The sequence below is a fragment of the Taurulus bubalis genome, assembly GCF_910589615.1.
Source record: "Taurulus bubalis genome assembly, chromosome: 18".
Taxonomy (NCBI): domain Eukaryota; kingdom Metazoa; phylum Chordata; class Actinopteri; order Perciformes; family Cottidae; genus Taurulus; species Taurulus bubalis.
The window spans coordinates 15063423-15207601 of record NC_136606.1 but is presented as its reverse complement, the minus strand read 5'-3'; the positions used below and the strand labels follow the sequence as shown (position 1 = coordinate 15207601).

The 144179-nt window shown below is 43.7% G+C and overlaps 2 protein-coding genes across 2 annotated transcripts; both read left to right on the top strand.

Annotated features, from left to right (window-relative positions):
* Positions 1-38386: 38386 nt before the first annotated feature.
* prmt6 (protein arginine methyltransferase 6) lies at positions 38387-39613 on the top strand (the record flags this gene model as incomplete). Its single annotated transcript, XM_079234653.1, has 1 exon — positions 38387-39613. Exon 1 carries the CDS (start codon positions 38405-38407, stop codon positions 39611-39613), a length of 1209 nt encoding a protein of 402 aa, XP_079090779.1. The 5' UTR covers positions 38387-38404.
* A 19968-nt stretch (positions 39614-59581) lies between these two features.
* On the top strand, positions 59582-142264 carry ntng1a (netrin g1a; the record flags this gene model as incomplete). The annotated part of the gene is made up of 6 exons (XM_079234414.1): positions 59582-59830; positions 94101-94744; positions 114481-114653; positions 132324-132518; positions 134892-135026; positions 142008-142264. 6 exons carry the CDS (start codon positions 59582-59584, stop codon positions 142262-142264), a joined length of 1653 nt encoding a protein of 550 aa, XP_079090540.1.
* Positions 142265-144179: the final 1915 nt, after the last annotated feature.

The following is a 144179-nucleotide window of genomic DNA, read 5'->3' as shown; positions in this document are numbered from 1 at the left end:
ATATTGTCCACAGAAGCCCCTGTGCATTAGGACAGCAGGCCGACATGAATACCAATCAAGCCCAATGATCTGAGAGTGCGGGCATAAACAAAAAACAGCACAGGGAGTGGAAATATCAAACCACAAGCTGGAATAACCTCAGAATCCACAGATCAGAGATAACTAAAGCTAAAAGCAGACATATGCAGGACATCTTGATCTACATGCATGCACAGAACACTTCCCTACCGCACCAGCCGGCTATTAGGAACCGTGAAACATGATGACATGATGGTGCATGTAAAACATATGCCATCTCCCTGCATTTTCTATTATGAAGAGGAACATGTATCACAAGTCTGCTATAAGATAAGAGCATCAACTAAAGGCCTCTAACAGTTCATCAGCCTGTCATAAGCCTTTTTTTTCTCTTTCTTTTAATGGATGAAAAAGGCTCATCATGTAAGTCCATCCTTTCCGATGGTGGCTGACACTAATGAGCAGTCATCCATCACTGTAATACAACCAGCAGGAAGATTATTCCTGCAAGTTTCTGTGCTGCCGGTGAATGTCCGGTCATCAGCGTGAGGTATGGATGACTCTCTGGTGGCATTATGGGCCGCAATTGCGTTCTCATGACTATTTATCAATCTCTATGCTCATTGATTTGGTGTTTCATTTCAGGATGGTAGATTGTTGATTCTATTTGACTGTAGGTTAACGTATGTATGTTTTTTTGTATTGTAAATTAAGTTATTAGGGGTGTAATGCAAAGCTCCTGTTTATATCTCTCAATTTGGCAGCATAGATGGCCGGCTCTGACCAGGTTATGTCTGGTTCTCTACTTTATGAACTCTGGTGCAATCGTTTCAGGTTGTCTCTATTTTCAGGCTAGTTTAGTGGTTTTTGAGCTGGTCCAGGTTAAATGCTGTGTAATGGCGATACTTGTTGCTCGGCGAGGTTGGAAGGAGTGCAGGCACATCTTCCTGGAGATCTGTACTCTACCGAGTGCATTTTTCTAGTTCTGCTTAATTTTTTTCCTGGTATCCTATACGTGTCACTGCAGCGTATCTCAACACAAAAGGCAAACCTGTGATGTAAAAGGAGATATTTTGTATATATATATATATCAGCCTTTTTGCCCACTGCCACGCAAACATCAGAAAATACTGATAAACAGATGGTTATAACTCATGTTGACCAATGTTTTCAAAGACAGCTTTTTTTTGTGTGCCTCCTCACGCTCGGGTTGTGTACGGTGCACACAAACATTCTGTCGAGTTTCAGGTGCCTCTGAACGGTCGCACAGAGGGGGGGGGAGACATTTCCTCATCAAAGTCCCTCCTCTCTCTACATCTGTCAAGGAAACCCAGTGGGATCCTGGGAAAGAGCAATGGCGGCGCTCTGGAGTGAAGGCCCATGCTGAGAAGAGAAGCCTTCATATAGTTTCTGGACGGCGCTTTTCTCACTGTCTTATGGAAATGCCATTTTGTTTCAAGTCCTTTTTATTTTGGATGAACAAAAACACTACATTTGAAATGGAGTTTAGATAAATGGTGGAGCCATAGTCGCAAAACCTCAGGGAACGTTTTCAAAAGTGAACTCATTGAAATATATGTCCTTTTCAATGATTTTATTGTAGAACAAACCACTCCCTGATGAGCCCATTAATGTATGTATTTTTTAAACTAAATACTTTTATGGTCCTCTTTCCAACGTGTTGGCGTTGATGAATATAAAGGCTCATTGTTTTCAGTGCCTGTTTTTCTGTTGTCTCTGTTGTCTTCCTTTTGAAGTTCAAAAACTCTATGAAGTGGGAACTATTTTTTAAAAAATGTTTTTCCGTAATAAATCCAGAGGGGGTAAGAAAGACTTATTTTTCTTTTATCAATCTGCTTGCTGATCTTTTTGTGCGTGGGCCAGTGAATCCAATCAGAAGGCAACCCTCTAAGCCCTTTGATTCCACCAACAAAAGTTGATGGTCTCCCAGCATGTAAGCTGCCTATCAGATAATAAGGGGGACTTGAATACCAGCGGGTAGTGCTGCACTGAGGGCGGTCCTGGTGTTTCCACCTGACGTCCAACATGTCTTTGCCGGCCTTGTCTCACCGCTCTCTCCTGGGAAATCTCCCGAGAGCAGCTGTCCTTATCAATGTGCCGGCTCCCCGCTCACTGCTTGCCTGGGCCGTGTTCTCCATGACAGCGGCACTGAGGTAGCGGTAATCTGCCAACACTTCGACAAAATTAAACCGGCAACCAGGCTGCCGGGGGAGAGGCAATGGGGAAAGATTCCTTGCTGCCCATGATATGGCAACAGAGGCCACAGACATTAACATGGCTTTGCATCGGCAAGAAATAGGCATGGCTAAGCGTACAAATCTGAAGCCCTTGGGGCTCCAACTGCTACTGTCCAGCTAAACGGGTCAGTTCACCCCAAAGAAAACTGTTTTATTTTTCCTTGACTGCTGTCTGCTGATCCATATATCAATACTGGGATTTTGATTGGCTGTGTTTGCTCATTTTTGCTCAAATTCAATTTGGTTTGTTGTGCTTGCTGAACGGGTCAAACTCAAGAAAATGCAACGTCTTTGCTGCAGCGCCTTGAAGTGAACCGTTTGGCTGAGGATTCTGTAGAAAGAGACTTTATCTTGGGGTTCGTCAAACACCATGTGTTGACACTTTTACAGCAGACAAATCACACTGTAGCGAACTGGATAGACAAACGGATAGTAGTATTTCTAAAAGTCATTATAAATGTTGTCATATTTTGCATAAAAATGTGAACAATTACCATATTTTTATACCAGAGACGTTACGTTTTGGGGATTTTCCGTCTGGTCCATTCTCGTGAATGCCTTATCACAGGAATGCCTGGACACCGAGACTCAAATGACCTTATTAAACTATGGTGAAAGGTTAAGGTCAAGGTCACTGTGACCTCACGTCCGTCCCATTCTCGGGGACGCCTTATTAAGGGAATTTCTTCAAATATGGCGCACACACACAAGGTCCACTCAAACTCAAGGCCATAACTCCAGAATGCATAATGCTAATCATGACAATTTCTCACAAATGTTTAATCGGATAATATGATGAAGCGATGACATTTTGGACAGACACAAAGTGCAACATGACTGGTTGGTGCAGGGGTACGAGCATGAGGCGGTAACTCTATTTGTTTGCATGTTTTACGTTTACTTTAACATACATGCTATCCCTTACATTTTGTGTTCTACACAATTCAAGTCAGAATAAGTCCTCTGGTTCTCCCTCGTTCATTTGTTTGGAATAAACAGAAAAGCGCCGTAGTCGGCAGCAGTAGCTCCCGCTGACAGAAAACAATCATTATTGTTAACCTGGAAATTCAAAATAATGAAATGCTTCCCAAACAAGTAGTAATTATTCATCATAATATTATTCAAAGTACTATTTAGACCTAGAGGTGTAAATAGCGCCCAGTCTTTTACAGCACTATTGTACCATTTTTGTAGTAATTTGATAATAGTGCAGGATAACATATAAAGTGCAATAGAAAATTGATTCAATTAGTCAAGAAAGCTGCTAAGAAATGTAGCTGGCAGTATGCAGAGATGATTGAATAGGGTTTTATTTAACGGCCCCATATTCTTAAAGATATTGTAATGGAAAATAATCACAAGAAGAAGCCAACGGCTATGAAAACCACTGGGAAGAGTTGGAGAGGAACTGTGAATTTGAAGAAAGAAATTCCTCCACAACACACACAATGCAAAGAGGTGCTAACACAGAGCGGTGCTATTGAATGATACCATGTTAAACCCCACTACGTAGTGTGTAATTGCTGAAGCCATTTTTCAAGCTTTTTCTGAAGCCTTTTTGTTCCGCTCCTCCACCCTGCTGTGAAACCTCCGCAGCGTGTCGTCAACATTACGAGTGGTTCAGGGTGAAATATACTCAGTTATTGCATATGAGACAAAATTCTCCTTTTCCTTATTTCAAGTATCCTGGGAAAGCAGCGCAGCTCATTGAGGGCTGAAACAAGGAGGGAAGAGAAGCACGAGGATTAGATAAAGTCTGGCTCATACAGAGGCGATAATAAGCGAGGCAGGAAAGTGAGGGGAAGAGAGAGAGAGAGAGAGAGAGAGAGAGAGAGAGAGAGAGAGAGAGAGAGAGAGAGAGAGAGAGAAAGGAGGGAGAGACACAAACAGATGAAAACAGAGAGGGGGTGGTTATAAAATGATTAAGGGGCATGCAATATAGAATTTCATGATTTGAAAAACACAAACCGGTCTGTCAGATGGCTCTGCCTCGCCATCTGTTCTCCGCTGCCAAAATGTACAGCGGGGAAAGATTTGTGACGCTTCACCGTTTTAAACTCTGACCGTAAATAGCGCTCCGATCCAGCAATACTGAAATAATAGTTTGGCCTCCGAAAGTTAGGTCAATCTTTGTACTCATGCAAACACACACATTTAAGCATGTAGAATATAGATACGATGTACGATAATGTATAGCCTATATATATATATATATATATATATATATATATATATATATATATATATATATATATATATATATATATATATATAGAAAAAAAGTTGAAAAAATGTAACTGATTATTTGTTGTGATTAACTGCGATTAATCGCATTATGTGCCAAATTCAATAATGAATGAAAAACAAGTGTATTGCACGCTTTTATTTTAAAGTAATGTTATCAGAACGATATAACGGGCACTCTGGGAACAGCAAGTTAACAACAGTATATAAATCTGTTTTCTTTTCTTTTTCTGAACAGGTACCAGAAGAAACATTGTATTCGATCAGGGAACAACATAAACAGTCTGTTCAGTAGTAAGGGTCCCTGTGAGGGACAAGCAACTCCTTCTTTTGTCCATGTTCAAACAGTAACGTTAAAAAAAAAATCTGAAACAGTCAAAGCATGTGAAGCAGCACCCACAGTTCATCAATATAATGAACTGTGTAAGAAACTCAATATGTGTTCGTTAGAAACGGGTTTTCAATAAAGGTTGTTGTTTTTGTTGCATGTTTTTTTGTCTGCCGTAAGCAAAATGTATCTGGTTTCCTGTTTTGAGATAAGGCGCAAATTGTCGGCATTAATGGATTGCTGCGTTAACGCAATTATAACGCGTGCCCAGCCCTAATATATATATATATATATATATATATATATATATAGATATATATATATATAGATATATCTATATATATATCGATATATCTATATATATATATATATATCTATATATATATATATATATATATATATATATATATATATATATATATAGATAGAGGCTGTAAATTATCATACACCATTGAATTAAGGGTTAACAGTGAACATGCTGTAAATACTCATCTGGTATTTTTGCTTCATGGAGGCTCTGGCCCCTTCCTGTCCGGAGCCTGTGAGTCTGGACACACAGACTAAGGGCCAAAGTGCTCTTGGCTCGCCAACGCTTCATGAACACACACGCGCACACACACACATGCACACGCATACACACTATAAGAGCGACCTTTATTTTGTGGCATGTAAAGTACACTTGGTTTGATCACACTACTGTACACAGTACAAGGAGAGAAGGCAATATTGACTCACAGTATTATTTAAAAACAATTGATTTTTGATTTTTTTTTTTACTCTTCATAAGAGGAAGGTGCATTATAGTAATATGACGCCTCCTCATCTCTGCAGTATGATGAATGGCTGCGGATAACTCCCCAAGCATTTGAGCTTCTGCTTACTCTTTAATGTGCACCACTTCAAAAGGTAATGATCCGAAAACGTGTTTATTTAAGGCTCTGCGTGTAGCATTTGAACGTAGAAGAATTATTATCATAGTCAGCGTGATTCATCAGTTTTCTAAACAAGGGGCCGTGAATGAGAGTCATCGCTCATCGTGTGACACTAGATTCAGATTTGGAGGAAAAACAGCTTTAACACACTAAACAGGAAGAGGGCATCGGGTACCGGGTGTGCTGGCGAAGGCACAAACACCAGCTGACGTATTGCAGTAATAAAGTAGGAGAGAGCCTGACTGATGCTACACAGCGGTGATTATTTAACTCTACATACAAACCTAGTCGGATTTTTGCTCATAGCTTTCTCTCTTTCTTTTTAAAGAACAGTTGCACAGCTTTTATTTGGACTACTTTGTTTAGGGTTTCTCAAGACACATCATGCTTGAATATATGATTAATTTAGGTGCATTGTTGTAATAGTATGTTGTGAATTTAATTTGATAATTTGTGGGAAGCTATACTTCTGGAACGAGCCCCGTCCACCTCCAGTGTACACTCCGATAAAGATATTTTCCTGACAAACAGATGCTGTCACAGATATAGAGTTGCTTTACAGTTGCTTAAAGTATTTGAATAATTCACTTTAGAAATGTTTTTGTCACATGGAGGCTTCAGAGTGAGGACCCAAACGACGACAACGGTGTAAAGTAAATGTATTTATCAAAAAAAAGACAAGGTTTCCAAAAAGACCAGATAAAAAGCAGAGATACCGTAAAAGTCGGGTTACAAGCCACTCCTACCTCCGGTCAGTGTCCCCGCTGTAGCAAGCTAGGAGCAGCGCTAGCTAGCTCGCTGCTGCTACTGCCTGCGTCCCTTCTGCCCGCGTTGGGTGTCGAGCCGGGGCTGGTCCCGCTACCTTCGGTGATTGTCTGGGAGCTAGCTGGAGCGCTAGCTGGAGCGCTAGCTGGCTACAGCGGGGAGCTAACGGGGACACTGACCGAAGGTAGTAGTGGCTTGTAACCCGACTTTTACGGTACACAGCGGTACAAACAGGAATCTAAACAGGCATACTCACACGCCGATACTGGGGCAGGAGACAAACAGGGTTCAAATACACGGTGAAGGTGCAGGTGATTGGACACAGGAGGAAACAATCAGGGACAGGGCAGACAATCACAGGGGCGGGGAAGTGCAGGGAAACAAAGGACACGAGAGATGAGGGCTACAAAATAAAACAGGAATCTAGAAACAACCCAAAACCGTGACAGTTTTACTGGGAAGGAAATCCACTCAACACATTTGTGACCTCAATGATGCAAAGTATACTATGCAAGATGCATTCTGGTGAGAAACATTGGTTGTAGACATAACTTTTTGATTGTTTACAAGAACTGAAAAGCGCCATTAAAAGCAGGCATGACATCTGTGTGTATGGGTTGTCTCTGCTCTGTCTTTACTCAGTATTGATACTTTAAATGCATGAGTGTCCCATCAGTGACTTGATGTTCCATATATTTTAAGCACTACAACAACAAAAAAGATATAACCAACATGTAATTAAATATATGCTTTCTCAGTGAAACTTCAGTGAAAATAACAAAGATGATAGTAAGAAATTGCATTCCAAGCAGCACTGCAGATCAACAAGAAAAGGGATCTACATAATGAGGCTATGACTGTTTAAGAAAAGGCTCTCACTCAACAGTATTAGTTTATAAGAAGTTATAATGGCCGACATTAAAAAAGAAGGGGAATGACTGTGCCCATCATATTACAAGAGCTATTCCGATGCGTGTTTTACCTTCATAGTCCTCCTGGATGATTACAGCGGCAGCACAGTGGGAGGTGAAATAAAGCTGCCCGGCTGGCTCGGTCGCTAGCATCGGATGACTTAATCAGGCCATAAAGAAGGCCTCACTTACAGATGCTGTGTTGCCCCTGTGCTCCGCATTTCATCAGCCCCAGGGAAGGGTGAAATATGCTTCCTCTGAAGGTAATGTGCCCTATCTCTGTCCAAGCGGTGACAAATTTATCGCCGCCTCGACTATTTACAATCCATCCGAGCCGTGATGATCTGGCTTGTGTTATTTAAGCTGCAGAGGTACAGCCATGTTGATAATGCTGCCGTTGTGAGGCGCCAACAAAGGGGCACAGCGAAAAAAAAGTACAAATATATAGTTTTTCTATTTCCCACATGAGCCGTCTTAGCTGGCTTACCATGACGTGATTAAGTAAACCAAAAATGTCATGAGCCGCATTTAAAGAGGTATTGCACCGTGAGTCATACAGGCAGACGTATTCCAGTCAGTATAGCTTGCATGTCAAGGAAAGGGTGGGATAATCTCATGTTTCTACCACATTGCCGTGGTCTTCTAGATTAATGAGAATATTTCAAGTAACTGGCCGACTACCTTGGTGAAAGGGATCAAGTTTCCAGAAAGCAATTACGACGAAACCAGAGGCAGCTGATTTTTCTTTCAACCCACGACACGTTTTTTTCTCCTTGGGAGCTAATTAGCTCCTCACTTTTAATGAACCTAATTAGCCACATTCCAAACTACAATTCACAACAGTATAAAAATATTGATTTACTAACGCGCCCGTGATGTATACAACCACAATCAATAAAAGCTAATTTGCACTCGCTAAATTATGAATGATCTGCGTTTGCTGCAATGGATTGCCAACGATATTCTCAGATAATGAAACGCACAAGATCAAACTACTACTTAGATTTTTAAGTAGTGTACTTAAGCACTTAAGTGCTCAATCTGCCCAGTTATAAAAAAGGTCCCAAAAACATCATGTACTTATTGAGTAATTTATACATTAGAAGAATCAAGAATAGCATTCGCATTAAATTAACTTCGCAATAGGAACGGCATCACATCCTTTGTGAGCCATCAAACAAGTTATCCACCTCAGCGATGTGCAGACTCATCAGCTCCACTTTGCATGTAAGCACAACCTGCCGGACGGACCATAAAAAGGAAATCCAGGTCGCTGAAAGTTTATGAGCAGCTATTTGAGCAATCCTCCTGTACATTTAACATTAAACAGAGCGCCGGGAGACGGTATAATCACAACATCCACTGCAGAACGAGTCTGTTCACCAAATACCAGCTCTCTACGTTCTAATCTGTTCCCCTCTGGCTGATCAAACCCCTCATGAGATCATCTAATCAAGGAATATCTGGTATTTTACATCAATGACTGAGGCGAAAGTCTTCATTCAAGACACCAGACACCAAAGCGTTATCAAGTATAAGACCCAGCAGAGACTACAGAGACTGTTTACACTTCCCCTGGATGGCTCTTTGTGTCTGTTACTCTGGAAACTGTCATCAGATCAGTGTTTCCCGTATCTTCAACGCTGTCTTATCACAAATCCCTTATTCTATCAATGTAACAGGACGCCAGCTGGATGTCTGCCACGGGGTCATGTTGTTGTGCTCGAATGTGAGAACATTGCAGTGTTAGCACAACTCAAAGCAATAATATTCCTCATCTAAAGGGCAATGTGGCTCCGAGGGAGAACTTGTGTCTTTACGGTGAAAGACCGTTAAGTCATCAGGAGTAAACAAGGATATCTCACTGCTGATGCTGGCAGCTAGACACGCAGATGGTGATGAGGATGGTTGTGTATCAGCAGAACATGTCACGTTACCCGCACATTCAACTTATTTTAACTTATTCCACTTAGGCGGCGACCTCCGTGTCTGGAAAGTAAAGCCACTGCCTGAAACCTGCATTCTGTGTAATTGCCAGCAGGGGGTGACTCTTCTGATTGTACAGAAGTGTAAGTTAAAATGGCTCTACTTCTCACTTGATTTATTAACTCAGTAAACATTGGAAGCATGAGTGTATGGTCTCAATCTCTAGTTGCAAGTCTTGCACAATACAGCATGGTGTTCATTTAGTAAATGATGGTGTTAAATAGACGGTAAAAATGCTTTTGTTTGGTCTTGGAGTCATCTGTGTCTGAACCTTTTTACACTTAAGTTCTTGAAAGTTAACTGCAACCGCGTTTAGTTGCTTAAAAATATCTTATTCAGCATTCGGTTGCAATGCCGAACTCAAGGCTTCAAAATGTATGTCCACAAACCAATGAGTGACAAGTCCATGATTGGAGTACACAGATTTTGTGATGAAGGCTTTTCCGTTAGTTTTTCACCAGATCCAGGAAATCACTGACTTTGAGCTAGTTGCATCACCTGTGGGTTGTATAGGGTATGTACTATAAGTGGAAGAGGAAAGGAGTCATGCAAAATCGTAAAATAAAATGTCGTCACATTCCCTGTCTAACCAAAGAAAGGCTGCCTTAAATAATACTTAATCAGCAAAAAGGAGAGACGACAGGTGGCACTTTGTGTCACTGTTTAGGACAATGTAAGATATAATCTACATCTGCCTTTTTGTACTTTTAGTTGATTGTAAAGATGCCAGATGGAGAAATTGTATAGGAATTGTGTTGAGATCCCATTGGCAGTAATATATCAATTTGATATCTGAAGTTTGATCACGACAAGCTTTGACTGCAAAGTTGTGACATCATGCAGTCAGAAACCGACTCATTCTCGAAAGCATTTCATAGTAACATCGATAAACCATCTGAAATAATGGATGCCCAGCGTACATTAGATTTTTAGAATAACGTATCTGGCCCTTTGTGGTCAGATGCAGCTGGTTAGTGGCATGTTGATGCACAATACTGCATGATGTTGATTTGATGATTGAAATCAAAATCCTTAACAACAACTTACTTCTTGGCCTCACAGTAAAAGTTTAATTTAGCAACGTGGTGGTATGGTGTCACATTTCTGCACAGATCCCAGCAATATCAGCCCTGCATGACGATAGATGTAATCAACGTCATGTGATGCTGTTTGTCAGTCCTCTACTTGAGCCCTCTTTTCTTTTTGAAGTGTCTCTGCATGCATTGATCTGTCAAAGAAAATGGCGGCGTTACGGGTGCACAAGGGGCTGGCGTCCCCTCCAGGGACCCAGAGTTTGACTCGCGATGGCGGTACCTCCAGTTACAACGGACACACTTGGCCATTTCAGTGGGTGTGAAGCCAGTGAGGGTTTGTGTAATTGTCACTGCTCTTTCCAGTCCTTCAGGTTGATTATGGTGTTAAAACTAGCGTCAAAGTGTGAACCTCTCACAGGTCACACTCGCCCAATGACAGTCCACAACTGGCAGGTGAAAAGGAGCCAGGCGACACCTCGCGTGATGGAGGGAGAACGTTGCCGTGCAGTGCAAAGGGAATTGTGCATTCTGGACTGAGGAGAAAGTGGGGTTAAACACATTGACAACATTACCTCCAGTGGGTTGAGTGCCAATCACACTTTGCAGACCAGGCCCAACGTGATTGACGCACGGATAGTCGACATGTTCCACTGTGCACGCGCGGTCGTCAAACTGCCAAAATAATAAAATAAATACATTTAAAAATCAATGGTAGAATGTGCCTGTGTTTTAACATCCGTGTTGGTTTGTCAGCCTCTCTCAACACGTGGCTTCCCAACATCCTCCGCCTCTTCCCTGTGTCAATACGATTCCCTTCCACTTGTCCTGCTTGCCTACTTCCCTCAGCAGTGGCTTAGAAATTATGATTGCTTATTGTACTGTGACTTTCCCAGCCACTGCCTCTCAGTCACCTACACACAGTTTACTTCCTCTATTGTAGCCTCGGGTCCCCAGCCTCCCTTGCTCTCTCCATCTACCCCTCCCAATTCTCTGCTTCCTCTTGCTCCTTCTCTCCATCCTCCACTCACTTCAGTGCCTTTGTGATCGGAGTGACAGGCTTACAATATGTCGCTGCAGATCTACCTCACCTTTAATATTTCAATAAAATGCCAATGCAGGGTGGTGTAGGACCCTGGGGAATGGCTGGCGGAGGCCTGTTCGGCCTTGCTGTCCGTCTCCGGGTCTCATTCTCTCTCATCTACCCTTTCAGTCAAGACAAAAGGCTAAACAAACAGCCACAACCAGTAATTATCCCAGAGAATATGGAGGGGAGATGGATCCGTGTTCATCATAGCTGAGGACAAAAAAAGAATACCGCATAGCCTGAGTTCTTATTGTCAAAGCTAATAAAAAGCTAATGAGAAAATGTAAAATAAAGTTTAAAAAAATAACACCAGAGCACCTTTGGGGACTTTTTTATGAGTTGAATCTGAAGTTAGTAATTGTGTACAGAAGCCTAAAACTGGAGGTGATTAATTTGAAGTGAAAGCTACATTTATCACAAATATTGCAAGTCCCCATATATCTGCAAAGTCATAATTGAAGTCAAAATATATACGACATGTGCAATACGTCATTTGTATTATTAATGAAATGCCAAAACCCATAAAAAAACAACATTCTTCTTTTACCTCTGTTTTATCCACACGGCATGGCTCTATGGCAATGTTGGTCTGCTGGTCCACTTTGGTTCTGACTGAAGCGTCTCAACTATTTGATGCCATGAGATTTAGTGCAGACGTCATGATTCCAAAAGGATGACGCCTATTGACTTCGGCATTACAGAGCCGCTACCGTGGCTTTAGACCGGGGTGGCAAACTAAAGTGACATTTTTTAAATAAACTAGAATACTTGAGCATATCAAATAAATTACACGTTTGGTACATTACACATCCTTTAAACTCTACATCTTCACTACATTTTTCACTACAAATTATCAATATCCTAACCTCTTGGCAAATAAACAAGTATGTTATCATTCCTTCCTGTTCTGTTTGTTACATTAGATTTACAGATGCATGTCTTACATTAACATTTGCATTATAATCTTTTAAGTGGGCTCTTAGGACATAAACAGAAACCATTTTTGGTATTTTCCATCTTATTTACAGATTTACGCACATACCACGAACAACTTGAGTTTAAAAAGTATTGAATTAATCTAAATTTAAGAGCAGCATATGTGGGCACAGCAATAAACTACTGTAATGTAAAACATTAAACTGTTTAGTAGTTATGCAGAATTGTATTGATAGAAAATAAATGGTATGGGGTTAATTCGTCAAGAAACACTTGACACTCTTTTTGATATATTTCTGTATGGCCCACTATCCAAAAGGTTTGGTCAGACTCTTCAGCTTTAGACTCTAGTCTTATTCAACCAGAACTTCCCTTTGACATTGGTGCCAAAAAAAACAGCATGACATCAAACCAAAGTATGATACAGCACACTGAAACAGGATCAAAATACCTCCAAGTGCAAAGTCATAATTTGTAATTAAGGCCCCTAAAGGCAGCAGTTATATAGCAGAGCAACCTATTAGCGGCACCTTCATTGCTACTTCCCACAACTAAAAGCAAGCCGTGGCCACATTTCACATATCCTTGAATTGATGCCAATTTTACAGCAAAATGACTATTTATCAAGGTCTTATCTGAGGCCTCGTTGAGCTAAATGCGGTTCCATCTCTTTGAGTAAACTCCTGATAACAGATGATATCTGTTATCCGTGACTACAGAGCACATTTTCTTTTTTCATCATTATCTTCCATCAGCATGTCTTTTTATTGGGTTATTGTACAAATTCTTGATTTATTTGCATGACATAGATCTTGTTTTTGTTTTTTTCAATCAAGGATGTCCATTTTAGGATTGAAAAAGTGCCTGCAAGACAGAGGGAGGATGCCTGAGGGAGGATGCTGACCAGGTCTTGCAGGTCTGTGAACTGGAGGATTTGTCTCCAGCATAATAACCACAGTGAAAAAGACCTCCTGTGTAAGAATTCAGGATCAATCCACAGACATCATTATGGCGCAATATGCGATCAGAGATCTGGGAAATGTGTGTGTGTGTGTGTGTGTGTGTGTGTGTGTGTGTGTGTGTGTGTGTGTGTGTGTGTGTGTGTGTGTGTGTGTGTGTGTGAGCGAGCGAGCGAGAGAGAGGGAACTAGGATTTGTGAGAGAGACGATGCTCCAGTCTCCAATATTAGATCATAGCCCGGGGATAATGGTTCGCACTGGCGTCTTTGAATTCTTAATCCAGAAGACAAGAGGCATGGATTAATCATGGAGGAAATCTATTTTAGCGACAGGTCAAGTATGTTTGATAGGCATTAGCAGGAGGCGGCGTGTTAATACGCAAGGTCACAGAAGCTACGAGATGTGATCACTTTAGACGGCGAGACATTTTTAACGCGCATCCAATGGGCTTCCATGGTTATGGAGTAAACACAGGCGACTTTAAGTGTGTATTGGGTGCTGGACTGACGGGAAAGTTAGGAAAAAGAAGGTGCAGAAAACATACTGTCTGTGGGTAAATGAAACGCACCTAGTTTCAAGGTCGTACCGCCTTGAAACTAGCAAGGTGTCAATGTCGTATCCCCTTGAAACTAGCGGTTTAACATTTCCAACCAGCTCACATAGCATCTTGAAAGTTAATTTGTTGCTACTTCTGGTCAATGAATATTCTTTAGTGACCTCTCCATGCAGTATATTTTATTGATGGCAGAGGAGGACGCGTGGGCATGGTGAAATGAAAAGCATCCAAATAACAACGGGGCTTTTATTGTGAAATAATCGCAGGAAACAGGATTGTGATGAGTGTGCAATGTATGTGTGAGATTGTGGGAAAAGGACGATTATTGACCGACTTCTTTATTAAAGAGGCATGGGTTTGTTTGGCTGCACTGGAAACAGAAACACCCTTTGGGCGTCTTTCGTTCTTTTTCCGAATAACTATATCTGCTCAACAAGTGTTTGCTGCCTCCAGAATTCTGGGACGTGTAGTATTATTAAACTGCTCTCTCAGTAACCACAGGTATCACCTCATCTTATTTTTTTAAAATATACTTTATTCGAAAATATGCACAATATGACGACAGGGATCAGTGAACAAGTATTTTCTTTTCTTTTTTGTGTGTGTTGATCTGTTTGCAGTAGTAATGCATAAAGTGACAGGAAGGTAGAGCAAACAGACAACGTGAAGTGAACAATGAGAAAAAATACAACTAATTAAAAAAAAGTTAGACATTGAAAATAAGGAAAGATAATTAATCATAATACGCCCACAACAAACCCATCCACACACATGGCCTTTACATTTGTTCACACATTTTTCAAGAAAAATTTACATTTGTAAATCTTGAGTTTACGTAAAGCAAAAGATGAACCACTCCTTCCTCTATTATATTGTGAAGACGCCAAACTCTGTTGGGTAGGTCGAGAGAGAGTTAAGACTAATTTAGTTGTAAAACCTTCTTTGTAATTCTTTTTAGGTGAAGTGTACTTTACCATCAGCGCGCCCAACGGCACGCTGCTGAGACCGTGCAGTGAGTCTGGAGTCTGTGGAGAACTCTGGAGGAGAAAGACGATACCGCTGTCGCCTTTCCTTCAGTTCATTCAGACGTGGGGTTGATCAATGCTTTGGCGCTGTATGGACTGGGACCGCTGTTCTCAGGCGTCACTGCACTCGTTTGTGTAGACTTCCCCCCTAACCCCCCTCCAGTCCAATCACTCTCCCTCTTCTGAGACTTTTAAAAGGAGAGGAGTCATTAAAAGACTCACTGATCCCCTCCCGATAATGATGTGCTGCAACTCTTTTGGTTGTCCCCTTTGCCGGTTGTCTTGCATCCTTCGTCCTGTGTTTCTTCCACAATATTATGTGTGACCTTAATCATAAGATAAGCAGCGGCTATAGCTCGCCAGCTACTGTCAGTCAATTGTTCAGCGATCAAGCATCGAGATGACATCATTATGCGCTGAAATATTAGCCGAGGCCGGCTCTTATCCGTCTAACATTCCTGTCACTTCTCCCCGGCCGCCCTTTTTTTTTGCATATTCATTGACGGTGTGATCTCCTTGACGTGTACCCGGGGGAATCCGGGGGATAACCTGAAGTGTTCATCTGTGCCCGTGTTTATCTGGGGGTAGGCGTGAGGGCGCACAGCGGGCTCAACCGGGTGTGTGCATACATGATTTATGTGGCTTATACACCGAGGTGGGGAGGGGGAGATGACCTTCCTCGCAGTCGAAAAACCAAAAGCTCCCACCCCAACACTCGGTCACCGCAGACATGATGATATGAGAAATGCCACAGTGCAACGTGTAAGGTGGGGAGATGTATTGCTTTAAAGATTCAATCAGGGCTTCTCTTTCACAGCTCCGACATCTCTCGCGTTTCATGTCTGGGCTTGAAAGTGGTTTTACTTTGAGAAAAGGTTCGCAAGTTTGTCTTTTTTGTGTTCAGAAATGTGCATTTTGCTGCCGTTTGTTGCCGATTGGCACGACAGACGTTGAGCTCGTAGTCGGGGCATGAAAGGTTTCACCTCTAATCCTCTGCTGCGAACAATGTGAGGCATTTCACTTTAAAAAAAGGGAGCGACGACGTCCGTTCAAGGATAAATATCAAAGCCAGAAGAAAACATAAAACGCTGCAGTTTCTTTATCGTTAAAGCGTCATCAAAAAAAGGCAGACAAGCGAAAGCGACCTGTTGAGAACCGAACAGAACGGGCCGGCTCGCGCGTTTAAATATCACTCGTAACGCACAAAGTGTTTTATGTGGTTTGGTTTGAGGACGGCTAAAGGAACAGAACAGTAATTAAACGTGTGTAGTCGTCATTAGAACGCCTCATAAACACGTCTGTTAAACGACTTCTGAGCTTGTAATGCCCGCAGCGCTCTCGTGTGTGTGGGTTTCTTACAAAATGAACGTGTTTCCAGTTTCCCTCCCTTTGCCCTTCGCTTCACTTTGACTATTCAATCCCAAAATCAATTGTGCGCTCGACCGCGGCGACTTTTTAACCCGCATCAAAGCAAGGGGACGTGTAGGAAACGCTGCGTTCAATTGTTGTGGTTGAAACCTTGCACATGCGAGTTCACGGTGTCATGACTGCGAACAGGACCTCGCATTGATTTGGGGCTTTCAAGATGACACGCGGGGGCCAGCAAAGCATGTGGAGCTTGTCACCTGACAAGCTTTAGATTACGATGCTGCGTCTGAGCAGGCATATAAAGTAGTCCCGGATGTTCACTTTTCCTGTGTGTGTGTGTGAGAGAGAGATAGAGAGAGAGAGACTGCCCAATTTAGCTGTCTCCTTTTACTGCATCCAAATCAGCCGTTGATTCACTCGTCGTTTTGACATATTAAGCTCCTCTAATTTCCCGGAGCGTTTGCTTGAATCTTATCAAAACACATTAAACCACGGGACGATTTCACTTGGATGTGGATGGCAGCTTGTTAGTGCAACTTCTGGTCTGCATCATGTCATAAACAAGACACAGACTAGTCCGTCACTGGGCATGTTTACATGCACAATCGTGTTACTGTCATAATTTGTACATTTATGATATAGAACAGTGATGAACCCCCTGTAAAATATGGTTTTCAGCCGAGTACCAACTGACCAGTGCAAAGCATTTTTGGTTAAAAAAAAAAAGATGTAATACACAGCGCTGTACCATCAGTGTCTGATTTAATATAGAATATATGAAATTCAGTTTATGGACTTACACTTATATGTTATTGAATATTTATTAAATAACTATGTTTAAAGGTTTTTTTTTAATGGATGCTCATTCCCCCATTTGAGAACCACTGATATAGAACATAAGAAAGAGAAGGAGCTGCCCTAATATGTTTGTTTTTTCATCAGAACACGACTATCAAATGACGAAGAAGCCAACTTTAGATTGTTTTCAGAATATAATGTTTGCATATAACATAAGTAGCCTAATCGGGTTATATTCATGTTGCTGATTCTTTATGCGGCCGTGAGAGCAAATAAACTGCGTGCATCAAAAACATAAACAACAGCTTGCAGTGTCATCCCCTGTAGAACCTCCACATATAGTCTGTCTATACTCCTCTTTAACCAGGTTCAGTGTTACCATTGGGTCTATTTAATAATGCAATGTATTCAAAGGCATGATTAAGACCTTTGAAAATAGATTAAGTGTCTGAAATAATTACAAAGAAAATGCCATTAGAACTGGGACTCGGTTAGCATTTGGGGGTAAGGGAATGAAAATATCCATACATGTATGAAAACGCTCCCCCTGACATGATTATGGACACTTCAAGGTTCTACTGTGTGCATTTTGCATGAATCCTATGCGTTCACATGCCTACACATGCACCAAGGCCTCGCATCCCCTGCTGCTACTATCCATTCTAAGATGTAGATTCCCCAACAAAAGAATCTAATGGGATGCAAAGCCATGTTCCTGGAACCTTTTTTGCCTTTCTAAATGGCTTGTCGTCCTTATTTATGCAGCGCCGCCCCGCTGGCAGCACCTGCACATGTCCACGCGCTACGTCAATCTCAGAAGGCAGGCAGTCCGCTATCAGTCAGCAGCGTGAGACTGACTACATGTAAGCATGTTGCCGATTTATATTCACAGGCACACCCTCGGCCCAAAGGCTTCTTCCAGAGGTTCGGTCAAAAGGGTCGCGGCGTGAACCTTTTGGCTAACCAGCGCCGCCCCGAGGGCCGGCGGGTAGCCGCGATGTTCCGGCTTTGATTTCTGCAACACTGCAGAGTGTGTCTGTCGCAATGTTCAAACACACACACAGCACAACAGAATGCACACGCATAAGTAAAAGCCATTTATATCCTCAATGTTTCCGAGCAAGGACAAACAGATGAGTTAAGTTGTATTTTTAGCAGTTTTGGGTGGCAGAACAGCAGCAGCAGCGCCTTGAGACTCTCGGCGGGTCTGGGTGCAGCGAGCTCTAACGAGGAGTTTCTTACAGCGGCTTGTTTTCTCACATCTATCTCGTCTTCCTTTGCATCCTTACAGCATGAGCAGCAGTAATTACCGGGGCAAGGAGAGGGGAGTGTACCAGACGTTTAGGATTTGTGCACAAAAAACTGCACCCTGCCAGCTCAGGTTGCGTATCAGAAGCCATTTTTTTGGATTGAAGCTGGCGATAGATGTTATCTTGTTGCATTTAAGTGTATAAATACATTCAAGCCAGAGAAAACCAGACGGAACGCAACAGAGAAATAATTCCAAGAATTATCTTTGCGCATCTGTCCTCGTCAGTGTGAAGACGCCTCCGAGACCAAGATGTGGCAGTCAAACCCTCCATTGAAACTAATTAAGGTCGACTTTGGATGCTCTTCAAGGCAAATTCTGTTCATTGTCAGTAACACAATCTATCTTCCCCCGGCCCTTCAGGGAGCACGATGATCACAGGCCAAGAGTTGAACTTCCTTGAGACAGAAACGCTGTCTCCAGCAGGATCACATCACAACAGCAGCTTTGGGTGCCTCGGACACTAATTTGACATCGGAGGCAGTTGGCATCTCGGATATAAATCTGGCAATTTTAAAGTAAAATGAGTACTTTTTTTTGTGACTGTCCCAAAATGAAATCTGAAGTGTGAAGATGTTTTAGTTTTGCAGGTATTTCATTTCAATTCATTGCAACCCTCGATGTAGCAGGTAGAGGAAGAGAAGAGGCGGAGGGAGTTTAGGGTGTCACATTATATTTAAATGCTCTTGTTGAGGCGGTGAAGGGGCGTGGCATTGAAATACTTCAAATTAAAGAGCAGAAAAGCAGATGAGACATAAGTACTTTTTGAAAACTAACACATAGATTATTTGAGTCACGAGGATGGGCACTCGTCTGATCTCGCATCACCTGCTTCACAGAGGAGCAACAGAGTGGCGTCTAGTGATCGACACTCGCCTTATGACCCGACCCAGCCGGGTGCCCCAGTTCACGCCGTTCATGCTGTGGATCACAGCGCCGCCAAGGAGATACACGGGTACCGGGGTATTCAATTAAAATTAAAAGAGATCCAGCTACTAACATTTCCTCCCAGAAAAGGTCCGAACCTCATAATGCTTAAGTTGTGTCCTATAGCCTACACCAATGTCTACCAAGTGAAAACAGCAATATCCATATCATTTCAACAATATTTATTAGCACTTGTTAGAGTAGGGCACTTTTATCATACACACATTGACCTTGTATGACATTATGTCAAACAAATAGCTTTCTTTACCATAAATACAATTAATCCTGGCACAATGAAAAGAATATATAATGACAACATATAATAAATAACAATATTTCTCTTGTTTATATATATATATATATATATATATATATATATATATATATATGTTCTATTATAGACAGGGTAATGGGCCTGTGACTGCCCTGCTAGCAGTTTGAATCTCGGCTTGAATAAAGTTAGTGCCGTTCTCATGCACGTGCTTGACTTTTTGTTTTCCATGAAGACGAAAGCTGACTCCCAGCTGTAAGCCGATCCAACCGTGGTCACGCTGTGTAGTGCTACTTGGGTTAGACCGGAGAAAATAGTCTCAGACACAGGAAGTAGAAGGTCCATGCTGTCATCTCTCCTACATCTCTTTTACGCTGTCAATGCACAGTAAATAATCCATTTGTAGTATCTTGCCTCATTAATTTATCAGAAATAGGTCACGGGTTCGGATAGAACTGTCACTCGGTCCAGGTTCGCCATTTGCTGATGGCCGACAGATAGCATGGTGACTATTGACAACCATGGAGTTATTAAGAAACATCGGGAAGTCACTCCTCGTCATACCTGCTCCAACAAAGAGAAATACTCATACTAAACACACGCTTTGTGTTTTCTCACCGCAGCACCGGTATCAACAGACCCCCGGCCCGTAAAGGCTGAGTGAATAGGGAACAGGAGCATAAAGAATACTGAGAGGTCATGGACGTCTGCGAGCGAGGCAGGATTATCCGTATAGACTCGCTTTCTTCGGGCCATATTAAATCACCTGGCGATTTGGAGCCGATGGTTGGAGCCGCTCACAAGGCCACGGGCAACGGGCAACTCATAATGGCACGAGCTCTGTGACAGCGCTTTATTAAGCTGCAGGCTGACTCTTAGACCGAGGATCTCTCTCTCTCTCTCTCTCTCTCTCTCTCTCAGTCATGAGATGGGCTGCAGGAACAACCTGGCTGAGGAGAAATCAGAGGATTTTCAGTGTTGAAACGATCCAGAGCTCTGTGGAATGAGAGTAATAGATGTGTAATGGAGTAGTTGCACACGCTCGTTGCAGAGTCCTGAGTAACATTTGTGTGACATTGCGAGTGATCGAGCTGTGGGATAAAGCTTAAACTAAAGTAGTGCCTGCCCATTTTACACTGGTGTGTCATGCACAGGGATCATTGCCTCAAGCAAAACTAATCCCATGATGGGGAGATAAATAAAATAGTACATCGACATTCAAGTCACCTGAAAGTATCAGAAAGCCCTTTATTACTTGAGTCGGGGCAGCGAGAATGCAGAACAACTATTAAAGTCGCCACGAGAGACACGAAGAGAAATGCAACAAATCGAGCCGAGGCTTCCCTAATTGCATGCAGAGCGGCTGCACGGACTGTAAATCCAGCGAGGGAATTACCTGGCTGTGTGCATCTCATGAGCCTGGACATATTTAATATCCTCTCCTGAAGGGAGAGTATTTGAATGATCCAAGGGTTTATCAACAACTTTTACAGCCCATTACCATTCTGGATTGTTATTACTGAGGCTCTTGTTAAAGGCCATGCCTCGGAGCGCCGAAAGTGAATCTCCCGTTCATCAAGGAAAAAAAAGCAAGTGCCACCGCATCAACTTTTAAAATATGCCGGTAAGCAGTCTGATATGTTGGGTCTCCAGGCGAGCGGGTTTCCTGAGACTTCCTGTCCTGCCTAAAGGCCTGCGGAGCAGATATTGTTCCCAGCTCGCATTCCCTCACCTCCGTGTCTAAAAAGCTGCCTGTATGCGACACTCTAGTCTAGAATTGAGTCCCTCCAGACGAACAACTGTTGCAGCGGTGGCCAGCGCAGCTCGGAAATAAACGACCCCCGTTTAAAGATTATCATCCTATCCTCGTCCTATCGGCCATCTGTGCATTGACTGAGCTCCTCGCCGCGTAAAAGAATGCCACTGCCTGTCCCCGATTAGAGCCCTATCGCACTGCGTTCCCATCGCTGGTTAATAAAATGTAATATACCGAGCTGTCACTCGCAGGTTATATCCAGCCAAGAGAATATGGAACTGGGGGTTTTAAGGCAGAAAGATAAGCAAGCTGTAATAATGCAGGTGTGGCCCCTTCAGTGGCAGGTGCTGGAGAATGGGTGGCAAGCCGGTCCCTTAGAAAGGAGGCTTGCAGCGTTGCACATGATCTAACTGGACCGTAGAAGTCTTTCTACAGTAGCCCAGAACGGACAAACCAAACACTGGCGCTAGCGAAAAGCCGGTTGCGTTTTAACGTTACCCGAAGGCCACCGTTTAGTTCTCCGACGTGCTTCTGAAGCTGTGGTAACGTGAGCAGTAGAGGGCCAAACCGTGCACAGTTTCTGGAGGGGTATTCGGTCGCTAGATTTAAGTGCGCATGTTCCACTTCCCCCTTTTTGCATTGTACTTTATGCAATAATGCTATCGGCAGTTATTTCACATAAGATGACTGACCTTTAAGTATCATTATTAAATGCTCCTTGTGGATTATGGCCTGTAGATATTGTGAGATATATGTTCAGATCCTGGGAGGTGGTGGGAAATGAGGTCCGGGATTCAAAAGAGTTATAGTAAAAGTATATTTAATAAAAAAATGATAGACAGCTTATGCTCCCGCACGGGCCCTTTAAATCCACGGCGCACCTCAGAACACAGGTCCGAGTGGTTCGCTGGGCGGATGGAAAGAGAGCGAGTGTTTGCGCACCGGTTAGTTTTCAACTACTAACTAACTCATTCGCGGGACTTAGAGTCCTTCCTATTGGTTTAATGTTTTATTACCTTTATAAACATATTATTGGCCCTGCCGTTTCAGGGGAAATAGACTTCTTCTTCCGTCTTCTTCTTCCCCAAAAAGGGTAGTGTCCATTGTCTCAAAAGTCAATATTCGGCTCCGCTCCCTCAGGCGAACAAGAGAACTAAAACTCCTTAAGGCGGTTGTCAATATGTCATGCAGCATGCAGTATTTGTCTAACATTCATTCACACATCAATCATTCTACAGTAATAAAAGTGACCTTCATATGCATACAATTACAAATCCCTCATAATATCTCTTATTAATTATCATATTTCATGCATTGTAATGTACACACAAACAACTTATTTTACATAGATGTGCAAGTCCAAATGTGACAAACTAAGCTTAAAAAACACTACAATATGTACCAATTATAAAATTGACATATTACCCCAATAGTGTTTCTAAAGAAGCCAACTTTTCCTCAAAGTATGATATGCGTAGTTAATTTTGCTCTGATGATCTGATCATTCTCCGGATGTTTAATAGCTAAATATTTTTGGCTGTTTCAATTCACTTTTTTTTTCAGTTTCGTGGTTCAAAGGTTGGCAACATACTGTAGCTCGCATTCTCATTGGAAAAACCCAAAGGCCATGTGTTCCCTATCTTTTTATCAGGCAGAGCTTTTGTCAGGAATGGGAAACAGAATCGTCTCCTGTCAGATGTCGGATGTTAAAGTCCGCTCTTTAACATCAAATACTCACCACTGCAGGCTTATAAAAGGTGGCTGTTGTAGAAAGTTGTCAGCTTCATTCTTCTTCTCAGAGAACAGCGACTGTGGTCAGCTTCAATTCATGTCAGCTGGATCACTGTTACAGCCGCAGTTAAAGCTTATAAGTGGGTGATCCTAAAAACGAGCACCATAAGGCAGTGGAAGGACTAAAAAGTACTTGGGAGAAAGAGGGTTGTAAAAGCCTCAAGCCGAGGAAATGGTACGTTACAATAATGAAGACATCATATGTGTTAAACTAAGACATAAGTGTCTTCTTCCTTGGTTTTAGTTCAAGTTAGATTCCCGACAGTAAACAATGGCGTTCACCCAATTAAATAGCTTGCCAGCTCAGCCATGCTGCTTGTGGATAACTGTAATTAATAAGTGAAGAGATTTAAACACCCCACTGACGCATTTCCCACAAAGAGCACTCTACTCTCCTGTTTTGCACATATCACGCAGAAACATTGGGTCCACATACTCATCCAAATAAGCTTTATACTGTCAAAACAAATGACCAATTATCTATGATACACCACCTAATCACGAAATGGGACATTAGGTTTTGACATGGAGCGAACAAATTATCCCTGCAGAGGATTTTCCGACTGCGTGAGTTAGGTTGACATAAATAATGAAATGCAGAAATAATGCTTCCTATCTTCATTTGAAGCCATTGTCCACTAATACATAGCTGAGGCAACAAGTGACAAGAGCCGATGGGGAAAGGTCAAGGTCACTGTGACCTCACGTCGGTCCCATTCTCTCGAACACAATACCTCTGCCTTCTCAAAGGATCCACTAAACGCGAGGCGAACACATGCCATCTCAAAGTGTTATCGGTTCAATATGAGCTATTATCCGTGAGCTCAACTCTCATGGAAATTGTATCCTTCAAAAAGGTTACCTGCAGTGTTAGAAGAGGCATTTCAAAAGGAAGAACAGAGAAAAAGGAAGCACTTAAGCTAACTGACACCCATGATCACGCAGTGCAACATTCACTTTATCGGCGAACCGAAATCTATCAGCCAAACGGATGAAAATGCATCGGGTGTGGCTCAGTATTAAGAATAAAAAGCTGCCACACATGAAACTCCCGGTGCTTTTCAAATGCAAAGATTTAAAAGAAAGATCTGCTCTCTTTCCATGCAGGTCTTTACCACAGACGGAGCCTTTGTGTCCCGTGGGCCGAACACGACGCGCTGCCCAAAGGAATCTCCCTGAATGCAGAGGAGAGCCGAACAAAAGACTGTAAAATGTCATTTTCGTTTGTTCATATGGTATTTTGGGTGGGGGCAGACTGCAAAAGAAAATGAATTGCTTTGGGAAATTGTACATTACATTTGTGGATCTCCTTGTGCTCACCATTCTAGGGAGAAGCTACAGTTTAAAAACGGTTAATTGAACATCATTCAACATAACATGGCGAATAGAATCAGTTATTAAATCTGCATCCATCAAAGTGAATACCTCTCTTAAAGGTACTCTTTGGAGTTTCTCCACCACTAGTAGCGCTATTGAGCAATGATTTCATGGGTGGGTCCCCATGATGTTGGTTCATGGGACGCAATACAACACTGGAGACACAAGTAAGTAAATATGGACTTAAAACAATCAAGTACTCTTGTGACGGTTCAATGTGTACAACGCGGCATTCGTTATATTTTTTGGAAGTTATTCACTTCTCCATGACCCTCAGTTCAGATTTGACTAACTGCCACCTCGTGTTTGGTCACTTCAGATCAAACAGAGAATGCGGGACATGCCGTCATTTTGAGAGGGCATGTATCGATGAGATTAGACGGAGTCCTACAGCACATGCAGGACTTTATTGTTCACATTTTCATTTGAGCGTGTAATTCTCCGATTTCATGGACACGCGCACACCTTCTTACGGGAACCGCCACACACACTGTAAACGGGACTGACACATTTCTCTTTCACGCCGTGAAGGAATCCGAATTGCCCCGTAATAAAGTGGATCATGTTGTACAAATCTGTTCAGACTTTCGGGGGTGGACGCCCAAACCCATCTGCCCGGGCATTCTCAGAGCACTTCCACATATTGTCTGGCAAACCCCGTTTCCGCACGGCGAGCCTCCGTCACACACAAGGATCTCTTTACAGCTCACTTCACATTTCGTCTGAGAGCCGGGGACAGAAACCAGACGGCTACACTTGCTCTGTTTGCTGCAAACTACGCTGAGGCAAAGGGACAGGAAATCGTTGCCATCAAAACAACTCTGGCAAAGGTCAGTCAAACCAGGGAAATGAAATTAGTCACCTTGAAGAAAAGCAGAGAGCCTGCAACAGATGTGGAGGATTGGAGACGAGGCGGGGACGAGCCGTAAACTCTACGTGACGCGCCGCATTTGTTTGAGTGTGTGTGTGTGTTTACTTGCTAATTAAGGTGTGTAATTGGGCCATCCCAACTTGCTAATTAACATGACAAAATAAAGGGATTAAAATGATTAAATGCGGTTGATAGTCTAAGCTTGCATTTGGAAGTAGATAAAAAGACGAATCAACCCATCCACACTTTTGTTGCATTACCCAGATCGCTATTGAGCATTGCACGAATTCTCTTCAGCCATTAATTATTATTTTTTTCCCAGGACAATGCTCTGACCAAGCCTTTTCATACCGGGGCGATGCCAAATAAGAAGCTCGGCGCCGACGGCTGAGACGATTTAGCGGATGGTGGTCCCTTAGTAGCAGTTTCATTTAATTTACAGACAACAGTGTGCAAGCTCATCTTCCAGAAAAGGTCTCGTTCATGCTCATGAGGAAAAGGTTGAAAAGGTCGCACCTGTCAAAATGTGCCTCTTTCGCAGGAGACTGCTGGGTCCTTTCCGCTCGGGGGATTCGTTAGACGAGTAATTCGTTTGGTTGTTGGCGACGACTCATGGCGCCGGAGACACAGAGGCTGCGGCTGCATTCATGGAGTCATCGGGCATGTTTGTACTTATCGGACGCCACAGGAAGTACGAAATGACTCGCAGCATAGTGAAGCACGGGGGAGAATTTGATCATGCACACAATAGGCTTTACATTTAACTTTTGTGGAAATGTGGTTTCAAATATCGCCTATTTTGATAGCATTAAATAGTCTTTGCTGAATGCAAAGACAAGTTGAAGTTTGGGAAACAACACCTTTAGTTTTTACTGATGAGAGTTTACCGCTCCATAGGTGCATGTTAGTTTATTTGGTTTACAATAATGCAGTTGGTGAACATCTGTCGCAAACGCGACAATATGATGACATCCTTTCCCAGTCCGGTGATCACGATTGAATTCGACCTCATGACTTCACATTGGAGACCCCTTTTACACTTGGATTTCAGCAAGTCTGCTGTTTTGTAGAGAATCCACAAGCTTTTCTTATTTGAAAATAAATGATTCCCAAAAGCTTTAAGTGCTAAATCATCACTATGTATTTAACGAACGGTGGAGGCGCTGGATATGACGGTGTTTCTATGAACGCCGGCGCTGACAGCTGCATACGACTCAGTCAGAGTAGGAAATTGAATTAAATTGGCGAGAGCAGCATTTTGTGTCCCTTAAATAAAAAAGTGCTAAAAGACTAAGACCACACAGTCGTCTCCTGTCAAAAGAAGGCGTTTCTTGTCCAGCTCCTGCTCTCTGTCTGATCTGAAGAGCCAGAGGAAGGGTGAGATACAAGCCAACAAAAATTGCACGTTATCCAAAGTAAATCAGTAACTGTTTGGTGCATTAAGGAATGATATTTGTGAACACTTAATGCTACCACTGTCTTCACAAGCTGCAGCTAGCGGTCTGATTGGGACTCTAGTTAAACAGATCCAGCTTTTCCTTTAATCGACTATTATTGAAGCCGTATTCATTTATTTTTGTTTTGGGGTAGCGCAACACAGCGCTGATTTATTATCACTTCATAAAAATGTCATGCAAATGTGTCCAAGCAAACAATTGTCTGCTTGGACATCCAGCAGACACGGAGCACTTTGGCCATAATTTGGAATTGTGTTTCTGGACACCTCACCTCCCAATGGTCACCCCTCCTTTCTGCATTGGCTCTTCAGCAGCTGCATGCTCCGCTGTGTTCTCCAGCTAGTCGCTAACCTTGTGTGTCGGCTGTTTGGCTGCAGTGTTTCTACGCAAAGAAACCTTAAATCGCTCCATAGTGCTGAGTCTGATGATAATTATCTGCAGGTTCTTGACTACAAGCGACTTTTGTCACATTATACATCTTCATTTGATCTATTATCGGTAGAAACATGTTGATTATTGCAGCTGTTTAACCTATTTACAATTATTTCAATTTAAACTATTTACAAGTAAATTAGAAAAAAAAGCTAGAAAAATTCTTTCATGAAAAACAGCATCCTCAAATCAAAGTGTAAATTAAATTCATACCTAATTAAAAACAAAACACATTTAACACTTCACTTAAGAATATGTCAAAAATGATTTGGCATTTGAACAATATGGAGACAAGAGGTGTTTTAGTGATTGTGAATTTGGTTTGAATGAAACCACCAAGCAATGGTTATGAATGTGATGAGTGAAAAAACTAAAATGTCCAGCGGCTGTCGTTTTTCCCACAGGAAACATGAAGACGAATAACATTCAATGCATTCAAAATATCCCATCACAGATATGGAATTCAGGTTTGTAGTCAGAATTCTGACTTCCCTCGTCCAGTTGTTACAACACTTTTGGAATAGAAAAAGCCAGTATGAGTTCAAACTGATTTATTGCTAAAAAACAAAGGTTCACTGAGAGTGCTGAAGTCCTGTTGTCTGTAATTTACAACCCTGCTATGTTAAGGTAATGATCAAAAAACAAAGGATTCTCCAAGAGGGACTCGTTCCTAAGCCGTAAAAAAAAGAAGAAAAAACGATGTTCCAACCGAATGTTTTCTTATTAAGCGAGAAAGAATCCAGAGAAGAAGAGGGGGTGAAGCTCAGGCGATTATTTACAGCTTATTAGCGAGATGCAGTGGGGCATTACTTAGCTCCACGCTGTGCGGCATGCCATCTCGACCGCATCCAGGGACCTCGCAGCGGAATCCTGTCATCTACAGCACACTCTATGTCTTTGCACTTTCTTCCCGGCAATGTGGCAAACTCTTTACCGGCTCTCCAGGGACGGAGAATGACCAACTTTAACTAAATGTCCTGTGCAGCGGCCCAGAGTAGCCATTTAGGAATGCAGCGTAATGTTCCCTCTGGCACACGCCGCCTCGCCAATTAGAGGTCAGAATGGAGGTACTTGTGCCGAGAGCGCCGCCTCAGATGGACGGTGTCATTGTTTTGGGACGAAAACACCAAGCGAAAAATTACGAGCCGCGGCTCGCTGGATGCCCACGGGCAACTTTTTAGAAAGCGAAATGCTTTTCCAAGTGTTAACTTTTAGAATCCGTTACATCACACCTAAAGTGTTGTTCCTCGGCAGGTACGGACAAGGAGAACTTTGAGGAAGTAAATCAGGCAGTTCCCCTAGTGGGAAACGGCACACGTCACATTCACATGCCACAAAAATAAGAAACATTACATTTAGTACGTGACTTTAAACCGAGCAGACAGTTGCTATTGGCCTTCTTTAGATGTGAAAACAAGTGTTTTTCGGGGCGGACAGTAGCACTGTGTTTACTCTGCCTGGAGGACACTGGCTATTCTTGCCCGAGGCCCACGTAGTCACAATGACAGGTTCAGATAAGGACATGAAAACCACCCAAGGCAAGACTGTACATTTTACTTTGGGTCGGCTTTGGGCGACGACAGGCTCACGCGCTGGGCGAACAACACTCGAGCACACATCACGCAGCAGAAGAAACAGGGAAGGTCTCGGCTCCGCTTTAATGTCTGTGTCACTGATAACAGATCATTACACTGAGTGATGCGCTCCAATTAGAGTTCTTCAAGATATTTCTAAAGGGTCATATTACGGTGCGGATGATTTCAAACGGCTCTTCTATTATTAAACGGGGGGGTCCAGGTGGGTCAGGTAATATTTCAAAGCACAGTGAGTTAATTGCCTGAATTAAGGATTTAAATCACTTTTTGAAGAGTAACCACTTCACAATATTTGTCAAATTGAAGATTTTAAGATTTCATTTGGAAATGTCATTTAAAATAATCTCATCATCTCGTTATGTTTTAAGTGTGTAAGCCTGGATTGACACGTCCTATCAAACTCAGCTAATTGGGTTGACTCTCGTCCGTCTCTCTCCTCAGCTTCTCTCAGGTGTGGAGTAATGTTTAAGATGTGAGCACAAGCTACTCAAACTACACGACAAGACAACATCAAACGAAAACGTCAGAGAACAGCCGTCTCTGCACTCGGCACCAACGCTGATCACGACGCCGCTGACGGAACAGCGGTGCAGCATTACTGGACCACATGTTTGGAAACCCTTTGTACTGAATCTAAAATGAAAATGAGATCAGTGAGGCTGGATTAACAAATTGGTTCCAGAGTATTGTTGGCTGCATGTGGATGGTGGATTTGACTTTTATTTTTTTTCTACAATAAGGTTAGAGAACAGGATGTTTAAACAACACATGTGCAGTGGAGAAGTGATTTGATGGAACATTCCCGTATTTGGACTGGGATTATTCAAGCAGAATTCAACCAGCATGTGTCCCTCTCGGCTAAATCGAACTGAACAAAATCCACAACTGGCCTTTACGGTCATCTTTTATTTCACCGACCATAATTTCTATTCGTCATATCTGAACCGTGTGACTGAGCTCGGCACAGGATCTTCTCTCTGTCCACTTACGGGCTTTAATTTCACAATTCCATTTCAACTGGGGGAGGTTGTGGACAGATCAATGTGTGCAATAAGACACACAGAGCGTCGCAATTAGCAGTTGTGCTAATGTGCTTGAATGGATTTTCTGATTTGGTCGGAGGAAAGCAATACTGGAGCGCTAAATCTTTCACCATCTGTCCTCAGTCAGCGTCTCCATGACAGCACAGTCAGAGAAGTCTGAAGCACCTCCGCCTCCCCACAGTTATATAGTTATATATATATATATATATATATATATATATATATATATATATATATATATATATATATATAGTATATGTACCGCAAGTCCTTCCTTCCCGCTGCTGTCAGGCTGCACAACTAACTGAGCTCGCAGTAGACCAGAAATAACACTTCAACCCGTGCAATATTAATATTAATACACTGTTCATAATACTAGTTATATTTTATTCTGTCTGTATATATATATATATATATATATATATATATTACTGTATATTACTATATTTAACAGTTTTTTACCATTAATTGTTTGACTTTACCCTGTTTGCTGCTTTAATCCTGGAATTTTTCCACTGCGGGACTAATAAAGGAATATATATATGTATGTATGTATGTATGTATGTATGTATGTATGTATGTATGTATATATATGTGTGTGTGTATTGATGTGTATAGATGTGTTCATTATGGGACACCAAAAGTCTCTATTTAAACCTTAAGCTTTGAAGACATTTAAAGCAGCTTTTCTGTGTGATGGATGAAGCTAACTGCCTTCTACCTCCCTTTAGACACAACGTGCCACTATTGGTGAGCTATTCTCCAGCCCCGTCCTTTAGCGTCCGTGCCAGTGTCCCCGTGCCTGCATGTCTGTGTCTATCTGTTCAGATAAACCCTCCGCTGACACACACTAACTAACACCGCAGGTTTTCTCTTCCCCCGCCTTGACTTCTGTGGCAGATGCACGGTACCTAAACAGAAAGTGAATACTGCCTTCTGTCCTCCTGAAAGAGCATTGATTTTTACTTTGCAGCACCCAAGGTCAGCACGGAGAACAAGCCGGGAGGATCTTATCACCTCAGAAGTACAGGCCTCTCTCTCAGTCTATTTATTGAAGGGAAAATAAACACAAATGAAGTTGAGAACACCGCTGTCTGACTTATCGTGACCTTGCATCAAGGCAAAGCCCCAAAGGAAATTGCTAAACTGTTTGGTGTTTTGAATTAAAATGATATTGAACGATGCGTTATGCTATTATATCTTTTAATTTTATAGCTCCTGCTGTAAGCTAAGCGTCTGTTTTTTCTTTATGTTCCTCCGTGCCTGTTTATCTTCTCATTCGAAAATGTACACCCTAACCTCAGACTTAGCGTTTCCTCGGCTGTTTGTGATATCATTCTTAGGCTACAAAAGGAAACACACACTGCCTGGAAGGCAGTAAACAAGTAATGGGCCTAATCATGGCAGGTGACAGCATTTCCAAATTAATTCTTTCCCAGTGACTTTAACTTGGCCTAAAGTACACGAGTAGAATTCAAACTGACAGCAGAACACAGGAGGTAACGTTGCATCAAAGAGGGAATGAAGGCGATGCAAATTTTCTCAAACACAAACATTATTCATTACATGATCGTGTTGTTGTTATGGAAATTCTCCCCGACACATACAGTACCGCTATGTAATGAATCGCAGTTTGAAAAAAACAAACACTTCCTTGACATTTTTGTGGTCAAATGAACACATGATTAATATGCTCATGATGGATTCCACAGATTATTACAATACAAGTTATACTTTTCACTCACAATGAATACAATGTTTTGTATTTTATCGTTTGATGCCTGGGATGTTAAACTATCTGGCCAAAAAGTGTTGAGTGTCCATTGACTTAACTGGTATATAGGTCTTAATAGCGTCACTTTGCCGCACTTTGAAGAGGCTCTTCCAACTCCAAAGAGTGGGGAAGCTGCAAGAATCGTTTTCACAAAATGTCATCCTCTTGGGCCAAATGGATTGATCCTCTCAGGGCAAACAGCCTGCATTTGCATGAAGTTGGCTGAATTTCTTCCTCATCTCTTGCCCTTTGCCTCACGTTGCGTGCTTGCTTTGCACCACAAGTGAATTACTTGCATCTCGTGGAAAAAGGAGTGGAGGCCGAATTGATTTCTTCGCGGTCTGCAGTTGGGGTGGCCCGCTGGTGATCCATAGTCCTCGTCCTGATGTTATTGTAGAAGTAGAAGGGGCAAAGTCTCACGTACAAAACAGGATTATCAGGCCATGCTGAACACAACTGTTCAGAGCGGAACGTCCCAGACGGCGGACTACAAACCTGTGTCTGCATATATTAGTCTTTTACAGACACGTACCAATTGAAATCATTGTGTTATTGATGGAGCAGGTTGTGTACGGTGTCTGGTAAGTGCAGTAGTTCCTGGTGCACTGTCTAGAGCTCTAGACCTTTTTTAGCCATAGGGTGTAACTCTGGGGATGACAATCAGTCACTCAGTCAGACGGTCCACCACTTTGGTTCAGACTGAAATATCTCAACAGCTATTGAATGGATTGTTGTCCGTACAAAGTGATCATTTGTATGGACATTCATGGTTCCCAGAGGATGAAGCCCAGGGACTTTGGTCATCCCCTATGTTTCATCTAGCACCATCATTAGGTCAGGATTCCCAATACTTTGTTTGTCTAATACTTTGGTTTATCTAAAGTTCGTAGACTCTTGGTAACAATCAGCTTAGATTCTTTTATTTAAGCAAATGTACATCATGAAGACACTCCCTCTTGGACTCTTGTTTTTAAAGGAATAGTTCGACATTTTGGGAAATATGTTCATTGCCTTTCTTGCGACGAGCTCAATGAGGAGATTGATGGCTAAATAGGAATTTAGCTAGCAGTTAGTTAGCTTAGCATAAAGGCAAATAGCTAACCTGGCTTTGTCCTTATTTTAAAACAAACTACAGCCTAGCAGCACCTCAACAGATTAATTCTACAGATCTATAGATTCACTCTACAGTTATTTTCCCTTCCCATTCAAGTGAAGTGCTTTGCCACACCATTTGCAAGACATTATACAATTTCTACGACGTTTTACCAGCCATGTACAGTATATTATGAGGCACTATCAGTGTATTATAGTTATTATTATCTACCTCAGAATCTCCTTATGTCGTTTACTCTGTAGCTCCATAACATCACACATGTCATATAGTATGTTTTAGATGGACACAAACATATCTATTGGTCAAATTTAGAGCTGATGCTTAGGAGATTGTTTTTATTGAGCAGAGTTTCCCCGTTTCAACTCTTAATGCTAAGCTGAGCCGATCACCAGCGTGCGATTGATCACATGTCTATCAGAAAGAAAGCAAAAAAGTGTCAAACTAGTCCTCTAAGGACGTGCCTTAAATACTTTTTCCATCTTTGATTGTGAAACAAATCATTGTACGGAATAGTTGGTGATAATAAACCATGTTTTATGTCTGTATGTTATTGTAAAATATGATTTTCAAGCAGCATAACTACCTCATACTTTGGGATTGTTATTTGCAGACTCCTGATGGGACTATTACAGCATCTCCTCATTCCTGTACTTATCAAATAACCCCCCATTAACGAGCAGACAATATTTCCATTTTACAAATTGCGCAGTGGGTTTTCCGTGGAGTCAGCATATTACCCCCTGATGCTGCCATAACGGCTGTCACATGCAGGTTGTTCTAAGTAATTTAATCTAATTGCAGTGTAATGTAACTGATACTGGGGTGGCATGAGGGAAGTGAGTCTGCAGGGAAAGGGATGTAATTAATGAATTGATTACCGGGTCTCCGGATTGACAAGCCAAGATCCTGTAAAGTGATTGGTTGGGGTAATAGGAAGGAGGAAGGCTTGGGGTTGATGTGTGTTTGTGTGTATGTGTGTGTGTCTCTGGTTTGTGGACTGTACAAACAAGGGGAATGAAAACGCCTGGGGCAGGAAATCTTTCTCTGGCCGTTGTTATAACTTTTCCACTGATAAGTACTGGCACACACTGTGTCCGTATAGGGAGATGTCAAAGCATGAAAACAGATAACACGCACTTGGAGAAGGCATCCAGATGGATCCATGCGTGAAACAGTCTTTTGGGTGAGATGAATTATGTTTGCTGGGAGAAGCAGGTGAATAAGGAAGCTAATAAACGATAGGAAGTGTGTTATGACACACCGGCATTCGCAGATGTGGAGAGGCTCTCTCTCTGGGAGTGAGATATCAAAGTAGCCTGGTATTGATCCCCGGGAACGATCAATATGAAACCATTGCACCTTTGTATTTGTTGCTCAGCAGTCTGCCTTCCTCTGAGATGGGTGATCATGACACCAAAACTGGTGGCTGTGTGTGTGTGTGCAGGTATATACAGAATATATTATGTACAGTATGTGTGTGCCATGCTGCTGTGGGTTGAAGTGTCTTGTAGTGGCCCCTGTATGCTGTTTATGGCGGTTGTTATGCATGTGTGTACACATATCTAAGTGGGTTATTGTGTGTGTGTGTGTGTGTGTGTGTGTGTGTGTGTGTGTGTGTGTGTGTGTGTGTGTGTGTGTGTGTATGTTGCAGCAGCTGACAGGTCCAGTAATACTGACAGGACGCAGGCAGTTCCCATGAGGCTGTGCATGCTGACAGCAGCTGGCCGAGAAGAAGAGCAGCTGCTGATGGGCTTCTAGTACAAACAGCCCACACTGCGCTTCCCCTTTATCTCTCTCTCTCTCTCCCCTCTTTAGACATCTATTCACTTGTTTATTTCAGTGTCTTTGTTTTGCTACTCATATATCCTCCCACTTTGTCGCTCTCTCCCTCTTCACAATATCAAAACATGTCTTCTCTCCATTTAAGACAAACACACACACGCGGCGTGAATTCATCACTCAACTTGTATGGCTCGAGGGAGGAGGAAGATGGGGAAAAAAACTAAACGGAAAGCTGGTCATCGATTTTGCCATGACACCCCTCATTGGCCGGTCTCGCCGTGCTTGACCAACCCTTTGCCTGCGGCGCTTTCTCCACCTTCTCTCCCGCCGTCAGCGCTACCTCTGGATTCACGCGACACGTTTCGGGCACAAATAGAGTACCGACACACACATAACCAGGTGGACTCACGCTCAAGCTCTCCTCTGGCCTTCCTTGGCCCCGTCCGTCCAATGTGGGGCTTTAGGATTTATATGCGCAAACAGAAATGGGCCAAGTTTAATTAAAGAGGATGAGCTGTGCAAATATGTGGTTTTTACTCATTTAAAAAGGAGGTATTCAGATTTTAGAGGCAGTGCTTGGGACTGGATGGTAGTCTGCATGCGTGTCCATTTTTGTCTGAGTTCACATGCATAACGGAGGACGCTCTGAACAGCAGCACTGTGTTAAACACCAACCCAGAATACCAGGATCATTCCCTCCGGCCTACCGTATTTGCCATGTCCAGATATTGTAGATAGTCGATTATAGATATTGAGAATTTTAAAAACATTGGCATTGGTTGTAAGCCTGGATCGCTTCGTTTGAACCGGGCTCAACTTTTGCCACAATGCAAAGTAATCCACCAACGCACCGCGCTGGCCAATCAAATGCACGCAAGCACAGACGTCTCCGATTACTTTGTAACATGGATTATTCAATAATACTATTGACAAAATGATCATTGCCGTAATTGTTTTTCAGAAGTTTAAATTAAAATTAGGATTCATGTAATACCTGAATATGTCCCTACCTTCTTTAACTTAGCATGAGGTGTGGTGTCTGATATGAAACAAAGAGGTAATATTCCCATGAGGTCAGTTTATGAATCACTAAAGTGTTCGTAAATACACTTTTCTACATCATGAGGCCTTTTTATGAGCCCTGCATTGTGTTTTTAGTCAAATAGTAATTAGCACGGTAAAATAATACTGCACAGAACAAAACTAAGACAAAATAAAATGTCACAAGTGGATGAAAAAAAGAAAAACACATAGTGGAGTTATGAGTTAAAACAGTGGTATTGAAGTGCACAAAAAAACCTCACTGAATGACCAATTATAACTAACATTTGCATCCTTTACAAACTGAGTTCTAGAAGCTGAAACAAGGCTTTATGTTAAGTATTCAAAAGGGATATAAGTATACAGGCAACACAACAATAACATAGTCTTACAAATGAATGTGTGCCAAAAAGGAACAACCCCCTCAGCTGTGACATAATCACAACATATCACTTCCTGTCTTGAGCTATTGCTTAATTCACGGGTAGCCAGTGTACCTCAGCATCCAAGGCGCTCCGAGGGACGGCAGCCTTTTTTATTTTTTGTGCAGCAGAGGGACGCTTCAGATGTAAGACGTTTAATATTGGAAAGACATCTTAACCCGGTTCTCCGTAATCAGAGTATGATTCCACCGGGTTATTCTAACCCAGCTGTGATGCACATCCTGACCTAAACCCGGGTCAGCTGGAACAACTCGCCGGAGAGCTGACTTTTCTCTGCACGAGTACAGGCGCATTGTCATTTACTTACTTTAAGGATAAAGCTCAGCCGTGCCAGGCGTCTCGGTGGGAGCGGAGTGTTGGCCGTGTCTGGGCCTGGCAGCAGTTCTACCTGAAGCAAGAGAGGAGAGGACGACGTGGCCAACAGCTGCTTCTCTGTCTGCTGTGTCTACCGGCTACGTCGCCTCTTGCCAAGTGACTCACAGTTTGAATTCCACTGTCTGTATTCCACGGTTCAGTAATCTATGCTATTGTAGATTTCCCTTCCTCCTTTGCACTTGATCCAATTGTGCTTTTGACCAGTCGGTCGTGGGCGTTCGGCTTTGATATTTGGCTCACTTTAGGTTTACACTGCATCTTTAGATAATGTTTGCCGTTATTGTGTGTCTGGTTTAGCATAAATCAAAAATATCCAAAAGGGAAAACCGGCGCTTTGAATATCAAGTCGGTGTTTAGTACAAAAGGTATTGCTCATTTCCCCTTGATGGCTGCTGTTTCCATTACTCAACCCGAACACATATCAGTGCATGTGGAATTATTATGTGGCTTTATTCTCCATATCGTTTTTGAAAAGGCTGAATTATTAAATGCACACATTTTCCCAGGAGTGCTTGTGCTTGAAAGGCAACATTGGATCCAAATTTAGAAGAAGCGGGTAAATGTGAATGCACACCCATACACCCACCGAACCAGCAACAAACACACACATTTGGCAGCAATATTCTCTTCTGATTTTCACAAAGCGATTATTTCACATTTCCGCCATTTCTCTGTGCTGTCTTCTTGCTTAAAACGCGTGTCTTGGAAACAATAAAATACAGCATCTTGCTGTACTTCTCATCTCAAACTCCTGCTTCCTTCTCTTCCTCCCCTCATCTTTATAAAATGGGATACAGCTCCTGCTCATTTGTCCGGTATCTTTTGCCAAAGATCTCTGAAACAAAGTTCAAAGGGTCCCATAGGACTGTCTGGAGGAGAGGAGAGCTGAGACACGGGCAGCTGTGTGCTGCCTGCCATAACTTTGGGGAGAGCTCAGAACTGGTAATGGCCATGCTGTATTGTGCAGCTTGATATGAGATGCACACTGTACAGTGTGTACTGGAGAGGATTGGACCATATGTTAATTATATAGAGCGAAATGCTGAATATAATGTATGGCCTCCGTGGATTTCCTTACTCTGAAATATGGTAGAAGAGATATCCACACACTTAAATCAATGCAGAGAACACTTCATTTGTTGGCTTTCGGTCAGAGCGTAAAAATGTAAAAAATTGCTAAATTGCAAATGCAATATGGCAATGACACTGTATTAAGAATCAGATAAAGCGTTGAGCATCACGTGGCGCACAGGGAAAAGTCTTGCCTGGAAAATAATCATAATAATAACAATTGCATTATGTATAATTGACACTAAATAGAAAGTTACAAAGTATATCATCCATTTGAAAAAAACTTGCACAGAAATGGAGATAAATTAAGTTTCAGGTGGGTACCACCTTAACGTCACGCAGGTTATTCTAGCCTTTCCTTACATCTTCTTCAACCGCAGATGACAATATATAGTTATAAGCACTGAAATATTTTGTCCAATAAGGAACTGTAGCCTCATGAAAATAAACACAGAGGGACAATTGTGTAATATTAATTGATAAAGGCATATAATAACGAAAAAACAAACAAACAGTTTCTCAATGTCAAATTTGTGTTAAGGAACATCAAAGCATAGGCCTATTAATTTCAAAGAGAAAGCAACACTTCCGGGGTATTTGTGGTCATCATTGTTATTTTAATAAGAGGGCATTGCTGGTGGCTTTATTCGCACCCAGAAAAGCCTAATTAAGCAATTTGGTAAACCAGAGAAAGAAGTCATCACCCGCCGTTAACTCAGTGAGAAACCCTTTGTCCCATCTCTCCCCTGTCAGTGAACGCAGCAACCCGACCCATGCGTCACTGTCGTGTTGGTTGCGGGAATTGTAGTTTATTTAACATGCGTCTCTCGTATCGCGAGCAGCCGGAAACTACAAGTTCCAGATTCACCAATGCGGAAGTGTCACAAACAAAACACCGTGAAGTTGCAGCCAACAGACCCGAGAAGATGTCTCATGTCGTGAAGAAAAGAAAATTGGACAAAAGCCGGCAGGACAGACTGTACTTTGACAGCTACACCGATGTGACCATCCACGAGGAAATGATAGCGGACCACGTGCGGACCAACACGTACCGGATGGCCATACTGATGAACAGCGAGTCCATTCGGGGTAAAGTAGTCCTGGACGTCGGGGCAGGAACCGGCGTGTTAAGCATGTTCTGCGTCCAAGCCGGCGCGAGGAAAGTCTACGCCGTGGAAGCTTGCTCCATCGCGGAGCAGGCCGTGAAAATAGTCCGGCAGAACAACATGGAGGACCGCATCGAAATCATTCGTGGCACGGTGGAGACGGTAGACCTACCGGAGAAGGTGGAGGTGATAGTGAGCGAGTGGATGGGTTACGCGCTCCTGCACGAGTCCATGCTCAACTCGGTCCTCTACGCGCGCGACAAGTGGCTGAAGCCCGGCGGCGTCATCCTGCCCAGCAAAGCGGAGCTCTACATCTCTCCCATCAGCGACCCGGTGGTGGAGGACCGCCTCCATTTCTGGTACACCGCTAAAGACCAGTACGGCGTCGACATGTCGTGCATGTCGGACTTCGCCAGGCGATGCATCATGAACTCCGACATCACCGTGAACTCCGTGACCGTGGAGGACGTGCTCTCCCACCCGGCGCGCTTCGCCGAGCTCGACCTGCACACGGTCACCGCGGAGGAGCTGCGCGCGGTCAAGGGTGCGTTCAGGTGCGAGTCGTTCGGCTCCGCGGCGGTGAACGCCTTCTGCGTGCACTTCACGGTCACGTTCCCGTGCCCGGACAAGCCGCAGGGGCTCGTGCTCTCCACGTCCCCGTTCAAGCCGCAGACGCACTGGAAGCAGGCGGTGCTGTACCTCGACGCCCCCGTGGACGTGGTGCAGGACACGGTGGTCACCGGGGAGATCAGCATGTTCCCGTCGGAGGAGAGCGCGAGGCACATATGCATCCACGTGGACTACGCCATCGGAGAGCAAAAGAGACAGGCCAAGACTTTTTCCATCCCGGACTGGAGCAGTGAAGCCCAGTCCTAGTGTGGCATCAACATGTAGGGTCAACAGTGTAATCACCAGGCCTCCTGCCGCAAAGATTTCACAATGACTGTTATGACGTCACATTAGGTGTCTCAGCTGGCACCTTCTACACACACATGCTCTCCAAGTTAAGGCTTTGACCTCCCATGCTCTGGGCTAAAGTCTCTAAACGTGTCCTGCGGCACAACAATCAGGGTGTGAGTTGCAATACATGTTCTTCGTCAGAAGCCTGTCAAGTTTATGCTTGTTTTTATACCCAATAAATCCTTCAACACCTAATTTAGTACAGATAAAATCCGTATCACGCTTTTTTTTAACTGTTTTATTAACCTCGCTCAGTTTAAACCTTTAACAGTTGTGTTATTGTTAGGCGGAAGAGCATTTGAAACTATTTTACCATCACAAGGAACGTAAAAGTCTCCTCCCTGACTGATGAATAGTTGTAGGCAGATCTGCACAGCCGGAGTGAGGCAGGCTTCCTTTTGAGGCTTGTTGAACAAATGCAAGGCCGTATTGCAGACGTCTGATATTGTAATACTTTTCATCACACATATTGTGTGGGATCTGAGGAAAATGCTGCTTTCCAACGAGGATCAGACCGATGTATTGACTTGGACTAGACGCAGTCAGGCAGGAGGTGTTGTACAGTAGCTGGTTTTCAGTTTGTTGTTTTAATAAAATTAAATTGGCTCATTATTTTTTGGTTTACAGCTGCGGGACACTCGCTCATCTGTCGCCAGAAACGTCCGACTTCATCCAGGGTCGTCATTCTGATGCGGCGTTCCTCAAAGAGTAGAAGGGTCTCTCTGTCCGAGTTGTGAAAATATGAAGACGTTTTTAACATCAGCAACAATCGGGGATCATTGACTGTTGCTGATGTTAAAAACTTTAATATTTTTATACAATATATATTTTTTTTTAATGAAAGTAAATTGTTTGATGGCCACCTTCACTGATGTGTCACTCATTGAACACAAACATGTTTGGGGACTGATCATGAAATCACTTTTTATATTATTTTAGAGCGTATACAATAAGTACGCTTTGATTTTGCCGGGTTATATTGCAGAGGCTTTGATTAGAGTTTAGGGAGCTGATGTGTTCAAAGAGACCTGTTTACTATAACTGTGTTGATTGTTGAACAAACCACACTCTAATAAACATCGTGTCTGATAACTGCAGCAGGAATCCTGAGCCCGTGTGGACATTACTCTGCTTATTCTGCACAGCTTCCTTCTTTCACCCGTGACTTCCCTCCAGGGATCTGCAGCTTTAAACACTTCTATTAAATCTCTGCACCGAGGGTGGTAAATGGAGATAAATACATTTCAATGGAATATAATTTGTATAAACTTATCAAGATGTCAGAGTCTACATATTTCAAGTCAACCTTTTATTATTGTTAATACAATAACACGTGATTTATCCGCTGTTGATACAATGTCAGTGATTGCGTTGACCTGCTAAACTAGTGTACGGCTCTTTTGCAGTATTTATAACACTAGATTTGATACCAGTAATGAATCCATTCCTCAGTGATCATTTTACACATCCACTTTCTCTTCTCCCGACAATCACTATTACTGTAGATGCATTATTATAATTCTTTGTGGAACATTGTGTTCCTCCCCGTCAAACCAAAGCCGGTGTGTTGATGAAACCTTTCAGTCGACAAAGTAGACGCTGTGGACTGATTAAGTCTTTCTCACCGCGCATTGAATTCCAGCCCATAACACGTATCTGCATTCTCATTACACAGAAGATAATAAACGCACAGAGATTCCAGTAAAACGTTAGACGCTCCTCCATCTTTCACACCTGTCGTTTGGCCCCTCATAGAATGTTCCCGACTTTTCAGGGAACTGCTCTCATGCCTATCCTGATAGTAGGTTTTAAAATGCCAGATCACATGAGGTCACATGTCTTAAAACCAGCTGATGAACTATTAGTTATGGTCGTAATGAATCGGGGGGGAAAAGGTTATTCAACCCCAATACAAACGCCTCTTGGAACAATCTGAAGTCTAAATTTGCCCGTAAACTCTTTTTCTAGGGTGTCTTTGACCCTCCTTTCTTGGCGGTGATGTTTCGTGGAGGACACTGTCGTTCCGTACTAAAACGCGCGTGAAGCAGAGGATTGACTTGACGTTAAAACATATGAGACATGCCAAAAAAACAAACAAAAAAAGATGTAACGTGTAAATCAATCACGACCGCCTGGATCAACACTGATGACTGACTGAGAACACAAACGGCTTCAGACGGGAGATCCTCCGTTGCACAAAGTGTGGAGTGACAGCGAAGGAAAGACGGTACAGCAATCAAACCCACGAGGCCCGTGATCTCAGAGGAGGAGCTCGTCAATAACGCTCCCCGTTCATGTATTTAGCTACACGTTGCTCCCCGTGTAGCTAACAGTTGTCACTGTTTGGCCGAACTAACAAGTACTTCTGATGTGTCTGTGAGATGGTCAGAGTTCAACTCTTGACCTGGTGCCAGACGACAGCTTTTGAGTCTCATAGCTCGCCAAGAGAATTTTTAGGCGGGAACATCCCACTTGTTTGACCATTGGTCACGCGTGAATATTGGCTCCCAGGTCTGTCTCCAACATGTCATCGCTAAACTCAGTGTCATTGCACTAGTGACCACTGGTGCGGCTTGCTGTTTGCTTCGTTTTCATGATATATGGTGTTTCTAAAATGGCGTCCAAGCAGGGTTTGGAATCCGGATCTTTGCCAATCTTTGTGGCAGACAGAGACGTTGCATCTGCTCTATACGGTTGTGTAGGTCAAGCGGTCGGAGCGCCTCAAAGACCAAAGGTCAGGTCCTTGTTGTCGAACATCAAACGGATGGTTTGTATTGGGATGTACAGTATAGATCTGAAAACCTCCTTCTCCAGGTGATGCTAAGTTCAATAATCTTTGGGTGGTAGACTCAAAGAAATAGCTCTGGATTCAGTACGTTATAATAAAACAGATTTAATAGAAAGTTGATGGTACAGTGTACACGAGGGTGCACAAAAACACAGCGTCCACAGACCACCGAATATCTAACGGCAGTTAACTGTCTCGCTTTAAAATTATGCACCACGATCGGTGTAAAACATTTGATATTATAGATCAATATAATGGGCGTTGTCGTCTCTCTATTTACAGCATAGAAAATCATTATAAATCTACAGTGACTATAAAAAATATATATAAAAAAAGGCCCGCAGATGAAGGTGTCCGGAGAATGAAAATGTCAAATGCAGCTGACTGTTAAACCCAGAATCGCGCCCAGGGCCTCTAAATGCTGAAACTAATTGTGGTCCCTTCATTCCTGCCTGGGAAGGTTCTGGAAACCGTTGGAAACAAGCGCTGGAACTCAAAATGATATTATTTGTGTGGTATCGCACCGCAATGTAGGAGCCGATCAATAGACAATGTGCTTAATCTCACTCATTGCTCAGCGCGGGACTGTTGAACCAGACTCGCTGAAGTGGATCCTAGTATACATGCCGTTGTCCTCGGGAACCTGCGTTCCAACTGTCGGACTATGAAAGTCATGATTAGCGGGCATAGAGGTCAAAAGGTCACGTGTTTAGTATCATACATTCCATCACAGGTTCATGTTCCGGTTATATTTGGAGCTTTACTGTTCAGCGCTGCTGGATTTTCTCCCATTCTTACTTTTAGTTGAGTCCAACTCCATTGAAGCCGGACAGAAAGCCTCTGTGAACCACTTGAAGTTATAACACACTTTTCCACTTTTCGTTCAGAGACCTCTGAACACCCTTTCTTTCCGATTTATCCGTTCTGCAGCTGTTCCGCAGCCTTTACGCCCGACGTCTTGTTTCCTCTGTTGCTTTGATGTCCTTTGCATGGTGGAGTTAAGTTCAAACGTATATCCTCACACAATGGTTTGCATGGTGTCTCTTACGAAAAGGGGGACTTGTGTTCTATTCTACTTGTGTAGCTATTCCTTTTCATAGCTACCAATGCTGCCCACAAAATTAGATGACAGAATAGTTTTTCCTTACACATTTCTTAATAGGCTGTTTTCTTACCGTCAAATATAGTAAAGGAAATTAAACTTTTTTTTTTAACCTCCCTCTGTTTACATGGTGTCCATCCTGACTCGGGGCCACTGAAGTCTGCAGAGCACGCTGAGAGCAAAGGCCAGCAGGTTATTGGTTTCATAGTGGTACTTTATGTACACAGGTGAGGAGGAACCGGCCCAAAGGAGAGACCCGTATATAACAGTCAGCCACACACACACACACACAGCCACATCCTACCCAGCACACGCATACACACACTGATGTATACCCCACAACCGCAGCAGTAATAGCATGAAGCACAGTGGTACACAGTTTATGTTTATATTGCTGAGGTGCATTGGTGAGAGCAGAGACAACACTCTCTCTCTGCAGCGCTTGAGAATGGCTGACAGACCACGGTGGTCAACAAATGTTTTTTTTGGAAACATGTGAACCGGTGGCGATGGATTCTCGGGGTTTTTCACCTCCACGATCGATACCTCGCTGGCTTTCACCTTGGAACTAAAATAACCACACAAAAACTAAATCTCCATGGTGAGATGTGGTTTGATTTGAATCAGTGGTGCTGGAAGCACATTTGAATTCCTGCAGTAATTTCCTCCGGTTGATGTTTTCTGTCACCAGATTAAAAGGAAAATGTGCCACTTTTTTATGTAAATGTCCAATCAGGGTTGATGGGGAAAAATCCCAGTCCTCCCAGTCCATGCAGCACACTCTGGGGAATGTATTGCTTCAGTTGACGATACATCCACCATGCACACTGATTGGATATCCGCATAAAAATGAGGGCATTGTTTCCCTTGAACATGTGTATGAAAAGTCTCTACGGGCCGCCCGATATCAATCCTGTGTGTGTGTGTGTGTGTGTGTGTGTGTGTGGGGCAGAGCTCATTTTCGATCGCTGCTGAAACCTGACTGGACTCTGGCAGGGCGCAGTATCTAATCATGACCGCTCATTCATCCTTGTGCATGCTAATGATGCCGCGAATGAGCCAATGGGGTTCAATTCCCACTCTGGTTTACAGTAACCAATACTTCTGTCAGCATATCCTGGGAGGACAATTTGGGGTTGGGAGCGTGGTATTGACAAAAGCTAATTTGGTGACCAACCCCCAGAGAGCGGGACTTTTTTTTTCTTCCCTGTGGCCCCCGAGGCGGGCCAGACCATTCGTCCATTTGTCATCATTATCGTTATAGCAACAGGAGCTGACCCCACGCGCGTCTGCCGCTAAAACCCCCGAAATAACTCGGTCCCACGTGCATGTCCCGTGTATTTCTCCCCGACAGTTATGAAACAGTGCTCTTATTTAAATGAGAAACTGTATTTATTCTGGCCCCGAGCTGCAAATCTCGACCCCGTGTAGCAGAAAAAATGCCACTGCCTATCACAGACGCATCCAGCCGAAAAGCAGCGAGGCGCGACTTCACGGACGGACACACACAACACCGCGCGCCGAGGACGGATCTGGACGGCGCCTGTTAAGAAAGTAAATCCCAAATCACTCGCAGGGGCACGTAAATCTGAACGGGATGGCCCCGATTCACAATCAGCCCGAGGCAGACGGCTCTCAGCCTGTGAGCAAAGTACAAATCCATGAAGCTGTGTGGGGGCCACATCCACCCTCCCACAGCCTCCTACCCACTAATCCCTTTTCAATCATGCACTTTTTGGATTATGCCTCCATGTAATTCTTCTCAGGTATTGTTTTATAACCTAATATGATATTTCAATGTGGGCACGTTGGGTTATGGGTTTAGGACACCGTGCAGGATTGGAAAAGCAGCCGAGGTCTGCATGCAGCAGATTGGGGGGGAGGAGTCAGGGAGTTAGTGTCGGACTGAAATGAAGAGTGATAAACCTTTGACACGAGGTCCAAAACGGAGCTGGGACTGACCCGATTCAGTCCGTCCAAGCTGAGGTATCCCACAATGCAACGTGAACACCCCCCCGCCCCCGGCACATGTGCCGGCTCTCACTCGGGTGTCTCGCCTCCCGAGAGGAGTCGGGGTGCTTTCCGGGCAGTTTTACGTGAGAAGCGGAGGTAGCAGCTCCGAAGCCACCGGCTCGATGGCGCTCACAAAGTCACAGTGAGATAAGGAAACACTTCCCTTTCCTTTGGTCCACATGAAGACTGAAACCACTCTCTGAAATGTGAGATGAGATTCTAACTGTTCAATGCAATGCAACACTTCTGGGACTTAAACAAAGAATTCACAATTCAGCACTTTTTAACCGCCACTATTCTAGATTAGAAATCACCGGTTTACAGTTTAAATGACCAGTTATTAAGATTCAACACACATGTATATGATTGATATTTGTACATTAAGCTAACTAACAATATATGTAACAAACACTTTTTTTACACATGCATCATAGGCTCTTTTCACTAATTCTAAATATCCTGATATTGATACGTATCGTGAGTCTTTTAATGGAGATCAGACACAGTGACCTGGTCGGCCATTTTCACGGTTAATCCAGTCAAATTAAGGGTATAATGCCGATACGGAATAATTTGGTCATCACAGTATAGCGGTCTAACGGTCAGTGTAAACAGTCTGGGGAAAAACACGTGGTTTATATCATCATATTGTCATCAGTTATAAACATTCCATAATACTTGAAGAACATTTCGCTGTTAAGTAAAGTGTTGAATGGGACTTTCCTCCGAGCTCCCAATGCTCACACACACACACACACACACACACACACACACACACACACACACACACACACACACACACACACACACCTCGAGACGAAGGCAACATTACCCTTCATTGAACCGGAGTAAAAAATCAAATCCAATATCTCTGCATGCCTTGGCGTCCGCCAGACAGGGATGTGCAAACACAGCTTTACCCATCAATTTTCTAATAATCATCATGACATATGACAAGAAGGAGACAGAGAAGAAGAAAAAAAGACACTCAACAACACACAGGGTAGAGGCCATGTGATCATCGGCCTCACAAGTGAAGAGCCGTCTATTAAACCCATTGATTTGAAGTGTGTGTGTGTGTGTGTGTGTGTGTGTGTGTGTGTGTCTAATCCTCCACATACAAAATGCATCGTCCTTTCTTTGCGAGCCCTCGCACATCTGATCTGACACATGCATCCTGTAACGCACACACATGGCTTAATGTTTCTAGTCCTTGAGAGGAAGAGACAGGAAACTGCTTTAACAGTCTGCCGGTGAGCTTAAATAAAATAGAGTGAAGTGTATTGTGAGTGAACACTTTACCGTGTCACTGTGTTGAGTCAATGAGAGGGACATACATGTGCTCGCTTTCCACTGTGCACTCCTCTCGAGTGAATTAGGGAGAAAGAAGTAAGAGGTCCCTGAAGGCAAGTGGCCCTTGGGCTCGCAGAAGGAGAGGCAGCTGAGTGGAGAGCTGCCTCCTCAACCTGTCCACTGTTGCACTAAGTGAACCAAGACCACCGGGTTCCTCTACTGCTTTGGTTTGGCTTCTTCTCCATCAACTCAATTTGGCTCGTTCAGATTTCCAGCTTTCAAAACGTAACCCTCTGGCTCACAATCTGACCCAGAGGTTCCTCAAAGACGAGGTCATCGGCCTATTTTTCTCAGGTCTGATATTCTCCCTTTCTCCCTCCATTGTGGTAATGTCTTCTTCCCCTGTACCAAAAACATCTGCAATGTTATATAGATGTTGATAGACCTCGTGAATCCTCATCATGGGACTTTTAAAAGCAACTGTGTGCAGCAGTTTTAAACGTCACCATCCAAACAGTTGTTTGACCTCTGAGTATACTAAAGAGCAAGAGGGTGATGGGGAGAGTGGCCCGTTAACCCTAAACCTCCTCTGCTCTCTGTGACTGCTGTTACATTACGAGGACATTTCTAGTTCGTCGAATACAGACATGTAAATTCATGCCAATAGATTTCCCCACAAATCCCTTCCACTCGGATCCGAGTTGCCTGCAGTGATCTCGGGGACTCGTCCCACCATAGTGTGCTTCAGCTGTAAAATGTGACAGTGAGTATCGGCTACATAACTGCAGCCGTGACAGCTGCACTGAGCAAAGGAATAAACTTGAGGTGAAAGTCAGTCATCAACCACTCCTCGCCTCATTGTGTCGGAGAGCAGTGAGTCACTCTCGTTCTCGGGAGCCACTTGGAATCTTCCGCTTCATTTTAAACAACTTAAAAAAAGAAACAACCGTTACACTTGTCTTGGAAGACCCCCCCTCCCCACCCTTGTCGTCTCCACGTGTGTGCCCCGGCTCTAAGTGACGTTGCGCGGGTACCGGCAGCTCTCGGCTCCATTCCCCGGGAGCGGCGCACAGCAGCTGGTCGCTTCCCACCGGCGAGGCTCCCCTTCCTGCGGCGCGCGGCCATGTCCCGTTTCTCAAAGCGGATGGATTTATTTGGCTGCAACAGGCGACACGGCTGGCTGTTCCTCGTCGGCGGCATGAAGCACTGAAAGACCCAGGTGAGAGGCTCCGGCTGCCGGCTTTTCTTTTCCATTCCCACCCGAATGCCGGAGCGCGTAAACTTTTGGAGCGTCGCCGCGACGCGCACCGAGCGGGTGGCCAAGGCTGTGCGTCGTGATGGGAGAAAAGTAAACCGAGTATTTTGAGAGCAGATGCTATTTTTTTTCTTCTTTATTATTTTGTCTGCTTGCATTAGGCACTTCTCTATGTGCCGGAAGGTATTAAGCAGCGAAAATGAAATCAGGTGTGTAGCTTAAATGTTGTGAGTCTTCAGACTCTGGAAGGGAATTAAAGAGCTCTTTTATTTCTCAGACTGAACGGCTGTGCTCTTACATTTTGTTTTTATGCATAACTCACCTATATGTATATGTGAGGCTATGAAGGACGCGTGGACGCGCGGCGGTCTGGGCACTGCGTGCATCGAAATGAATTAGTCACGCACCGTGCAGATAATAACACACATGATTCTTAGGCATTTGTGGATAACACCGAGGCAGCGCTCATCCAATTGATTTTTTTAGATTATTTGTGTTTCATCACACTGGATAACCATCTTTTATATTTCATCTTTAAAAAACAAAAGAATATGGACACTTTCGACAAAGCCCCCGGCACGCGTGGTGGTGAAGCCGTGTGATAGAGGGGCCTCTCCGGGCCCGCATCGGCACGCAGAGGCGCGTCGACCCGCTGCGGGTTGTGAACATGTGTGTGCGCGCCAAGGGGTCTCGACCTGACCTCTGCGTGCACGCGCGCGCTCCCATCCTCGTGGTACTCAATTAAGGTGCGAGGAGAAGACAGGCGCTCTGCTGATAGACATTCAGCTCGTTGTGTTTGACGGACGAGGGTTAGATCTGTGAGTTTTGATGTGACATTTTAATACATGAACAAAAGTGACTTATTATTTTATACTTACTTGTTTATTGCCAATTATCAGCGGCCACTTTCTTACTTTCTAGACCGCTCGCGCTGGAGTGGGACCTTTTTTCATTCAGAGACTTCCTCCAGTTTGGAGTGAACGAGGCGAGGACAGTAAAACGACACAAACCCAAGGTTTCATTTATACACTAGTTAAATCACTTTCTTTCTTTTTTTTGGGGGGGGGGGGGCAACAATTACGCACCATTCGGAAACATACAAATATGACATTTATTTTACAAGATTCATACAACGATTACTAACACAACGGAATTAAAGGAACTTGGCGCCTGGGCTGTCACAGATACCTCACACACTTTAAATAACATGTGTTTATCCACGCTGTCTGGCTTGTCTCCCTTCCTATGTCACCCGGATGCAATACTTCCTTTAATACTATATTAACGCGCATTTCTTGGATAGAGAAGAGGTTCAACTCCAGGAGATCCTCCTCCCTCCTGACTTCCCACCGGGTCGGGTTGCGTGTGTGTGTGCGTGTGCGTGTGTGTGTGTGAGGGGAGAAGGTTGGGGAGAGGCAGCATAGGTACGCGCGGGTGGGGTGGAGGAGGAGGGAGGGTGGGTGGGTGCAGGCTGAGTGCGCGTCTCCTCCAGAGCCTCGGAGCGCGTTATCATCCCCGTCATCTCGGTCTGGGCGGTCGGTGCTGCGCCGCGCCGGGGAAACGACCACGGGAAGGAAAGGTGCACGCGGAATATTCTAATTCTAAGAGTCTAATTGGAGTGATCCACGCACGTCCCCCTCCCCTGTTGAGTGGCTGAAGACGAGTCGTGGCGCGGGAGAAGGAGAGAGTGGGGACGAGATTCGCGCAGAGATCCGCAAGCAGGACTGTTTGGAAATGAGGGAATTATAAACAGGGGAACGAAACTAAACCCCTCCCCAAAAAACAAGAGGGACGCAAAGTTGCTTTTGCAGAAGTGTGGTTTTTATTTCTGTTTTCTGTGGACATCAAGCCGCCTCCGATTGACTCCGTGATGGAATGACACTTGGAGAGAGAGAGAGAAAGAGAGAGAGAGAGAGAGAGAGAGAGAGAGAGAGAGAGGGAGGATGATGGACACTTTGGCACCGGAGCTCCTGCTCAGAAATCCCCCCGTTTATGCCACGCGCGCTGCTGACCGAGCCCTCTGGACGGCCATCACTCATTTGTTTTGAAGTGGCAGGAAAATCCTCCTCTTGATCGTTTTCCTCCTCCCGCCTCGAGTCGCCGGGCGAGAAGCGAGAGATGGTGCGCGCAGCCATTCCTCAGAGACTGACGTGCGCGCTCATCACATTCCTGTCCAGGAGCGCGTCTTAAAGAGCCTCTTTCTTCCTCCATGCTCACTCACTCTGCTGCTCTGAACTTGTTGAGCGAGAGGACGGGGAGTACACCTCCTACAAGACATGTAAGTTGTTGTTGTTGATTTGAGTTTTCTTCCTTTTGCTTGTAAAGTTTACTTTTGTGTGTGTGTGTGTGTGTGTGTGAGTGTGTGTTGGATGCTCTCCTGGCTGCATTCATCTCCTGTGATGATCTGTGGCTCCTCTCCTTCTAAACAGCAACAAAAAAAAACAACGTCCAAGCCTCCAAACCGGGACAACTATTCACATTTACAACAAGAGGGAACCTTGAAGCATCCAGAACTTGTCTGCACGTCTTCCGGTCATTTTTTCTTGTTTTCAGAGACGCCCCCTTGTGGAATTTATGACCTCACGTTGCCCATATATCCATCTCACGTAATTCCGTTGTCGTCACGCTGCAGCCAGTCGGCCTCCGTGGCTTTAATGCCACCAGCAGCCTGTCAGGCGTGACGACATACACGTCTGGGACTGATGTGCTGGCTCTCCAGTCGTGATTTTAATCTATGATAATTATAATCCGCAAGACTCTCGCGACTCTATACCTCAGCCTCGTATCGGATCTCACCAGTTATTATTTGAAGTTTGTGCTTCTGACTTATCATCGACACGGTGGCACTATGAGTGGATGTGAACACAGTGCATTTGAAGTTCAGCATTAAGAAAAGTGGAGGAGTTATTATTAGATTTCAAGTCACAGTCAATAGTCATCTTTATGGCCTGGATGTTATTCCCCTCATCCTGTGAAATAAAGACAGGCAATAATGACTCATCTTTCCTGTGTTTGTTAGCAGCTGCCACTTTAATCTCTCTCTCTCTCTCTATCTCTCTACCTCTCTCTCTCTATCTCTCTACCTCTCTCTACCTGGGTGAGCCGTTTGTTTGGAGCTAAAGTGGACATTTTGAGTATCCAGACATGTCACCGTGTGGCTGCAGAGTAATGCGCCAGCAGCCTTTTAGGAAGAGCGTCTTCAATAATGCATGAGGTGTTCCCGTGTTGCAGGGAGAGAGAGAGAGAGAGAGAGAGAGAGAGAGAGAGAGAGAGAGAGAGAGAGAGAGAGAGAGAGGCGTGATCCTGGTCTCGCTGTCTCACCCCTCCTCCGTTCATGCACTGGCTGTGTCCGTGGCACTGGAGCAACTGCCGCCCAGGGGAGAGGGGGTGAGAGGCTTGGGTCAGCGTCGGCACAGTCACCCTGTCAGAAGGGCTGCTCTCGCACACGCAGAGTGCATGTGGCAGCCTCTGCAGCTCCGGGAGGAGGAGGAGGAGGAAGGTGGGAGGCTGGATGCAGTTAGAAGGGACAAGAGGGGGTGATAGAGGGCTTTGGCAGCTACAGCTGGTGGAGGCCAGCGTAGCACGTCCTCGGCAGTCAGGGACGTGCCGGCCTCCAGAGGCCTGACCCGTCTGGCTCCGGCAGACGGCGGCGGGCTTTGGAGGAGAAGCTGCAGCCACATCCCGTTTAAAGGAACGATTACCTCAGCAGGGTTCAAGCACGGCTACTTGAAAGCCAGCACTAACGTGGCCCTTTTTCAAAAAGCCTCTCAAACTGTACCAACCCAAAACTCTTATTTAACTCGTGAAATCCTGTAAGGGGTTGATGCCCTCGTCAAAACAAGCCTCAACACGGGCGGTGTTCACGTTTATTTATTTATTAATGGTCGAACCCGCAGAGCCGAGCCCCCAGCTTTGATTCCTTCTGCGGCTGCGCGACCACTTCACAACAGCTGTCAAGCGCTCTGGCCATTTGCTACCTGCCGTCATTATTAAAAGATCATAAGCCTGCCGGTTGAAGGCGGCGACGTTTTAAGGGAGTGGAGACGAGCGCTAAGTGATGGGCCGAGTCGGGAGGCCAGCCCCGGGGAGGCATCACAGGCGGGCCCCGCTGCTCCACGCGGAGGCTGCATGGCTGCCATGTTTGCGGGGCCATGCTCCACTCTCCGTATGGTTATTCATGAGCGCGGCGGGGCCCTATTGGCAGGTTGTTAACAGGCCAGATTAGGGATTCTGGAAAGGCAGGCAGAGGAATCTGGCGAGTGGAGCTCGGATGGTTAGGCAGGAGGATTTTCTTTTAGTTTTTAGTTTTTTCCCGAAGCTGGGCCAGCTTCTATCTTTATCTATCTTTCATCTGTCTGCCCCTCTCTCTCTCTCTCTCTCTCTGGGAATATGAAACAGGTATAGAGGCAGAAAAGATGAAAGTATACGGATAGAGGCAAGACAGAAGCAGGGTCCGAAATTGCCCTTGAAAGTCCATAAAATGCGTGAAATTAAAAATGAAAGGGGAGGAGAGGGGAAGTAGCTGGAATATGAGCGGTAACCTTGTAATTGTTATTCCACCTCAGTCTGTGCTGGTCACATCATTTAAGGGCTAAAGTGGACAGTTTGCTTTCAATTTCGGGACATTTATAATAAGTTAACGTGTTAATAATAGTGTGTTTGAATAGACAGGTGTGTAAGCACTGCCCCCTGTGGGCCACCGTAGATGAATCGCGTGAGATTATGACCTGACAGTTCTTTCCAGTGTGTTCATCCTCAGTGAGGTTTAAAAAAAAAAAGGATCAAAGAAGAAGTTAAAATCTGGAGCGGAGCCGTTCACAACGAGGCGGCAGAAGGAGAAAACGCTGAACCCACACAAACAAGCGGTCAGTAACAGAAATGCAATGATCAATATGGGCAATGATTGAAAAGTGGATGGATGGGAGAAGAAGTGATTGCTGCCAGAAGGAGGAAAACAAAGTGCTGATTTGCCAGTTTTAATGTGAAGTCTGACTGCAGCTTGATCAAAATGTGCCCACAGAAGAAGTTTGAGGGTTAAAGCGAGAAGGAGCTTCAGGGGGGAAAAGGCCACGATGTGAGGGACGTGCTCCTTCACATGCTCATTTGATGATGTGCATGCCTTACAAGTGACTCCCACCAGTAGTAAAGGGCGGCTCTGGGGACGTGCGTGTAACATCCCAACCACACACACACACACACACTGTGATTTTGAGAAACACTCCGTCATGCTCGACTGGCCCCGGGGATGAAATGGAAGCGACACAGAGGGCTGTTCCTCAGACCGGGGAGTGGTCGGGTTCACGGGCGGCAGCTTAGGGTGCGGAAGATTCTTGTCCTCAAATATATAAATATAAAAAAAATGTGCTTACCTTTGGTCCCCTGTGGTGTCGGCTGTGAGAGCACATCCTCACTCGTGTGTGTGTGTGTGTGTGTGTGTGTGTGTGGCCCATCTGAACCAAAGCTGACAACCAATTTGCTAAAATTGGATGTTAAAATTGGTTTGATTTTCAAGCAGACAATTATCCAAATATCCAGTGTTTCCACCATACATATTCATATTTCACTACACTGACATGTGTTTATTTAAACATGTTAAAGGTTTAATATCTGTGCACATAGGAGGATGACATTTTGTCTAACTTCCTTTCATCTTCAGTTTAGTGTAATATCTTTAAAACATTAAAACAGCGTTCACTTCCCTCTTTGTGACACTTTAAAATCGCTGCTTTAAAGTCATATTTTTTATATTTCAAGTTTTTTTATATTTACATTTTTCATATCTTTTTTTCTCCATATTTTATTCATAAGTCCTCCTGCACACCAAAATGTGTTACGCTTATTGTTCCCCCACTTGGATGTTTGAGCCTGTCGGTGCAGAAGACAGTTTTTATGACATCCATCTGCTGGAGGGGGAAAAGTTTCTCCGTGCTCTCCTTGAATCTCAGTTCAACACGTGTGTGCGCACGAGCAGCGACCCAGTGACATCACAGCCAGTCGGAAGCCAATCAGGGTCCAGTATGCCACTTACAGTGAAGGAGCGTGATGTGGAGACTAGTCAGGCAGACATGTTGAATTAGTCATGCGTCCGGTAGTTGAACCTCTTTAATGAGAAAAAGGTTTTGTATATTAATAGCTTCTGCATTATCAATAATGGAGAAGGAGTAGATGCAATTTAAAGATTTTTTACGCAGGTATTTAAACATCAGTGTGGAATAACCACATCATCACATTGTTTTTATTTAAAAGCATATTTTATTTCCTTTTTTTGTCACACAGAAAATGCTTCTTTAATTCATTTATTGTTTTACTTGTTTTTCCCTCAAGTTGTTCCAAACACACCGCAGGTAACGCCGCTGATAAAATGTGTTGTGACCAGGCTTCATGACACGCATTTCATTTCGTGCTACAACACAAATAGTGCCAGCGACCTCCCCGCTGTTACTGTACACGCGTCTGTCGCTGTGTGCCGACGGTGCCGTACACCATCCTGGTTACACGCAAGAATGTCTGACTTCCTGTGGGCGCGCCTCCTCTGATGTCATGGACCTTGAGCGATTGGCTGGCGGAAGCGACCGGCCCTTAAAATAAACCCTTTCCTCCTTTAAAATGCACGTCCACCCTTCTCCCATCTGCTCTCCCCTCCCTCACCTCTTCCCTTTGGGTTGTAAGCAGGGAGTAATGAAAGGGAAGGGGGCCGCTGAGTCCTGGGCGGTGATAATGACCCCGGCGGCTGTGATCTCTATTGCTTGTTATCCAAGCCTCGCCACCGCTTGTTGTCTCATTACCCATGACTTGAACCTCTGCACGTGAAGCGCTCTCACACGCACACACACGTACACACACTCTTACCCAGACACTCTCCGGCCATCTCTTTAGTCTCCCCCCGTAACACGGTAATATTATGTCTCTTAATGGGAACAGGGAGCTCGGTGCCAAGAGTTCCTCTGGATAATTGGCTGCTTCCTCACCTGCTGACATCTCCCCCATTGACATTCTTACATTTTACATTTAAGGTGCTTCATTTCTTTTCCCCCCTTAAAGTGCATCCTCCTTCCTCCTTCCTACGCCCTCTGACTAGCAATAGCTGCTCATGTATTTCTTTTCTACTGATTCTACTTTGCCTGTCTCGATCATCTGGCGCAAAATGGAATCCCGGTTTCCAGCCGAAGCGATGTAACAGATCTCTATTTTACCCTATAATTACTTTTTCTTTTTTTAAAAAATAGCATATAGAGCGGCAATTTGTAGATTCATCTTGTCGTGAAGTGTTGTTGAATTCCTCACCTCTACCAAGTTTTTCTGCCTCCAATATCTTGTTTCCAGTAGAAATATGATGTTTTTTTTCCCTTTGTGTGCACTTGCTGCTTTGTATCGGACATATTTGTATGCCTGAGCCTTTGTCCCTGACCTTGGCTGTTCCTTAAAATGATGACGTACACTCCATCTGATTGAAATGGCTCTGAATGGCACAACATGTCGGACACAGCTCTGGATCTAGTCCACTTTGGTGCAAACTATTTACTGCATACTTTGAAGAGGTGAATGTAAATACTACTATTACCACCTTCCTATACGCACTTGAAACGTGTGTTTTTTCTTCTGTATACGTCAAATCTCTCCGGATCTGTGCATCTTAACGCTGTGTCTCCATGATCAAGAGAAACATCTGCAGGCGTCCAGGCTTCTGGTGTACCGTTGAATGTGAACACAACTGTACTGTACATACAGTCTATTGTTTTCCCCGTATTGTCTTTCTCACATTAATTAGGTCACCTCGTTGTTCTCAACCGATAGTAATGAAATCCAGACTTTTTATACATCTCTCAAAACACCGATCAGTTTGTGGTATGCTAATATTATCCTGCTCCCTTTATTTCTACTTATACATTGCTATTTTTCCATTTATTTAATGCTGCTGTGACCCAGTGCATGATCAAATCTAATGATACATTAAAATGGGATGTGTGTGTTAATAACAAACACTGACACAGTAGCTTCTAACTGATCACTGATCACACCAAGGTTACACGCAGGTTGTAGACGCTTTTAATACAAACCTTTTTTAAGGTTAATTGAAGAACAAAGATAAAGAAACGTTCACTGGAAGGAACAGGAGTAGGACAGCAGGAGAAAGTCTGATCCTCAGCTCCGAGAACTTTAGACAAAAGGAAAAGTGAGGCCACCGTGTTGGCAGATATAAATGGGCACTACGTAGCCCGGGAGGTAAATCACTGTGTGTGATATAGTGCAGCGGCTCCCGCTGCAGACAGCTCCACCACAGAAGAGAAGAAACGCCAAAGCGGCACGAGCCACGAGACATTTATGTTAACGTACGGCTGTTTTTATCAGGAGTGGCAACGTTATCCCGTTTGAGTAAAAAGTCTGGCGTCGCTATTTTCACTTCACTCAAGTGTAAAAGCGGCTGTAATCCAAATTGTTGTATGAACCGTGGATCAGGTTGTTGCTCGTCAGTGAAAACTCAAGAGCAACTGTTCATAAACTGAAATGTAAAATGTAAAGATTTGAGTCATGGCAGTCCACTAATTGATTTCATATATCCATCCACCACTATATAGTCTCTTTTCCAACAACCCCTTTGGTTATAAACAATAGTATTTTAAATGGCAATATACTAAACCGAAAGTAACTCGTAGATTTAAATTCAGATATACTTTTAATTCAACGACACTAAGTGGAGGAGCGCCTCGCAGTTCTGCAGCATCGGATCAGATCTAGACGTCTGTTCTTCGTCATCAAGCTCGTGCAGCGCGGGGTGTGAGCTGGACAGTGTGTATGCGGGGTGTGAGCTGAACAGTGTGTGTGTGGGGTGTGAGTTGAACAGTGTGTGCGGGGTGTGAGCTGAACAGTGTGTATGTGGGGTGTGAGCTGAACCGTGTGTATGTGGGGTGTGAGCTGAACAGTGTGTGTGCGGGGTGTGAGCTGAACAGTGTGTATGTGGGGTGTGAGCTGAACCGTGTGTATGTGGGGTGTGAGCTGAACAGTGTGTGTGTGGGGTGTGAGCTGAACAGTGTGTGTGTGGGGTGTGAACTGAACAGTGTGTATGTGGGGTGTGAGCTGAACAGTGTGTGTGTGAGGTGTGAGTTGAACAGTGTGTGTGTGGGGTGTGAGCTGAACAGTGTGTGTGTGGGGTGTGAGCTGAACAGTGTGTGTGGGGTGTGAGCTGAACAGTGTGTGTGGGGTGTGAGCTGAACAGTGTGTATGTGGGGTGTGAGCTGAACCGTGTGTGTGTGGGGTGTGAGCTGAACAGTGTGTGTGTGGGGTGTGAGCTGAACAGTGTGTGTGTGGGGTGTGAGCTGAACAGTGTGTGTGTGGGGTGTGAGCTGAACAGTGTGTATGTGGGGTGTGAGCTGAACAGTGTGTGTGTGAGGTGTGAGTTGAACAGTGTGTGTGTGGGGTGTGAGCTGAACAGTGTGTGTGTGGGGTGTGAGCTGAACAGTGTGTGTGGGGTGTGAGCTGAACAGTGTGTGTGGGGTGTGAGCTGAACAGTGTGAGTGTGGGGTGTGAGCTGAACAGTGTGTGTGTGGGGTGTGAGCTGAACAGTGTGTGTGTGGGGTGTGAGCTGAACAGTGTGTATGTGGGGTGTGAGCTGAACAGTGTGTGTGGGGTGTGAGCTGAACAGTGTGTATGTGGGGTGTGAGCTGAACAGTGTATGTGGGGTGTGAGCTGAACAGTGTGTGTGGGGTGTGTGAGCTGAACAGTGTGAGTGTGGGGTGTGAGCTGAACAGTGTGTGTGTGGGGTGTGAGCTGAACAGTGTGTATGTGGGGTGTGAGCTGAACAGTGTGTGTGGGGTGTGAGCTGAACAGTGTGTGTGGGGTGTGAGCTGAACAGTGTATGTGGGGTGTGAGTTGAACAGTGTATGTGGGGTGTGAGCTGAACAGTGTGTATGTGGGGTGTGAGCTGAACAGTGTATGTGGGGTGTGAGCTGAACAGTGTATGTGGGGTGTGAGCTGAACAGTGTATGTGGGGTGTGAGCTGAACAGTGTGTGTGGGGTGTGAGCTGAACAGTGTGTGTGGGGTGTGAGCTGAACAGTGTGTGTGTGTGGGGTGTGAGCTGAACAGTGTGTGTGTGGGGTGTGAGCTGAACAGTGTGTGTGTGGGGTGTGAGCTGAACAGTGTGTGTGTGGGGTGTGAGCTGAACAGTGTGTGTGGGGTGTGTGAGCTGAACAGTGTGTGTGGGGGGTGTGAGCTGAACAGTGTGTGTGGGGTGTGAGCTGAACAGTGTGTATGCGGGGTGTGAGCTGAACATTGTGTATGCGGGGTGTGAGCTGAACATTGTGTATGCGGGGTGTGAGCTGAACAGTGTGTGTGTGGGGTGTGAGCTGAACAGTGTGTATGTGGGGTGTGAGCTGAACAGTGTGTGTGTGGGGTGTGAGCTGAACAGTGTGTGTGTGGGGTGTGAGCTGAACAGTGTGTGTGGGGTGTGAGCTGAACAGTGTGTATGTGGGGTGTGAGCTGAACAGTGTGTGTGTGGGGTGTGAGTTGAACAGTGTGTGTGTGGGGTGTGAGCTGAACAGTGTGTATGTGGGGTGTGAGCTGAACAGTGTGTGTTTGGGGTGTGAGCTGAACAGTGTGTGTGTGGGGTGTGAGCTGAACAGTGTGTGTGTGGGGTGTGAGCTGAACAGTGTGTGTGTGGGGTGTGAGCTGAACAGTGTATGTGGGGTGTGAGTTGAACCGTGTGTGTGTGGGGTGTGAGCTGAACTGTGTGTATGCGGGGTGTGAGCTGAACCGTGTGTAACGCTGCACGCTCAACACCGCTGAGTGAGACGAGGGTCTGGTGTGAACGCAGCAGGATCCGATGTAACCCCCGATGGCCTCACTTACTGATTTTCTGTGTTTTGATGGACAACAAACACCAACATGGCACCCCTACCTTGCACCCATCCGACTCTCTACTCGCACGTACGCCTTTCGATGTTGCCGCGGCGCCGGCTAATGTTCTCTTACTGTCAAATTCTACTCCCATAAGAGAGGTATATTCATCACCCCCTTCCTTCTTCTGTTTCTCCGCAGCACCAGAAGGAAGAGGACCATGATTGACAGCCGGGCGAGCTGAGGAGACCTGTCAGTCACCCTCCTATCAGCGTGTCAGAGGGCTATCTCCTTCCTTCCTTCCCCCCCTCCCCTCCTCCTCCTCCTCCTCCCTCCCTCAATCCTCCCCTCTTATCTTCTCAACGGGCCGGTGACCTGGCCATCCCTCGTAGTTACTCACCACTCCGAGAAACTTAAAAAAAGGGGACAGAAATAGTAACGAAACAACAACACGACTCTCTCTCCACCTGAGGGGAGTTTGGCATGCCTCCTCACTCCAGTTGAGTGAGTTGGAATAAGTGGAAGTAGAAGAGGGACCCCTCGTTAGAAACCCCTCAGAAGGAGACACAGGCCCTCGAGAGGGAGCCGAGAGAGGACCAGTCATGCGTTTCCAGTTTGCGCTGACGCTGCAGGCGCTGTGGACCGGGGTTTGCCAGGCGGCCATGCAGCACTACCCGGCGGCATGGGGCCACTACGACGTGTGCAAGTCCCAGGTTTACTCGGACGAAGGCCTGACCTGGGACTACATGGCCTGCCAGCCGGAGGCGGCCGACATGACCCAGTACCTGAAGGTTTCTCTGGATCCCCCCAACATCACCTGTGGAGACCCTCCGGAGACTTACTGTGCCCTGGTGAGTACATGCAAAAGTGAATATCCCCCCCCACCACCATCATATCTTTCATTTTATAAATTACACACACCGGGGTCGGCTTTCTTATCCGAGTCTGCGTATCGCGTGCATTTGCTCGGCTTGTTCGGACCCCGCGGCCGTGACAGACACACTCAAAAGCACCGTGTGACTCAGACACGCTGAGGATAATAGAGGCTCGTGCCCATTGACGTCACGTTCTGCTGTTTAGAAAGCTGCTTCTGGGAGTGCACTGCAAACACCGTCTCATGTGCTGTTCACTCGCAGACGACTCCGTGACTCACCCGATGAACACAACACACATCTCGCTCCCCGCACACATCAGAGTCGCACGGAAAAACACGGTTCCCTCGCTCATTTTGATTTCGGCTTCTCTGTTGCGTCGGCCCCTTTTTAGCAGAGCCGGATGCGTGGGTGGACTAAAAATACCAACTATCTCCGGGGTAAATAGCGCACAGGTGGACTAAAAATACGATAGCATGTACAGTAGGAGACGCTACGTTAACTCACCGGTTCATAAGGCTTTTGTTTTTCATACATTAGCAACGAGAGTTCATTGCTTTCTGGTGGTCAGCTTCGAGATAACTTAGCAGGAGCCTCTCGTGTCTCTCGGGTGATGGCGGTAAACATGATGCGTGTTAGCATGCTAACATGCTAGCGTTTAGCTCAAAGCACCACTGTGCTTTCAGCCTTTACAGAGCCGTCCCCGTGGCTGTCGACTAGCAGTCCCCGTTCCCAAAAGGAGTCGTTGTGCCACCGAACAAATCTGCTGCCATCGACTTGTTTGACGAAGGGGTTCCACGCTGTGCACGCTGGGTTAATCGGGATTACTCAAAAGTGATATTCTGTTGGACGAGAGGGATTTCAAAAGCAAACGGTACTATGAAAAAAGCATCGATCGGTTGATTGCCTTATCCTCTGATTTCACGTGGCGCTGTTGATTCTGCAAATCACATCGCAATCACGAAAATCAACAAATTCCTGGTGGAGCTGAAAATAAATTGTGCAAAAAGATGCATATTAGGTCAAGTATTTTAATTAGCAAACCGCCCTCCTCCTTATTCCGGGTGCTTTTCACTTTGAAACTCACAGCTTGTCGCCTCAGATTAACGCTAAATGATGAATCCATTGTGGGCCGGCGCGTGTTACCAAGTCATCAAAGATTCTCTCAGAACAAATGCACTCCTCAACAGCTTCAAGAGCCCTTTAGATAAATAGCGAGATGTTCCAGGAAAAGTAGTCACTTGAGCAGTATAAATAGACGGCCTCCATCAGCAGAAAGTCAGCTGAGAGGAGGCACAGAGGAGCAGGTAGGGATTAACAAAACACAGATGACAAAGACAGCGAGCGAATGATCAAGAGAGAAGCGACACAGAGCGAACATGGGGGAGACAGACCCAGAGGACTGTGTGTAAGCAAAGGCACACGGCGACTGAAGTCCTAATATCTCCTGCGTGGGGCGCGACGGAGGCTCTGAAATGTGAATAATTCAGCGTGTTTTGTAGCTAATGTGTTTTATTCATAGGACACATTATTCAGCCCGACATCTCTCAGGCACTTTTGCAAAACGCTGACTCCCGTGATCGGACAAGGTTGGTCGAAGGCAAAGGAGGGTTGGGTGGGATGAGGGAGGGGGGGGCACATCGTCAAAATGGGGGTCACCCTCAGTTCTCCCTCCGGATGACTCCGTGACCTACCGATTGATCACCAAGGTGTGTGTGTGTGTGTGTGTGTGTGTGTGTGTGTGTTTGCTGGTAAAGCGACCGAGGATGAACTGGATGAATGCCGGATGAGCGGCGGCCATCCGTGTCCGGCGCTCCAGTGGAGCCCGCTCTATTTGTGGACTCGCAGTCGAAAGAGAGTTTATCATTACTGTATTATTGCCAGCCTTTTAACAGTCTGATGAGCACTTATTGAATTAGTGGGAGATTGCGCCGCGCTGCCGCCCTCATGTCTCCGGCAGTCAATGTGATACGAGCGCTTCAATTAAACAGGCGTGGTTTGCTCCCACATAACCATTTCCTCTCTCTGCTGTACAGTAATCACACACACACGAGTGAAATATGACCCCTGCCGCTTGCCATAGAGCCCAATTCTCCGCAATCGGTTTCTGTTTACCCCAGGCAGTAACGCGGCTCCAAATCAACATCGGGACAATCATCATTGATATTCCAGCTACCGTGGCTGCCAATACGCTGCTGCAGTGCCAATAGTGGTTTGTATCGCGAGTCAGATCATTGCAGATTCGGGGCAATTATCATTAGGTTGTGTTATCGGAGAATTTCATCTCTCTGGTAATTGATTCCGCGCTCGCAGAGGCGGGTGTATATTCTACAGGCCTGCGACTGCTTCCTGGAGAGCTGAAGGTAACAGACACCAAGGCCTGATGAGAGAGAGAGAGAGAGAGAGAGAGAGAGAGAGAGAGAGAGAGAGAGAGGGGTGGTTATATGAGCATGGTTGCCGCAGGTTGCAGCCTTCATCCCCAAAACACACACACACACACCCCACTCTCCCCGGTGAAGGCTTTTTATTCCGCTTCTAGCCCGGTGTGACCTTTTCCGTAGCAATAAGCTGGCATTCACCGAACTCTGGCACACAAATCTGCCATCATATGAGATTTCACCGTCCTCTCCAGTTTGACTCAGGCTGGCCTTTAAAAGCCTGGACAGGTCGCATGAGCCTCGACCAGTTGATGATTGACTTTGTGGTGGATATAGAGGTGGGTGGGGGGGCTTTAACTTGCGACAAAAAATGTGTGCAGTTGCTGAATTAGCTGATTCTCATTATGCGACTTGTCCAAAAAGACTAATTGGAAACTCTGATTATTATAAAAAACGTACTTTAAAAAGTGACAAAGTAGTGAATGCAAATGCTTGTGCTACATGTAGACTAGTCTGTGCAGGTAGAGAAGTATCTGAGCTTTCCTCATTTCATGCCCCTGTTCCATATATAGAAGGACTCTCAAGGGAGCTATCAGTGTTTAATTTTATTTAAACTGAACTAACATCCACTCAGTCGTTCCGATACTCCAACACACACAGTATCAACCGGCAAAACCTTGCGTGTGTTGGTTCTTCTTGAATGCATACAGCATTAAACATACAAGAAGACCCTTTCTAGGTGTGACTGCATCATTTATACATCCATAGAAGTACTGCATGTCTCTATTTGTGCCATCAATTTGCAACCAGGAAATGCTGATGAATGCTGAAACCTGAGTCCCGGCAGGCCGGCGCATTTCATAACCAATCAAATCTAAATTAGGAAAGGAAGAAGATTATTAAAAAAGGTGGTGCAGCAATGTGGCTCTGTTTTTTGAGCCCCGATGAAAGGTCATTAAATCTGTGCCGTGATAAGAGAAGGTAGCGCACAAATACTGTCTTAAGCCCTATTCGCACAGGAGCAAAGTTTTATTATATAGGCTTATTTATGTTGATGTAATACTCACAAGACCTCTTGCTCTGAATGCTAATGGGACTCCATGCCTTGGAACTGAGATTAACCGCATGAATTTGCACTTAATGCTGTCAAAACTTGCCAAGCAGCCTCCATAATTGTTGACCAGGAACGAGGCAGGAAAAAAATGTGCGAAGAAAACTAAAAAAACATTGCAATAAAAATAAATAAATTCAACCCCAAATCACAGAGATGTCGATGTGCACAGGACTAATATTATCATTTGAACTCTTGGGTTTTGCCGGATATATGGAAGGTAACTTGCAGTTAAGTTCTTACTTGACAAATTACGAACATGGCAGATTTGCACAGGATTAAGACGATGTCGGCAATTATTGGAAAGCACCAGAGGTCCCTGGGTAATACTAGCAGTTTGTGTGAATAGATTTTTAGACTGTCGTTTTACTGATGTGTGGAATGTGTGGGGTCATTTTCTGGAGCTGATATAGAAAATGTCTGATAGTATAATGTGAGCTAAATAAAATACATAAAAGTATTGCAGGAAGATATAGCAGCGATAAATCAACAGAGCAATTTATTTGTTTTTTCCTCTGTTTTAGTGCTTTTTGATTGCTACATGTATAATTGTAGCCCTGTGTTTTGTCAGTTGAACACAGGGTTGTTTTAAGGGAAGTGTTATAAAAGGTTTAAAATATTGTGGTGAACATCAGATGTGAGGTGTGTTTTTTTTGGGGGGGGGGTCGAGGGGAGGTTCTGCATGTTGCTGCTGCAAATCATCTGCTCGTTTAGTTCTCGTGAAACCAGGTGTGCGTCGTTATAATCCAGGTGTGCATCGTTATAATCCGGACAAGTAGATGACACTATTACATTAGGTGCACACCTGTCTCCTCTTGTGTGTGCTTATAGCGAACTTTAGATGCCAGACATATTTAAGTATCTCAGGTCTGTATTTCCCCTTTGTTATTTTTGCAGTTTTTACATTCTGCCTGCTGAAAACGTGTCCGTGGAGCATTGCATTTAACCGACGGCAAAGAGCAACGAAAGAAAGGGAGTCAAAGATTGCTGCTCACGGAGTCTCGCATGCATAAAATATGTGTTGCACGTTCAGCGAGTAGACGCAGCCCTCCTGATGGTAATTAAGAGCCACGACATGTTCAATAGGTTGCTGCTGTCTCCCCGACCAGCAGCATTTCCAAAGAGCCCACCCGAGGACAATTCAAGAGGCTTTTCTCGCTGTTTCGGCAAAATAAATGCAAGTGGGCTGCCGTGATTTTCACATTGCGATAAACAAATCGGACCTTTTATTTTTTGGGGAAGCTGATCCTGAATGGAGGTGTCGGACGAACAAACGGGCCACCCCATGTACCTCGCACTCCCACGCTCTCCACAGGCTCGGCGCTGACATTTCCTTGAGAAACGAGTGCGCCGTCTGCAGCAATACGTCTCTTTCCATGTTGTAACCGTCAGTGCAAGGGTTATTAGAGAAAGGAGAGAGTGAGAGGAGAGAGACGGTGGCTTTATTTATTTATTTTTTAGGCGTCTGCAGCGTTGCCTGTGATATCTGGTCTCATAAACCTGGTTGGCTATTGAAGGCGAAACGGCGAAAAAAAGGTGGCATTTTTTTTTTTTAGACCTTCGGATCGAATTTATTTAATGAAGGTCAGCGCCACAAATGTAGTAGCAATTAACCAGCATTGAAAAAGGAATTACTCATTCAATAGAACTGTTTAACATCAGAGGAGGAAGTCGCCTTGATGCGTTTTATGTGTCTTCTTTTGATCTTCACCAGAACAAACCAAATCAAAGGTTCATTGAAACTTGCGACAGAGGCTCACCATATGAACCAAAACGAGCTAAAAGGAAAGACGTGTGGGATTCACTCGATCGTGCAGCGCAAGTCATTGTTCTTTTGTTTGATTTGGAGATGGCTATCTGGAGTGCAAAACAAGAGTTATTATTTCTGCATAACTCACCAACAGGCAGCGTTTGAGACGCGACGGATTTGTTCACAGATCCTAATCTGTGCTCAAGGGAATTATGTCTCTTTATGTGATTTAATTAGTCCAATCAACCCTCAACAAACAATTTCAATTTGAAGTTGAGGTAGCACACACTACGCCGCATTTCATTATTGTCCTTGACGGATAACGCTTTCCTTTATTGGGGAAGCCTCCGAGGAGCCATAAAACAACCCTCCTGTAGCATTTCAACACCAGTAAAGCTGCGGTCACATTACCGTTAACGCAACCACCATTAAAAATGTATATCATGCTACAGGAACAGAGGCTCACAAATAAACATACAAATACGCATACATACTTGTTAGACCATACATGAATAAACATTCGCCACTGAAATCTTTGATAAACAATCTTTATTAAAACATGATATGTGGTAAACCTGTAGTCATTATTCTGGCTTGATTTATAGCTGGTAAAACCAAAATACAACACAAACCAGATACCCTCTTATTAGAATAATATGCTCAAGTAAAATTGAATTTAATATATATATATATAAATGGGCAGACTTGTCTTCAGGGATGAATGTAACACGGACCATCTGTGTTTCCCTCACACATATTTTAATTCCCAAAGTTCACACGCTTGACTTCTGTTTCAAGTGCACATTATGGATACATTTAAGAGAACTGGATCAAACAAAATGGCTGCACAGACCAGGGCTGCGGTCAAAGAGTCGTCCTTGCTTCGGACGTTTCCTCACTAAGTGAAATAACCCGGAAGTATCTTAGTGGCAGCCGTGATAAGAGCCGGTCGAATTCTCTAAAAGCTGAGGAAAGGTGCCTGAAGGCATCCTTTCGTATGTACTTTATCAAAGGGTGGACTGGACCGCCCTTTACGAAAGGATAAAGGATACTTCACCATCTAAAGTGACGCACCGTTCAAATATGTACATCAAAAACAAAACAAGAATAAATTAAATGAATAGTAAATGCTGCCAGCTGTCAATTCTCATAAACAAAATAACCGCAGCCCGGGGCTCCTCTTTGTATTCTTGAACAAGGACAACTTTTACCCAGACAAATCCTCAAATGTATATACAGGTCAGGCAACGGCACGAACATTGATTAGTTCTCTTGTGCTGCTGCAAGTTGATTTTGCAAGGTAGTTAATAGTCAATTGTTTTTTGATGCAATGTTATTTTCTTAATTTATGCATGTGATGTATTTCTAATTTAGCCAATAAGACCACTTCCAGATTTCCATAATGCCCTTGCAATATTGTAACTCATACCTTAACAGCATCATATTACATTTGGTCAGGGAGACAATATGACTGAATGAAACGGCAGAGTTAGGAGGTGTGGGCTGTTGTAGTCCTCACTAGAGCTCCTCTGACCGCACGGAGTCGTCACTCAATACTAAAGTGCTGCTGTTGGTTGAGAGCTGCATTCGAACTACAGTCCGTTCACGCTAGAGCGGCCGGCTGAAACCGGTCCAAACCGACCTGCTACAGCAGCTCAATGTGTCCCCAGACCAAACGCTGCAGGACACTAAACACAATAGTGTTAGGAAGCCATCTGGAAAGCTCACGCTGCTCACAATAATTAGTGCGACATGTCTGCGTGGAACCTCCTCGGGATGCGGCATTCGGTCATCATTGTGATGGCTTTCTGCTTTCTTAAAGATTCATTTTTCGGAAGGTGAAGGGTGCCTAGAGGGAGGTCAAGCACAGTGGGCAGGTGCCCAAGGCCATTCATTGTAGTCCATTGGGAAATATCGGGATGCAGCAATATTAAATAGGGATGAGGCTTTGATACGGTAATGTTTGACTTACTAAACTGCATGCCTCATGATATAAAAGTGACTGGGAGCATTCTTTTATGTGAGGCAGTCAGGCTGAACCTAAACTCATTTTTATGAATACATATATTGGTACCATGAGCATCCGATTATCACCAATAGCCCTCATAACTGAAACGTGAATGACACATGAAACACTCCTAAAATAAATCTGCTCCAGGTCTTAGCTTTAATCATGAGTTCTTGTAATCTACTTCATTAATAGTGTACATGTACAGTGACAAAAAGGGTGAGGTTTACTGTATGCTATCATCATCATCATCATCATCATCATCATCGTCATGTTGAACACAACCGCCACACCACTGCTGTGTGATGTATTATGGTTTTAAGTGGGAATGGAAATGAGGGAGTATTGTTTGAATAAATGCAAACAGTGAGGAAATGTTTATTTCCAGGGAGGAAAGTTTGCAAAAGAAAAGTTTGAATGCAGACAACATCAGGTGTCGCTGTGATGTTGTGAGTGAGTGTGTGACTCGTCTATCTGGGCTCCATCAAGGGGCTCCGTGTTGCCTCACCGTTTACGCTGCCATAACAAGATAACAGGGGGGCCTCCTTGACTCCAGCTTCCCACAGGGTTTTCTGTTGACTTCCTTTTTTTTCTCTCTCAAAGTTTGGAGCAAAAAACATTTCCTCGTTTGCCATAAAGTTTGGAGGAAAACTCGGAGAAGCTGAAGAATTGAAAATCTTAAAAAGTATTGTCAAACCCCGCATTTTATTGTGAAAAGCATACGTTGGACTGTGAAAGTGGGGCTTGAAACAAATATTCTCTCGACACGTATGAGAATGACGTCGACGGGAGAAAGGCTACTGTTTCATTTTGGGAAACAAAAACATTATATCTCACTTTCCTCCGGCTTTGGTTTCCGGATGCTGACGTGATGAATTCCCAGAAAATTAGTATTGAATATAAGTCAAGGGAGGAATGATCTCTCATAGCTCAGATGTAGCCTCTGAATATCTTAAAGGCTCTCGCTATTGACTGCAAGTCACCCCGAAATATCACATTGTCTCATTGTTAAATGCTCACACCCGTGCATAATATGAACCACGCACATGGGCCTTCACAGTCTGAATTCTTGACACAGACATTTGTCTTTCTCTCCCTCATGTATTTTATTTGATAAAGGCTTTTTTTCTTTTTTTTTTACCCCTCTGCTCTTCAATTGCGCTCTGGGACTCAAATCCCTCTTGCAGTAATGGGGGGCTTTTGTTGCATTTCACAGTTCATCACTCATGGAAAATTATGGTCTGGAACCCCCCTCCATCATCCCCCTGTACGCCTTCCCCTCTTCCATTTTTCTATTTCCCCCTATTCTCTGCCCCGTGCACGAGGATGTGAGAATAGGTGGAGAAAGCTTGGCTGCTGGAGAGATCCGTTGACTTTTAATTGCTCTTTGAACCTCTGGGGGGGATTTCCCTTCAGAGCTCACTTGCTAGAACACTGATTTTCACAATACCCCCTTGCTTCTTTGGGAAATGGGCAACAAATGGCAAGCGTGCACACACACACACACACACACACACATGCACGCACACACACAGGCCAATACAGACAAGCTTACAGAGCCCAAAGCACGACATACGGTGGCATTCATATTTAGAAGCACCCGTGTTTTAATTCATTTGTGTTGGGGGGCTTTTAATGGTAATTGCAGCAGATAAGTGGGAGTGTTGTGAATGGAGCAAACCCAGTGATCCCATCTCTCATTTTAATCCATGGTGGGTGGTGGCAGACGCTCTTCCTCCACTACTCAGCATTTCAAAGCAGCAGGGCCTCCCATCCTTTATCAGCACAATAAACCTCTTTTTTTAACAGTGACGTGTGTGTGTGTGTGTGTGTGTGTGTGTGTGTGTATGTGTGTGTGTGTGTGTGTGTGTGTGTGTGTGCCTGTGCCTGTTTCTATTTGTGTCTATATCTACATCCACACCATGGGCTTTCATGAATTCTGAACTGCAGCTCACACGTTATATTTTAGATGAACGTTCACATCTATTTTCAGTTGTAACCTACTGTATGTGCCGCTAACGTGAACTGCTATGATGTGGAACGTTTTTTTTCCTCTCCAGAATAACTCCACGGGCCTTAACATTCTGCCGGGATCTGTGTTATTCTCACCTGTCTTCCACACGTCCACACTGCAGTGCTTTTGTTTAAAACGGCATTCTGAAAACAAAAAAGTTCTCTGTCCCAAATGAGGATGAAATAATCTCCACTCTACCACGCCTGAAAACGCATTTTGCATGACTGTTCATGAACCGTTCAGTCGCTCTAAAACACAGCAGCAGTGTGACGGCCGACAGAAAGGCAAAGGTTATGAGTTTGAAAACGTAGCCGCGTGGATGCAGCCACGGGAACTAACGTGCCTTCTTGTCAAAACCGTGTGTGGAGGAAGAGAATACCTGCTGAGGAAACATCAAATGATCGACTGTTTTTAAAGTCACAATGGGGTGTGACCCGATGCTTATCGCTGCATTTGTTGTTGTTGGCCCAATGCATTAATACACGTCGATTTAACTAAGTTAATGGAAGTTTAGTGTTTGTCCTAGCTTGTTTGGTCTGGCTGTCCTCTCAGACAGCTTTTTAGGCTGATTCTGTCCCCCCCGCCCCCTCTGGTTCCCTTGTTTGAGAGTAAGTGAGGCTGTACGCTTCACCCTGACAGGCTCTGAAGAAGACTCCTGGATTACCTTGACTGACAGCTCCCAAACCCCGGGATCTGTTGTGTCTGCCCCGCGTCGAGCACGGGGCAAACTCTGAATCAATAGCAACGCTATCAGGGATGGAAATTGAACGCTGAGTACCCCCTCGTGAACTGCATAAGAGCATTTTTTTCCGCTGCTCGTCTCAGGTATTTTTCTCTCTCTGTCAGACATGAGCACAGCCGCTGCTAAGAGAAAGTGTAAAGTTTGTTGGGACGTGCACCTTTTTCTTCTTTGGAGCATCAAAAATAGAACTCGGGGAGATGAGAGGCCACAGATGGAATTGTCTTCAAAGTACAGATCCGGCAGTCTTTTAAAGCGACATTACACTCTCGTAGAACATTTCCATTTTGCCTGTGCGCTCAGCTTGATCTGACACTGAGAAGTAATTTGACATCCGCTGCCATGTATCACTGCGGATGACTACTCATTGATAGTTGCGAGCAGGCTTGAATTACTGGCTCAAAAAGACAGCAGACGACAAAACATGTAAAATAAAAGTGGCATTTCCGCTAGAAACCCTCATATCAAACGCACACGGGGAATAAACAGAATTATAAGGACATGCCGCTGAGATTTGTAGCCTTCTGGACTTTTGGGAAGCACTAAAATGGCTCCTCTGTGCACTGTCCTACACATGGCTGAGTTGCTTTGTAAGCTAGCATCTGCTCAGTGGAGGGAACCGGACCGGTCAGCGCACAAGACAAAGGCCTGGAGAACTCGCTTGCTTAATTAAAGGAGGGAAGAGGGAGTGCAGCTATTTACACCTAATTCTGACATAAATCTGTAGTTATCGCACTGGCGAGACGGTCCTCTCCCCCCAATTTAGAAAGTACCTAAGAGCTTCTCCTTAATAAGCATTCCTCCTGATTAGGCCAAAGGCAGTGAGTTGCAGTCTCGTTCTATGGGAGAGAGAGAATAGGAGAAGAGAAGCTGAGTTTAACTAGAGGGGAAGTAGTTAGCAAAGTGTCGCCATGGATATTGAGATTGTTAGCATTTTATTAACCCCGGTCAGGGCAGAGGGAGTAATTGGTAAATTGGGTGTAGACCTGCAGTGTCTGCAGGACTTTGGCCTAAGGGTGCTGGGATGTAGACACTTGGCATTTCAACCTCTCCATCTCCCCAAGCCATCCACTCAGGCGATACTGTCTGCCGGGGCCCATTACTCCTCTAATTAGAGAGTTGTTTTATTTCCTGTGGCTGCTAAACTAGTTTCAGTCATTCTTTTTTTTCCCCCGCGCCTTGGACTGAGACGCCATGCAGTGAAAACATCTCCCACAAGGTGCCAGGCACTTGTCAGAGAAGTATCATGTGACGGCGGCGGGGAGGAGGAGGAGGAACGGTAATCTGTTCATTATGTTCGCAGGGCCAGCGAGCGGTTTGAGAGGCTTGGCGTGGAAATGCATTTTACATCCCCTCTGTCTTCACATCAGAGGCTCTAAATGAAATGATTTAGTTAGAGGTGCCAGGCATTAGCTGTTACTCCGGGACACACAATGTTGTCACGTTGAAGGCTCCCTTTCAACGACGTTCAGATTATTCCCCCACCGTAAACACGAGGGAGATAGGCCAAGCTGCACACACTGTGGCGGGGAGCGTCGGCATTTGATACGAGTCCGCCACCCCTCCTCGCCTGAATTCCCTCGGATCTCATCAAGGGGCTTTCTTCTCCACGTATTATTAGCTGGCTGGCTTTCTTGCCATCACCCTTTCTGCTTTAGAGAATGTGAGGCATCAGTTGTGGTGGTATGACTTCCTGGTTGCATATGGTTGATCTCGCATGTGATCTTTTTAGTATGTGATGTGGTCGTATCTCACCTATTAGAGTTTTTCAAATGTATGTGGCTTTGCGCTAGTGACTGTATGCTAATGCTAACTTTATACTGCGTGTGGGGATGTAGCTGAGTTTATCGACATTGTTTTTAAATATTAATTCATTTCATGCCACTTCAGGGCGTCGCAGCGGGCGCGGGCGCTTGAAAAGATGCTCCTTTGGCGAAGCGAGTCAGGCAGAACCACCCTGTGGAGCGGATGTGCGTGCACAAACAGGCGGTCAGGTGGAGATAACGGGGCCCCTCAGACTGAATGCGTGACGCTCTCTCAGCTAAAGGCTGCACCGATGGAATTATTAACACTACTGCTGGCCACAGTCCATTTCTGTGAGCCAAGAGTATTGTAAAAGCTCATACTGGGACACTGAACGGAACGGAGCCTTTGTTATTGCCGTTACTTTCACCTGCTTTAACAAGCCAACATGTCTGCTGTGAAAGGATCTGTGATTATAGACCTCCGTTTTTGTAATCATGTAAAATTGTTGCATTTCATGTTTAGAGCCGCTGATATGTTTTTCGAATCACGCATGACATCACTGGGATCCCTGGATCCCTCTGAGGTCTGGCATGTAGCAACACACACAGGCTTTGAAGAGGAAAAGGGCTCTTGCACTTTGGCTGTCAGTAATTCTGCACTAATTTCCAGCAATTTGTTTTAGTCCCAGCTGAATAAAACGCGTCCTGTTAATAATCCTAATTGGCTCCACTAATGTACTCCCCCCTCCTCTAAATACTCCCTCTGGTGTGCAATTGAGGCTGGAACCATTCAGCCCTGCCACTACCTCTCTGCTGCCCGTCCCACTCATTGGAAGACTTTTTTTTTTTCTATAGAAGGTGAAACTGATGATACTGTTGGAGGTTTCCATCCATTTTTTTCTCATTTTACTTGTTAGATATTTGGTTCTCAAGCAGGAAGGATGCCCCTTTTAACCAGTTCTCCCACCACTGTGGCTTCTAGCCTTCCAGAAACATTTCCACTGTGGTCAAACAGAAAGGGAGACATGCAGCTGTAGTAACGTCGCGGTCTAGCAGCAATCACACGGCACCATAAATTACTTATTTATGTAACCGCAATAACACTCAATCCTATTTCCCCATCTTTTTAGGTTGATGACGTCAAACAATATGACCACAGACATTTCAATCCTCATTCCTAAACCTCAAGCGAAGATAAGAAATGACAACAATAAAGCTCTAGAAATGTGCATGTCGGTTGATTTAAATTAATTGTATATGGGTGCTGCTGCTTCACTGAACTGTGATGTTGTTCCCCATTTCTCCTTTACATTTATTTTTTTGTCTCTGGTCTTTATCTCCATATTTGGTATTGAGCTAATCCAAAAGTAACAGATGTTACATTTATATTGGGATACTTGGATTAGGTTACTTATTACATTCTTTTGAACAGGTAATTAGTAATTGTATGGGCTTACATTTTTAAAGTAACGGTGAGTTTACAAAGAGGAAGCACAGCCAGATTTAGATCAGATAACAAAACCAACAGAAAACAACCACATTTCCATCTTTTAACCTGATATAACGGAGCAAAACCTGGCTGCAGCCCCTGAATCCTCGCTACTGACTCTTTTGAACCTACGGAAGTGCTTTTGGGGAACAGATCATAAGAGCCAACGTGTCTATGTGTGTGTGTGTGTTGGTGTGTGTGACTGTGTCTCGCTGCGTATCCGGGTGCCATGTGGCACCGAGCGACTCGGCTTTGCTCTGCCAAGAGATAAGAACACAGGGTAAGCCGCTTGCTGCGCCAGCCTACTGGATTTCACCTCCGAGTCGTCTTTGTTGGAAGTTGTAGGGCTGCTCTATTTCTAAAGTGACGACTCTTGCCGAATGTCATATTGACTTTATACGCCGCACATGCTCGATGTGAGAACCTATTTGAAATAGATTATCAATGGCAAAGCACAAAGAAGTTAAATCCTGCAAGGGCTGGAAACTGAAACGCTCATTGAGGATAGTTTCACATGGTGATTAGGAACATGAGCATGTAATCGGCTGGTCTAATTGTTTCGATTATGTAAGTACTCTAATCTTAAGCACTATATTGTCATCGCACCACAACGATTATGTGAGAGATGCTGTTTAATCCACTGTGTTATTGAGGATCGGTGCACATTGAAATAAAGGGAGACTGGCTCCTGAAGTAAAAGGTGTTAGACTGCTGTGCTCACTGGATGCATGTCTTGCAGAGGATTTCTGCCAGGGAATATTGGCAGCAGTCAGCAAACAGGTCCTGCAACAAGAGGGCAGAGCCTGCTGGGAAGTGTAGGCGGAGGCTGGCATATGGCGGCTGGTGCTCACAAGCTTTTGCCTCACCAGCCAGCGCTTACCCTCGTTAGGCGGACTTCTTAGCAACGTCTTATATTGTTGGACGGAGGGGTCTGTGACCACACAGTGTCATGATAGTGTGTGTGTGTGTGTGTGTGTGTGTGTGTGTGAGGGGGGGGGAGAGGGGATTCTTCCTGTCCTGCTGCCATAATCCAGATGAGAGAAGATCCAAGTTGATGCTAACGTGAGTCGCCATCAGTTATCTCCAGAAACACAATGCACCAGCTCTCTGGCTCTGATCTCACCGTCATCAAAGACGAGGACATCCTTGTCCCGAAACCCAAAAGCACACGCGCCATGCACACTCAGCGATATCTTGTCCATCTGTCTCTCATCGCTGTCAGCTTTCCTTTGTGAATGACGATCTTCCCCCACAGGCCTGGTCAACCTCGACAGTTAAACACTGTCCTCCCGCCTCAATCATCTTGCCCCTCTACAAAACCAGATGTGTCTCTTTCAGCCACTCCTTGTTTCACCTCTGAAAGTCCATCTGATGAAATCGCAGATAAACAACAGCTAGGGCAGCTCTCTAAATAAAAGCGGCCTCCCAGTACACAGTACACGCCCTGGCATATAAAGAATACACGTAGCGATACAAAGATGCTCTCAACACCGCATCCTCGTCCACTAAGGATCCGTGAACCCCCTGAGCCTTCACACCCTTTCCTACGAAAAACTAAAGAGCCGTCTTCCCTCACCTTTTCACATTCATCACCTCTTGATTTAAAGACTGCTATAGCATCCTGTACGGCACATTCATCCAAGATTCGGCTCCCCGTCTGCTCGTCCACTCCTGCACCAGAGATCATGTCAGCCCAGTCCCTCTTAACCTCCATTCAGCAAAGAATCTAGTAAAAAAATATATATATTCAGAAATGCCTACAGACGCTACTTACAGAATAAAGTTGCTGATTGGGTTAATATTTTTATTTACAGTTAATATTCTCCTCAGAATTGCAGTTACATTTGATATAAATATCTGGTTCGGGCCATAGCTGCTGTACCTGTGTTGTCTTGGTAACGTGAATATTAAGGGTGAGATGACTAATTGGAAAAAAACAAAACGGCCTGACCTCTGAGTGTCGGCGTCTGTGGTTGACGAAGCACATAGTGGAACCACAAACAAATAGACTCCTCACACTTTGGTTCATTGGCCGCGCTCATTATCCGGCTGTAACATTTCAAATGAATTTCTTCCTCTTCACAATTTACAACAATTGATTTAAAAAGTAATCTGTTGGATATTTTAGGCATCCGATCCCATCAGACTGTAACCTTCTGTTGGAAAGAAGATGTGAATCCACGCTGCCCTTGTCATGTGTGAAGCTGAGAGCATTTGCTCCTCTCCTCCCGCCGTGGCTGCTCCCCTGCAGCAATTACGGCGGATGTGAAACTTTTAGCTTGCCCTGTACTGTACACTGAACCAGTGTTTACCTTTTGTTACATAATTGCTTGTGGCGTAGCTCTTGTTTCCCCCTTTTTTCTCTGATTCGTTTAAGTTCTACTTTATGAATATTCAGCACGGAAACTTTTACATAAAGGCCTGGTAGAAATAAAATATATGTTTGAGTGACAGACACTAAACATCCCCCCTTCCTCCTGAATCTTGTCTTTTCAAATCCCTTCTGGACACCGCCTGGCTGCCTCCAGCATAACAATTTAAATCCCACCTGATAATACCTCTTGTCACACTGACAGCTGTCATCAAGTCAGCCGTGTTCCCTGTTTAGTTTGCTTTTTAAATTAGCAAGTGGATATTCTCACAATGGTCTTTGTTTTTCCTTTTTCTGAAAGAAATGAAAAATACGCCCTCAGGGAATGCAACCAGGCATAGAGCGGGTTTTGTTCATGATGCTAAAAACTGACGAGCGGTTTTGATTTAACTTCTTTTTTTTTTTGCAGTTTGCTTCCGTAATTATTGAAGTTCTCAGTGTTTTCAGTTTTGGATTACTTCTGTTGTACACGGTACAAACAGCCTGCTGCTGTATCTGAATTCATCCATTTCATTATAGAAGCTGTAAAGCTTTCAATGTCATTCTGAAACGCAACCCGCTGACTTTCTGGATTGCTGCTTTCGAAACGGTTCCACCAACATGCTCACAGCTGAGTGGACGCCAGAATAAAATGTGTGAATTTTCACAAGGTCTGATTAGAAGCCTCACTTTGATTTAGGTCAGTAAGACAGGTGTAGTGTCGCATTCCCCAGCATGAAGAAATTCAAATAAAGTATCTGCAACAAAGTCGAGTTGTCATACCGGCATCTGTTCGGCATCAACATCCTCACAGGGAAGGCGAATACCTCAGCTGCATGTAAAATTGCAAAACAATCATTAGGTTGAATTACACCGACATTATGGCAATGATTTAGGCTTACTGGCGGCCATAAAACACAGCGCAAGTAGAGCCTGTGGAGCAATCAGCTAATGTTCTGAAAGCAACACACAATAATATTTAATCGGCTGACAGAGCTGGAGGGCTGAGGCGTGCCAACCCGTAATCACTCAGCATCTTCGATTACTGACGTCTGCAGTATTTGACTTGTAACGGCAGCCATGACCCGTGTCCGTCATGGCTCGTGTGTCCGGCGTAACGGCTAACTGGACGGACACTCCGCCGCCTTACGGTCCACGAGCCGAGGCTGAGCATCATCCAGTGTGCTGAAGTGAGGAGCGGACCGGCCTGAATTATTGAGATCCAGCCTGACTGCTGATCACACCCTTCCTCCTCTGGTTGAGGTATCCTGCTGTGAGGAAAACACACCGGGATTTCTCCGGCGCACTCCTGCCCGTCTCTCTCTCTTTGAGCAACAACAACAAAAAAGAAGCAATGCAGAGCTTCCTAACAAGCTATTGCGCTCTTTTGATTTGTGTACATTTTTATTCAAATGCAGGCTTTTACACAAGGAGGTTAGCTTCTACACATCCAGGCTCACACATCCGTTTCTCAATAAGCGTAGAGGTATATTCATCACTGAGCTCCCGTCTCAGTCCATCCTTGCTCTTTCACACCTTTGTTTATCCCCCTTCACATCTGAATTCCTGCAGAGTACAAACACACACAACCTTTAGTTACATCGCCGAATAACACACCACCTCTCTCTGGAGAACTAAGCCTTCGGAATCCAATCAGGTCGTCGTCTTTGACCCGTTTCAGCCTTGCAAAGCCAACCAAGAGAGGAATGTAGTGAGGAATGCACTAATCACCTTCCGTAATTTGGAAGACATGCCGCTGTATTGTATATATTTGTATGAGCCTTTACTAGGAACCTTACATTTTTCTGGTATTTAACCTTACATTCTTTACAAACTGGGGGTGACTTTTTCGTGCACTTTTGAACTGCCGTTTTTGTCATGAATATTTCGCACATTCAAAGACACGTATTTTCTTAGGATGAATAAAGGCTTCAACCAATCACCTCGTGCGGAAAGGACATATTCTAAACCTGCGTCATTGTGTTCAACAACATGGAGGTTCTGCAGTCAGAACCGAGACGGCGGACTTTATTACTCCTTTCTACCTTGCTGAAGGCAGCGCATACCAGATCCGCTCTGTCTGTTCGCCGGGTGACTCAACTCAGTACCGGCGCCTCGATATGACCTAGATAAGGGAACGGGACCATCTGCAAGAAGACCGTGGCTATTCTACGAAGTCGTTCTTAATTCTTGTCGCCGGTGCCACCGGGTCAGATTCAATGCAAAATGTGATGAAATCCCGCAGGTTCACCTGCAACTCCTCCAGCTCAGACTCCAGCAGGGAGCGGCCCGCCGCGGACAGACAGCGAGCATGTGTTGCTTGTAGCAAGATACCGTTTGATGTGTCTGTGCCCATCTCTGTCTCCTTGATACGACCATGACATTCTGTGTCTGTGTCCATGTGTCACATACCAAGTGCATAACATAGCTGTTTACCATGGACATCAAGGCCTTTACACTAAATGGAAGATGGGTGATACGGCACCTGTACACTGTAGCTTTATTTCCCCCACATGAAAGTGCTTGGCTGCGTTTGAAGCCTTTCAAGTTCTTCTGCGGCGCTCAGGCCCAAGGTCAATACACCACATACTTCCAGCTGTAAGATTCTCATCCTCCTATTCAAGAAAGCGTCAGAAGAAGCTCCACAATGGCAGCTTACCAAATGCCCCCCTCGCCCGAGACTGCAGAGTGCAAATCTCGGCGCGCCTGCTGTTGAGCTCGCAACGGTTCAGCCTCATGGTTTGTTTGTTTGCGCTCGGTTTATTATGCCCAAATGGTTTAGTTGTCAGAGAAAATCTTCGATGAATGGAATGTCGCGTGGCCGACTTGGAAAGCTTGTGACGTGCGACCATTTTGCCAGTATTGAACACAGCGAAAAATAATTACACATTAAGAACATTTTGGTCGGACCTAGAGCTTCACCAAATAGTTAGTTCATCCGAAGACGACGTTAGCATTGACGGCACTACCAGAGCTGAACTGTGCCTCTGGAAGTGGTGCCAGTGGAACTGCCTGACTGCCAGTTAAATTGACACTTACACTTTCCAATGATGTTAAACTTCCACACAGCACCACGGCTTGTTTTCAGGGGTTTATTGATATTTAGGAGGTTTATTAATTCAGGTAGATTGGCTGTCATATCCCCATTAAGAAGTTAAAACTGGGAGGAGGTTTGGCAAGGCTTCTCTGCCTTGCTGCCAACAGACTCTCTCCAAGGGGTTTAAGTGTGTGTGTGTGTGTGTGTGTGTGTGTGTGTGTGTGTGTGTGTGTGTGTGTGTGTGTGTGTGTGTGTGTGTGTGTGTGTGTGTGTGTGTGTGTGCCTGCAGCTCCAGTGTGGAGTCAGTGAAACGAGACTGCTTTCACTGTGTGTCTCTGCACGTAGCCGAGTGGGCTCAGGCTTTGTTTTGTGGATTAATGGAGTAAAATTACAACTCAACATTTTTAGGGAATTGACAATGAATGTCCATATAGCAATTTCTTTAAATGTATTTATTTATTTATTTTGTATCACCTATTACTAAAAGACAAGAATGATTCAATAAGCCACATTTTCTAGTCTTAGCAACTTAGAACCTGAGAAACAGGTGGAAGTCAGAGTGTGCGGGCTTTTGACACTTAATAATTGACACATAATGGCTCATGAAGGTGGTATTTCATACTTTAATACTTCAATATTCCGGGGCTCCCAATTATGTCGACTGAAATCCTTAAGACAGACAAATGTATGCTCATGTTTCTCGTTTGGGTGCAACCTCAAAAACCTGTTATACACTGTCTGGGATCCCGCTGATCAACATTGATTTACTAACCACATCAGAATGTCTATAATGTGACTGCACCTATTTGTTAGGCCTAGTATGTGGAGACAACTGTCCGGGTCCAAGATCATCTTTATTTGTTTGTTTGTTCATCAGTGCATCAAACTGAAGCTAAAACATTGTGCAAACCAAAAATTGAATTACAAGTGGTCTACACACACACACACACACACACACACACACACACACACACACACACACACACACACACAGAGAGAGAGATATTTTACAACTCCAGGCGGTGGTCTGATAATGCCATAGAGATTAGATCTATAAGGAAGGCTGAATTACAGCCGGCCCTCATTTCTGCCGGTTCTGTCGAGTCGGAGGAAAGATTGAAGTTTGATACTCGGCAGTGATATGCATTAGGCTAACTTAATTTTTTTCCGCCGCCGCTTCAGTGATTCCTTATTTACGTTGCAATGAAACGCCGGTTTGAACGGTATTGACGTGGTGGATCCGGGTCATAAAAAAAAGCGGCTGCTATTTGCTTCCTGCTCTGATAAATGCGTCTTGTTTCGTCGATGGTGTTTTAGTGTTTTTACTCTAAAGGCCTGTTTAACCAAATACTGAACACTTTGTTTCTGCATCATCTGAACCAGGAACCTTTCCCTCCGGCAGCCAAGCGCTCGCCTCTCTTTTTTTTTTTTTTTTTTTTTTTTTTTTACCACTCCCCAGTATCCAAACTAGGCCAGCTGAACGGGGTGGGCGCAGAACAGTTTGCCAGCGTCGTTGAAACGAGAGATAAAGGCTGAAGGCAAACAGGCGGTGGCGAGGCAGTGCAGCGTTGCCGATTTCCCAAGTTGCATCCGCGAGCTGTCGAGGCGTTTGCTTCCTGCCATGTTTAGCGTGGTGACGGAGCACTTGTAACACCTCCGCCCATGGCTTCCACAACTCTGTCACGTCAGATGAAATCAACTTTCTTGAGGAGAAGTAAAAGAAGAGGCGGTAGACGGGAGACGGGGAAGAGGCGCACACACGGGAGAAAAGGAGAGATCTTTTTCCTGCTTCGCGAGGAGAGGTTTGAGACATTGTTGGGGCTTGAATCACAGCCATCGCACCCTCGTTTCACTATGCATTGTTATTGTTGTTTTCGTGCTGTGTGAAAGCGGGGATGATGCTGAATATCTGAACAGGAAGCCATGGGTGGGAATGAAGAGGGGGGGTTAAAGCAGGTTGGGTGGTGAAACAGAGTTCCTGGATGCAGCGCTCGGGATTTAAACAACCTTGGTGTTTACAGATACTGTCCTGAATGAAAACCAGCAGACGGGGTTGGAAACAACTGGAGAGGAGGGCTATCATTTACCCAAGCTACACCGGTGGTGTGTATCGAACATGCGGCCATAAAACGACACCAGATGAACGATGACAAGTCTGATCTTGCACGTACGAGCTCATTTGTGCTAAGTAACGAGCCCCGATACTTCATGGCTGATGCCGCCCGGTACATGTTGGAGTCTCACTTCTGGAGACCAACAAACGCGGCAACTTCCAGAGAAAATGCTCCTCCTCGCAGTATTCATAATACAAATCCAAAGGTTTTCCCGTGCATCTATCTTTTTAATAAGCAAACCTTCCTTGGAATTTGTAATGCAAGGTGAAATCTCACTGTGTTTGCACCATTTCAGTTTTGATTGCACATATCTCCGTAGGAGTTCATAAATAGTCAAGTACCAAAAATAGGAGGTGGGAACCTGCAGTCAGCACTGTTCATTTTACAAACCCACTCTGCTTCTAACACCGCTACAAACAAGGAAAGGTCGATCTAGATTCCAGGAGATAGGCTTCGCTCATCGTCCCAGATCGTACTGTACACTGTCATGAGGAAACAGGACCCATATCCCAGGACCTATATCTTTTAAAAAGAGTGTATCCATGAAATGCGGCACTTCTTCCTGTTTCTGTTTCTTACTTCTTTTCATTAAGAAATGGTAAAAAAAGCCAAATGGTGTTGGTCACGCCGCTTCCCCGTAGTCACCAGCTATAAACACAAACTTGAATAAGCCACTCTGAGTTTGTTCTTGTGTCTGTCAAGACATTAGACGTGCCTGAAACCCACCAATCAGCTCTCCTCGTGTACCCAGCAGAGCAGCAGCTCATTAGCAGAGAAGCTGCTTGTATAAAAACAATGAAATGGAACTAAACTACATCAGTAAAACACATCTCAACTTTTACTTTCTTTTGCAGTCATATTCAATTTATACAGAACAATATAGTATACAATTATACATCTCTATATGATAATGAATAGAAATACAGTATGTGGATATGAACATAATGTGCATTAAATAAAGGCTTTTTAGGATGCAGACATGCCAACATGTAAAGTAATGAGCCGGTTGAGACGGTTGTTGGTAATTAAGCTCAATATTTAGACATGTATGAAGGTTTCTCTCCTTCAGTCTTCTTCATCCTGCACTGCACATGGAAAAGTGCATTAAAAGTTATGATGTTGCACATGTCTTATTTTCACCTAATGCTCCCAGATTGGAGCTGAACTGTGCATGTGTTTGATAGTTGACATAAGCAGAGTTTCTTAAGCATGCAGAATTGCCAGGTAATTTTCTTCAGATTTTTGTGATTAGCGGTCTATTTTCTTTTATCCACTTCAGACCAACTTCATTTATTTTTTTGACCTCCTGCAACCAGATGCAAAGCTGTTCTTAATGCTACATCATTTGCTTTAATTAAGTTACATGCAAGTCAATGTTATGTTAGTTAGTATATTTTTTTCAGTAAATCAAAAAAAAAACAGCACAAACTTTGTGAAGATTCTCTCTGGCAACCCTTGAAGTATGCTTCACCCACTTCTGGCATAAATCTGAATACAAATGTGTGGTTTTCTGTGAAACAAACATGGCAGCTTTGCATTACATCCCTAATATGCATATATGTAGATTTAGATTTACATGGAATAAGTAGAACACATGAAATACAATCAATGATGCTTCTTTTCCTCCTCCTCCTCCTCCTCCTCCTCAGCATGGCCATCAACCCCTTACACCACACACACACACTCCTGCTGCTAACTGCTCAAGTAACTTCCTGAGTGAGCTCTTGCTTTTCATTGGCAAAATATGGACACGGAATACTAACATTTGCGTGAAGTCTTAGTGGCTTTACAGATTCATCGTCCTGTGAGTGTTAAAGAGGTCCTCCTCCCTCCACCATCTATCTAATGAGCAGAGATCACAGGATCAACCACGGCGTCTAACAAGTGGGTTGCAGCCTGAAGCCGAAGCGGTTCCGCTGGTTTGGAGCCAGAAATGTACACAGCATTTTGTCCGGGCCTCACACGCTGCCCTGCGTGGCCCCATTAGTTAGACTCTCTTGGTTTAATTAATCACTGACAGAGTGCCTAATTCATCTATAATTTCAGCAGAGTGGCGTTGATTAGTTTAGTATTTCCCTCTGGCCCTGTTAAAGTTTCCTTTTCTGTATTTTATTTATTTTTAACCCCCCTCCCCACACACACACACACACACACACACACACACACACACACACACACACACACACACACACACACACACACACACACACACACACTTCTCTCATCTTTTATAATGGCGGCTCATCAAGAGCTCAGACACAATCAGCTGGCGGAGCACCCTTGACTCCCTTTTGAGGATTTTTGATTACGATGACGGCGCATGCTTGACGTTATTGTTGCCGAATCAAGTGGATCCACTTGTGGTTCCTCGTTGCTGGCTGTGCGCTGTTAGAGTCTTCCTTTTTATTTCATGGACCGCTTCCTCTTTTAGCCCGACAGGTGGTCAGGGAGGAAGACTGCGAGGATCTTTCAGAGAATCAATGTAGAAAGTGTCTCCTGCTTTGGTGCATTGAACAAGCTTCTCAAACTCAGTTTTACTTTGGTTTGGTGACGGAGAATTACACATTTCAGAATTGCAATGAATTCCTTTGTATTAACTGTTGTTGTGACTGCTTTCTCTATCTTTAATACCTTGGCAACAGTTAAATGTAGTGACTGCAAGGAGACACAATTATTCCCTGTAGTGTCAGCTGCTGATGCTATTAAGATGTTAAGCTTTCTTTAATTGAAAATCTGAAAAAAAAATATCTCAGAAATCTGCCCATTATTTATTTGATATACTAAGCTGTTAAGAATCATAGAAATAGTGCCGTGTGTGTGTCCTTTTTTTTCTTAAGGGATCCATGTGACTTGTCTTTTGAAATGAATTTGTGTGTCTGTGTGTGCCCACTTTGCCTGTCAGTGTGTTTGAGTGTCATGATCCTGAGAGCTCTGAGAGAGGAAAAGGCCCGAGCTCCTTTTCCCTGGAGTCATCTGCCAATCATTTCCTCAGATTCCGTGGTAAGAAGAAATAGAGGGGAGGGAGACAGAGAAAGCAGAATAGAGAGGGGAAAAAGGAAGAAAGTCTCCCTGTAGAATGACTAAATAGACCTTCAGTGATCTGACGGAGAGGCCTGGAGCTGAATCCCAACTACGTTCTGAACAGTTAAATATCCACACTGGGAATGCTGAGCTTTACCACACTATTGATTTTAATCATCTCTTAAAAGCTCTGACTTAGAAAAAAAAGAGAGAAAGAGAGAAAGACCCTAAAGAAAATAGAAATCTTGTGAATACGACAAGATGACGACTTGTTGGATACCCCTTTGAGATAATTAGAAGGTGCTAGTTTACCCCCAGTCACAGAAGCGCTCATTAACGGGAAGAGATCCTCTGTGTTCTCACGGCCGTCCGCGGAGCCGCTAATGAGGGGTGAGGTTCGATGATGGGAGCTTGATTTGAAAAGGCATCGCAACCAGTGAAATATGAGGGCGCTCGTATGACTGTAAGAGCTTTCGGGTCAAGAATTGCGCGATGGAGACTTTGCTTCTTTGTTTCTTCTTCAACGGCAGCAAACTACCTCGACTGCAGCTCTCCGTCGGCCTGAAGGGCAGAGCAGCCATTTGCAAGGGAAACAAATGTTGCATGCTCTTTGAATTGTCTTCTTCTCAGTTCCAAACCTGCTGATATACACTTGTGTAAATTTAACTCTGAGTGTGAACAGAGTGTTCCTGGAGAAAAACAAGACTAACACAGTCAAGCAAACACAGGACTTATAACCAGAAAGCAGTTTCCATAACAGGAACACTTTCACGGTAACAACATGCCATTCAATTAATGTGCAATAATGACGGACAGAAATGCTGTCATGCTATTTCTATGCCTTGCCATGAGATCAGGTTGAGCAGCAATGGTGATATTTGTTTGCAGGAAGTTGGTCATGAACCAAAGCATTGGAAAAATACAATTTTGAGCTGATGATGTATGATGGGATCACCAAATCTGTTACGATTTATGAGGGAGACATGGATGTGTGTACCAGTGCTTGTCAATGACATCCAATCCATGTCGAGACGTATCACTTAAGTCCACAACCTCACTCCTTAACCTGGCACAAGAGGAAAAGTCAGGTATCACCTAAGTCATCATGGGATCCATCTTTTTGTTCAGTCTGGAGAAAAGTAGTGGAGGGACTGACGAGGCACATCAATAGAGCCACGCTGCTAATTATACAAAGGAAGCTACCACAGCTCATCACATGGCTTGCAAACAGACGCTGAATGGCTGTTTTTTAAATTGCATACGTATGCTACACAAATTATCAGCTGTTAGCCCGGCCACCAAATTGGCACACGATGCAGTGTGAGCGCACTACATACAGATGTTTATGTTGAGCTGGATATGTGAGCAGTATGTTAGTGTGACATGTTGAACACAACGTCAATGTCTCTGGAACAGCTGTGGACGTCACATAACGATGACGAGAGAACATGTAACCTGTCGCCACGAGGATGTGCTGAAAAGTCCGCTAGATGTATTGAATCGTCCGGCTGAACGCTGCTACATTTCACAGACACAACAAAGTTATTTACAGAATGGTTACATTTCTACTGCTTAGTGACAAATACAACACATTGGAAGGGCTAAGGCATGGTTACTCCCACACTTTGCCATACCAATTATAGCTCAAATATTCCTTTTGTGCCGTACCTCTTTCCCCACTGACATCAGGACAGCAAGCGACCCGGCACTAGTTTGTAAGGTAGCGGTATTGTTGCCGGCAGGTCGAGGATTTGTTTCCATGGGGAAGAAGCCGGGGCAGCTCCCTGCGCTGGGGTCAGCCTCCTAGCTCGCTCAAGGTGACAGTGATCCATGTCCCTCTGGAGGGCTTCTGTACAGGATATGTGGCGTTATTATACCATTAAAAATAGCTGTGAATGAAGGGATGGTTAAAGGGAGAGGAATGGGGAGGGTAGGTAGTGAGAGCGTGATATAGCCGCTCTGCCACATGAGTTCAGCTCCTGAGGGATTTCACAGCTAAAAGACAAGGGGTGATCATGGCTACAGGCTTGTTTTCAAGTCTAAATGTGCAGTGAAAAATTCTTCGCGTTATCTGACCGGACAGTTTGATTGAGAGATGCAGCATTGCAGCAGCCAGCAGATCGATTATGCCCTGGTGCATTGGCTCATTGTAGAAATGTCATCTTAATAAACGATGAATGACACATGGAAAATAACAGCGATCCCGTCCTGGTTTGGTGGGGGCAGCAATGTAGCTCTTAAACATATTTTTGTTATCCTAAACTACAAAGAATATAATGTACGATATGCCCGGAGGCTTAGCCGTTTTCCTTGTATGAGTCACAATTTTATATAACAAGCATAATGATGAATTCAAATGACCAGTTCCAGACAGCACTTTACCAAAACGTATTGGCCTACTGTAGTTTTTATCTTTTCAGTTTAAGTTCCTCGTGAATTAATGATGTTCATTTTTTTCTTTTGTAGATTTGAATAAAGGATCCAGCTTTGATTTGAAGTGGTATACTTTTTCTCTTTCTATTTTAATGCACGTACACTATACCACTGGGTATTCCTTACATATTTGTCACAGATAATTCATTATTGCTAGCTACGGCTCTTGTGTGTTAAGAAACATTGTCTAAATCAGTGGTTCCCAACCAGGGGACTCAAGGGGGTGGTGGATGGATGGAAAAATGATTGCATAGCTTGACTAATTTAACATATTCATTACATTGTGTTTTATAATCACATCTTGCTGTGTAGCTGTAACAACCTTAATATCACATGTTGTGATTTGGGGAGAGCGGGAATAGTCGTTAGCAAGAGAGTGCAGACGTCTACACCGTTTGCTAACGGCTTGCTAATATTGGATGGATAAAAGTAAAGGTTACACACACAACAGAACTTATTTTAAACTAAAGAAAACTGTAATCCAGCCAAGATAAGACTGCAGTGAATTGTACACGCCATGCTTCATGACTATATTTCCTTCCCGTAGTGCTAAAGTACTGTACTGTACCATTAGCCGGTGAGCTTAACTGCCCGTGTTAAAGGTATACTTACATTTCTTGGCTGTAGCTCTTGATGTACTCACCACCTCTTAAGCAGGGGACGGTCTGTCCAGAGGACCGTATCGCGGTGGCACCCGTTGGGGCTCGCGCCATCATATAAAAGATAATGGAATATGAAATTGTTTTTATATCCTCTGAATGTGCAAAGGCTCTGCGTGCTGAAGGCTTTTCCCCACCATTGTTTTAAGGCTCATGAATCTTCTCAATCGCCACCACTGATCGCGATGAACGCAACGTGGGGACATTTACACACCGTCTCGCCTCATCACCTCCCCACAGTCGGCTGGACGGCCCGCAATGTGGTGCTTATGGCGGTTGAACGGTGCAGCGCGTTGCCTCGGATCACAATTGGATTTCCCCCGCCGGTGCCACAAAACAGCATATTTTATGTGTTGGACCCTTTGAGCTGTCGGCCTGTGGAGCACCGATGCTCTTTGTATATCTGTTTGGAGCAGATGGCATGCTGAGACTACCTTTATAGGTTTGATTCAAACGTCCTCATTAATTATTTCACAAATCACATACTTCGTTTTTTGTCTAACCAACAGCCCAATTATTCAATTTGTTGTGACATTTAATGAATAGGATAACAAACTATCCCATTTAACTATTAATTATCCAAATTGTTGACCCACTTATGAATTAATTCTGAGCAAATCATTACCAATGGTGCACCCTATTGTAAAAATGAGTGTGTAAGAGAGTGTGTGTTGAAAGGCTGTTAAGCCTAAATCAAGGTTTAATCTTTAACCCATTCCTTTAGCTTATTATAATCATTAATTCATGTTCTGGTGCGTTGACTGTTTTGACCTCAAGCTTACTGTAAAAACAGCTAGTATTTTCAAGATTAAATCTATGCTTAAACCATGCCCATAGTGAGACAGTTGGCAAGCCTGCTGTGTGTGTGTGTGTGTGATTTCAGGTCCCCCGTGGCCTTGTTGACCATGGTCCAGGACGGTTGACCTCCGGCCGACCCTGAGCCGTTTGAAAATATGATTGTAATCCTTGTGAGGATTTGGCCTGGGTGTCTATTACCACTGTAATCTGTCACACTGGCATCCAATATTCATTCCACGTCCAGGTTAAGCCTCTCTTTCTGTCTGCACCACCCATCACCATGTGTGAGAGAAGCAGAGAGAGGGAATCCAGGGAAGGTGTTGGTATGACCGGGGAGAGGGAGAGAGAGAGAGAGAGAGAGAGAAGGAGGGAGAGAGGGAAAGAGGGAGAAAGGGAGGTTTTGAAATTGAGAGAGCACTGCTTCAATCAAGCCCCTGGGTCGGGGTGAAGAAATCTATTGTGGAACACAAGGTCTCATTAATGCAGCAGGGATAGCTTTAACCCCCAGCCCCCGACACACACACACACACACACACACACACACACACACACACACACACACACACACACACACACACACACCTTGGAAAGAGAGGTATAGAAATGGAAGAGAAATGGATAGATGTAAGGAAAGAGATTATGCATGTCTGGGGAATAGGTGAGAGAAAATCTATACTCTTGATGCAATGACATGCGCACACACACACGGCACACAGTTGTAATAGGAGTATACGTATAACATATATAACACAAATATAGAAGCACTTTTTGCTTTCCCCTGCGTTGTTAATTTCTGTAAAAACAGCTGAACTTTTAATCAGTTTCTGCTCGTCTAGGGAGGAGTGTGCATCTTGCATGACCTTGGACCGAATAGAAGATGGAGGGGTGGATGTGCAATTACAGTAAACCAATATTATTTTGGTATTATACAATATTTGGGTGCAATACATAGTCTTATACCAGTATTGTTATTGCGGGTTTCTCTTGATGAGTCCATCTCTTACTGGAAGGAACTGAAAGCCTAAAATAATGGATAAACCGGAAGGAAGACTTGTTTTGCCGGCACTCTCGTCCTATTTTATGCCTCCAAGCGTTATCCATTTGTGAGAATCTCCCTAAAATGAATGCTGTAATGATGTATGGATCATCCCACTGCATGACATGCTCTTCTAATCTTAGCGTCTCTTTAACCTCTGGCAAATAAAGAAAAACACTCTCCAAACAGACTTTTGAAGCTTTAAAGACTAAGAGTGGGAGTGGGATTTGGAATTGATTTGAATTCATATCTAATAAATTGTCGCGTGGAGAGTGTTTCTTCCCAAACCTGCGAAGGCTGCAGCATGCGGTGGAGAAGCAATCTGTTGCTCTCATTAGGAGCTCCTGGGCTCTGGTATTGATATGTGTTTATAGATAAACTCCTCCAATCACCCTCCATCTGTCCGTGTCTCTCTCCCGCGCTACAATAACAGCAAAGACCGGATTGCATGGGTGTGTTGGTCGGTTTGTTTGCCAGCATTGTGTGGGTCCAAAAGGCATCACGATAGCTCATTACTTTAAATATCTTAAAGCAGAATGAACAATATTAGTGCCATTCTTTGTGCGTTTTGTTCGGCGCCAAAAGAAAAAGCCCTCCAACATATTCTCCTAACAATAGCCAGTGCTTGAAGCTGACATGATTGACAACAAACGACAATCTCAACGTCGGTATCATAAATTGTGTACAATATGGGAGAAGACATATTGTACAATATCCTCACACAGAAACTCGATAACTCGCAAGGGGAGATTTTCACGGCAGTCCCGTTTTAGTAGAACCTGAAAAATAGTTTAAACTTTTTGGATTAATTTTCAGTCTGTTTGACTCCTATTTTATATTCACATTGCATAGTAAGACGGTAGTGATTATAAATGTTTTGTCTGAATCTTGATGCCAGTAAGAATGCATCAAAGCTCCTTCTCTATCATTTTCCACCGATGAGCTACAAGAAATAGACGATAAATACAGTATTTAAACAAAATATTGCTAGTAGTGGCTATTTGTGAAGAAAAATAGAGGAAGCTTTCTTTTTTTTTTTTAAACAGACCATAAATCAAAAGGCTATGATGCATAATTTCAGTTGGGTTGCACTCAGACTCAAAGTCCTATTTGCAGGCAGGATATACATTGGTGGATTTAAATGTCCAGTTCAAAAGCAAACATTTAGCCGTTCATCACGCTGCATCTGTCTGGCGTTTGCATCACCTGACGCTGACACACCTACTACTTTATCATTTTACCCAACCAGTGCTTGGTCTGGTGCTTAGTGTCCCTGGTATCAACAAAAATAAATAAAAAAAACCTCCTACAGGCTGCACTTCACAATGCCAATCCCTCTGTGTCATATCTTTCTCTAAGTCAAAAACAAGATTGGATTGGAAATGTATTTGTGCGAGAACAGCGGGAGAGGCAGAAAGAGGAGAAGACGGAGGGTGGATTCAATTTGCTATCTGGGTTACAAGTCCAAGACATCTGTCACACAAGCGGGCTGTTTGATTGGTGGGAGACCATCTATCGCGATGGCTTGTCGGCAGATAGCAAATTTATATCCCCCCCAAGTCCCATCTTCCTTCAGCGGTGACGGCGTGCCAGCCACCATGGTTATATCTTAATTTAAAACCAGACACGGTCAGGAGCTCAGTAACTTTTGTCAACCTTTGTCCGAGCAGCTTTTCACATAAAGATTTCTTCTAGTTTTTGTTTAAGTGAAGGATGACTCATATAAGAAGAAACAGCTCTTTTCATCAATATGAGAATGGAGGAGAGGGAGAATCAATGCAGCACGGTGTGTTAGCCAGGAATGTACGGCGGTGATTCACATATTCAAGTTGAGTAATAAATCATAGAAATGTGAGAATTTGCATAAAAGCAAGAAGAATATCTCAGTGGATACAGTTTAGGTGCATCACTCTAATGGTCGAGCAGAGGAGCATGTTTGCTTTTTCATCTTTAAATGTAGAATTGTTCAGATGATTAACCATTGTTCATTAGACTGTAGCAGTTACACAGGCATAATGAAAAACTATCATATCCATCCAGGCTTCATTTACAAACGTTTGAGGGTTGAATTGCTTCACATAGTGATATGAAGGCAAATTGTTCTATCTGCGACATAAACGCCTCGGTTGGCAGAGCGAGGCGAAACCATCTCCCTGTGGCCGAAACGAGACAAATAGTGCTGGTCTGCAGAGTGCAGCCGAACGCAGTCGGCATCGCTCATTATCCTCTGTGATGCTGCATTTCTGCTGCTGATAAAATGATCAGTTTTGACAATAATGGGGACAACATTGAAGGAATTTAGCGCAGCTTGATAATTTGTCAAATCCACTCACAACCACGTTGGTATACATGAACACCCACTTGCACAGACACACACTCCCACAGACACACACACACACAGCATCACAATGTTAATAATCGGATTAAGCCACTGTGTTTTGGGTGGATCGACGCCATCTCTATTAGCAGCAATTTAGCGTGACCTCTCCGCACCAGCAACCTCCGCGCTGTAGCTCAGTAATCTGCGCTGGCTGTCACCCCGACCTGGCCACTTATCATCACACGGGGATTAATAGAAACATCTTTAGTAATTACAGAAATGCTGCGTTGCCATGCCGGTCGCTGTCAATTATTTTAATGTGTTCCAAGCCATTAATGGGCTAACAGAGCCCTCATGGTGCCCCCCAGTAAAAACACAGAAAATCTGCCATTGATTTTCCTGAGGCCGCACTCAGCGTTTCATCTCGTTTCTCTTCGGACCGACGAGGGTTATTGATCTTCATAAAGGCAGTATTTTGTCGTTAGGCGAGAAGCGGAGGAGACGGTAATGAAGGCTTTTTAACCTGTGTGTTCGGGGGAGCGCCGGGCGACTGGCCCGGGCTGCCGGGCGCTACACGCAGCAGATTTCAAGCTGCTTCGGCCGCAGGGATCGATAGGGATACGTCTTTGTCCGATTACAGAGATGTGCCGAGAGGATGGCAGCTTGAGAGTGTGTGTGTGTGTGTGTGTGTGTGTGTGTGTTACAGTAACAGCCGATCTGCCTGATTTAGACGTAAAGGAACAAAAAGCTTGACCTCAGACATAACACAGCTGCTCACATCAAGACACCCTCGGCTTACTTTTAGTCTTCAAGCCGAAGGTAGAGGCTGCAGCTGGACTTTTTCAGGCAGAACATTTGACGTATTATAGGTTGATGATGGATGATGGTTTGTTTTCATACTTGTTTTTTACTTGAGTAATCACACTACATGTATCCCAAAGTGACAGTCAAATTAAAAACATGTGTAAGATGAACATACCCATCAGTATATGAAGTAGATCAAATGAGCTCCACCTGAATTCATCACAACATTAAAATGTTGCTTATGCATTTATGCCTCAGGAATAATAATCCAGTAATATTAATATACAACAACATACCACTGTCAGGCATCACTCTGCTGTTCTGAAGCGTTTTCACTTTTGGTACTTTGAGTAATATTTGCTGATAATATCATCTTTTGTCTGATTGGGTCAGTTGAACCCGTACCACACCAACAGTGATGTCACACGGTCCTGGAGGCCACGCCTACGTTACTGCTGCAAGGTGAAAAGGTCAACAAAGATAGATTCTCAGGTGGTGATGAGCTACTGCTGAGTATGACTTTGAAGGGAAAACTTGTACTTGTAGTGGAGCATTTTTATATTGAAGAAGTCCAACTTTTAGTTAAAGGATCTGAATACTCCGCTGTTTTGAAACGAAGAATGAAGCAAACTTGCAGTCAAAAAGTGTCAGGAGATAACTGCTTCATATTAAAATGGAAATATTATGCAACTGAAAACTTGATTTCATGGCAGAGAGTTAATTAAAATAGAAATGTCTAACAGCATTTAATAGGATTTAGGAATACAAGGACACCCTTAGAAAGGAGAAGTGCTCTTCTGTTGTTTAGTCAGTATGACATAGTAGAAACACAGAATAATTAACAACAATTCACGGGCAATTAGAAGAACATTCCCTCTCCTCCGGTCTACACATGCGCTCCGAGCAGCGCACTCCACCGCCATTGAGTAACAGTTTTAGGTCTCCCTCGATGAATCCACATTTACGACAAGCCACAGCAACTCCTGCATGCCAAGTGAGTTTTTTAGACACTGTGCACTCCCCCTCAGCAGGCATAACTGTCGCATATGAGTTATCACACATCTGTCTGTGCACCAGATGCTGCCGTTAATGGCACACCTAACCTCACACCATGAGAGTGTACACGAAAACCCGGGTGGAATTTTTCCAGCCGGCCCGTCGTCTCCTTCAGTCTCCTCCCAGCCACTGATGTCCAGTGCTGGGAGAAGCCCGTAGGGGACGGTCCAGACAGGATATTAATGGGGCCCTCCAACAGTCACAAGGCCCGACAGAGCCCTGTTTCATTGTCACCTTGCCATGCAAGACGAGGAAAAACGTGCAAAGCTTATTAGCCGAATGGAGCCGTTTCTCTCTCGATCTTACATCCCGGTTTCCTCGGCACGTTGCCACAGTCACTTCCACACACTCACACACACACACACACGCACAGGGTGACATCTCCCACCTAATCAAGTAGTGGATTATCTTGTCCTGATAAATTGGAGCTTGTAGCACTTGAAAGGTCCTCTTGGAGGAGTGCCTCCTCCCCCTGACAGCTAGATGGAGCCCCGAGGGAGCAAGGAGAGAACATCGGCTGGTAATGATTTCTGGTAAATCGGACAAATGTTTTTGGAAAGACCTCTTTCAAGCACGAGACGTGATGAATTTAAAGCTTGCGACGAAAGCTCCGAAAACCACACAAGTCAAATTTGGACACGAGGGAATTAAACAGACGTTGACTTTGCCTCTATGAATGAAGTTATTGCTGAAATGATTAAACGGTCCGAAAGGTTGAGGTGAAGTCAGGTGCACAACCTGTGAAGAGAGAATGGGCTCAGTGTTAGTGAGTCAAGTTTGGCGAGGGAGGGGGAATAAATGGTACAAGAGCAACTTAGATACTTGCAGACAAAAGCATGACTGTAAAGAGACGCCGTTTCATTTTCTCCCCGATGCTATTCATTTGATCAAATCACACACGATGAACGTGTGCTCCTCTGGGCCACTTTGACACATGCAGCACGCTACTCCTCTGATTCCAACATGTACCAAGAAAACACATCTTATTTCCAGCACTGCGAGTGATGTGACATTTGTAATGACATGGTGTAACAATGCAACAGAGAGGAAGCAAACGCTGTGGCGCCGGGCGTTAACAGAGGTGCTGCGTACTCTGGATGTGCAAACCATGAAGCTACGTGGCTTCAAATATTAATAAATGACTGCACACTACGCTCCAGCAGAGCGTGTGTGTGCACACGATGCCCTCCGTGTGATTGAGCTTCAGACTTCACCAATCCCGAATGACATGGTGGGATAATAAGACAGACGCAACGCCATTCTTACCTTGAGTTCTTTTCTTAATCAACGCCGTTTGTTGTTTTTCGCCCAGACTAACCTCACCTTTCAACACTGTCTTCCTCCCTCTCTGTTGCGTTTCCTCTGCACTCTTTCTCTCTCTGTGCAGGAGAACCCCTACATGTGTAACAATGAATGCGACGCCATCACGGAGGAACTCGCCCACCCTCCAGAGCTCATGTTTGACACCGAGGGCCGCAACCCCACAACCTTCTGGCAGTCCACGTCTTGGAAGAAGTACCCGAAGGCCCTCCTGGTCAACATCACGCTCTCTTGGAACAAGACCATCGAGCTGACGGACGACATCGTCCTCACCTTTGAGTCCGGCCGGCCCGAGCAGATGGTGCTGGAAAAGTCTCTGGATTACGGGCGAAGCTGGCAGCCCTACCAGTTCTATGCCACGGACTGCCTGGACGCCTTCACCATGGAGCCCAAGACTGTGCAGGACCTGACTCAGCACACCCTGCTGGACATCATCTGCACCGAGGACTACTCACGAGGTTACGTGTGGAAGTACGATAAAACCGTGCGCTTTGAGATCAAGGACCGCTTTGCGCTGTTTGCCGGGCCCCGGCTCCACAACATGGCGTCGCTCTACGGCCAACTGGACACGACCAAGAACCTGCGGGACTTCTTCACCATCACAGACCTGAGGATCCGTCTGCTCCGGCCCGCGACGGGAGCTACGATGGTGGACGAGAACAACCTCTCCAGATACTTCTATGCCATTTCTGACATCAAAGTCCAGGGCAGGTAAGACCTGAATTGTTTTTCAATCATGCCGTCTAGGCGGGAAAAGCAGGCCACCCCTAGTCCCCAGACATCTAGGAACCTCAAAAGTGTCAAAAACAATGTCAATTGGTTTTTGGAAATTAAATAAATTCCAAACTTGTAAGGGATTTTGCACAAATCCACTAAAGTGGGACCAGTAGGGGTTCAACGCAACATGCTAGCTCTGGGCTGCCCTGCCGGGTTAAAACAGCTTCCTCAGTGGTTGTCTGTCGTTTTATTGCAGTATCAGCACAGCTACGATAGTGAAGAAAAATGCGTTTACCGTTGCCACTCTTTCCAATTAGGCAGCGGAACCATAATGATGTGCGGTGTTCACCCGTTGTCAGCCAGTCTTAATTTACCAAGCTCCTCACGGCTTTGCTGAAACACTCTGTTTTCGGACGCCAAATTCACTCAGCCGTCCATTAGCCCGTGGAAGACAATGGAGGTAGCGTTTCAGCCGTCAGGTCACTGCATGTTGTAATTAGCGGTTGATTTACGGAAGCCACAGAGGGTCATATAACACGAAAGCCAAGCGGCGTTATACCGTGAGAGGAAAGGTCCACAAAAAGCTTCCACCATTTCATGACGCTGTACAAGAGTCACTGGGGCATAGACTTAAGTGGGTCTGTTTTACACTGTGTGGTTTTTCAATTTAACAGATGCGAATATGGCTGTAGGGGTGAAGGAATGAAGATTTAATTACTCTTGTTTTGTTTTTCACACACGAGAGGCTCGCGGCGGAGAGGAGCAGAGTAGTGGAACGTCACAACAATTCAAAGTTGGGGCGATGACATGCTCAGTGCCAGCATCATTTGCTCCAACTAACCATTGTGGTTTTGTAAAAAAAAATTAAATGAATCAAAGTTTTCTCAGCTGAGTGCAAGGGTTAGCATCAGGCAACAATTAAAGAACCGCAATTGTTGTCATTCTCATGCGCCACTGGTTATAGTCGTGCTGTAATAATATGTTTGCTTGCTGTGACATTATTTACATGAATATTGTCAAATGCCTTCAAGCTATTTAATGAATCTCTAATTTGTTGATTTCCTCAATATGCCTTTTAAAATGGAGTACGGCCACACTGCAGCGTACACATGTCTCTAATGCTCTTTAAATGGGCAGGTACCCTTGAGCACAATGACGATGATAATGAATGCCTCGCTCAGAAATTGAATTTTTGACTTTTCTCGTGATTGAGAAGGTCATTCAGCGAAAAAATAACTGGAGGGAATTTACTAACACAAAAGAGTCGGACGCGGGGCGCCCATTCAACACTCGGAAACGAGAGGGGGGCTGTCACAGGCGCCGATTATTTATTCTATCTGACTAATCATGACCAAACTCGTACGTCCCTCCGGGGCCGCGGATTTGAGCAATGGCTGCACGCCACCAATCGTGGCCGCTGTCGTTTACCAGCCCGCTGCTTTCGGGAGTGACGCCCGCCTGAGAAATGCTCCCCACTGTTTACCAAAGGTAACACACAGTTCAGTCGTAATGAGATACACTCTCCACACAGAGAGGCTTCACTCTTCCTCCCCCAACCCAACACACCCCCATGGAGAATCACCGCTCAGCCCCTTTCTCCATGCGTCGTATACGAGACATAAGCTCCTTAACCCCCGGAATACGGTTGTGTGAGACTCGGCGGGAGCGATTCTGCAGGGGCAGCGAGGTTGAATCTGGCATATTTCGCTGCGCTGGACTCGGCTGCCATCCCCCCCGGGTCGGGAGTTAGAGGGGGCGTGGAGGGAAATACAGTAGGAGCGCCCGCAGATTTTCTGCCCTTGCCACAAACAGTGTGAAGAAAGACAAAGAAAGGAACTTAAGCTCTTTTCCAAAGTAGGTCAACCTAGAAATGATAAAAAAGAGAAAGAAAGGAGTAGACTTTGCATCTGTTACTTGGAGCTGAAGTTGCTACACGGAAGAGGTGTCATGCATGACCATCCTATTGTTGGTTGATTACGAGAGGGGACCGGACTTACGGCACTGGGGAGGGGGACAGAAAAAAAATCGATTGTAAAGAATTTCAAATCAAACCGAATATGGAGCTGTGAGATGGATGTGAACAATGCGTTCTGCCCGGTGACTTAAATTAATTTGACACCCTCTCCGTGTTATTGTCTCAGCAGGGCGGAATGGGTGTGGAGAGACTAAGTGTTGGGAGGATTTTCTAATTATCTACTGTATGACTTTGGCATAATTGCCGGGCCTCTCTCTTTCTTCGTGCTTTACAGTAACTATGGGCAACTGCCCCCCGTTCGCTCGATCTCCTCCTCCTCCTCCTCCTCCTCCTCCTCCCTGCCTCCTGTGATCAATACAGTGTAATTAAAGCTGGACAGGATTCAGGATCTCTCTTTCGGCCTCTGTCTCCCGCTCCCTGTCTCGCTCTGTTTCTCCTGTGCAGAGGCGACTTGTCTCTAAAGGGGCTCTTGGTCCCGGCCTTGAATCACATATAAAGACCCGGAGCCATTTTATTCCTTTAAAACCACTTGAGGGATAAACACCAACTACTCCCCACCACAAACCCTAGAGTACCCCTAAAAGCAAGAGCTGTAGGTGGTGCTACTTGTCAAAGCCATCAATAAGAAACCTTTTTATAGGCCGAATACATACCATTCCAATCTGGCAACAGTTCCAAACATGTTCCTCGCTGTCAGTGAATGAAACAATGAAATAAGCCCCATATCTGGAACTGAATGTTTTCCCTGTTTGCGTACAGCTACAAAAAGAAGATTGGGGGAAGTAAAGTTTGTTTCACCAATCTGCCCTTGAGCCTGAGGGAGTTGTGATTCTATTAAAGCTTATATGTGGCGCTCTCAGGCAAGGTCAGAAACGACCTCGAGGGTTCACAGTCACTTTGGCTGCAGGGCGGTCCGGAGATTCCCTTGAAACGGGTGAATTGGTCATTAGACGAACCGGCCTCGTGGAAAGAGAACTGGATCCCCACACTGACCGTGTTCCCCGACGTCTCAGGATATTGCCGTGGAAAACTCCCAGTGTGGTTTTAATTCTCCCCGGGTCGGCTATGGCTGAGCTCACACGCAGGATAACTTTTGCAATTTAAAACTCTTGGAAAGATCATTTGGATGTTAATCAAAGGGAGGAGTGGACTTTATATGTAGTCTCTTGCTGCGGGTTGGGAGCAGACTAAAGCTTTTTAAAAGGGAATTCACAGGGGAGGAGGAACACTTTTTTCTCTTCTTCCTTCTTCTTTTTTTGGGGTTTTATTAAATCATTGGCAACGGTCCCCCGCACACTTTACCCCAACTGTGGATCACTTGACAATACATGCCAATGGTGGGAAATAGCAGATTCGTATGAAGATGATGTGCACTTTGACTCTGACTTGACGGAAGAAGAATGCACAAAATAAAAGGAAATATCTTTGGTTCTTTTTGACTTTTAATCACCAACACGTGGACATTTCTGATTCTTTTTTTTATGTGTGGTGTTTAGATTTTTAAGCTAACGTCACCACGGTCGCATGAATGCGAGTAAACACAACGAGGCTGTGAAGGCGTCTTGTCAGCGTTATTTAGCCACTTGTTTACAACCACCTTCTTTCTTTTAAGATATGTAAAAGCTTCAACATTCTCGAGTGGGGCTGATATATTCTATGTTATAGAATATATCGTTTGAATCGCTGAAGCTTGTGTTACCTCACAGACCCTATTTCATGCATCGAACCAAAAAAAAAACAATGACTTCAAGAAGAGAGGAATTGAAAGTGTAAAAACTCATTTCTGGGTTTCAAGTGTTAAGCTGAATGCTTTCTTTCCGAAGCTAACCATCTGCTGGCTGGAGCTCCACTCACAGCGTACAGACATGAGCACGCCATTGATCCTTTAATCCTACCCTTGTTCAGAAAGCAAAATGTCAAACTATTCCTTGAAGCATCCCTACGACTGTGTCACATGAGTCGGTTGTAGCTGTGCGCACTGATGTCCGAAGGTACGATCAAAGGCATACGCAAATAAAACAGATGTAAGAGATTAGACGGTTGCCCTCTCCCACGGTGCACGGGTCATACGTGTGCATTCTAATTGGCGTGTAGTTCAGTGCGTGTGTGCTTTGGATGCAGCTGTTTCAACTACAGATCAGCAATTTGGTGAGTGATGGCTCTATCGGATCTCCCCTCAGGGAGGAACAAACAAGAAGTCAATCTGCGTTTTTTCTCTCCCTCCACAGTGCTTGGCTTGCTCTTAGGCCTGCCTGCAGTCGACAGATAATCTATTTGTGCTAATTTCATGTTTCTCCCTGCCCACTTCCCCCTTAAATAAGTCATTCCACTTGTCTACCCTCCTTAGTCTCTCTCTCTCTCTCTCTCTCTCTCTCTCCCACCAAAGCATCTATTTACCTTCCGCTGCGCTCTGCATTTCCGCTTTAAAATCAGCATTCTGCATTAGTCATTGTGTGGGAGAACGTCACATTTGTGGGCCGAGCCGAGAGGTCTAGACAACTTAGACCATCTGTTAGCGTCCACGCCACATGTTAGCTTAATGGGGGTTATTAAACGACCTACAGCCTTTTGTTAGTCCAGCAAACATGACTTAATGGAGCTATTTGAGCATCAAAGAGGCTGTAAGTCAATCTGTCAAATCTATGTGTTTGCCATATTTGCTTTATAACGACGGGAATGGAAGTGACGCATCCAGGGATGACTCATGGTTGCCACTCAAAGGCCAGAGATATGTAGAGCGGCTGTAATCACACACCCGGTTCATTCGGGCCCCTGTTTATCAATCTGTCTCGTCGCTGTTCACATACAATGTTCCTACTCATACAAACATGACATCAGCATAATTGGGCCATAACGGCCCAGCGTACTTTTTTTTTTTCTTCAATAAAGTTAAATTAACCATCAAAAACAAAGGGAACTAAAAGAATATGTATAGTAAAAGTAATTTTACTGCTGTAGCTGATTGATGTCCAATAGTTCCTCACGGTGTCTAGAGTATATAGGAGCCATAACTGTCAGATACATTTAGGGACGTTTAGAGTAAAATATTTCCCTCAGAAAATATACCTTTACATGGAAAACCAGTCCCTAAAAATTGTACTTTCTTAAAAGTACTTTGTCACTCTCCATCACTGCTTTTTTAGCACATTCAGTACTATGACTTAACATTTCTTGTTGTGTTTATTTTGACAATCGCTTCATACTGTCTGATTGTAGTGAGACTCCTTCTTTGAGTGATTTATATAACACACACACACACACACACACACACACACACACACACACACACACACACACACACACACACACACACACACACACACACACAACTATTGTCCTGAATAGATAAGTGACACCTTGGTTGGTGTCACTGAAGGGTCCTGAATCTTTTGTTTCACTTCACTCCATCTCCTTGCGTCTGTGGCTCGATCAGTCGATCAGTCCACGTCTGCCTCAGACTGTCTGCTGTCTCCGCTTCCTTTGTCTCTTTCTGACGTCTTCCATCAACACCCACATCACCTGTCGCTGCTGACTTCTGTCCAGGCCATTTCTCCACCTCTCTACCCTTTTGATCCTCCTGCTTCGGTTCTCCTCTCTAGCTGCCGACCTCCATGATTAAGTCTTCTTTCAGTTGGGTCAGAAACTTTTTACTGACCCTGTTCCTATATTCTGGAAGTGCCTGCTTGATAAGACTTTTTAAGAGGCACAACAATGCCAGTTTTTGGGACCAACCTCCAGCTGCAGAGAAGCATGGGCAAGCTGGTGAGGAAAAAAAACTAAATCACCCTAATATGATTTATTAGTTCCATTTGTCCTTGTAGCGTTTGGACCGGCCTCTACCACCTGCAGTCCCCTTATCGTCCTCATACAGCTCCTGCCGTGACTTCTCGCCTTTTTTGAAACGCTTGCATTGAGAACAATAATGTAGAATTTGTTTTTGCGTCAAGCATTACCACTCCCGATCATTTACTCGAACATGTCCCCACCTGGAGGCAGCTGGGTGTGATTCTGTGTGAGGCGGTATTAAGATGGTCCCCACTGTGCAATTAATTGGATATTCCCAGCTGCAAAAACCTCCCCGAGCAATACACATGTGAACCGTGAAGGTATGAAAGAAAGAGTATGAGTAGAGGGGCGGATTTGAAAGAAGCGATAGGCGGAGGCAGAATATGAGGAGCATGGTGCGTCACAACCAGAGGCCACAGCTGCCTGCGCACAGTCCTCTGCATGTGGCTGCTGGCGAGATCGGGCCACCGTCGCCACGTCTGTGTCCTTTATGGCAATGTACAAAAATGGGGTTTATTTCTGGACGGTGGGACAAAAATAATCTGCCTGATGATGTTTTTCCTGTCAATCAAACTTTGGTACAGATCATTAATTGACTCTCAGGAAGGAGAGAGGCCACATGTTCATCCATGCCAGCAGCCTGGCTCTGTGGATGGTCCACCACTTTGGTCACTTTTTAATGGATTATCACAAAAGTCCATGGAGAACTAATGTTCCCTTCAGCCACAGCTGTTCTTAGTTTTTTTTGTTGCTAATTTCCTTCAAACCATCATAGAAATAGAGCGGGTAGTATGAAGTCAGTGCACAGACATGCTCTGGCAGGTTTGGTGATTTAAACAGTAGGGCTGTGTAAGTGCCTCAAGATACACGTGTCACGATACATTATGTCATGATTTATTGCGATACAATACAATACTTATTGCAATTTCTTTTCGTATTATTTAAAATGTAAAATTAGAGGTGAAAATACAACTTTCTGTGCACCACCTGGATAGAGAACTACTTCAAACAGATATGTGCATTTCCCCATCCCGCTTGAAAGCGGATACAAAAATATTGCGGACATATCGATACACTATCATCAATTGCAATAGTCACCTAGATCGATATTTTTGCACAGCCCTATTAAAAAGTCAAATCTAAATGAACTTTATAGTAATATTGTAATATAAACGGTGAGAAGGCGGACAGAGACGTACTGTATAGAAGCTGCTGGACATTATTATTACAATCCTTTAGAAATGTATGACTTGTTCCACATCCATTTCCTTCCAAGAGGTTTTTAATCAGGCCGTGGTAGCTTTGCTTTTTAGCCATCGGCCAGGTTTTTGGTACTGTTGCTGTTCAGCTGTAAAACGCCCACTGGGTTACATCAAAGCCGTAGTTACATCGTAACATCGTAGTTACATCTTGTTGAATTACAGGGATTTTATATCTAAAGAGTAACACATCATTTCCTGGAAGATGTTGGCATGTGCCTGCTAGAGCAGGTAGAATTTGTCTGAAATGTGACACAATACTCTGCATTCTCACCCTATTTGTTTACATTGTAATGAAATTCCTTTTGTTTTAATAAAGATCAAGCTTTAGAAGGGAATCCAGCGTAACCCAAAGTGAGAACAGCACAGACAATACAAGTAATGAGGCAAGTTAAATGGCATTTCATTTTATTCTCCGGGAGAGTATCATGTCTCACAGAGGAGCTATTAAATCAGCCACCTTTGTCAAATTTTGTTGAAAAGTGATGTTATGTCTGTAGAATTAGGTTATATAATACCCACAAGGGGTTTAAATGCACTAAAGAGATAAAAAGCTCAAAACATATATAAATAAATCTCATTTAAAAACTATCACATGCTAAACATTCAGTATCCGAAGCCGTCCTCTGAAGGAAAACGAGTGTTCTGGGTGTTGCTGCATGATCAAAATATCACTTGGTTGAATTTCGAATGTGTTTTGTTGCAGCTACCATAACTTACCGGTAATTATTTTTTTATTCAAGGCCATCTGTCTGTGTAGCACATTTTATTTATCCTGTGTCTAGAAGGTGAATATGAGTGCGAGTGCTAAAGTAGACTTTTGAGTCCCAGAATATTTCCATGTATGAGCTACAGAGCTTTTCCAAACCCTGCTGTCTTTCCCCGTGATGACGACCACTCTCACATTCAAATGGCCGGATGAAAGAAGGCTGGATTCTGACTGCTTAGCCTCTATTTGCTGAATTGACCTTTTCCAAAGACAATCCAGCTTAAACCTATTGTATTGTACTTTCATGAGGTCCATGATATTTCTTTTCTTTTTTTTAATTCCTAACATAAACAGCGGAGTGCTGTTTGAATAAAGTCGGTGCATGCTTTGATAAAGGAGGCTGCCTATAGAAACCGCTGTAGGCGTACAGTAGTTTGTGTGAGGAAAGGCACGCAGGTGAAATGTCAGTCTTTGCTTTTGAAATAGATAAAGCTGTAAAATAAAATTAAAAACTTTCACTGCAAAAAAAGTGGAAGCTTTTTTAACCAGAATGTCATTTATTTTTAAGAATAGCAGTAGTACTACTTATCTTCTTTGAAACTAAGAATGATTGAAATTTACAGTTTTAGTTTTTTTACAAATACAGAGAGGAATGTTTTTGTTTGTTTTTTAGCTAAATTGAAGATAACCAGAAGCCTTTTTGGTAAACAAATGAAAGAAAATATATTTATATTCAACTAAAAGGTCGAACAAACTTTTCACTCAAAAATGTGAATATTTGAAATCATGCATTGTTTAAATCTATGTTTACGAGCTTCCAGTGTTTCTCTCCATTGCTCTGCTTCTGCACAGCGGAGTATCGTGAAATAGCTTATTGTAATAAACTAAAAGGGAAACCAGTCATTAAAATCCCTGTGTCCAAAGGATCCACGGAAAAAAGGAAATTCAAATAGTACACTTTTATCCTATATACTTTCTTCACGTACCAAAAACCACTGATGTTGGTATTTCCCAGTGACGACCGACATGAAAAACAAATCCCTGCCGCAGTGTAAATGGGACAGAACAGCTCAGTTGTGAGATAAAATCAAGTACACTGAGAGCTTTATGTACAAATAAAACCCAGCGACTAGCAGCAATGTCACTGACATTGAACCCCCCAGACGGTGGACAAGCAAATCCCTGACTATTTATCACGGGCTGGAGGAATCGACCGAGTCCAGAGATATGAGGAGCAAAGCTACAAGTGACATGAAGATTGTATCAGTGGAGCAGAGGACAGGAGGCGCGTCGCCTCAACAGATCCCTTTCCCGTCCGAAGCAACATCCATTTTTCACTTCAGAAGGCAAAGTTTACTCTTCAGCTTGATACACTTGTTTTCTTATGGAGGGCTGCATTGCTGATAATACAGATATTATATTCTGTGCATTGATTTCTCCCCCAGTGGGTTCCACGTTATTAGTAGCTGCACCCACAACAGATTGGAACGTCATGGACGAGAAGAATGCTCTGCTGATGTGCCCTGTATGGCAAGACGACTCACGCTTCACTGGCTCATATAGAATGCGGCGGCATCATATATACAGCCTTCCTACGACTTTGCCGTGTGTGTGTGTGTAAGAGTGTGTGTGTGTGTGTGAGTGTGAGAGAATGGGCTTGCATGCGTGTGTGCATATCCTCCAGGCAATATCCATCCCTTATTTGTTCCATAAATCCAAATCTAGTTCAGCAGGAATTCAATCTAAAATCTTCACATACACACACATCAAGATAATGCCGGCAAGCATCTCTGATTCCCGTCATGAGCCATACATTAATACCCCATAGAGACCACATGATTAATTACTAACTGTTTACCATGACGGTACATTAAAATCATGACGATCTCAAAAGGGTGCAATGAGCCATTTTCCGATTCGATTTCTCATAAAGCCTTTTTTCATTTCCCTCCATTGTGCCAGAAAGGGGTCTCGGGCACAGAAACCAGCCATGTTGGAGACATTCCCCTCTTCCTCACTGTCGACAGAGCACATTCAACATTCATGGGGTGACCCATTTCGTTAATGGAGAGGCCCTTTCTTCCCCGACGTGTCTTCCTCGTGTCTTTGTCGGCTGCGGCTGGCCTCATAATGAGCCCTCCTGTCAGGGTCCCGTGACTAATCCCCTCATTGACCTCTCCGTCGCGTGCAGCCCCCGTACCACACTGAGGGTTTGGTAACTGGTAGAGTGGGGGAGATGTTTGGCCACACTTGCAAAGTCAATGCCATCTGAAATAGTTGTTTTCTGTGAAGGAAGAAACGATGGAGAAGACCAAAAAGGAGTTTAAAGAAGGTCAAACATTGGACCTAAATTCACCAGGTGGCACACAACTTGCAACTCCAGATGTCTGATGATGTTGCTCATTATGTATTGGACGTGTAAATGGGCAGACTGGCCCAACACATTCTGGTATAAGTTTAACCAAGTGGGTACCATACACATGTACTAACCATGGCTTATTTGCCATCACCCCAATATTTTCCTAACCATATAGTTTTTACAATATCTACAAGTTAGATATTGTAGAAAGCAAGAGTTTAAAACATCTCAAATCAAAGAGAAATCCAGGGTTTTGCAGAATCGTCCAATACTGACGTTATTGTTTGACAATAGGATTACCTATTATGTGCAATAAGGCAATCTCCTTCTGTCACGCTGTGCCTCTGCACAGTATTTTGTCTCTACTGTATTGCTTCATGGGAGAGTTCTTAGCTATGATCTTAAAAATGAATGTGATGATGACTTATTGATATGAAAATAGCATAAGACCTGACAACTCATGTGCTAATTAACCCCAAACAAGTCATTCAAGGGCTCACCTTGACCCAAGTGGAAAAAAAGTTGTTTGATGAGTTGTAAAGTAGTACATAATCAAAAATACCCCCCCAAAAAAAGAAGAGTCAGTCAGACGTCCTACTGAGCCATATCGGCATGGGTGACATTAGACGAGAGCCTCGTCAGTGAAGAAAACACCATATGGCAGTATTTCCACACTTAAGCTGAAGCAGATATTGCTAACAGAGGGAGAAGTGTTGAAAGCGTCATCATACTGTTCCTGTTTGTTTAATTCACCTTGTGTGCACACAAACACACACACACGCACACGCAGTGACATCGCGGATGTGGTCAGATCCCAAAGCTCCCCAAGCGAGATATTTGATTCTGATCTGAAGACGACAGGGAGTGATGAATAAAAACGGCTTGATAATGGGATCATTGAGTCATGAAAAGCGATTCTGAGCGAGTTATCTTTTTGGGAGGGCCAATGAATGCAGACGCTCATTATGTATGACCATCCGACGGCGCTTTAGCCTTCAAGCAGAACAGGAGCACACAATAGGAGCTGCACCTGACAAAAGAGGGGAAGAATAACAGTCAAACAAAGAAAAAGTGATGTTCTGAATTCTCCCAGACCTTTTGCTCTTTGGAGCACGATTGCTCAGTGGTGATGTTGGGCGACGGCTGAGGTGATTGGGATTAAGATGCTAGATCGTGGTGATAGGAGGGTGCAACATTTGATTTGATATTAATAAGGGATACTTTAAAATGTGTACTGTGTATATTTGGGACAAAACTGAACAAAAAGAATGCTTCCTGCTGCTGAAATTTAGATATCAGTGAGAAAAAAAAAAACACAATTTAAATACAAGATCATGTAGAAAGGATCGACTTTTTCTGTTTTTCTAGTGCCTTTATTTTATCTGCATACAATTACAATGCTAAATGATCATACTTTTCCACCCTCCCTATTTGTTCTCATGGTTTTCACTGCCCCATTTGGGAAACCTCATTCTACTGTACTGTTCAATAGCATTCAGGTGAGTTAAAAAAATGCCAGTAGTTGAATTTAAAAGGCTTCCCTTAAATTGAAAAGTGAAAGATTTTTGTGATTCCTACATGTTAAAGATTTTTTCAGACCACATTTTAGTGTCCTTGGTTAGATAGAAATGCTGCCGTAAAAAGGCAAACCAGACGCTGTTAAGCTTTGCTGGCTTGGGGAGCTGAACAGACAGCTCCCATAGATTGCTCTACATCTTTCCATCTTTTGCTGCAATAGCGTTTGTTTTTGTCTCTCAGATGACATTTTTTGCAATATAGCTGGTTTATATAAGTGTTGACGATGAGCAGGCCAATACTCTAATTTCCCTCTCTCTCTCCCTCCTTCTTCGCCCAATAAAACAACTATATGCCAGTTTGAAACCTTCTTTTCCCAGATAAAAAAAAATACATCTGCCATGATGAATCAATTCCAATGACCATTTATACAAAATTCCCATCTCTTACATTTTTCATTCATACTTAAAACCGCCCTCCAGTATTGTACATTAATGCAAACATGCAGTTTATAGCCGTGCTGCTTCGCTGTGATTTTGCCAGCTAAAAGGGTTTGGTGTGACTGCACACTGAATATTATATAAACTCGTCTCAGCGTTGTCTGAGGACCCCCTTAAAAACGCAATGGTGCATCTCAAGGTTATCCTTGAATAAAACTAATTTGAAGAAAATAAAACCCCACATTTAACTTCCTTACCAACTTTCTAACACGCTTGTGTTGTGGTTTGTGGTTTGTGGTGCTGAACGGACAGCTCCCGTGAAGTGCACTTAGTATGCGCCTTTTACTTTGCTACAATATTCTGCCACTTAATTTGCAATGTAATCTAGCTGCTGCTGAAATGTTGAAAGTACAGTTCCTACAATCTTTCTCTAGCCCTCATGAGTCAATCAAATATATGTTAAATCAAATGCATTTTTTCCAATGCAACGGTCAATCTGCAGCAGTAAATCAGTTACAGTGACATTTGCCTAATTTTCATTTTCCCTACCATGGTTTGCAGTCTGCACGACTCGTACATTTTACATTTTACATTCACCCAAACATGCAATTAGTTTGTGGTGTGGGCTTTCTGTTAATTTGGCTGCACAAAAGTTAGACTCATTAAAGCTTAAAAACTGCCACAATTCTTGCCCACATGTGAACACGCACCAACGAAGTTCTTCTTTTTCTGGATAATCATCTCTGTTGTCATCCTCTCTCTCTCTCTCTCTCACTCACTCTCACACACACACACACACACACACACACACACACACACACACACACACACACACACACACACATACTCCTGCAAGCAATTATTTACGTCACATGACTTTCTTATTAATCACCATGCAGACTCTGGTTTAATTCAGTGGTAGCGTTGCTCCCTCTGGTTAATCATAGGCTGAACACCGTTTTCACCCAAGCTTCTATAACCCTCGCCCAGAGTTTAAGAGGGAAAAGTGAACTTCTCTGCTAGCTGGGAAGCTGCCAACATGTTGGGTAATTACACCGGCTCTTTGGGTCCTTCCCTGGTTTCAGTTTCTGGCCCCTGGTGGTCGCAGCCATGGGAGATGTCTGCTCCAGACATCGGGATTATGTAACAAGGAATAAGGTGGCCAAAGTGTAATGGTTGGTGACATTAGCCGGCAGCAACAAGATGACGAAAGACCATTAGAACTAGAGGTGGTCAACCTTCAGAAACCATTTTGTTGTATTTGTTGAAATTCTCATAGCATCTTTGCGACCTTTTCGCTAGATTTAGCAACTTTCTTTGGAAAAGAACTTGCATCACTGGGTGGGGTTGTTCGGTTGAAGTGTTTATTTTTATTTTTTATTTTCCAAATGTCTTAATATTGAGTCAATTCAATAGTTCACTGCTCTTCCCTGAGATTGCTTGTCAGCAGGCTTGTACCTTTTGACATCAGGCTTGTACCTTTTGTATCTTTGTTTTATTCAATACAATTTAAAACATGAAACACTTACAAAAATAAATAAATTGGTGATGCTGGGTACAAAATGTAAACTTATCTGTACAAAAATGATTAATGAGAAAGTGGCTGTAGGTGTGATAAATTGTTATGCTGCTACATGTCTTTCTCTCACACACACACACACACACACACACACACACACACACACACACACACACACAGAGGTCAAATGCAGTCTAACCCCTTACAGTCTGTGGACTAGCTACCGACCCAAGCGGATCAATGCTGCAGGATCTTTGGGGAGTTACTTCCTTTAAGGGCTCCAGTCAGCGATATCGCTTATGAAATGACAAGATCGCTTAATATCTCCTCTCCACCTGGCCTGGCCTTGAATCTGTATGGCACCACGCTCCCGGGGATGGAGCTCCCTCTCTCTCTCTCTCCCTCCCTCTCTCTCTCTCTTTCTCTCCTCCGCAGTGCATTTTCTGTCACCGGGTCCAATAGTCTTTAGCTGAGAGCAGTATCAGTGAGGCCCAGCATGTCGATTCTATTGAACAGGCTTGGCATGTCACAGGCAGTAAAGACCTCCTGATTGACTCCTGCTTGGATAGCATGTCCAACTGCATACATTAGTAATGCTGAGTATTCGATAGACGGATGGCCCGGATGGATTGATGCAGGCAGATGGCACATTTAGCTCCACGCGGGGAACAGGAGATGGACTGAACTCGTGGTGCAGGGATCACTAAATAGTATTGCTCTGTTATCTGCTTTAAAATGGTTTATATTTTCGTCCCATTTTAGTTTTGCAAGATTATTTTTTTTAGATGTACAGTGTAATGAAATATTTTGAGGAACACATCGGCTCACCAAAACAATCATTCAAATATTTTAAAGTGCTGCAATTTGATCTTTTTTTGCCATTATTTCCAGCGGTTACAAGCACTCTTACCAGACCAAAATGTGAACGTTACAAATGATTGAGATGTTCCTGTATGATTGCTCAATATTCTAGAGGTTTTGCCTGCCAGCGTTTTCAGTGCTGTAAAAGTTGTGTATTCTGTACTGAGGACCTTAGTGTGAACTGTAACTGTGTTCAGACAGATCAATGTTCTGCCTCACAATATTCAGCCAAAACAGCCGATGTACAAACTGTTGATGGTGCCGCGCTATAGAGACACTAGCTGTGTACTGAGCAGCGCAGCCTCTGAACTACTTATACATGTAAATTATTCAGCAATATCTTGAATCTTACATAAGTTGAACTGCATATGTGTCCACTGAATACATGTCTCTTCATGCAGTAGCTCTGTAAATGTTTTTCTCAAACATGAAGAAAACATTTACAGAGAGGACTAATACAGAAATTGCACTCTCAGCCTCCGCTTTTCTCTAACTGCCCACTTTCTAGTGAGAGGAGAAGGAGGGCTGGCAAAGAAGGATATAATTAGAGGGAGGTTGGGGTCTGAGATCCATCCCAAGAGAGCTGGTGCTGATATCTCCCTCTTTCCGCTACCCACAATGCACTGCAGGCCAGGGGGGAGAGAGAGGTAGAGGAGGCAATTAGCAGGTAACGCGTTAGCAGACAGGCTGATCTGTTTTAAGCCAATACAGACGTCCGCTGCGAGCTACATGTCAATGGGTAAGAGCTATAGCGCTAGAGGGGTGTGTGTGTGAGTGAGGGTTTTATCCATCTTGTGGGGACACAGTCACATTGTCGGGACTCACCTTCCTTATGGTGTTTGGGGAGATCAGGTGGGACAAATATATTGCATTTTGTGTATGTTGTGTAATCATCTATTCCACTGACAACAAATTGGCTGCACACACACTCACACACACACACACACACACACGCGCTTCAAGGCCTTTAAACGGACACGTGTTTTCCGATTTAATTTTCATCATTCAGCCACTCGCCCTCCGATAGCTTAAAAAAAACTGTTTATGAACAAAGTGTTTGACCCAATTGGCTCGCGTATGCAAACACCTGGGCGTTAGATAGACATTTAATTGCTTCACTTAGTTAACCCACTTAAGGACCATGTTGAGTTTAGTCTGCTCAATTTGTTGGGATCAGCAGCTTTGTGCGTCGGGGATGTTGTAGGCTTGGATTATGGATAATTACTATCAATTAGTGGCTGACACTCTTGGCTTTGAAGCCGCACCGAGCGGAATGGAGCAATGTCGGGGAATGAACTCGGCTGAATTGAATCATGCAGATAATGGCTGGAGTGATTGAGAGGAATATGCTATTTTTTCTTCTGAGAAACGGGGCATTGTGTCGCTCTGTTTTTGTTGCTGGCATCATCAGAGGGAAGGCGCAATATGTCGTCTGCACCCATGGTGTCAATCAGAATCCCATTACTGCAGAGGTCATAGTCACACTGCTCCAGGTAAGCTAAAGTCTCAGCGGCCTCACATTTCCACCGGGATGAAGAACAATAATACATTTGAGCCCAACAATATCTTCTGTCTCCCACATTTCAAGGAGAACTTTAAACTCAGATATGAGAATGTTTGCCGCCTTCCCTCCGACAAAATGGAATCAAAACTTTATTTCCCCTATTTTTTTTTTGCGCCAGTCTAGCAATTTGAGCTCGTAGCCTCATGGGTAATTTTATGAATACATATCAGGACCTTTAGCTCCCAGGCGGTGGCGGGCTCTCTCAATAATGCCTCAAGCAATATCACTTTGAGAGCACCGCACAAAAACAAAGATGCCTTAGCTCCATGAATATTTATTAATAGGAGATGCTGGCGTTAACAGTGACAGACTACCAGGTGGATGAAGAAGAGAGTTGTGAAGGGGACGATACAAAGGCCGATGGGAAGTCGGGAAGGAGACAACCCACAGAGCTTTCAAAGTGAAGCGGGCCCAACAGGAAATGAAGACACAACAATGCGCACAGGGAACCCCGGAGGAAATTTGCTATTAAAATGCTGTTAAATACACGTTTACTTGGCTCCTTCTCTGAAGCCGTTGTTGCTGGTGCAGCAGTAAGGGAGCCTCCCTCGGTGTCCACATTCAAGAGCCACTGCTGATTGGCAGCAAAACAACACTGGTGGATACGAGGCCCTCAGGGCTTCACTGGCGGTCTCCATCATTATGCCGGCGGCGCTATCATTTCTGGATGCTGATTAAAATGTTGGCGATGTTAAGAAGCTGAAGGTTAAACCACAAAGGGCTCCGTGTGAAGTCGTTTCCCACCACAGCATCCTCTGCCCACCACTCTCTCTCTCTCTCAGACACACACACACTAAAAAGGCAGACTTTTTTATAACAGAGAAGGAAAGAAAGCTCTTTGAACCGGGACTCAATTCTGATCTTGGCTTGATTTTAGCCGCTAATGGACACTGACTCAACTCCAGCTACTTTTTCTCAATCAATTCCCCCTAAGTCTCAGTGGCGACTGGATATTACTATGATAGCTGCGGAAGATGTAGCCCTGTGTTACAAACAGATGTCACAGTGGAGCGCCTCAAAGTGGATTCCTTGAGAGACTCCATTGAAAAAAGTGTTTCCGCTCCTATTTCTTTGAAAATACTAGTTTATACTAGTGCTTTTATGTTTTGTGTCTGATGTTGTGTTTGGTATTTTTATCTTTGTGCTTTGTACTCGTACTCGCGTATTTAAAACAACCGTTACCTGCTTGACCAGGACTCCCGGGCAGAAGACATATGGCATTTCAAAGGGACTTCACTGGTTAAATGTAATATTTGAAAAATAAATTTGAAATACAAAGGGCTGTCTGGATTGCATTTTGTAAGGCAGAAACACTACAGTTGTGAGTGTGAGCCGTATGTTCACATCCTGTCGCTACAACCTGGAAATGACATGAGCAGCATGAGATATGAAACTGCTGATTAAAAATATATCTGGCATGAGGAAAGAAATATCAGGTGTAGCTTACTTACGTCTGCATGCCTTATGTTTCATAAGCTACTTACTCCAAATATGGCATGCCCCAAATCAGAGCTAATGCGCTGATTAGTGTGGAAAAAACAATATGGTATTCCCAAAACAAGCACACAGTGTGTGTTTGTGTGTGTGTGTGTGTGTGTGTGTGTGTGTGTGTGTGCTTTTTTGGGAATAGATCATAGAGTGATTTTAAAGAGTGGTGTCTCTTTTATATTTCGTCAACCTGGAACAGGATCTAAAACGCAACCAGATATCAGATGTCAGCACACAGCCCTTGAATTTGGGGGGAAAGCAGTGATGCTAAGGGTACGGGTCAAGGAGTGGTGAGGGGTTTAAGGACTGTGCTTTTCCTCCAAGTAGTTATGTTTCTGCTAGGATGAAGCTAAGCTGTGGTGGAGCAGATTGGATATTGTGACAGGGGGCAGACACTGAGGAACAAGACTAGAGGGGTATCTGTGTCATCTCAACACACCTTAAAATCACCTGAACTAATATTGTTTTACTGCAAAGGTAATATCTACCATATGTATTACTGTTAAATTCTGGCAACCATATCTGCCATTTTTGTTTTTTTATTGTGTCTGCCTCTCAGCATTTTATCCCAAAATAAGTGAAGCTACAGCTCCATAATTTGAGGATGACTCATGCGTGTCAGAAATCCGATTTCCAGTTTTTCTTGTAAGTAGCAGCCAGTGTTGGCATCGGCGCTGTATCGTGACTCAGGGTGCACTTTGGAAACAATAAGGTTATCTTTGAGAATCAAGCATCTTGGTCTTGATGTTTTGGGAGAGCAGCGTTTCACATTGCAGCATTAGATGTGAAGCAGCAGAGAATCCAGTCTGGTTCTTGTCTCAACTCTCTAGTACTTGGACATCAGCACAATTACTGAACGTACAAGCTTTTTCTAGAAGAACATATAATCTATCGGTAACACTTCATAATAACTACTCACTGTTTAGCATTAGTAAAGCAGAAATCTAAACACTTTATAATTTATAAAGCATTTATAACTGTGTTTATGAATTTCATACTATGAGTTACTAATGAGTTTTCATGTTGGAACAATGCTTTATAAATTAAATTATAAATTATGAATTAAGTGTTTACTCATGTTTTACTAATACTAAATAGTGTGGAGTTATTATAAAATGTTACCAATGTACTGAGGATTATTCTTATATTGGAACCATTCAAAAACATTTTTACTCTCATGAAATGCATTATGATTCATCACAATGTTATTTTACATAACAAAACATTGATATTTTAACCAATACCATTACTTTTTCCTCAGCCTAAGCACTTTGTTTTTTTGTTTTGCATGAGTAAACCTAAACACTAAGTAAATCTATGTTGGAAGTTTATTTTGAAATGGCAATGCATGTCGGGAGTGGAAACTGCCGTTAGAGGAGCACCTAGAGCGTCATGGTTTGAGGCACATTGCTGCTGACCAGGCATCAGTATTTCACGAGTTGGTACTGAGAATGTTTTGATTGCAATATTATCCAAAAAGAGATCTTACAATTCTCGGTATTCCTCGAAATACTTTGTGCTGCAGGAGGATCATAAATTAATTCAGCAGATAGATATCCCCTCAATGCACATCTAGCCACAGCAGAAAATGAATCTGCTGAGTTTATTGTTAAATGAAGGTTCTAGTGAGCAGAATGCGAGTGAGGATTTAGCGCACCTTGAGGGAGTCCCGCTCTCCACACTGAAAATACGCTCCTGAGATCTCATCTCATATTCATTTGTCACAGCGAACGTAGCGGTGCTGTTGCTCCATGCCGCCCTCTGGCTAGTCCTGAGCTCTTCCTCGCGTCGCAGGGCTAAAAAGCCTCGGTGCCTTCCCTCTCCCTGCGCTTGTTCCACAATTTAACGTGGCTTGTTTTCCTCAGCCTCCCCTCGCACCTCTTTGTCCCTCTCTCCCTCCTGATCTTCCCTCGCCCATCGACTGTGACCTTACTGCAATTAAGCATCCTCCAGTGGGACAATTAAAACTGAACTACCTTCCGAGTGTAGGGGGGGGACCAGAGAGGAAATAATGATGCCAGATTTGTTCATGCCTCCCTTGAACTAGCTCCTCTTGAAGTTGAAGAAGCAACTGTTCCAGCCGCTCCGACTGTGTTCCAATGCCACCGCTAGTCAAGGACACGCTACCCTTCAGCCGCATTGTCCAACAAAATAAAAGCTGTCGCTTGTTCATTCGGAGCCAGAAAATTCACTCCTGTTGACGCGGTTGTCCTCTTCCAACCCCATCCCCCGCCACCCTTCTCCCTCTTTGACAGGTGCAAGTGCAACCTTCACGCCAACAGCTGTGTATATGACAAAGAGAAGTTGGGCTGCGAGTGTGAACACAACACCACTGGGCCCGACTGTGGGCGCTGTAAGAAGAGTTACCAGGGGCGAGCGTGGAGTGCTGGCTCCTACCTGCCCATTCCCAAGGGCACAGCTAATATCTGTGAGAACACACACACACACACACACACACACACACACACACACACACACACACACACACACACACAAGTTGAGTAATTAAAATGATGGGTCGCATGACACCCCAGGTGTTGGTATAGTTTTTACGAGCGCAAACCTGTAAATAATGGAGATTCCCCATGAACATTTTTTATTAAAAATAGCAAAGGAGAAGTTATAATAGATAGAAACACAATTACCAGTATGTCATATATACATGTCATATATACATATTATGACAATCACCACGTTAACAGTGAGATGTTAAGTTGTGAGCTTTGAAAGCAATGTGAAGCAATTAACAATGTTTTAATGAGAAGCAAAGACAGTGGGGAGACTTCGTCAAGTCCTGTGGAAACAAATGTATCTAAAGTGTAAATGCAGTTTAGTCAAATATCTTCTCTCTGTCCTGTAGGCCTATAGAGTGATATAGCCTTATAAAACGGGGAAGTTTTGACGTGAAAATCCTCTCAATAGTAGCCGGAATTGAACTTGCAAACTTGCATCGTGTCGAAAAATGACGAATATGGGCAACCTGCGTTACAAAGAGAGCCGAGTTGGCACGTCATACTGCAAGTCACTGATAGTGAAACCACACACAGCAACAGCACAGCCGCTAAATATATTAAAATTGTACACTGAATTACAGTGTCTAAAACGTGCTAATACAAGGGAAAGCTCTGCCCCATATTGGCAACTAAATATGCACAAAAACTGCAAATTTCTAAGTAATGCATTTTTGCAGTGTACTGTAGGTTCATAGCATCTGTGAGACACCGAGTCCTCCTACCTGACCTGCACATCAATACAGGTGTAAGAAAAGGCTGCCCAGAGGCAGCAGCAGCAGCAGCAGCAGATAACCTGTGTCTGACTTCACTCGTCGTTACCGTCTTCCCATCCTTTACAAAACACCCACGACATGGAGTCAGCGCTTTGGCTGAAAGGACCGAGTACACCCTCTCCTGTGCAGGGTCATGGTTTCATTTCACTTTAGGTTTCAATTACGAGCTTGTTTTATCTGTTTTTAAAGGGGAAAGTGACTTGCAGACACAAAGAAATAAGCATTGCATTAAGCTGTAATAAAAGGGCCGGAGGAATTATGATATTATTAAAATAATTTAAAATTAAAATATATATATTTTAATTTTAAATTTATTTTAATAATATCATAATTCCTATACATATATATATATATATATATATATATATATATATACACTGTATATCATTTGTAGTGCTAGAATGTTCCTTCTATTCTCCTGATTCAATCCTGAAAGTGTTTGTTGAACAAACTGTGATATAACAGACCTGCCTCAGCATGTAAACTGTGATGGACATTGTGTCACACTTTGTGACACTTTTGACACAATTTCATTTTTCTTATCCCCTGCTTTCTATTGCCTTTATGTCCTGAGGCGTTATGGTTTTGGGTTGTGCGTCCGTACGTCTGTTTGTCCGTACGTCCTCGGTTAAAATGTTGTTAGTCAAAGCACCAGGTCACTGTGACCTCAGGTCTGGCCCAAGCTTTGAGAGAATTTCAAAAGAATTTGCCCAAATGTCCACATTTGCAGGAAAATTTTACAGGCTCGCTGTGATCTCACTAAACAAGTATTTGACCATAACTCAAGTCTGCGTATGCTGATTATTACAATTTCACACAAATGTCTAATTGGATTAAGTGACAAAACCCAATGAGACAGACAAGAATATTATATTATTAGAGAATATGCACAATATGACGACAGGGATCAGCGAACAAGCATTTTCATTGTTTTTTGCGTGTGTGTATTGATCTGTTTGCAATAGTAGTGACAGGAAAGTAGAGCAAACAGACAACGTAAAGTAAGAAATACGACTAGTAAAAAGAAAGTAGTAAAATAAGGAAAATAAGGAAAAATAATTAATCAAAACACGCCTACCCACAAGCCCACCCATGCACATGGCCTTTACATTTGTTCACAGAGTTTGTAGTACATAGATTTGGTTCCAGTAAAGCAGACAGATGAAGGACAGAACCTGTCTTGGAAATAGGAAATGAAAGAAGGTAGATTTAATAACATAAGACTTGCATGAGGCCCTTCCTTCTTGATTTCTGATTTTACAGCTAAACTTTATTTGACGAGCCATGCAACATTTGGCATAAACAGTATTATTCCACTTTTTCAACACATACCCAAACTCTTGCTGTTCATTATTTATTTGGATCCCCAGTAGAAAAAACAGCAGCTGCTCTTCCTGGGGTATGAACAAAACAAGGACACCGTGTCACACAGTACTCCCTACATACGGTAGTTTAGTGGCACTGAAGTGAGCCGACAATGATGTCCCTCTCCTTCTGTGTGTGTGTGTGTGTGTGTGTGTGTGTGTGTGTGTGTGTGTGTGTGTGGGTGTGCGTGTGTGTGTGTGTGTGTGTGTGTGTGTGTTCATAATCAGAGCTTCTCCATGCTTTGTTGACATTACCGGGCCGGCATGTGGTGCACTGCTCAGGTAGACACTGTTACCGTTAGCGCCGTTAGCTAAAAAGTAGATATTAGAATTTATCAGGCTTTAATCTCCGTAACAAACATAATCATTTAGACTGAAACCAAAGCCTGACGAGTAGTTGCGTTACCTAAACATTAGTGCATGTGAGCGTGGCCCACGTGCAATGCTCAGGTAGACACTGTTACCGTTAGCGCCGTTAGCTAAAAAGTAGATATTAGAATTTATCAGGCTTTAAGCTCCGTAACAAACATACTCATTTAGACTGAAACCTAAGCCTGACGAGTAGTTGTGTTACCTAAACCTTTGCGACGCCAAGATGTACCCAGTGACACCGAGGGGTCCTGCCCGGGCAACGTGTGTGTCCAGTTTGGTACGAGAACAAGTTGCAGCAGTAGGGAGAAAAGTGGCACCGCTATAAGTGTGCTGGAATTCATTTGAAAGCCCAAGTTGTTTCCGGCCCGGTCCCTTTATTGCATCCGCTGTGATTTCTGCCTTTCTCTGCGGCGCTCGAGGACTCTTGGCCACCGGCTGATGACTTATTCTGCCTCCCGGAGGATCCGCGTTATGAGACTTAGGAAGGGTTAGTGAAATGGCCATTCCCAGAGCCCAGATTGACAGGACATTATTAAAAAAAGGTGGCACACACACACACATATACACACAGGTGCTCATCCAGACCTCCATTCCTCAAAGCATTCACGCACACATTCATAACTTCTACACAAGGACACACACACACACACACACACACACACACACACACACACACACACACACACACACACACACACACACATACACACACACACACACACACCCTTTGCCCTGCAAGTGATGAAAAACAGTCTTAGTATAAAGTGCATTATTATACTTTGTCTTGGAGGGGAACAAATCCATAATGTAATAACGCAGTGAAAAATCTATAAGAATGCAATGCGATCCCTCCTGAATAGAGAAGAGAGGCTGACAGAAAAATGCACCTTGTGCTGTTTTGCAATTTTCAAGTCCATTCAACTCCAATTCCAATAGTGTCCTTTCCTCTCAATGTTTCCCCCCAAACCCAGTGAGCATATGGCAGCTCCTCGGAGACAAATTTGTCAAAGATGAACATTTAATTAAGATTTAATTTATTTTTACTATGCCCATCAAGACGTCTGATGCGATAAGGAGATCGATGAATCATCATCCGGAGGGGGGGGGGTGGAGTCAGTGAGAAGGGAGGTGGGGGGCATTTGGTCTGATAATAGCACGAGGAAGAAGAAGAACAGGGTTTAAAAAGTGATGAAGAGAGAAAAGGATGGCGGAGATAGAAGGAGGGGAAGTGGGCATCGCTCTCTGTCACAGCTAACTCAGCCTTCTGGGGTGGCTCCGTCTCTCTCGTTTTCCCTCTCTCCATCTATGTCTCTCGCCCACCCCACCACACCCCACCCGTCTCTCACTTCTCGCTTTCTCCCTCTGTGGAGACAGAAGGAGAGGGATCAGTTTGAGAATTAACCATGGCAGTTCATTTCACTGTAGGGCTGAGGACACGAGTAAGATAGGAGCCGGCGGTGGAGGAGAGGGGAGGGGGAGGCAGTGGCCTTTTGAAAAGTTGATTTCAAATAGTAAAAATGTATCCTGAATGTCATATTGAAGGGAAGTATCCTTAAATGCACTTTAAACTGGATTGTGAATTGTACTTCTTTGCAACCTGTATGTGTGTGTAGCATGTTGGAGAGATTAGCTTAGCTTAAGCACGGAATGTCGATGGGATCAGTAGCAAGGCTGCTTTAAATTAAGGATTCAAGTAGTTTCAAATCAAACAAGTACAGACATGCGCACTCACACACACACACACACACACACACACACACACACACACACACACACACACACACACACACACACACACACACACACACATACAGACTGTGTGCACTAATGGCCACTGAACAGAACAGATACTGGAAAGCACTGACAGTGCTTCCATGTTCCTAGACTGTAGCATCATTACTCCCCGCAGGATCACATGAGACGTGTGGGCGGAGAGGGTCAGTCCAGGTTGGGCATCGACCTCGAGTGGTTCGAGACAGTACATTACATTACATTTCGCCTGGCCCATCGTATCGCACAGTGCGGTGACATCACCACTGTGTCTGAAGATCACAATTTAAAAAAGACAGCTTGTGTTATCTAAAGGAAGATGACCAGGAGTCTTTACTTAGGTGGTTCTAGCCAGACTCCAGCAAGTCTCTATGATAAACTAAGATAATCGTCTCCTCGTTGTTGCTTAATATTTATCTTGCACGCACAAGAATGGCATCACTCTTCTCATCTCAACACTTGGTAACAAAGCGAATAAATGAATTTTCCAAAATGCAAAAAATTCTTTCAAAAGGAAAAGTGTCACATCTGAAGTCATCAGCAGGCTAATCCAGAAAAGGCGAGGGTGCTACATAAATCAAAACTGCTCGACCAGTTTTACGTGATTCGCTGATTGAGAACGTTAATTTGCCGAATGCACAGAAAAGTATACATTATTCATTAAGAATGTTCAAATGCCTCTACAGATTACCAATTTAATAATTCATCCAATTAAAGTTGCATTCTGACATCACCTGTAGGTAAAGTTTATGTTTTATTCATTTGCAAATGGAAAAATTGCCATCAGTGAAAGACAAGCAGAGATTACGAGAACGGACACAAATAAGATGTTGAAGGTTGTGACAGGTCTGCGCACTGTGGCATAAGCAGAAAAATATTTAAAAAAAAAAAAAAGTTATATCAGAGGAGCGTAACCTTGCTGCATGGTGAGAGCCTTGAAAATGTTCAAGTGTTGATTTGGAATATGTCAATGACACAACACCTGCAGTCATTTCCTTTTTCTGATATATTTGGGGACACATTTGGTAATTTAAACACATGTCCATCTATTTGAACAAATTACATATAGTCTTGGAAAAAAAGCCGTATTTATTTGTTTATCAATTTTACAAATCATTTCAGTGACATAAAAAAAATTAAAAATTCATTAGGAAACCTTTTCATTTGATCTGCCTGCATCTTGATAAAATAAGTAGATTCCCTTGTCAGGACAGGATTAGGAGACACTTGTTCAGATTTAGCTGAAGCCAGCCTCTGCGTTTCGGATCTCCTTTGATCAAAGCAGTCACAAGGTGTGGACATGCGGTGGATTTCTCAGTAATGATTCATCCCCTGCCTGGAGAGAACATCCACATTAGCCCGCCACTGACTGACTGACTGACTGCAAAAACCCAGCAGTACTCGCAAAATTAAAAAATAATCGACGTCACATCTGGAGCAGTAACAGCAAATATCATTTTGAATGACACACTTTACAAATTATATATATTTTTCCTGCCGTTGTTCTCTAATTAGTGCATTCATTTCAGAGCTACCAGATGCTACAGCCTTATTATCAGTCCTCTGCTCCAACTGGAAGATGCTGATCATGCAAATGTGACCAAACACACACACACACACACACACACACACACACAATGCCGCACACTCATTTGCAGAGATACCGTATATATAAACAAGTTTAGGCTTTCCTGATTAATCCTAACTCTTGTCATTGAAATATGTATAGAAAGCTGCTTATATGCACAAGACCAAATCCCACAGAAACCGATAACGCCAGTGTAGAATAAATCCCATTCTTTAGTGAGTGAAGACAACCGTTACTGTATATGGGTCTCTGAGATGTGAGGCTTGCTGCACAAGCAGAGCAAATTGCGTCCAAAAATGAGTCGTTGAAATATTCATTATAGGTATTAAAATGGTTTAATGAGCCTAGGGTAGCACATTCCTAACTAATGCACAAATGTAGTCGCGTTTCTTTACTAATGAAGCACTCATGTAATCACATAGTGCCGATTTGCCAATACACTTATTCCATTTACAATCTCAACAAAATGAATGTTAGATGATCTTATTTTAAAACGTATCTTTTGACAGCCGTTGCTCTACATTCTAAATACAGTGAGCCTTGTGAGACAGCTTGCTCTGTGTACAATCTGAGTTTTTTTCCATCAGGCTCACAGCTCTGCTGTGTATTCGTTTAGTGCCATGTGTTTATGCACACAAGCACGTTTGCGGCCTCACTTCCATCTTCTCCCTTTCTCCCACACACAACACCCACTGATCTATGCTTTCATTCCTTTCTCCACAGCTATTTGAAATTATATTTTACCCCTTCTTTTGGTCCTCTGTAAACCTCATTGCCTGTTGTTTTTCAACCCCTCATTCTTTTTGCTCTCTCTGCCCTTCTTCTCCACCACCTTTTTCTTCTTCTTCTTCTTCTTCTACTACTTCTTCTTCTTCTTCTTCTTCTTCTTCCTCCGCCTTTTTCTGTTCCATCTCTTGGTTTTGTTTCATGCTGGCGTTTTCTCTCTCTCTCTCTCTCTCTCTCTCTCTCCCCCACAACACCCCCAACCACCCCAGAGACCGAGCTTGTTTACTCTGTCTTTTCCACATCTCGGCTCTGTGCAGCTGTGACGGTAATCTTTCTTTCAAATATTTGTTTCTTCCATCTCCAGATTTTTTTTCTTTCATTCCTACCCCCATAGCTACCATCACCGACGTACACCTCATTCCTTCCCTTAAATCTTAAAATGTTCTTCTTCCAACTTGGCTCCTGGGCACTTTAAGACTTGCCACCTTCAATTCAGATTTACACATTGAGAGGGAGCGAGCGGGCCGGGCACTACGGCGAGGCAAACCGTAATTTTGCTCCTGAGGAATTCAATCAAGTTGCATGCCGAGTGCTTCTGTTTTTGGCAGCCTTTCCGCTGCTAACCAGTTAGCAATGCCTGTCACCATCACTGGGCTATATAGGCAAAGAGCTCCAGATGATGATGGATTGCTTTAAAATGATAGCAGCCAAGGAAAGTAATTACCAACTTTGCCTGCGGTGGAAATTCAGCAGATAAGCAGAGCAGGCCAGGTAGTGCAAAGGCAAACAGGTGAGACACATTGAAGGTCAAAGCAGAATGGACACTGACAGAAACAATGTAATGACGTCCATACACACACACACACACACACACAGTCTTACGACTGAATGTGCTCTCGACAGTAAAATCTTATATGGCAAATTTGACTAGGGTGAATGAAATGACAGATAAGCTTGCTCAGTGAGGAAATAGGATGTATGCCAAAGATTTAGAGCCCACAGGCCCACAGGGAGAACATTTCATCATTGGTTTCTGATAATCCATTTGCAAGGTAACAGTGATGGTCTTGGATGGATGACAACATAACTGGAGCTGAACCAGTGAAGGATGAACATCAAGCACTGGGACTTGTAATCACGCAGCTCTGTGATGTGAGACTTATTGTACATCAGTTGATGCCCCTCGTGATGCAGGCCCTCTACTGTACTTTAATGCCCATATTTGTGTGTGTGTGTGTGTGATGTTGCATGTGCTGAACCCAAATGCACACGGATCATGTTCAGTGAATCGCATACCCCTCAGAGATCATGTTCACCGCCCAGTGGCTCGCAACCATGATCCCTGCACAACTCATAAAAATCAATGGAGCACATCGTCAACATAAGCAGCTCCTAATGCTCTTCCTGTGCGATAAGACTAAATTAGATTTCAGCCGTGCCCCATAATGCCGGGGCCAGGCAGGTGAAGGGGATTGGAAATGACCGTGATTGAAAATTAATCTAATGACCCGACATGGGATCCTGGACATCTGCTCGAACCCCACAGGTTGTTCATAAAGCGGCGAATAATATCACTGACAGGGTACTGGTGTACCAAATCCTGAACGAGAAGAAAATATAGTTTGGCCCTGAACTAGACCAATGACAAAGGGTCATTTGTCAAATGAGAAGTCATTTCGACTTTGTAACATCACTTTTTTTCTGACAGTGGTGTTTCAACACTTGCAATGTCTGACATTCAGCTAAAAGCAAACATCATTTATTACAGTTGGCTCTATGCACCGCAGTGTATTTTCTCTGTATAAACCCTTTTTTTTTTTCTCTGCTCAAACGGTAAACTACAGTTTGGTGATGCACTTGAATAGAAGTCACCTCTCGCTCTCTGGTTTTATATTCATATCCCTTTCCCATTTAATGTAGTGAGTCCCCTGCTAATCTGCCAGACTAGATGTAGATAGCGCCTGTGTTTTTGCACAGTCAGCTACTTAACTAGGGTCTTTTGAGCACTCCGTTACTGTTTTTCCCCCCTCTTTTTTCACAGTTCATTTAAACAGCTCAAACTTGCATTCTCACATTTTTGACTTTGTGAGAAACTGGTGGAACCTTGTATAATACATGTTTGGCTCAGCAGCATGGGTTGCATATTTTATTGTACAATATTGTATATGTACATTTACATAATCCATTCTCCCTCTAGTTACCGTTTGCCACACTTCTCAAGCGTTCTTGTGCACGGCACATTGCAGTTTAGAATAAGAACGAGGCAGATTAACTACTCGCCACTAATTTTGGTTACAAGGATGACCCTGTGGAAGGGATGTTAAATATGAACCTAATGGCAACATGCACAATCTGCAGATGGTCCATACAATATGTACAAAAAGATACGGCATTGTTCTAGTTAGTCTACGTGTTATGTATGTAAAAGATCTGACCGTTCTTACTCACATAACAAGGTTTGGCTGCTTAGCTTACCTGTTTGTGACGGTGTTAATTTTTTTAAACTAGAGAACAAGCCTTTAGGTTGAAGACTAACCATTGGCTTTGCTTGATTCGCACTGTCGACAGTAAGCTAGCTAGACGAGCATGCTAACATCTGTACATTATATTATGTAAACAAAGGTTTTTTTTGCTCATGTTTTTGGTTGAACAAAGACAATCCTTTTTGTGAACTGTACACTCAGAGTATGGATGTTACTCGCCACATGCACACTGCTTTGGGAAACTGTAATAGTTTCTCAGCGATGATGCTGTTGCGGAACATGTTGGGTAAACAGTCTCTGATATAATACATTACATAGACACACATTTCATTGACGAATTTATGAGGCACTTTATCTCAATTACTTTGAATTAAAAATGTAACCTGATTCCATAGAGGCATGCTGCATCAATTAGTATTAGCATCAATGGTACTATGTACAGTTATCTTATGAGGTGGTTCATGTTATCGTCCACCCTGAAAGAAATTGGTCAAAAGATTCAGATACAGACAGCTGTATTCCTACTAAAATTGGCATTATCCTTCACAACCCCTCAATATTCAAACACTATATAAATTGACATATACTTATATTTATGTGTTATAAGTGTGTATTCTGACACTCGGAACCAATGCTGCCAAACCAAAGTGTACTTTGTGGATGAGGTGATTGTCCTTGCCCTTGTCTCCGTCTGCTGGTTAGCATCTGCCCACCCCCTTGAGGCTCGACATCCATTACGCTCCTCCTCCATATGTCCACATAGCACTTCACAGCTCTCAGACAGGTCACCGATTTGGCTCCTGAATTCAGCTTGCAGGCATTGATCAGAGGAAGAGTGATTGAATGGCAGGAGTTTGATCAAAGTCCACATACACAAACACACACTCAGGAAATCTTCACTTTTCCCCTGAGCACTTGGAGATATTTTGTGACGACTCAATCAGATTAAAACCCCACCAAGGATCCTGCACAGATTCCTCCTCGGGCCAAGTTGTGGTAGTAAGCAGCTGACGGGGGAGCCGGGAGCAGGAGAGGAAGAAAGCACCATTTCCTTTTAATTTCTCTAGTTTACGTGGGCACATTGCTCCTATTGCCCAGCATGCTTCCCCTTCCCGTGGCGAGGGTGTTGTTTGTGTCTGTGGGCAGGCTGCCTTATTGAGGGCAGGGGGTAGAGCGAATGGGAGGGAGGGCCGTTCAAACAGATGATTAGAAATAGTGGAGCTGGCCTCGATGTCCTGAAAGCAAATCCCTCTAAAAAAAAGTGTGTGTCCACGTTCCCTTTGTAGCACACAGATGCAAACAGTGAAAAATGGCAGAGAGCTTTCTAAAGCCACCTGCGCTTCATGGTTTCTGAAGCCGCCGCGGTACTAATTAATTCCCAAACCAAGATGTCAGTGGTTAGATCTGATGGAGAAATGATCGCCGCTAGAAGCACATGAACGTTTCAATCTCCTTTAGATCTTCAGCCAGCCAACGTCCTGGTGTGGGAAAGATCTGGTCACCATGGGGATGAGGCAGACTGTATTATCTGCTCAGTGGCTGTCTGGCACAAGGGATTGCTTGATGGAGAGATGGACAGGCCGGCAGCGGGATAAGACATGTCCTCCTATGGCATCAGAGGCAGAGTTTGCCATCTACGGTGTCATTTGATGTTATAATGTGGTGTGTGTAAATGAGAGGCGTATGTGTCGAGAAGTGTCTTCAAGCAGTATGCAACTTTGTAAAGGTGCTATATAAAAGTTTGGGAACATCATGATTGCCTCTCAAGGCTCTGAACATGGCAGCTTGCAGCTAACAGTGCAAAACAATGACAACAGTGCCGACAGAGCTAACAGTGAACCGTAGGACGGACGCAAAGCGACGTCAGTCAGGAACGCCGTAATCAGCTGCAATCAGCTGGGAAACGCTCAAAATCACAAACATGCAAGAAAGAACATAGAAGCTTGGATAACAACACACGCAGAGGCAGAGCGACTCTGCTCGGGTAGCCATTGCTCCACTATATCTTTCCAGAGCAAATAGTTGTTTGCCGCTATATTAATGCTCTGAATATCAAATTAAGCACCTCTAACTTCAGAATAACTCAAATATGACTCTGCCGGTGAGACTGTAGAGGTTGTGCAAATTGGTTTTTAGGTGTGCACCTTTTTGCTGTGGGAGTAGGGGGCAGCAATGACCTTTTCTGGCAACATCAGGGACATCAAAGCAGAAATAATGGAGGGAACCAAAGAACCACGGAGCTAAACGTGCAGCAGACAACACTTTCAAATCATCAGACCGGCATTGTTTCGGATGCCACTGTCTCTCACTACGTGTCATTTCAAGTGTATTCAGCTCATCAAGATGTATCACGAGCGTTGGGATGGGAAACCAATCAACTGTGTGGGAGGATAGCAGGACTAACAATACACTGCTAGTCTCAAGGAGAAGTGTTGCAGTTGTTGCCTTGAATCCAATTATATGCCTTAATTTAAGGTTTGTTTTTTCCTCTCTCTCTCTCTCTCTCTCTCTCTTGCAGGTATTCCTAATAACATTGGTCCAGTTAGTAAGTACACAATACAAAGGAACTATATGAATGCTTGATGCTTTGCTTTGCCTATTGTGCCACTCTTCACCATACATCCCTGAACTTGCTGCCAAGTGTTCATTTCTGATTCCAATCTTCCTACAAAAGGATCACTCAACTGTTGACTGTGTTTTTGAGGAGACAGAGAAGCAATAGCTGGGGGCTATATTGCCATGATATGGGTATATTAATTTACTTTATCCAGACTCAACCAGATAACACTTGCCTGGCTCTGCATGCAGAATGTCATTTTTTCTTCTTTTTTTTTCCTTCTCTCCCATGCATTATAAATAAATGGCATCTAGACTTTATTAAAGTGCCAAGACCTCTCTGGCAGTATAATGTCACAGGAGGTCATTTTAATATGAGCCGCAAGCGCCTCGGCTGGTATTATCTTCGTCAACCAGTAGCCCCTTAGGGGGGGAGGAAGAAGAGAGGTGCCATGTCTCAAGTTACCGCTGCCTGGAAGGCTGTGTGATGCAGGAACCATGGGATTGTATTGAACAAGTCAAAGTGCATCCAAAGCCCGGCTCAATTCTCTTCATCTTCTTACTCGTTGCCCCGTTTGAAGCAGGTATCCTCTGTTTCCGTGGCAACAGATTGATTAGCAAATTGCCCGCTCCCTGTCTGATCCCAGACCCACACAGACCGGCCGAGGGTTAAAGAGACATGCACGTTTCTGATCAATTAATTAACCCAGATGATCAACTTACCTGTTAAATGACGATAAAGACAATATTGTGAGGCCTCACGCTAACACTTTAGCATACATTGGAATGAGATATGAAGTCTATATCTTCATCCAAAGTCAGACAATTTACCTTTTTAGTAAGATCTTGTTACTGGCTTTCATGAAATTGTCGAAGTATATACAAATATACTTGATGTATCAATTCACCACTCAAAAAGTTGAAAATGTGTCATAGCTTTGTTATGAGTGCTTATTATCAGTTTCTCAATATTCAATGTAGTATCTTACTTCTAGTTGATGCTGAAGTGTTACACACCAAGGAACACTTGGACGCCACATGCAGACTTGTTTTCATCATTTAAGGGCTAAGACGATTGCTGGGCAAGTTTCCCAAAATGTGCTGTGTGAGACACAGGGTGAAAACAGATTATTCCCAGGTGGTTTTTAATCATGCTTTAGAGTGGAAGTGAGCTCTGGTTGTAACGTCTGCTGCTATGACACGAGTCAGAAATGGACATGTGGCCAAGAAGACCAATCCAGCCCCCTCCCGTCTCCCGTCTCCCAATCTTCCACTGCTTACCTCCCTCTCCACCTCCTCTCGCTCGTACGCACTGTGGCTCCGCTCCATGCATGGCCTGACGAGAGCTCAGTGTGCGTGTGCATGCTCCGCATACTTGCTGTATACACATGCATACATATTCACCTCAGTCCTCTCCGTCCCATCCAAAATGCCAGGCCAGACCATGTCCAAAGGCTGTCCTCAAATCCTTCACGGGGAGAGTGTGCTTGCTGATAAGTGTGCGAGTGTGTATGTGGGGGTGGGGTGGGGCGTTATACTGACAAAACAAAGTCTTCACTTCCCATCCAGATTGGCCCACAGGGATTTAGAGTTCTCACGAATGGCTGTCTTGTCACAGCAGCCTCCCAAAGAACCAGCATGACACTAAAAGAACTGAACACGCTGAAGAGGAGGATGTTTGCAATGCAAACGCAAACCAACCGTATGTCTCGGTTATTAATAAAGTAAGATTAGAGTGGGGAAAAAAGGTCCTTGAGGTTGTTAAATGGACTAGAAGCAAAGCTGTTGTTGTGGACAAAGAAAGAAAGCGCAGCACTTTGCATGTTGTTGTTTAGAATAGGTAATTGAATTCCTTATTGACTTTTCTCAATTCTATTTCAAGTTGATTAAGCCAGGCAGAATTGCCTAATGCGGACCATTAAAGTAAAATTAATATTTAAAAAAAACAATTCTGGCTCCGCAAGATTGCATTTCATTATGGGTATGGCATTGATTAAAACACCGTCACCACTCATTTAGCTCGCCTTACCTGAATATTCTCCATAACAAAATAATTAATGGAACCCAGATGTGTATTATATCCAACAGAGTCATTTTAAATGAAGCTACTTTACCAATTAGACGTTATAGATCGGGACAGTGTGGATTTTCTCAGATGATGCACACTTGTGTTTTTGTCATAGATTAATTGCTCATGTCCTCGCAAGTCAGTTTTGGATTTGAGCAAACAGCTTCACCGCTAAAGAAAAATGTTACAGAGGATTTCAATTCAGATCAGAACAACAAGGGTCATTCTGAATTTAAAAATGATCGTCACAGTTTGTGGAGTGCAGAAGTAGAAAACAATACAATTACTCCATGTGAAAAAAGGCATTTCTAAAATGATTCAGCCTGGATCGGAGTCTTGCATTGGATTTACACATCATAAGGTTAATAGGATTCTTGCCAAGACACCACTGGGCGTTAATTACCCGAGATCGCATGATTCATGGAGTCAATAGCAAAAGGACAGAAAGATCAAATGAGGAGATGAAGGGGCACGAAGAGGAAAATTATCCATATTCCTCCCTCTGCTCGAGTCCTCTCCATTTCCAACCGCAAAGTATTTCCCGGACACGGAAATACGGACTTGTATGTAATTATGAGGTTATGCTACCCACAGCAGTCCGTCATTCCAAGTCCCAACACCTGCCATTATTTATTCATTGTTATTCCTCCACCAGAAATACACTGTAATTAGATATTGATTGCACAGTCAATGCGATGAATTAAACAAAATGACCCCTAACTTCTTCATTTGCTATACATAGTATAGACTCGCTCGCATAGATCATGTCTTAAATACCAAGTTCAAAAGGGTTTTTATCATTTCTTTCTTCCGTTTTTCCACTCATCATTGCCATTGCCATACACAGCAAGCCCATGGAGGTCACACGAATTACATACAACGTCTCACCAATGTCCTTAGCGGGTCTTTGGATGCATTCTCTTTGCTCGTCCATGTCAGCCCTGCCCCATTGTATTTGTTTTTTTCCTAATTTACTGATTTGGGTCATGCTGGACATGTCCGTGTCTCCAGTTGTGTGTGTACACCACCACGTAGTCCCCCCTCCCACCCCTCTAGAATACATGTAAAGTGCATCCCACAAGTGCACATGAATAACTCCTGGTTTCTCTCAATTGCACGCAGTTCGGCCGAATGTGTCATCCCTAGGTGTCGCTAACCGAAAAGAAGGTAGGCATCTAAGAATATGGACCAACTATGTTTTTTCACAGATTCATTTATCTCGGAGTGTTTGCATAGAAGCCCAAAAAAAAGAAGTCACTTTGGTAGCTATGAGTATTTGTGGGTAGTATCTTCCCCCGTTTCCAATCTTAGTTATTTTTCCTGACAAACCACGAAAAAAAAAACATCCTCCGCCTGCTTGTCTTGCTCATGATAAAGGGTTTTGGCTCACACAGTGGAGGCTTGTGCATTCACAGGGCACTCATGTTGCAAGATGCTGCAGTGCCGTACATTATCCTCTCAATGTGTGCAATCTGTACGTTTATACACATACACTCGATATTTACTTAGGAGCTGAGCTTCCAGGGATTCTCGGTCCCGTCTCGGCATATCAGGGAGAAAAGCAGGAGAGGTTTCACTGTGCTTTTTATGCAGATTGATGTTAGGCTCATCTCAGCTTAATCCATCGTGCAAATGTGATGTGCAGCCACCTCACAAACAACTAGCACACAACCACTCAGCTCTGCGTTTCCATGACTGCAGCCAAGCGCACACATTGTATGTGTCAGGGGCTTATGTCACCCAGTACAATGGCAGAGGCTGGGCCTATTATTTCTTTTTCCCACTGTTTGTTTTATGACCGTAAAGGAATCGAGGGATTGATGTGTTCACTAGCCAGTTTCCCTGCCCACGCTCCTGTGCACAAATTTATAGGGTGAAAATTCTTGGCTGGCCTCCACAGAGGTGGAGAGTAGTTTGTCAGGGGATAGTTTCTGTCTGGGGAAACATACACAGACACTTTTGAATTATACAAAGCACTTGTTAATGAAATGAAGCATAAAAGAAGGACCATAATATTTGAATTGTTCGGCATCCAAGGCATTTGTAACAAATTCTGCTACATGCAGCCAACTTCACTTGGCAAAGTCACTCCATATTTCCCAATACCATCATTCATATATTTCTTTCTTCTTCTTCTTCTTTTTTTACAGTTACATTTATTATTCAGCATGATGCTCAGTATTCTTAATTCTCTGACATTACATGTTTTATGTTTAATTGCAATATCATGTTTTGTTTGTTTTGTTTGTTTCTTCTTTTAATTTGTCTAGTAGCTCCTCAGGTTGCATTGTCCACTGCCCCTACTGTCCACGTTGCAAACAGCAAGCGAGGTAGGAGCTGGAATTCATACATTGCCCCCCTCAACCCCAGATAAACTGATGTTTCTGACTAACTGGAAGCCCCTAACCCTTGCAGCACTAACCCAATGCTAGAGCACTGTGTATCCTTATCTCCACCTCTGAACTGGACCAATGGCTTACACTGTACATTGCACATTGAGGATTCATTCGTCTATTGAATCGTTTCTAAACACTATAAAAGTCCTTTTGAATCATATCTTTTTCAGCAAACATAGCGGGTGCTTGGGACTACAACTATTTTTAGGAAACGTGTTTCGAAGACTCAGGATTTTTTTTTTCCCTCATGCGTGCATGATTTATGACCTTAGCCTTATTCTGGAAAAGAGAGATTATTTGTCTTCTGAGAGTATGTTTGCGAGACTGAACCACATCTTATGTAGAAGATTTTAACTCACACTCCAACCAGACTTTCTGCTTGAGGTGAAAGGTGGAGAGGAGGAGGAGTCTTGCTGTTCCTTCATTTCCAAGTCTTGTCGGGTAGTTAGCGGCCGGGCACAGAGACCTGACCTCAATACAGATCCTTAATAACCACAATCCCTTGGACGAGAGCCCCATCCGCCACCCCCCTACTCTGGATCCGCGGGCTTTCTGTCCAAGCGACTGCCAGTGAGGCTTAAGGGTCACATCTGTCTGCGCTGTGACACGTGGTGTCAGTGGTCACTCAGCGGGGCAGACTGATCCTCAATCGGAGAGAGCTGGGCTGCACCCCTCCCATCCTGCACCCCTTTAGGTCAGTGCTGCCAGTGAGCATCATCATGATGTTTTACAGTCCAGCTACGACTCCATGTATCTAATTTGGCATGACGTAAAACTGCATAGCAGGCGGTGACACACTCTCTACTGGTGGACCTCAGCATGTGTCAACTCTCCAAATTGACTGTTTTTTTTTTATACAGGTTATGTTGCCAAGTTTATAAATACAACTATCCAGCGAATTTAGAATTATTTGTTGGACGACTTACTGGAAGGGTTTGTCAAATTTGGAAGTCATCATGCATTCCATTAGAGGGTGGTGTTATGAAGCGCCATTGAAGGTGTCATCCGGTCAGCTCAAACCATATCAACCGGGACATTCAAGAGATCAATTAGACAACAATTTCAACATTTTCCAACACAATTCCCTGAGTTGGAATTTCCATTTCATTCATGGTTTGACCTGCCTTTACACTGTGTGGTGTTCCCAATGTGACCGTGTCTCTGTTTCATCATTGCAGAGCCTTCCTTGCCTCGTGTTGTGGTGTGCTTGAAGTGATGTGACCTTTTTGAGTCTGACTAACGCCGTGCTTTTTTATGTGATGTCTTCTAATTCCGGCTGTGCCCATTGTCAGACTAATCATGAGTTACCCTCACTCTCATCTCTTTCCCAACATCTTCTCCCTCACAACACAGTCTCTATTTCTAACCTTGCATGCCATGGTGCCTCACTCAAATTCTTGCTAACCCCACCGCCGTAGCCCTCGCAGCAAAAAGCAACAATGCCAACACTCCCTACCGCGTCTCTCTCTCTCTCTCTCTTTGCCTCTCTTTCTCCCCTTCACACTCTCTTTGCAAGACTGCGAATGCTTCGGCCACTCCAACCGATGCAGCTACATCGAGCTGCTAAACACCGTCATTTGCGTGAGCTGTAAGCACAACACTAGGGGCCAGCACTGCCAGCTTTGCAAGCTGGGCTACTACCGCAATACCTCGGCAGAACTGGACGATCAAAATGTGTGCATAGGTTAGTCCCCCACCTGGCCCCTTTCACTGCCACCTTGCTTTCACACAAACACTTTCCTCGCCTCACTTCCTGTCTTTGACTCGTCACCAGAGAAAGTGTCATCTTTCATCCCCCACCGCTTCATCCTCCTTACATCCTCTTGTCTTCCTGTTTGCTTCGTCTGCTTTTGCACAATGGTGGAGTTTTATATGCAGGACACTAGTCCATCAGGTTTAGTCAGATACACACTATCAGAATGCTTGATGGTTTTCAGTCATTCCTTTCAAGCATGGTTTTAATAACTGTAGATTGATTTGGGGTCGATACAGTATCACAGTTAGCTTTCCTGCTAGCTTGTATTTATTGATGTACTACGTTACAACTGGTTTCTAGCTGCTAGCTTGCATTAACATAGTGTATTTGGTTTCTAGCTGCTAGCTCACGTTAATGTAGCACATTGCAATTAGTTTTCCTAGCTGCTAGCTCACATTAACGTAGTGCGATGCAATTAGTGTCTAGCTGCTAGCTCAATGCTAGCGTAATGTGTTACAGTTGGTTTCTAGCTTCTAGCCTACATTGGTTTTGTGTGTTACAATTGTTTTCTAGCTGCTAGCTTTTACTTATTAATACAATGTGTTACAATTGGTTTGGAGACAAGCATTGATGTAAAATAATTAAAGCATGTGCACAAACTAATGGAAACACCTAAAACAGACTCATGTCTGAACATTAAAAAAAAGCCAGCAGCAGGTTAGAGTAGCTTGGTACGGACTGGAAACAAGGGGGGGAAGCTAGCCTGAGTTTAATTAACAGATTATATATCCTTTGATTAATCTGTACAAAACCTGAATTGGTAAAGCTGTATCCTTCCTTCCGTTTCCCATCATTCTGCTAATATTTCTCAAAATGTCATCCTTAGTAACTATATAATTTGTGAGCAAAGTACATGTCATTTTACTATTTGGCTTGTAACCTCATATGACTGAGCTGTGTAGACATCCCTTGTGATGTCAGAGTTAAAAGGTCATTTTCATCTGGTGTTTCTGTTATTTTGTCCATAACCTTTATGCAGGCATTCATAAACTGCATCATGTTTTTTTACTTGTAAAAAATATGTGAAAATTGCATTTCGCCTAGTTCCTCAAGCAATCGTTTGGTTCCCTATTGGATTCTTTAGCCAGCATGTAGACTGAGTTCTCAGTGCTCAGTGCCAGGTGCATTCGTGAGTCCTGAGGGGAGAGTCTGACAAGCAACAAGGGTTCTGAGAGAAATGTCGCGGGGAAGTCACACCGCCAGTCAGAGGTGCCACAGAAGTGCATATGTCATATACATGAAATGGCCTCAAGAGTAGCAGCTGAAACCCGTCACAAGGCATTAAGAGTCACCGAGGCGTTACCTTGTGCCAAACTCGCCGTCACCCTGCCTCTCTCACACTGACCCCCCCAGTTTGTCACTTGCCGTCACCTCTCTCCTCTTGCCTGACCCCCGGATGTCACTCGGGTGCAGCCGCGTGCAGCCGGCACAGCCACAGAAGGTGCAATGTGATGGTCAGGGACTGTCAAAATAGGTGTCACTTTGACTGCTGAGTGCTTGAGTCGCTATGGAAAGCTGGAAGGTCAGTTGAGCGTAGGACACCAGAGACTTGACGGGTTGTTTTTTACAGAGAAGGTTTTTAAACAATATTCCAAATTGAATTGAGGCTAATGGCCGTTTTCTTCTGTCGATGACGAATAGGCATTTGAGGATTGTGCCAAACTCCTCGACAATACGTACATCCATTTGAAAATTAGAGATAATTAAAGAACATATTACAATAATGCTCATTTCAATGTGCTGTACTCTCATTCTTCTATAACCAATCTCTCTTTCTTGCCATAATCCATCTTGATACCTGCTCATCACATTTCCTCTCTCCTCTTTTCATCTTTTTCTATCCGTACCTGTATGAATGTCTAAGATTTTGGAAAAGCATGTGTAAATTAGCTCTCTTTGTTCATCTTAAATCAAAGCTACTGATAATGCTTTGCATATTTGCTCATTGCACGTTGTATAGCTATAACAGTAAAATACTTTATATTATATTCACAAATATGCTGTTATTATATTCACAAATATGCTGTAAGGAATACAAAGTGTTCATGCATAGCGTCAGTCATTCCTTTCTCATTCTGTCTCCATTACAGTTGAAATGGTAGCATTTTTTCTGTATGTCTTTAAATCTATACACTTTTTTTTAGCGGTTAAAGATTAGCAAGCTTCTTGTAGTAATAGTTAAGCTTATAATTGAGCTCGAGGAATGAGGTCCGGCGCTGTGAAAATCCTAGACGTGTGCCGGGAAGTCAAAGCACCACCCTATTTCCAGCCTGTGTGTGTATGTGTGTCTTGTTTTTCCAGAGTGTAATTGTTATCGCTTTGGCTCAGTCAATGATCGCTGTAATGGCACAGGATTTTGTATATGTAAGGAGGGCACTACAGGGCCTAAGTGTCAGCAGTGTCTACCCGGCTATTTGTGGGACGATGGCTGCAAATGTAAGTAGAACCACAAACCTCCCCACGCAGCTCACGGCTGTTCTCTCCCTCCGCTCTGTCTCTTTCTCTTTGCTACCTCTCTCTGATTTCTTCTCTCTCTGTGTGATTCCTGAGCTTTGCCTGGAAGAATGTGCTGCACATGTGCAGGACTGCCCAGCTGCCTTAACAAATACAGACCTAACCCATAACATGATCTAACTCAATATAGCAACTGAACTGGACCTGCATTTCACAGTCGCAGCGGCCGAGTTAGCGATGTAATATCAGCAGGGGCCCTGTATGGCTCAAATAGAGAAAAAAGCAATGGCATGGCAGGGTGCATGCTGCTCGGTAACTCAGTTATCCAGCCGTGTCGCACACCAACAAAAAACAACAGCTGAGTCAATGTTGACTGCTTGACAGGCTGCCTGTGATCTGTTTGAGAAGCCATCACCCCTCGCCAGCTCACAACGGGACAATGTCATCCAACACTAACATTTTTCAAAGGAGAATGCAGCTCATTTTGATCTCCAGCCCATTTATTATTGTCTACCGTTTATATTTCCCCCGGTCATTTTGCAACGCATGCCCCCATGTAGTCATTTGTTTTCAAATGTCACCAATTTTTCATTTTTTATTTTTCTTTCACGTCAAACTTTGGTGACAAACCTACAGGAGGTAGCCATAATAAAGTACTCGCCTCATGAGGAATGATTGTAACTCTTTGACAGAGAAAGAAAGAGACAAAAATCACCATTTCAAAAGCCGTTCATGCTGCACATGTTTTTGACAAATTAACTTGCCGTTTGGGCACAAATGATTTGGCCTGTTTGGAGCAATTACTTGTCTTGTAACTCACTTATTGTCAGACGAGCTAATAATTGCTGCCAATTAGCATTTGACCAACCATTACCAGTCTCTGCGTCACTGTTGGTAGCTGTGATTAGACTTCAGATTTATAGACCTTTCCACACATAGTGGTGACATCTATTTGGCTTCCTCCTGTAGCTCAACATTAATCTCTGTCCTGGCTAACAAAAGGCGTCCTAAATAAGGTGCCTCCACATTGTCAGGTGACGTGATTTTGAGGGATTAATTTCTCGTGGCGGCCTCTATTTCTTCCCGTGGATTTTGCCAGTGTACTATTATCATGACGAATGTCAGCAGTTGGTCTGCTTCCTATGAAGTATTCATCCAACCACCAAGCCTGAAATACTTTCTAAAGCAAACAGAGGAATGTGAATGGGACCAGTCATATGAAAACATCCCACTCAGGCCCAGTAAGGCACAATAAATGCACGGCATAAACTTTGAGCAGAGATAAATGACGCCTTTATCTGTTTTGTGATGAATTATTCAAACAAACAGAAAAAACTATTGAAGAAAATTGTATTTTGTAAGTATAGCAGGAAGAATATAAAGATGAGGAACCACTTGGACCAATGGCACAAAAAATGTAAAAAAAAAAAAAATGATATTACCATTTCAGTACAAAGACTTCAACTGGCAATAGTTTTATTTTGTGTATGGATAATGAAAAAAAAACAGGGCCTTCTATAATTTAATCATGTTCAGAATACAATGTCACAATATATGTAATCAATATAATGAATTGAACAATTGTTGAGCTATTGCTCTTTGATGAAATTTAAATGACAGCAAAGGCCTTTTAGGAACACGAACATGTTAAAACTAATACCAATACTCTTGTTTTGACTATTACTATTTAGCCTTTATTGGTCTGCAGCATGTAAATGCAAGTGCTTTAAAGTCATGTGCATGTTTTAGAAATTCCTGACACAGATGGATGTTCATTAAAAAGCATCTATTTTCCTAATAAATTCAGTGTGAAGTGTGAAAACATCCCTTATACTCAAAGTGTAGAGGGGAAGGCCTACGCTGGTGGTTCACATGCCAACATGTTATACATGCATACAGTGTAATACTGACAGTACTGAGCTGTACAACAGCAGAAATTAAATGTTTACAAGAAACAAGGAAAGTGAAAATGAAAGTAAAAAGAATGTCAAGCAGATGGGAAGTCACTGAGCACAGAATAAATCCGTAGTTTTATTTGTCAGATTAGCTATGAAGCGGTGATTAGAACATCAAACAAACATGATTGTGTGAAGTATGTGTATGTTCTCAAAACTTCAAAGCCTCAAACTTTCACTCTTCCTGCAGTGAGACTAAAGAGGTTTAACAAATACTGCAACACTTGAACATGTGCAAAATGTAGAAATCTAAGTTGGGGACATTTTATTTACATGAAAGATGAGTGTTCTTTTGTGATTAAATTAGAATGTATTCTCTAGCGTGCCCACTGCTCTTAAACCTATTATTTGATTTCAGTCAACACATTTAAATACATTTCCCAGAATGCCTTCATTGGACAGAAGGTGTTCCCTGTGCGATACATGTGATTATAATAGCCAAGTGAGTTTTCCTCGCATTGATCCCCTCGACCTCGTTTGGTTTTAAGACAAGTCTGGGACTTCTACGGTATGTGCAAAGCAGCAATAGTGGTTATATCGGCCATGATTAATGAAATGTTTTTTATATATACATGGGGGTAAGCCCCCCTTCCCTCCCTTTTCAGTATGTCTCGCGCAAGTGAAGCAAAAAAAAAACACAAATGAACTTGTGAAAAAACATAGTGTGACGTTTCTCTTTGCCTCTGGTGTGAACACACCATTATATTTGGCCCTGGTGAAGAGTGCACCGAAATTTTACACTCTACTACACTGACAATCTGCAAAGATGAAAGCCCCTGACTGCATTGCATTCTGGTCCACTGAGGCCACGGTGGAGGAATGAGTATTTTTGCCTTGTTTATGGATTTCTCCATGTATTGTTGTAGATGTTTTAGAAGATACGCTAAATCCCTTACTGCACTGGCAATAACTTAAAAAGCCAGTTTTCCACGGGAATTATTAAAATAACTTAAACAACAACAAGGTCCAAAGTGGAAAACACACAAAGCTATTTCATAGTGAATTTGATCTCACATCGGCTGCACAAAAAGTTTTCTAAAAAATGTTTAAAGCTGGAAACCCTGGCAATAACGTCCGCCCAAGGAGATGCTAACGCTCAAGTTATTCCACGGCAGAAATAGTTGGAAAACTTTTCCGTCTTGACCTCCCCTTGCTGCAGTATTTATGTGCATGGACAAGACTCCATCTGCATGCAGACTGAGGAATGCAATTAAAACTCAAATCTCTCATCAAACACATCAGAGTCCCAGACAGGCACACCTAGTTCTCCGGTCCCCTCTCTAAATATTATCACTCATATCAAAAGCAAACGCTACAAATCTTGTCATTTACTGCCTGTGCGGGCTCTGTTTACATGCCGAGAAAATGGTTAATGTGAGAGATTGAAGAGAGATAAAAAAGGTGCAGAGCTCCTCAGAAGAATTCACCCTCCCTCCAAGTGAGTTTTCAGGCTTTCAACATAATTCCTCACTCATCTTTCGAATACCCATCTTTAGTGTATAAAAACACAATGCCCCATGCTGGTACTGACTGTGCCCTCCGGTGCTGCTCTCTCCTCCACACGGTGTTAGAGAAGCTTTAATCTCATGGACCCCATTATGCTCGACATCTTTGACAAACTTGCCGCTGCATGTTGTTTTTAAAAATCTATATCTCGGTTTCATTTTGGACTTCAGCGTTGCTTAATTGGCAGCAAACGAAGCACTTTGCCTGCAGGGGTCGGCCATTACCTGAAGCTTACTTTGAAGTCAACGGAGCGTGCGAGGCCGTGTTGAGCATCCTGCATAGTTAATATTTAAAGTAGTGGTTCACCTTGAAATGAAGATTTACTCTCAATATTGATATTGAAACATAAAACACACCAAGCTAGCAAAGGCTGCTTCTCTACCGACTGCCAAAAGTCAGAAGCAAATAACAGTTTTCCAACCTAGTCTCACAGAAATATGTGAAATACCTCATGTTGCTGTGTGACCGCCTACTTTCTGGAGGACAATGAAGCAGTTCTGAATCGAGACTAAAACCTGCAACCTGATGAGTATCTCTGCTGCTGAAGAAATCACACACAGCTGTTGTTGGCAAACATTTATTCCAAAACCAACTCAACTGAATACCAGTAGTTAAGATTTCTGATGAAAGTACCGTAAAAGTCGGGTTACAAGCCGCTCCTACCTCCGGTCAGTGTCCCCGCTGTAGCAAGCTAGGAGCAGCGCTAGCTCCCCGCTGCTGCTGCTACTACTGCCCACGTCTCCTCTGCCCAAGTCGGGTGTCGAGCCGGGGCTGGTCCCGCTACCTTCGGTGGTTGTCGGGGAGCTTGCGGAGCGCTAGCGGAAGTTAGCGGAGAGCTATTGGGGAACTAGCGGAGCGCTAGCAGGAGCACCAGCTGGCTACAGCGGGGAGCTAACGGGGGCACTGACCAAAGGTAGTAGCGGCTTGTAACCCGACTTTTACGGTAGTTAGCAGCTAAAATAACACCATTCAACCAACTTGATTGGGAGAAGAACATGACAATCACCATCACTTCTTTTTATCATGACTGAAAGCTCCTCTTCAAACTTCTGTAGTAAACAAGTCAGGGTGGTGTTGTCTTCCGAGTATGAAATGCCTTCCTGAGTAGGGAAAATCTAATATTGTGCAAATGTCACAAAGCTCTTTTTGTCACAGGCTGCTCTTTATTAAAGCTGCCATCATTTTTTGCTCCTTAAAACCTTGAAAAGGTTTGCAGATACAATGTTGTATTGCACATCATTTTGAGTGATTTTATGATCTATTTAGAGCATAGATATAATACAAACCCCTCTGAATATCTTTAGAAATCCACAACAAATGAGCATTTCATCAAGAAAGCTAGGAGAGATAAGATGGACAGGATGAAAGGTCATTGTCTAATTAAAGGAGTCTCTCCAGTGAACCGATCATATCAAGGCCTCGTGGGGAAAAACATGACTCATTAATTAATACGTTTTTCTTCCTTGTCATCTTGAAGGAGACATTTTATTACCAAGTTTAGCTGCTTCACTACGAGGAGAAAACCAAGAGAACAACGGCTCTCCGCAGGAAAGAAACAGTGATTGTGCTTTTATTGACACATTACTTTATTTCCTGCTGAGTGGTTGAGTTGGTCATGAAATTGATATGTCAGTCGGCGAGAGAAAAGACAACGGTAATTCAGATGTCTTATTTGGATCTAGTTGTGTATGGTAATTGGGGAGCCGTGGCCTGGAGCAGAACTTACTGAGCCAAACAGCAGGTTCCCTTTCTCCTGCAAAACAGACAATGCACAAATAGGATTCACAGACTCAATGCTTCTTAACAAGCCTCCCATCAAAGCCCCATTTGGCGATTCCTGGGAGACAGCATGCGTCCAATCCCGAGTATCAGGAGAAAGGCCTGATATTTGTTATTGTGATATTTATGTCCCATAGAGTTCATAGATTGCTCACCTCATTGTTTTCCACTTCCATAAAGGACTGGAATGGGCAGGAAGTGGAAGTGGCCCCTGTGTTTATCACTGTTTATTTGTCTCTGTTGGTTTATTAGTTTGTGCGCCGCCGCTTTGTTTGCCTGCAGCTTGCCTGACAGCTTGCCTCCACTGGGAATGGAGTGGCCTCGGTGTCCCAGCTCTAAATATACACCAATTTTCACCTGACGTTCGGTTTGTCTAAAGACAGTGCTGTTTGGGGGGAAGCCTGTCAGGCTTTGAGGAATTCTCTCTCCTGCAACACCGCTGATGGGACGAGGCTTTCATCAGCTGTGTTATGAAAGAAATGAAGACGGAAAGGGAATGTACTCACATAACGGATAGAATGATTATGTTTACATTACAAAAGATGATAATTATTCTTTGCCATAATGTTTGATTGCACTTGCTTATTATGAGGAGGATGTTAAATTGTATAGAGGTTTGTTTTATGAGGTGGTAACAGGTTATTACAGGGGGATTTTAAAACAAACAACTTAAACTAGAAGACACGATGTGATAAGAGTTCTTTAAACACACTTTGTCTATATACTTGATGTAATTATACCATTTTTGAAATTATAGTGATGGCACGTTTTTTTATTTAAAAAAAATGAGACAATCCTCATGAACATCAATGTATTGTTTGGTACAACCACAGGGGGCGCCAAAGGCAGACGTTTTCAAATTCTACACAGTGGCTTTAACGTGTTTTTACTCAAATATTTAGACAAACATTAATAATCTGATATAGTAAAATGTTGACTGAAGTAATTATGATGCATGCACTGCAGAGTTTTCCTTGAAGAATAATATACATTGCATATCATATTTTATTTTGGGCAAATCCAGTATATTGCATAATATAATGTTGAAGCAATAGATCTACATTTTGGGAAATCAGCTTATTTGCTTTCATCTCACATCTACTGATGTTGATGTGAAGCTGGAGGCAGCAGCCGATTAGTGTATAAATGGTCAATTTGCCTTTTTAAACGGGATTATTGGCCCATATGTGACTTGTTGACTAGAAGAAGTTACCACGCAACCAGCAGATATTTCAGGAAGTTACTTAAAAAACCTAATTAAACAGAGAAATGTTTTTTTACACTTTACAAAGATTTTGTATGGATTAACAAAAAGAGTTATTAACTCAGCCAACTGGCTGTTGTCTCCAGCTCCTTATTGACTGTACAGACATAAGAGTTTGTATTGATCTTCTCATCAAACTCGCAGAAAGAAATTTAATAAGCCCGTTTCCCAAAATGTTTAACTCTTCCAGTCGAATTTCAGCTAAATCAAATGCGGTAACACTTTACTTGAAGAAAACCTTTTGAGAGTTTTTAATTTGTTCGAATCAGAGCATGAGAGAATTCCTAAATTCCCTAGAGGGATCATTTTCATTTTAATGGAGAGTAGATCATTTAATGATATGAAATGGATTTGATTACAACATGTTTTGGATGCAGCACAGTTCACTTCAAGTAAAGGGTCACCCAAAAATTGTGTTGAATGTTTGATTGTACCTCCTCTCTCCTGTCTTTGCAATAGCCCGGGTTTGTGACAACGAGCTCCTGCGCTGCCAAAATGGCGGGGCGTGCGTCAACAACGTCCACTGCAGCTGTCCCTCAGACTTCACGGGTCTGCTGTGTGAGAACCCCCGCTGCGATTCGGAGCTGGGCGGCTGCCGGGGGCCCGACTCGGGCCAGGGCCCGCTGATGGCTCCGACACCACCGAGGCTGCTGCTGCTGCTGCTGCTGGGCTGGGCTCTGCTGAGAGAGGCCTCCTGCTGGCCCGCACTGCTCTGAAAGAGACCCGTGACCTGGCGGGTGGGATAAACGCCCCGCCGCCTCCACTTTAACCTCCCCCTCCCTCCTTTCAGATAATCCACAACCATTAAACAAGAACAACCACAAGCTTTCTGGACTGGACTGTTCTGAGCTTCTCCGCCGCCAGACTCAAATGGACACTCGCGCTGACGATGAAGGGAATGTGCCGGGCGAACGAGTGCAAAACTTTTCATTTAATTTCAAAGAATATATAGAAATGAAGAAAAGAAAAAATACATATACTTCTAAAAATGCCAGATATTATAAAAAGAAAAAAGAAAACGAAAAAAAAAAGAAGTGTTTGCCGAACAAGAGTAAAATGTGCAAAGAACAATGAGTCCCCTCTCCCCCTCTAAGCCATACCAGGTACTTGAGCTCCTTCCAGCTTGAAGGAGGGATAACTGAAGATGACGGACTCGTTCACTTCCCCTCTTATTGCCACGGCAACAACAGCTGCGACCAATCGGGCTCTCGAACGACGCGGCGGCAGACGCGGAGCCCCGCGGGACGCTTCTGCGAGTGAATGTTGGCTGGACTGACGCTGAGGAAAGCTCAAAGAAGCTGTCCGCGCTCAATGGCTGACCGGTTGGCCCTCCGAAATACGGCCGCGATGCTTCAACCACGACATAAAGAGGAGGAAACACGCGAAGCATTCTTTGCTGTCAGTGCATTGTGGATAGAAGGAAATCCTTCCGGACTGCCACTTTGTGAAACAACCTTGCCCACGTTGATCCCTCTCTAGCTTTCTGTCTTCCCCTTCCGAGCTCTCTCTCATCCTCCCTCCTGTTCATCCTCCCTCCAGTCCCCAAGCCCCCTCACCATGCTGCCACAGACCTGTGCTTTCGTGAACGTTACTCTGTAAGCCCTTGTTGGTTGAAAGATTCTTTTGTCCGATGTTAGTGATGCACATGTGTAAGAAGCCCCTTGCCCTCCCAGACCCTCCTGCAAAAAGATACTCCAATAAAGCGTCTGATTCTTTTTCTATCTCAGAGCCACCACGCTCCCTGCGATTATGGTCCGAGGATAGTTTTCACCCGAGCAGACGAGAAGTGCATAGAAAACCATCGGTGTATTTGCAAGTTCTTTTCTCGACAGAGCAAACAAAAAAATAAATAAAAGAGTCATGTAGTCCTTTTGTATCTTTGCCGAACTGTGATTGAAAAAAATGGCAACCTTTAATGTATCTATTTAAAAACATCCAACTGCAGAAGCAATTGTTTATGGGTTTCTTTTGATTTCCATTTCTTTCATTCACTTATTTTTATTTGTTAATATTACTTTTAGTTGTGCAGTTGATTTTCCTTTGTATTGGCAACGTGCTGGCATCAAAGAATATCAGTTTACATATACGGTATTAATAAAGTGTAATAAAATCCCACCAAAGGACATTATAAATGTTTTTGTTCTTGCTTTAACACTTGAGAATTTAAGTGAATAAAAGTTCAAAAATGTATCTGTGTTGATCATTTTTTTTCTTGCATGTAGGCAGATAATTTCGATGTTTCTGAACCGGAGTCCTTTAATTGTGACTGTCAACTAAATCCAATTATTCACATTCCTTTCTTTACTCAAAGAGAAAATAATGATGTTATTTGGTACCAACTAAAGTGAAACTAGAGACAGTTTTGTTAGTATCATTATAAAATTAGACTTTACAGAATTTAGTTCAGTTCAACTGTTTTAAGGCAGCATGGAAACCTTTTTTTAATTGAACCAGCTCATAATACTTTACAGTTTAAGTCTTGTTTACTTTTCCTTCATCTTACAGCTGCACAGCTGAGGCTACATTAACATTTTATTAAAATGAGTAAAGAATCTCAGGCCGTCTTTGATGGCTTCCTATTATATATTTCTACACTGTGTTGTAGTGTTGAGTCATATCAGTGCAGAGGAG